The sequence below is a fragment of the Prionailurus viverrinus genome, chromosome B4 (assembly GCF_022837055.1).
Source record: "Prionailurus viverrinus isolate Anna chromosome B4, UM_Priviv_1.0, whole genome shotgun sequence".
Classification (NCBI taxonomy): domain Eukaryota; kingdom Metazoa; phylum Chordata; class Mammalia; order Carnivora; family Felidae; genus Prionailurus; species Prionailurus viverrinus.
In genome coordinates, this window is record NC_062567.1 from 46839738 (window position 1) to 46983916 (window position 144179).

The 144179-nt window shown below is 37.0% G+C and overlaps 1 protein-coding gene and 1 long non-coding RNA gene across 14 annotated transcripts; both read left to right on the forward strand.

The window, feature by feature from the left end:
• Nucleotides 1-9893: 9893 nt before the first annotated feature.
• MGST1 (microsomal glutathione S-transferase 1) lies at nt 9894-29870 on the forward strand. Of its 5 annotated transcripts, none has more exons than XM_047866896.1 (5): nt 9894-10110; nt 12266-12327; nt 16113-16260; nt 18480-18574; nt 29262-29870. In XM_047866896.1, the coding sequence occupies exons 3-5, from the start codon at nt 16135-16137 to the stop codon at nt 29506-29508; spliced, it is 468 nt and encodes a 155-aa protein (XP_047722852.1). In that variant the 5' UTR covers nt 9894-10110; nt 12266-12327; nt 16113-16134; the 3' UTR covers nt 29509-29870. The 5 variants fall into 5 exon arrangements, with proteins under 5 accessions (XP_047722852.1, XP_047722854.1, XP_047722851.1 ...); XM_047866898.1 differs by having other exon boundaries at nt 9894-10079; XM_047866895.1 differs by lacking the exon at nt 12266-12327 and having other exon boundaries at nt 9895-10079.
• Nucleotides 29871-46579: 16709 nt separating this feature from the next.
• Nucleotides 46580-117468, forward strand: LOC125170339 (uncharacterized). 9 transcript variants are annotated; one of them, XR_007153987.1, is made up of 11 exons: nt 46580-46750; nt 48552-48684; nt 65844-65993; nt 67048-67205; nt 76736-76810; nt 92624-92743; nt 93199-93356; nt 103084-103156; nt 108354-108409; nt 112640-114537; nt 115543-117468. It is a non-coding gene; the product is annotated as an uncharacterized LOC125170339 (long non-coding RNA). The 9 variants fall into 9 exon arrangements; XR_007153981.1 differs by lacking the exon at nt 46580-46750 and having other exon boundaries at nt 48001-48684; XR_007153985.1 differs by lacking the exon at nt 46580-46750 and having other exon boundaries at nt 48001-48684; nt 114477-114537.
• Nucleotides 117469-144179: the final 26711 nt, after the last annotated feature.

Here is a 144179-nt window from a genome sequence, read left to right on the forward strand (position 1 = left end):
AGTGTTATAATGTTATGAAAGCAATCAAATCATAAGATAATGTAAACATACCATAAAAAAGGTAAAACAAAAGTTCAGTAGAGAATGAAATCACTTTTAATTTGGCAAAAGCCTCAAAATTAAGGGAAAATAGAAGTTAGGTTAAGCTATGTGAATTTTAGATAGACTGAAGTGAAAAAAGAAGATATTCTCAGATAAGACAACAGAGGAGAGGTACAGCAATGGAAACTGGTAGAACATATGTCGATTAACCAACCCCAAAGTAAGCAATGCATTTAGACTCTTTTCCCCCAGTCTTCTGATTTCTCTGCCTGTCCTGGAATTTCATATACAGTTAAGATATCAATCATTTGTACACTGGCCCCATAAGCTATTAAAGTATTTTGGCATTCCTAAGCCATCGCTGACAGAGATTAGGAAGGGTAGAAGCTTCACAGTGTTGACAGAAAGGGTCTTGTCACTGTCAATGTAGAGCAATCTATTTTCAGATCTCATGTGAAGCAGGAAGCAACTGTATCCTACTAGAGGGTTTAAACCCCGTCTCTAACTTGCTTGTTCATTGTGAGTAAGAGCTTAGATGGTCACTGATATTACAAAGAGATGGCAGACGTAGAGAATACCATTGTTTGCAGCCAGTCAGCACTTAAAGATCATATTGAAAAGAAAAACTTTTCCATAGAAGCTATAAATAGATTTCTGTATATATGGACTGCACTAGGGGCAAGTGCCCAAGTAAAGATCAAGATATATCACAGTAAAATTTCTAAAGCAAGATGCAGCATGGGTTTTGCTGGACAAAAATAGAGTAGAATATATAGGGGGAAAAATCATTCTGGATCAACTTATTGCCAGTTATTGAGTGATTGAATCCAATGATTGCCATTTTCTTCCCAAGGAGGACTTGGAACTGTCATCAGAGTCGCTGTATATTCATTGTACGTTAGTGGTTTAACCAAGACATGGCTGTGTTCAAGGGCCGTCTACATTCTCAATCTGTTTGTTGGAGGCCAACTCAGCACCTGTTAGGAGTTCCACACAAAAAAAATCAACTCCTTAAGACTTTGGAGAGAGTTGGATACTTTACTAAGGACTATATGGGGAATGAAAGAGAAGGAAGGTTACATTACACATTGTGCCTGAAATCCTGATGAAAATCCTCATTGATCACATCTGTTCTTCTTCTGAAGCTCGTCTCTTCCCCAGCCACCTATCCCCTTCTCAATCCTTTCTCCAATAGCTCCTGCTGACCTACTGGCTCTGGTTTGTAAAGTTTCTGCTCTAGCAACTCTTTCTTCTTTTTATCTCTCTTCTATCTTCTATAGAGTTATTTAAAATCTCTCTTTTTTAGTTGCCACCTCCTTTTGAGGGTGTCAGGAAAGGCATGAGTTTTAGTAAACTAAACATTTTCCATAATACAAATTTTATAGTTTTGCATATGTATAACTAGGATTTATTGTCTATTTTCAAAATGTCTCGTTAGCAATTTCCAATGAGTCCTTTATGCTCTTTTCAAAGAGAAGCTCCTTTGGTTACTATTATCGCTGGGTGCAGGTCCAACTTATTTCTGTATTACATCAAGATTTAGATGTCCCAGAAGTTGACCAAATGGGGTAAGAAAGTCCAGTCCATTTCCCAACATTTTACTTTTACTGTAATATAATGCATCCTACAGATGAGATTGGAAAGGTAGGCTGGTTGAAATCATTGTTTCTTGAATCCTATCTTGAATTTCTTGTATAGGAGAGTGACTTCATCAGAGCTGTGTTCCAGAAAGTCCAAATAAGCAGAGCTGGGTAGGCTACACTGGTGGGGACATAAGATAAATTGGAGAATCCAGTTAAAAAATTGTGGTAATATTTCTGTGGTCACGTGGAAGGTATCCCCTGAAGGGCACCTGAGATCATTTTCCAAGTTCTACTACAACCTGGTGAAGTATTTCCTTTGTTGTGGACAATTTGTTATTTCTCCATTGGTTTTCCACTTAGAAAAGGAGTACATTGTAATGTAGGTAGGACTAGTCTGGCCAAAGGGAAGGCAGAACTTCCTCTTTTTATTTAATATAAGAATTCTGATTTATAAATCAACAAAAATAGATTAGTATGAATTTATTTCGGAGAGCCTGAACACTGGCCTGGGTCAATAAAAAGGAAATATTTAAAGACAGAGGCATCTGAGAGGCATCTTATCCATGTTCCCCATCCTTCCCTTTATTTTTTCAATGATCATAGCACATTTCAAGGTCATTTAACCTCTGTTCTTAAGTTTTTAAATCTATGCCAAGAAGGTAATACTTGTCCTAAAGTGCTGTTTTAAGAATCAAATTATCAGTGGAAGAAAAGACCTTTGGAAAAAAATTGAAGTGTTGTAAAAGTGTAAAGGGTAGAATGTCAACTTTTAAACAGAAATTGTTTGGCCTGTGTTCCTGATGGGTCATACCTGGCTGTGCTGAAAGAGTAAAATACATTTAATTTATACAAAATCTATGTCCCTGTCTATGAATATTTTCTGTAATGTGCTCCATTCTTGGGCTTTTTAAAACGTTGAGAAACATTTCTATTAGATTTATATTATTTCTAGGATAAAAATTTTAGTTCGTATAAACTGGTAACCCTATGAATGTTTTCTGAAATGGTTGGAAAGATGTCCAACTAAGATGAGCCAAATCAGATGTTCTCAGTTTGAGGTATGTTGTTCTGTGCTCATCATAAATACAGTACTTCTTAGCATTTAATAATCTCAGTGCCCGAGTCTCCTGTTTCCAGCACTCATGCCATACCTGAGACTTGCTTGAAAATTTGTATTGTTGCTACCACTGATATATCTGTTCTAGAAAGAAACCAGCTTTCGTTTCTAGGACTGTCAAATCAGGAGCGTTCACAAGAGCACAAAGATTCACTCTATTACTGCACATCATAGAACTCATGCCTGTAGCTTGAAAATAGAAGTCTTTGGTGTAGGCATTTGCTTGTTTGACAGTTCTGTTCTAAATTTTGAAACTACTGGTACCGTAAAGTGCCTGTCTGACAATGGTGTACCAGAGCTTAGTCATGCAAAATAATTATTGTTCACGGTTCCTTAGCTGAAGTCAATAGCTCCGTGCAAAACACAACATAATGCAGAGATCTAAAGTTACTAAATCAAAATGAGAAAAAGAAGACTTTTAAACAGGTTTGGCAGGAAAAAAATGTAGGCTCTACGAGATTTGCCAAGTGATTTCTCTCAGCACATGGAAGCCTCTAATATTTGTAACAGAGGCTCCATGGTAGAAATGATGGGATTAGTACATTCTGGTTATTGCTGTCAGTAAGCTTATATGATGTGAAAGAAGCAAGAGCAATTACGGAGATATTAGCAAGTGGTGCATAGTGCTTATTTTCTAAAGTTGAAATATTTTCAGGTTTGCCTCTGGGAATTCAGTGTTTTAAAGTCTCCAAAATATCACCTACACTGAAGGGCTTAGTTAAATTAACCTAAATTATGTAACTAAACTGGAGTGTCAGGATGCCTTCCCTGGACTTATAGTAGCATCCATGAATGAGTGTAGTGGTATGTGCCGGAGAAATTAACATTAATCCTACAAATGAAGAATTATGTCTCCATGTTGCCGGCCACATTTGCCAGAGAATCTTGGCGGGATTAGGTGTTGCTATTTGACTGCTTCAGTGAAAGGGATGATGTCCTGCTTAATCCTTGGCAGACAATTGCACTTAAGAATATCCCTTTTCTGGGAAAAACAAGCAATACCTACTGTTTCTATGGAGCAGGGAGAAGCACAGAAATAAACAAGGAGTTCACAGTTTCCTCTGTAACATATTTACCTACATTTTCCTTCAATACTTTCAAACCAATATTAAGAAGGAACTGATAGAGGTGAATATGCAATTATTTTACATTTAGCTCATTGCCGCCTTTTGTAGAATTCATAAATTTAAAAAGTGTTTATTATTTTTTTTGAGAAAGAGAGAGAGGGAGGGAGAATGCATGTGCGAGCAGGGGAGAGGGACAGAGAGACAGGGAGAGAGAGAATTCCAAGCTGGCTCCACACTGCCAGCACAGAGCCCAACGTAGGGCTCAATCCGACAAACCATGAAATCATGGCTTGAGCTGAAACCAAGAGTTGGATACTTAACTGACTGAGCCACGCAGGTGCCCCAAGATTCATAGTTTTTTAAAAATTAATTTGTTATTGAGGGGTGCCTGGGTGGCTCGGTAGGTTTAGCATCTGACTTCGGCTCAGGTCATGATCTCATGGTCTGTGAGTTTGAGTCCCACATCAGTCTCTGTGCTGACAGCTCAGAGTCTGGAGCCTGCTTCGAGTTCTGTGTGTCTCTCTCTCTCTGCCCCTCCCCTGCTTGTGCTCTGTCCCCGTCTCTCTCTCAAAAATATAAACACTAAAAACCTAAAAAATTAATTCGTTATTGAAGTATAATTTGTACACAGAGAATTATATATAATTTGTATATAGATTTTACATGTATAGTTCATTGAGTTTTGATAAACGAGTACTCTCATGTAGATATCCTGAACATTTCCATCACTCCAGAAAGTTTTCTTAGGTTCTTTTTCAGTCAATTGGTACCCCATCCGACTGCAAATAACCACTTTTCTCATTTCTATTGTCACAGATTAGCTTTCCTTTTCTTTGAATTTCACATAAATAAAATTTTACAGGATATAGTCTTTTGTATTTTGTTTTCTTTTTTTTAATGTTTATTTATTTTTGAGAGAGAGAGAGAGACAGAGTATGCCCAAGCAGGGGAGGGGCAGAGAGGGGGACAGAGGATCTGAGGTGGGCTGCGTGCAGACAGCATAGAGACTGACATGGGGCTAGAACCTGAACCTGTGAACCATGAGATCATGATCTGAGCTGAAGTGGGTTGCTTAATCGACTGAGCCACTCAGGCACCCCAATGTGTTTTTTTTCTGTGTGTCAGTTGTTTCTTTTTATTTTTTTTTATATTGACCTAGTTAGTATTTTTATGTGAATGTTACCACAATTTGTTTTCCATTCTTCTGCTGATGGACATTTAATTTTCCCCAAGTTTCAGCAGTTATAAATGAAGCTGCAAAAAAATTCTTAAACAATTCTTTTTGTGTCTATATGTCCTCATTTCTGTTGAATGATACCTCAGCATGGAATTATTGGATTATAGCCTGGATCTATGATTATAAGAAACTACAAGAGTTTTCCTAGTGCAGGTGTTACATTTTATACTCTCACAGTCAATTTATAAAAATCTCACTTGCTGGGGCACCTGGGTGGCTCAGTCGGTTAAGCATCCAACTTTGGCTCAGGTCATGATCTCATGGTTCATGAGTTCAAGCCCCGCGTTGAGCTCTGTGCTAACAGCACAGTGCCTGGAGCCTGCTTCAGATTCTGTGTCTCCCTCTCTCTACTGCTCCTCTCTGTCTGCCTCTCTCTCTCAAAAATAAATAAACATTAAAAAAAAATTAAAAATCTCACTTGCTTCACACCGTGATCAATATTTTATTTTCTCTGTCTTTTTAATTCTTCCTGTTCTAATGTTTGGGAAGAAGTATCTCATCGTGGTTTTGATTTGCATATCTCTGAATACTAATGACATCAGGTACCTTTGTATATGACCCTGGGCATTTATATAACTTCTTTTGTGAATTGTCTATTTAAATCTCTTGCACATTTTTCTAGTTTTAATTGTATACTTCTGTCTCTTAATTATTGTTATAGGGATTCTTTGTATATTTTGCGTACAAGTTCTTCATCAGATAAATGTTTTGAGAATATTTTTTTCCAGCCTATAGCTTGCCTATTCATTTTTCTTAATGATATTTTTTGATTAGAAGATTTTAATTTTGATGAAGTTCACCTTATCAATTTTTCTTCTCTTATAGATAGTGCTTTTTGTGCCTGGTCTAAGAAATTCTTGCTCACCCCCAAGGTATTTCCCTGTTTTCTTCTAGAAGTTTTATGGTGTTAGTCTTTAAGTCTATGATCCATCTTGAATTAATCTTTGTGTATGGTGTGAACTAGAGTTAAAGTACATTATTTTTTTAAATATGGCTGTCTAGGGGCGCCTGGGTGGCGCAGTCGGTTGAGCGTCCGACTTCGGCCAGGTCACGATCTCACGGTCCGTGAGTTCGAGCCCGCGTCGGGCTCTGGGCTGATGGCTCAGAGCCTGGAGCCTGTTTCCGATTCTGTGTCTCCCTCTCTCTCTGCCCCTCCCCCGTTCATGCTCTGTCTCTCTCTGTCCCAAAAATAAATAAACGTTGAAAAAAAAATTAAAAATAAATAAATAAATAAATAAATATGGCTGTCTAGTTGTTACAGCTCCACTTGTTGAAAACATCCCTTTTTCCATTGAATTGCTTTGGCATCTTGTTGGAAATCAATTGACTGATTCAGTGTGATTCTATTTCTGGACTGTATTCCGTTCTTTTGACCTACTTGCCTATCCTATACCTTTGCCATATTCTCTTGATTAGTTTCATGAGTTTTGTTATTCTTTAGTCCTGTTTCTCCCATTGTAGCTACTTTTACCTTATGTAGGTAGTAGATTCAGAGTTTATTTCAGAAGTTGGTAAAACCCAAAATGCTCTGGAATTATCTCACAGCATATATATATATATATATGTATATATATATATATATACATATATATATACATATATATATACATATATATATACATATATATATAGTAAGAAAAATAAAAAAATAAGAACTCTGTTACAGGATTGTTGGAAGAAATAAACAATCTAGTATACTTTTATTTATTTATTTTTTAATTGTTTATTTATTTATTTTTGAGAGAGAGAGAACACGAGCAGGGGAGAGGCAGAGAGAGAGGGAGACACAGAACATGATCCAGGCTCCAGGCTCCGAGCTGTCAGTGCAGAACCTAACACAGGGCTTGAACTCACAAACGGTGAGATAATGACATCAGCTGAAATCAAGAGTCGATCATGACCTGAGCTGAAGTGGGATGCTTAACTGACTGAGCCACCCCTCTAGTATACTTTAAAAAAAAATTTTTTTTAACGTTTATTTATTTTTGGGACAGAGAGAGACAGAGCATGAACGGGGGAGGGGCAGAGAGAGAGGGAGACACAGAATCGGAAACAGGCTCCAGGCTCTGAGCCATCAGCCCAGAGCCTGACGCAGGGCTCGAACTCACGGACCGCGAGATCGTGACCTGGCTGAAGTCGGACGCTCAACCGACTGCGCCACCCAGGCGCCCCTCTAGTATACTTTTAAAAAGCACATTATAATTCTAAAATAAAATTTGTATGCTTAGAATGTTGCTTATTTTTATTTCACTTTTCTTAAACGTTCTCAGGCATGTTTACTCAATCTTCAAGAAGGATATGCCACCTTAGTTTCAGATTATAGGGACACGTTTTCTGTGGATTTAGAAGAAAAAATCTAAGATAATTACAAGAAATGATGGGCATCTGATCCCTTCCACTTACAGTAAGCCATGTCTTGTAGTGATGTCAGTCCTCTCTGATATTTCTCCTCTGTGGATTTTTTAAAAGGCAAGAACTGCAAGATTGCAAATGCTTTATTCTTCTAGACTTTTCTGATTTGATTTCCTTTGTCTTTGCTGTGGCAGCTACTGTGCTGAATGACCACTGCTCTCCCCACCCCCAAATCACTGACCTTTTAAACTGTTTTAATATTTACTAGGGAATTACTTGTCCTGGAGCTTGGATAGGACTTCCCTGAAAGATTTTATTATAGACTTAAAACAATGATGAAGAGAAGGGTTCAAAGTCTGAACCCCTCCCTTTACCCAAGGTAAAACAAATTGGATAAAAACTTTATTTTCATTTTTTAAATGTTTATTTATTTTTGAGAGAGAGAGTGTGAGTAGGGGAGGGGCAGAGAGAGACACACACACAGAATAGGAAGCAGATTGCAGGCTCTGAGATATTAGTGCAGAGCACGAGGGGGACTCAAACCCATGAGCCATGAGATTAGGACCTGAGCCAGAGTTGGAAGCTTAACCGACTGAGCCACCCAGGCGCCCCAAAGGTGTCAATTCTTTATTGCCCTAGTTCATACCCCAATTATCATTCTCATTTCTTTCTTTTTTTTTTTTTTAACATTTATTTATTTTTGAGACAGAGAGAGAGAGGGAGCATGAACGGGGGAGGGTCAGAGAGAGGGAGACACAGAATGTGAAACAAGCTCCAGGCTCTGAGCGTTAGCACAGAGCCCGATGCGGGGCTCGAACTCTCGGACCGCGAGATCATGACCTGAGCTGAAGTCGGACGCTTAACCGACTGAGCCACCCAGGCGCCCCTAATTCTCATTTCTAAACTGAAATATTTTCTTCCTCAAGTTTGGTGGCCTTCTTACATTTTTGGCCATTGTCTTTGTTTTCTAGATTATAAACTCCTTGAGCAAAATTATCTGATGCTATTTATCTTAGTTTCAGATTTTAGCATCAAGCCAAGTGCTTTGAATTCACTTCATAAATGGCTTTTGAATTAAATTAATTACTGCTAAGGGTTGACATTGTACTAAAGACAGTGTCATATATATAACAGGCAATAATTGCTCATGATTTATTGATAGCAGGAGCTCACCGTTTCTTCATTGATTAGTTAAGTTTAGATACATTTTATAATTAGAGCATCACATGAGTCAGGTGCTCCTTTCGCTCCTTTCTTTTCAAAAACATGTTAGAACTTCTCAACTGGAATTCTAGAGATAAAGTTACTTAATAATAGCTCTCTGTACCTTTGTCTGTAATATTATGGTTTGGGCTGTATCACCTCATAATAGATGAAAAGAATACTAACCTCCTATGGCCATAATTCACCTCAAAGTCCGTCCTACTCCTGTTAGTGTTATAAACAGGTTCCAGAACACTTTACTGAGATAAGTAAACAAGTATAATTTTCAAAGATGCAGACCTGAAAATGAAGCACTGATGCTAGATTCCCAAATACGCCTACTGAGATGCTTGTACAGAAGTTGTTCTCAGACTTGTGATTAATTTCTGCTTCCTAGAGCAAACTGGTAAGTCTTACTTCCCTTTTTGGTAGAACAAGGACTTGTCCATCAAATCCTGGACAGCTAGTCCTGAGGGCACTCCTTAGAACCCGAAGTAGGTAAAATTAGGATGAAAAAAAAAGAAAAAAGAAAAAGAAAAGGCAGTATACTACACAGCAGGTGGTAAATGTGTGAGAAGTATTACCAGGAGAGAAGTAACATAGATTGCAAACATAAATCCTTAAATGGTTTTAGATAAAACCAGGGAAGCTAGATCCATAAATATTTTTGTGGGGACTAGGAAACTTGGAAATATCCCTAATCTAGATATTGACGTTAGAATAACCATGCCTCCCTAAAATACTCCCTAAATGTCCCTGAAAAACCGTACTAAGCTGATTGTGTAATCAACTGATCCAATATAATCTCCTCTAAATCCAGTTTGGACCCTGAACAAGAGGGGACAGAGTGAGGAAGCAAGTTGCTTGGGATCCCAGATTTGGAAGACTATAGGTGCTCTTTACTAAATTTTATATCGTGTCCCTGCCAGCTTTTGCCTTGCCACGTGCTCAGGCAAAGCGAAGTTCACTGGAAAGCAATTTTATCAATGATTTCTAATCAGGTTTTGTTTTCTCCCCCAGAGATTTAAATCTATAAAGCTTTAAAACTTTCAAAACGCTACAGTAAAACCTTTAAAAACTGTTTTCAGCTAACTAGGACTCACCTGCCTTTTCCTTGCTTTCCACTCCCACATTGGAAAAGTCCGAGGAGACCAAGGTCCTATACTAACCGCTCACACCCCCACCCCCCTGAATAGGGGACACAGCGCGGGGGGTGGGGGGGGGGGGCAGGGCTTCGACCCGTGCGCTGGAGCGCAGCGGAGGAGGTCCCAGCGGGGAACGCGTGGGCCACGGTTCCTCCCTCGCACAACAATCGGGTGATTTGGGGGAGGTGCTTCGCAGGGCTGGGAGTCCTGCTTCTGGAGCTGCAGCGCGAGTACCAGGAAATTAGCAGAGTGGGCAGGGGGCCTGCCTGCTGTCCCGTCTGCCCGCGCTGTGAACGCCCCGCGGTGGCAGCGCGACACGCCCGCTGGGGACAGGTTTGTGGCTGGATTCCTACTCGGATTCACTGTACGTGCCGGGCAGGGGATGCGGAAGGAGAGGGCACCGAGAGGGTGGTGGGCGGGCAGGAGCCTTGCAGGAGGCGGGTGTGGGCTGGAGTGGTCTTTGCCCGCGTGAAACTCTTTGGCTCCATTTAGCTGCTACGCGCTGGCTTTTCAATCTGTCACCTCCGAAAGGGAGCTGAGACCCTCCTCCCTTGTAGGTAAGTTTTCCCCTTTGTCAAACTCCGGGAAAGAAACTTGAGAGAGTCAGTCTTTCTTGAGTTTAAGTGGTGAGTTACTCATGTTTTATTCTCAAGCCAGAGGAACGTCCACTTTGAATGGGCCCCCTGGAACTTAGGGAGAATAAAAAGGAGGTGCAAGTTGTAGTCATATGTGAAGGTGCTACCGTTGAAGCAACGTCTGTTCACCCTGAGAGTGTGAATTCCTGCAGCCCTGGGCCAAGTTGACTTTCCCACCTCCGGAAATACAGGAAAAACTTGCTCTTCGTGGTTCACTTTCACAGGCAAGAAAAACACCAGCAAGTCTAATGATAATGAGATAACCACAACGGCCACAGCAGCGGCAAAGTGCAGGAGGACATAGGTTAAACTTTGTGATATTGTAGCCAGCTCCCCAGTCCAGAGGCAGAAGTGGGAAACTCTGATTTGGGAGTTGAGGCCTCAGACAGTATTGCTATCACTGGACTGGGGCAGTGGAGAGAAGGGTGCATGTAAATCTCCCATCTCCTTGTTTCCTTTGAAATAGTCCCAAGGCCTCTTGGTAGTCTGGGCACTCTTATTTTCTCCTTTGCCTTCTGCCTGTTTTCTCTCCAAGGGAATGCCAAGTGGGTTGTAATCAAGCATTGTTGTACGGCAGATGGAAAATTCCCCCAGGCCCTCAGGTTACAGCCTTTCAGCCATTAAGACTAGAGTTCTTAGGGCCTTAGAACCAAGCTACACACACCTTTTGCATCCCCTGGCGGCTTCCTGCCCTGGGAGTTAGCGTAGATTATAATAGGGTTTGTGGTCCTGTCCTGTTTCCAAAATAAGAGGACTATGTGTGTTCGTTGACCATCTTTGGTCATTTTTTAAAATGACAAATAGCCCAGATTTGAATATTGCTCTGTGGTGGACAAGTACAGTTTTTCTAAGGGTTTGTTTGAGAGCGGACTTTATTAGTCACTGAGGCTGGGAAGGGAGGTCAGCACTGGCCCCTGAGAACAGCCTTACCCCACATCCACCCAGATCCCTCAGCATTTTCCTCCTGGCACCTGGGTTCTGAAGTATAGGAGGCCAGGGCTGCAGTCGCCTCAACCCGTCCAGAAATTCTAGAATTGATAACCAGCAAAAAGGCCCTTGAATTATCTTTTTTCTTTATCTTGTGGTAGCGTTCTATTTGTTTTAGAAGGTGAAAAGTTGCAGAGTCATGGCTCCGGAGATGTGTGCCCAGATTTTTTGTGTGTTTCGCAATATTGATGTGACAAGGCCACCATAAATAAGAACTTTGTCCTTTTTGGCCAAGAGCCTGTAAAGACAAGAGGAATAGTCCATAGTTGAGAGATAGACTCAACTGTAACAGATACAGTGGGGGTAGGCATGGTGCTGGGTGGGGAGGGCAAGGTAGGAAGATGAGATTGGGCAGAAAAAGGCTCCCAGAAAACCAAAGTAGTCTAGAATTCTTAGCCTTGATGGTGGATAGCCCATGATGAGCTGCACACTTAAGAAAACTGGATTCTAGTCTTGGTCCCTCTACTGTGAATTTGGGTCAGATTACTCACTCTACCTCTCCAGGCCTCGGTTTCCTTATACCTTAAAAGCAGAGACAAATATTACTTGCTCCAACTACCTTAGAGTTTTCTAGATCAAGTGACATCATGTAACAGCTTTTTGAAAACTCCAAAATGATCTCCTCAGTGCCTAGGACAGTACCAAAGTAGGAACTTATTTACCAAATGCTTATATAGCACTTACCAGGTCCGAGTACTTTTCCAAGATCTTCAGACTTTACTCATTTGACACTCACAAGAATCCCGTGAGAAAGGAAGTATTAACCTCATTATCCAGGAGAGGTAAGTCCCCGAGAAGTTAAATCCCCACCAGTAAGTGGCAGAATCTAATTCACCTGGCCTCTAGTCTAGTTCCAGAGTCTCTGTGTGCTCAACACTCTTCTCCTTGTCCCTTCAGAGGAGAAGCAGTCACCTCTACCTTAGGGGACTGAGCCCTACTCTCTGGCAAAAATGATGGAGGTATGCTCTGCTGTGCTGACCCATGATGGACAATGAAAGGAACAGTACACTATACAAATATGACTTATCATTGTAATATTTTACTTTCTTTTTTTAATGTTTATTTATTTATTTTTTTGAGATAGAGAGTGGGGAAGGGACAGAGAGAAGGAGAGAGAGAATCCCAAGCAGGGCCTGCACTGACAATGCAGACCCCGATGTAGGGCCTAATCCCATAAGCTGTGAGATAATGACTTGATCCGAAATCAAGAGTCAGAGGCTTAACCAACTAAAGCACCCAGGCGCCCCGTAATATTTTATTTTCCATAATTCATAACCAACTTGCATGTTTTGTCTTTTCTTCGATGATTTGTACCTCACTCCTAGAATACTCAAAACACCTAACATTTTACTCTTTTAATTATTAGTACTACTATATTGCTCTCCTCCCTCCTGGCAACCTTTTCTAATAAAAAGCTTTCAGTAATTGCATTTTGACTACAGTGTCCAGCCATTACGTGGGCTCAAGGCAACTTACTGACAAATCAGCTTTGAAAAGAAGTCTAGTCCGGCATCATTTTATTCCATGCCATGAATCACTTCTCTATTTCTTAATGTCTTACCCTCATTATTCCTCACCTGGCCCTCAGGTCTCTGAGAGGTGGTTTGTGGTATGAAATCAGAAGCTTGGCATTGGCCCATTTCCCCAAGCCACAGACCTGAGGAGTTCAGCCACATTCTCCGTGTTGGAAAAACTTTGTGTGAGGTGCACTTTCAATGTGTTGTTCACATTTAAAGAAAAAAAAAAACCTTTCATTGCCCTTTTCCTCCAACTGCTGACATCTTTGTGTGCTTTTACCACCAGCTGTTCTGGAAAGCTTCCACTTTTTCTCTACTTTTTCTTAAAAAAAAAATTTTTTTTTCATGTTTATTTATTTTTGAGAGAGACAGAGTGCGAGCTGGGGAGGGGCAGAGAGAGAGGGAGACACAGAATCTGAAGCAGGGTCCAGGCTCTGAGCTGTCAGCACGGAGCTGGATGAGGGACTTGGACCCACGAGCTGTGGGATTATGACCTGAGCCGAAGTCGGACGCTTAACTGAGCCACCCAGGCACCTCTCTACTTTTTCAATACCAATTTTCACAAAGGGAAGACCATTCTCTGGGCATTCCACTGCTAAATAAATTTCATTCTGCAAACATTCGTAGAGACCTACAGAAACTGTTTTAGATGTAGAATTATTGTTAAATAACAACAATTCCTACTTGATAAACTTTTCTCAATTTTTTTAAATTAACATTCCTGCTATGTTTCTTCAGATCTCTGTCCAGAGACTTAGGGATCCCGTATTAAGCTAATTACATGAACTCTGAGGGATAGTGCAGTTTATTCATGACTTCCTCCCCACCCCTGCCCCCACTAGTGGAACAAGATCAGATACGTTAAATGGCACTAAAAGTATTGTCTTGCACTGAGAGCTTATATAACATTCTGTGCTTTCAAGACTACTGACCTGTGGAGGTGGATTAGTTTATTGTATGTATTTGGTTTTGTTTTTTAAATGGGGACATATAGTTTCTGTTTGCTTAAATCCAAAGTACCTTTTCAGCCTACCTTGTAAAACAGGGGTTACTTGGGAAGCTTTGGTTTCTTTACCTGAAAAATGGGAATAATAGTACCTACCCTGTGGCGTCATTGGAAGAGGAAACAAGATAACAGATGTAAGATGTGCCAACTGGCCACAGAGCAGGCATTCAATCAATGTTAGTTGAATGAGAATTAAACAGTTTGCAATCTCTCTCTCTCTCTCTTTTTTAATTTTTGAGAGAGATAGACAGAGTGTGAGCAGAGGAGGGGCAGAGAGAGAGAATCCCAAGCGGGCTTCGGGTTCTGAGCTGTCAGCACAGAGCCCCATGCGGGGCTCAAACTAGTGAACTGCAAGATCATGACCTGAGCTGAAATTGGGTGCTTAACTGACTGAGCCATCCAGGCACCCCAGCAGTTTGCAGTCTCTTGAAGAAGATAGTACAGTGTAGTTAGTGTACAAGATACGAAGTCATAGGCATGGGTTTGCGTCCTAACTTGGCTGCTTAACATCTTGGAGTCACATTTGCTTCATCTATGAAATGGATATAGATATAAGGACTGTAATGGTATGGTTACAAAGATTAAATAATGTATATTAAGTACATGACAGAATTGGACACCTAGTGAGCTCTTACAAAATTAAGCGTATATGTATGTTGTTTCGATCACACTAACAACAAGGCATAGACAACAGTATGACCAGTAACACAGTATAAGAAGAGATATAAATTTATAGATTATTGGTATATGGATAGAATGATCAGAATTTGATAGATGTCACTCTAATAAGGTGGCATTCAGGGGTTGAGTTTTAAAGGCGGGAGTGGACATTGCGTATAAGAGACAGTACTACACGCCAAGGGTGGATATGAGAAAACATGTGTGTTTATGTGGACAAGATAGAAGAAGCAGATAGCAGGGCTGATCATAGAATGAGAGGACATTAAAGAGAATGGCTACCGGACAGGGTAGGAAATATAAATTTGAAGTTTTACTTAATCCCTACCCACTTTGACTTCAGTATCACCGGTCTATCTTAGCTTTCCTTCTGAGTACATTCCCAACTATACTTCCAACTCCAGACAGATAGTAACATTCATCGCAATGTGAAGTAACCTGAAGACTTATATAAAGATAATCTTCCTGGGGCATCTGGTGGCTCAGTCAGTTGAACGTCTGGCTTTGGCTCAGGTCATGATCTCATGGTTCATGAGTTCAAGCCCCAAGTCATGCTCCCTGCTGTCGTTAAGGATCCTCTGTCCCCTTCTTTCTCTGCCCCTCCTCACTCGTGTGCTCGCTCTCTTTCTCAAAAATAAAATAAAATAGAATAAATTAAATTAAATTTAAAAAATTAAAGATAATCTTTCTTCCCTTATTCCTTCTATGAAAGTACCATCAATGCCAATTCCTTACTTTGCATTTGCCTAGCATTTTGTTTCTAATATCCTGCTTCCCCTTCTTCACTTGTGTTGGTATTGATGATGACCATAATTATGCTGATAATGATGATCATAACAATATAATAAACCTTACTGAGGGTGTTTCATGGGCCAGGTGCTGTGCTAAGTATAAGTTTATTCCACATGCTATCTCAATTAAATCCTGGCAACAAACCAGTAAGTTAGGAGCCGTTACTATTTCTATCTTATAAATGAAGAATTTCGTTTCAGAGAGGTCGAATCTCTGAACCAAAGTTAACCAAATGGTGGGACTGGAATTCAAATCTTGTAGCCTGGGATCCTAAACACTATTGAAATGGCAAAAAGCTATAAGCTGGGTTTCTAAAGCAGGACATGTATTAGAATTTAGGCATTCCCAATCAAACATTAGTGGTGCTACTATGTACATAATTTGATGTTTCTAATGAGACCAGTCCATGAACTCTGGTCTTTTGGGTCCAGCTTGCAGTTTGATGCAAAAATATGATTTTAGTCTCTCTTTATAGAATTTTGCCCATTTATCTTTGCTTCTCATACCCCTACATTTTCATTTTCGCTCCATGCCTGTTTGATATCTTCAGGCTTAATGTTATAGAACTAGAAAACAACCTGATACTATTTATTTTGAAATTGAAAAAAAGATGATTTCTTCTGTGAATAAACCCAAGATCCTTTTTTAAGAACAATATAGTTAATGCTGCAATGTAAGTACATTATGTGACTGTCAAGTTATTTGGGGTATTTATGTCTGCTTTTCCTATCTTGTCTAAAACATTTTTAAGATTCCAGACCAAAATTGAAAAAATGGTTGACCTCACTGAGCTAATGGAAAATGAAGTATTCATGGCCTTTGCTTCCTATACAACGATTATTCTTTCAAAAATGATGTTTATGAGTACTGCAACTGCATTCTTTAGATTGACAAGAAAGGTAAGACATTTAGGGGCGATATTTTCCTTTAAGACTTGAAATTTGGGAAAACAATTTTCTTAATTTACTTTTTTTTTTTTTTTTTTGGTAAAGCCCAATGGCACATTGTTTAATATTGCAAATGCATTATGCAGTCATTTGGTACAGATGCATCTGATATATTTATGGAACAGGCACTTTCTCCTGGAAACGACTAAGTGGTTGTTTTCATTGTGGCTTTTACCTTTTGTCATGCTGCTTAGTATATGAGATTCCTGCATTCTATAAGCAGATTCCATGCTTCTTAGTGTATGAGATTCCTGAGATTCCTGTATGTTCCTCATATTAGTATATGAGATTCCTGTAGTATCAAAGTTTTCAAGGAAACGTTCTATAATTTTGGAGTTAATTTTGCCTGCTAGAGTTTAGAAAATAGTCATTTTCCAGACAGTTAACTGGTGTCTTCAGTTCTATGACAGGTGAAGGATATACCTTTGGGGACAGAATTAAGTTCTTATGATTATCAATAGAGTCTTTTATGACTGGGACAAGACATTTGAATTTTGTGTAGTTCCAACTTCTTAAGTAGATGCTATTTCTGCCCAGCATTATAAGAATGTGGTTTTTTCCTAAAATGGAGGGTTGGGGAAGGTATTAGAAAGATTTTGGGACATATATCCCGTACTCAAGCAGGGTTTCTAGAACAGTAAGGGAGGTAGAGCAAAGCTACCTTGACAGAGAAACTATTTTCATTGGTGTCGTCCCTCGTCAGCAACTACTTCCTGGAAACACCTATTTCTCTAGGAGTGCCTGTCCTGAGTTTTTGTCCAGAGACTTGCTTTTGTCCAGAGCTCACAGTCATCCTTAAGATATTTCCCTGTTACTGTGTTGAGGTATAATTCCTTCCCAAGGACATTTACATTTTAACATGGGCGCACACAGACATGTTTAAGGCTCTAATAGGTCCAGGTGTTAGAGCAGCAAGCAGTAAGGTAGTTGCCTACCACCAGCTCCAGTGTCCTCTAGAAACATGGCACGCAGCATAGCAGAAATGTTCCCTGTCTTATAAGGAAAGGAGAAAGGAACTCAGATTTGTGGAATACCAATGATATGTAGCCGTGTGGTGCTCTTGGTATGTGTGAAATCACAGGATCATTTTACATCATCGTTCATATTATCACGGGAAATGAGGGTTAGCCCCCCCATTTTACAGTTGAGGAACTGAAGATCAGAGACGTTATGCACCAATAAAGGGTGATGCTGAGATTCTAATTCAGACTGCTTTAAACTCAAATCTCATGCACTTGCCATTGTAATACATTTGTTTACTTGTTTGAAACATGTTTACTGAACATCTAGTGTGTGCCAGACAGAGCTGACTTCAAGAGCTGATCCTGTATCATGTCCTTTCTCATCAGTTCTCTTCAACATCTTAATCTGAAATAAATGTTTATATCATATTAAGAAAAATATTATAATATTTATGGATTTCTAAGTGTAAATTAGGCTAATTTTGTAGTTCATGTTTTTCTTTGCTTTGAATTATTAAGCAGTGGAGCATACTTAAATATTTCTTAAATGCATTTTTCAAGTTTCAAGGGATGGGGAAATCATATCAAAGAGCATAATCATTGCAGGAAGAAATAAATGAATATATGCCGTAGAACATGTCCTTTATAGGAATGCAATTCAACTTCTTATATTTCACTATATTATTCAACCCAAAGTGTTAATTCAGCAAAAGAAAAGAGATACACATATCCTAACAAAGTACAAAATACATTTCCTGCCTCTCACTCTTTTATGTTTCTTGCCCGTTCTCTAACATCCTTGGCTGGTAAACTTACAACTTTCCCATGAACCAGTCAGTTGGAAATGTTAATACCCTTGAGAGAAGTTATATCAACATCACTGTGAAAAAAAATGCCAATTCACCATAATAATAGTCAATGATAACTTAAAATTATGCTCTCTTTTCCCTTTTTGGTTCCTTTGTGCTATTTTTATACATTGGTTTTTATTTAAGTCCCTATTTATGCTTTTCTTTAAAAAAATTTTGGACTGTTAATGAAGATTTAAAGTATAGACCCTTACCTGTGCTTGAGCTCTGAATTTTTTCCTAAGGGCCAATCTGGATGCCTGTATTTCTTCTGTTAAAATCCAAATAACTTATCAGGTAGAACACTCACCTGTTATTTGGTATTTGAACAGCGTTTTTTATTCCTTGGTATTTGGAATAGGTTTTTGCCAACCCAGAAGACTGTGCAGGGTTTGGCAAAGGAGAAAATGCCAAGAAATATCTTCGGACAGATGACAAAGTGGAACGTGTGCGAAGGTAAACACACTGCCTCCTGAAATTATCTATTTTATCAAAGAGTTTTGGTCAAGGAGCTCAGTGAGATGTTGAGGGTCCTAGGAAGAGGGAAAAGCAGTCATCTTATATAGTCCATATAATAATTATGGAAAATTGGGATGTAGAAGTCTCCAACTCTCACTGCAATTGTACATGTTGCCAATTTCCTACTTTGTTGGGGTTAATAACTTTGCTCTGTGTAGGGATTTTTCGAAAGTAGTTACAGGTAGGAGGTAAAATGAGGATAGTAGATTCTTGTGTTTTGTCATCTTTCTCTAGAGTTGAGTGTCCGCTTGTGTGAAAGGTTGAGGATACTTTTGCATAAGACTCGAAATGTGGGTGGGTGACTCAGTCAGTTAAGTGTCTGACTCCATTTTGGCTCAGATCATGATCTCACTGTTTGTGACATGGAGCCCCATGTCGGGCTCTGCACTGACAGCATGGAGCCTGCTTGGGATTCTCTCTCTCTCTCTCTCTCTCTCTCTCTCTCTGCCCCTCCTCGTCTCATACACACTCACTCACTCTCTAGCTCTCTCTCAAAATAAATAAAAATTGAAAAAACAAGACTCAGAATAGGAACATGGGAAATCTTGCCCTTCTTTCTCTCTGTCCTTTGTAGGTATTATGTTTAATGCACTGAGAATTCAATAAACAATGAAAAGCAATCAGCCAAGATACCATTCACACAGGTTCCTAATATAGTTAATATACTTAAAAAAAACACATTGAATTCTAGTTCCAAGTGTATATTTTTTAATCCTTTCCATAAAGTCATGTAAATTTCAAACTTTTTTCGCCTTTACTGAACTGTAATTGACAAAATTATAAGACATTTAAAGTGCACAGCATCATGATTTGATCAATATACATTGTGAAAGGTTTATCCCCAACGTGTTCATTAACACATCCATCACCTCCACATTTACCAACCTCTTTGTTTTTTTATGAAAACACTTAAGTTCTAATCTCTTAGCAAATTTCAATTATACAGTACAGTGTTATTAACTATAACCACCATGTTATGCTTTAGGTCCACAGACCTTCTTCATCTTATGACTAAAATTTTGTACCTTTTTACCAACCTGTTCTTAGTTCCCCCAAGCATCTGGCAATCACTTTTCGACTCTGTTTCTATGAGTTTGACTTCTTTTCCCTGTCTTTTAGATTCCTTATATCTACATTTATCTTTCTCTGTCTGCTTTATTTTATTTAGCATAGTGTCGTCCAGATTCATCCATGTTGTTGCACATAACAGGATTTACTTCTTTTTCAAGGGTGAATAATCTTCCATTGCATGTGTGCCACATTGTCTTTATCCATTCATCCGTTGAGGGACCCTTAGGGTGTTTCTGTATCATGGCTATTGGGAATGCTGTAATGAACATGGGAATGCAGATATCTCTTTGGAATAATGGTTTCTTTTTTTGGATATATGCCCAGAAGTGGAATTGCTGGATCATCTGGCTAGAACCTCCATACTGTTTTCCATAGTGGCTTCACTAGTTTGCATTCCCATCAACAGTGTTCCCTTTTTTCCACATCCTCCCCAGCATTTGTTATCTCTTGTCTTTTTTGATAATAGCCATCCTAACAGAGGTTAGGCTAATCAAAACCATTGCCAGCCAATAGTTTTGGATGTCTTTTTTGGACAAAAATGACTATTCAGGTCCTTTGTCATTTACCAATTGTATTATTATTATTGCTATGGAGTTGTATAAATTCTTTGTATATTTTGTATATTAACCACCTATCAGATACGTGATTTGCAAATATTTTATCCTATTCCATAGATTGTCTTTCCATTTTGATGATGGCTTCCTGTGCTGAACAGAAGCTTTTTGGTTTGATATAGACCCATGTGTTTCTTTTTGGTTTTGTTGTCTTTGCTTTTGGCATCAAATCCAAAAAAAAAAAAAATAATAATAATAATTGCCAAAACCAATGTCAAGGAGCTTACCTTCTGTGTTTTCTTCCAGGAGTTTTATGGTTTCAGGTATTACATTCAAGTCTTCAATCTATTTTGAGTTCATTTTTGTGTATAGTATAAAGTAGGGTCCTGTTTTCATTCTTTTGCATGTGGATATCCAGTTCTCCTAACACAGTTTATTGAAGAAACTGTACTTTCTTCTTGTATATTATTGTCTCTTTTGTCAAAAATCAATTGACTGCAAATCATGGGTTTATTTCTGGGTTTTCTAGAAAATTAGTTCGAGGAAATTAATTGACTATAAATACATTGATTTATTTCTGTTCCTTTGATTTTTTGTCTACTTTTATGCCAGTACCATACTGCCTTGATTATTATAGCTTTGTAATACAGTTTAAAATCAGGAACTTATGCCTCCAGCTGTGTTCTTCTTTCTCAATTGCTTTGGATTATTCAGGCCTTTATGGTTTCATACAAACTTTAGGATTGTTTTTTCTATTTCTCTAAAAAAATGCCATTGAGATTTTGAGAGGGAGTGCACTGAATCTGTAGATTGCTTTGAGTAGCATGAACATTTTAACAATATCAGTTCTTCCAATCTATGAGCACAGAAGATCTTTCCATTACTTTGTATCTTCTTCAGTTGTTTTCATCAGTGTCTTATAGTTTCCAATTATAGATCTTCCACTTCCTTGGTTAAATTTATCCTTAAGTATTTTATTCTTTTTGGCTCTATTGTAAATTAAATTGTTTTTTAAATTATTCTTTCTGATATTTCATTGTTAGTGTATAAAATTGCATCTGGTTTCTGTGTACTGATTTTGTATCCTACAGCTTTACTGAATTCATTTATTAGTTTTAATAGTTGTTTAGTGGAATTAGGGTTTCTGATATAGTATCATGTTATCTGCAAATAGAGACAATTTTACTTCTTTCTTTCCAATTTGGATTTTTATTTTCTGTTCTTGATTAATTAGTCTGGCTAGGACTTCCACACTGTGCTGAATTAAAGTGGTGAGAGTGGGCATCCTTATCTTATTCCTGATCTTAGAGGAAAAACTTTCAGCTTTTCATGATATATGACATTAGCCATGGGATTGACATATGTGGACTTCATTATGTTGAAGTATATTCCCTCTATGTCCAATTTGTTCAGAGTCTCTATCATGAGGAATTTTGAATTTTGTCAAATGCTTTTTCTGCATCTCTTGAGATGACAATATGATTTTTATCCTTCTTTTTGTTAATGTGGTGTTGATTTATAGATGTTGAACCATTCTTGCGTCTCTGTATTAAATTTCATTTGATAATGGTATATGATTTTTTAAATCTTTTTAAATTAAACTGTTGTATTTGGTTTGCTAGTATTTTCTTGAGGATTTTCCTATCTATGTTCATCAGGATATTGACCTGTTTTTCTTTTCTTATAGTGCCTTTATCTGGCTTTGGCATCAGGGTAATGCTGGCCTTGTCAAATGAGTTTAGAAGTATTCTGTTCTCTTCTACTGTTTTGGAAGACTTTGAGAAGAATTGGTATTAGTTCTTCTTTAATTGATCAGTAGAATTAACCAGTGAAGTCATCTGGCCCTAGGTTTCTTCCTTGGGAGGTTTTGATTATTGATTCAGTCTCATTACTAGTAATTGGTCTACTCAGATTTTCTAGTTCTTCATGATTCCATCTTGGTATGTTGTATGTTTCCAGGAATTTGTCCATTTCTTCAAGTTGGTTGTCCAGTTTGTTGGTGTCTAATTGTTCATACTAGTCTCCTTTGTATGTCTCTGGTATCAGTTGGAATGTCTCTACTTCCTTTTTTTTTTTTTTTTTTTAATTTTTTTTAACGTTTATTTATTTTTGAGACAGAGACAGAGCATGAATGGGGGAGGGTCAGAGAAAGAGGGAGACACAGAATCCGAAGCAGACTTCAGGCTCCGAGCTGTCAGCACAGAGCCCGACGTGGGGCTTGAACTCACGGACCGTGAGATCATGACCTGAGCCGAAGTTGGCCTGAGCCACCCAGGCGCTCCGGAATGTCTCTACTTTCAATTCTAATTTTATTTATTTGCATCCTTCCTCATTTTTTCTTGTTAAATATAAAGGTTTATCTATTTTATCTTTTAAAAAAACCAGTTCTTCATTTCATTGACCTTTTCTATTGTCTGTTTAGGCTATATTCCATTTATTTCCACTATGATTTTTGTTATTTCCTTCTGCTAACTTTGGGGTTAGATTATTTGCCATTTTCTTGTTTCTTGAGATGTAAAGTTAGGTTGTTTATTTGATATCTTTCCTTTTCTTCCTGTAGGACTTATCATCACAAACTTCCCTCTTCAAACTGCTTTTGCTTTTCCCATAAGTTTTGGTGTTTTCTGTTTTATCTTCATTTGTCTCAAGATATTTTTTTATTTCTCTTGATTTCTTCTTTAACCCTTTGGTTGTTTAGTAGTATGTTGTTCAATCTCCACATATTTGTGAATTTTCCAGTTTTTTTTTCTTGTAATTGATTTCTGGTTTAGTACAGTTATGATTGGAATTGATGATATGATTTCATACTTCTTAAATTTATTAAGTCTTGTTTTTTGGCCTAACATATGATCTGTCCTGGAGAAAGTTCTATGTGTATTTGACAAGAATGTGTATTCTGTTGTTGTTGGGTGGCATGTTTAAAAAATGTCTTTGGGTTCATCTGAGCTTATGTATAGAATTTAACTCCAATGTTTTCATATTGACTTTATGTCTGGATAATCTGTCCATTGTTATTTTTTAAATTTTATTTATTTTGGGGGGGCAGAGAGAGAGGGAGAGACAGAATCATAAGCTGATAGTGAGGAGCCTGATACAGAGCTCAAACCCACAAACTGTGAGATCATGACCTGAGCCAATAATCAAGAGTCAGATGCTCAATCAACTGAGCCACCTAGGTGTCCCTGGATGATCTATCCATTGTTGAAAGTGGGGTATTAAAATCCCCTCCTATTATTACTATATTGTCATTTCTCCCTTTTGGTCTGTTAATATTTGCTTTATATATTTAGATGCTTCTATGATAGGTGTATAAATATTTACTAATGTTATATCCTCTGGATGAATTGACCTCCTTCATCATTATATAATGGCTTTCTTTATCTCTTATAATCTTTAGCTTGAAGCCTGTTTTGTCTGATATAAGGGTAGCTATTCCTGCTTTCTTTTGTGTTCCATTTCCATGGAATATCTTTTTCCATTCCTTCACTTTCAGTCTTTGTGTCCTTAAAGCAGAAATGAGTCTCTTGTAGGCAGCATCTAGTTTTATCTTGTTTTTTTTTTTTTTTATCCATTCATTCTGTATCTTTTGTTATAGTTACTTATACTACTTTCGTCTTTTAGTCTTTTCTTTTTAAATTTTTTTTTAGTGTTTGATTTTGAAAGAGAGAGAGACAGAGACAGAGCACGAGCAGGGGAGGGGAAGAGGGAGAGGGAGACACAGAATCCGAAGCAGGGTCCAGGCTCTGAGCTGTCAGCACAGAGCCCAACATGGGGCTCAAACCTACAGACCATGAGATAATGACCTGAGCTGAAGTCTGTCGCTTAACCGACTGAGCCACCCAGGTGCCTGTCTTTTAGTCTTTATACTAGAGTTATGTGATTTACCCACCATCATTACATTAGTATATTTTGAATTTAATTATATTTGCTTTTACTGATGAGTTTTATACTTTCATACATTTTCTTCTTACTAATTGCTGTCCTTTTGTTTCAGCTTAAAGAACACCCTTTAATATTTCTAGCTGCTTTAGTGGTGATGAACACTTTCAGCTTTTATTTGGAAAACTCTTATCTCTTCTTCAATCTGAAGGACAACTTTGTCAGGTATAGGATTCCTGATGGCAGGTTTTTTATTGTTGTTTTTTTTTTTTTTTCTTTTAAAACGGTAGAATATATCATCTACTCCCTTCTGCCTTGTAGTTTCTGGTAAAAAATATTCTGATAGTCTTATAGGGTTCCTTTGTATAAAACAACCTGCTTTTCTCTTGCTGGTTTTAAGAGTCTCTCCTGTCTTTAACTTTTGGTAATTTACTTATAATGTGTTTCAGCGTGGGTCTCTTTGGATTCATATTTTTTTGTAGTTTCTGAGGTTCCTGTATCTGGATATCTGTTTATTTCTCCAGGTTAGGGAAGGTGTTAACCATTTTTTTTGGGCTAAGCTTTCTGCCCCCTTTTCACCCTCTTCTACTTCTGGGACCTCCATAATACATACATACATACATACATACATACATACATACATACATAAAATTAATCTTTTTAATTATATTCCATAAGTTCCATAAACTATATTTACTTTTTCATTATTTTTTTTCTTTTTGTGCCTATAATTGGATGAATTCCACTGCTATGTCTTCAAGTTTACTGATCCTTTATTCTACTTGATCTAGTCTGTTGATGAACCACTCTATTGAATTTTTAAATTCAGTTACTGTATTCTTCTGCTCTGTGTTTTCTTTTAGGCACTTTTTAATATTTTCTATTTCTGTTGTAAATCTCGCTTTGTTCATGCATTTCTCTCCTGGCCTTAGTGAGCATTATTTTGCTCACTAAGCATATAGTGATCATTTGCTTATGATCATTATTTTGAACTCTGTATTAAGTAAATCTAGTTATTTCTGTTTCATTAAGATCTGTTCCTGTAGATTTATCTTGTTCTTTGGTTTGAAACATATTCTTCTGTTTTTTCGTCTTCCTTGGCACTGTGTTGGTTTCTGTGCATTAGATAAAACAACCACTTCTCTCAGTCTTGACAGAGTGGTCTCATGTAGGAAATGAACCTTGTCAATTATCCTAGCCTGAGCCCTGTTGTCTCTCAGACCTTCGTGACAGTCCAAGCTGCCATCTTTGTGTTTACTGGCTCCCAATAGTTCAAGGTATGTCAAGATTTGTCAAGTGTTCCAAAGGGAGGATCACAGTCAACATTTAAATATAGGCTAATTGGAAGCTGGACATTTAAGTAACAGCTGGGAAAGTATGTAGTTATGCCCCTTCTAAGGAGATACTGGGGTTTGGGCATTTTAGTCAACTCCATCTGTGCTGGGCCTGCGTATAGCCATGTGGACAGATAGCCGAAGTGACTGCTTGAGCTTGTGGAGAACTGATTCTTTGCTATGTTTTGTGGGAATAAAATCTAACTAACTAACTTGTGACTGTTAGTGCTGATCAGGGCCAGGTGACCCAGGGACCCCTCCCTAGGACTGCAGCCATAAAGGTTGGAGTGCATACATGTGTATAAACTCCTTCCAGGGAGATAGTGGTGACTGGGATCAAGCTAGAGAGAGAAGGCCAGGGAGGTATCCACAGGCTTCCCTGGTTTCTACAAAGGATCAAAGACTGAACCTAGATACAAGCATGCTGATGCTTAGGCAGTAGATTTCAAAGTATGTAGTTGCAGACCTTTAAGAGAAAGACTGGGAGATGGACAATTTTTCCTGCTCCCTCTGTGCTGACACACAAGTCTTGTACATCCCTTAACTTCTCTATTTTATTTGTTGTAAGTCTCGTGGGTCTTTGAGATGCAATCCTCAGTAATTTTCAGAGCAAGATATTTTGGGGATTCTGTCCTGGGGTGAGAGTCTTAAATGTTTGGGCACTAAATGTGAAGTCCAAACCCACTCCTCCTCAGGAAGAAGCTGGGAGTTGGAAATTCCCTCTCAGTTGTGTGACAGTAAGCTGGGGGTAGGGTTTATGGGAAGATTGTGTCTCAGCCTTAAAGATGGGTATTGTTCAATGTCTAGGAGTCACACGGTTGTTTTCTGGATTTCTTTCAGATGTAATTACTTTGTGTGGAGCTCTACATTTGATGTGGCTGTGGAAGGGAGGGAGTTCAGGAGCCTCCTGTGTCACCATCTTGGCTGTCCCTTTTTCACCCACAGAATTTTTGTTGTTGTTGGGATTCTATTACTGATCTATTAATTACCATGTCCTAACACTGAAACATCAAAGTTATATATCAATTTCTCATTTAGTGCATTCTTTTCTCTTTTTTTTAATGTTTATTCATTTTTGAGAGAGAGAGAGAGCATGAGCAGGGAAGGGACAGAGAGAGGGATACACTGAATCTGAAGCAGGCTTCAGGCTCTGAGCTGTCAGCACAGAGCCTAACACAGGGCTGAGGCTCACAAACCACAAGGTCATGACCTGAGCTGAAGTCGGATGCTTAATCGACTGAGCTACCCAGGCGCCCCACATCTAGTATTTTCTAATGCTCATCCACACATGGTGCAATTCCAGGCACATTTCAAGGAATAAGTAAACTTATATAAAATTAAAGAAACAATGAAGTGTTTTCACAACCATACCCAAACATACAGATAGTTTTGTGGCGAATAGTTAAGATAGGAAACATCATGAGTATAGCTGATGGCACCACTTCTGTTTGGTGAATATGAAGAGTGAAATGGATACTGAAATAAGAAAAATTTACTTCTGTAATTCAGGTATCAGTTAGAGTCTCTAGTCCCTTTAGGATCTAGATCATATTTACATTATCACATTTTTGATTCCCAGTGAGAGTCTGAAACCTCTCCCAAGATTTCTGCAGATTCCCTGTCAGTCTGGTCCCTACATTTGTGCGTGTTTCCATTGTCTACATTTTGTGAGACTAGCATAAACTTGGCTCTTTCCTCAACTCTCGACAAACCAACTTAAGAAATGTGGCTAAAATAGACTTGACTAAATTGAGTCACGTTACGGCAACACAAACATTTCAAGTTGTAGGTTAGACAGAGCTCTGATGGGGTCCTTCAGCGGCCTCTTCCTGGGAAGTTGCACTGTACCTCCTTTGCTTCGGATGATGCCCAGCAGGACATCATTTTGCAGGCTCTGCTTTTGCCCCATGCATTCTCTTGTTCTACCAGTACCAAAATGAAATTCACATTTTTTTCTTATGCAAAAATTCAATCCCAAGTTATTTATTAAACAAGAATGTTTTTCTTCTAAGAAGTCTGTGCTAGATAGCGTGAATAAAATTTTAGCCTCTGCTTCACTTAGTTATATATTTGTTAAGTTAGCAGTCCTGCAGAGTAAATCAGCCAGTCTTAAAAATGGACTGTGTCAAGCGTGTGGATCTAAAATAGTTTCAGGACAGAGAATCAATGTGAAAATTTCAAACTGTATCAGAAAATTATAAGTGTTATGGTGAAAAAGAATAAACTTTAGAAAAGGTGAGTAATGCTTTGTGGAGTTACTAAAACCACCAAAAAGACAGTAAACAGTTTAAAACGTTGTCTTTACCTTTTTGTACCTCCCTTCTAGAGAAGGTAATCACATCCATGATGTTAATCATGACCTTATACTCATAACATTGCCCGGGACTTGAAAGTGATAACAATTAGACTCTCAATAGCATTAGTAAGTTTGAAGGGAAGATCCAAGTGTCATGTGTGAAAGCTTAATAAAAGATATTTTATTATGAGATTTTAGATTCTTCCCCACTTTCCCTTCCCATTCCCACCTCCCATGCCCATTGTACTTCTAGAGGAGAAAGCCATTATTGAAGCTGATCTTCTAGTCAGGTTGTGAATAACCATTGACCTTAGTTCTGAAAGGAGTCAGTATCCTTAGAGATGCAGCGACTGTGTGCACAGCGCCCCCTGGTGATCAGACACTGGGTTTTCAGTGTGGAGACAGGAGAGTCTCCAAGAAAGACTGTCGGGTTTCCTGTTGTAATTTTTGAGACTTTATCGACCCCACCAAAAAGTTTCTAGTAACAATTCGCCATTGGAGATACTTTGCAGATAAAGATTTTCCAGAATCTCCCCATTTCATTTTTAACCTTGACTTTTTTTTTCTTTTCATTACTTCCACATGTAAAGCTATTTCTATTAGTATAGAAATATGTAAATTTCCACTTGTAAATCCAATGTCAGGGACTGAGTGGGGCTACAAATGAAGTGAAATGAAGTATGCTTTCAGTATGCAATACTGAAAAAATTGATATCGATGACATGTGGGACAAATAATTAAAAACATAAAGTAATATGTCTTGGAAATGTTAAGATAAATGAATGGCTTAAAGTAAGTTACTTGCATTTGGGCAGACAGAAATCAGTGATGATTAGAAAACATTTTACATATGTATTTATTTAATCCTATCTCACCATGTTCTGGAAAGAATTTGAGACCATATATACATTCAATACAAGATAAAAGGAAAGTTGCAAGGTAATCAGAGCAGCTGGAGAAATAAAGGGTACCATTCAAAAGGAAAAGAAGGAAGGCTTGGCTTTGGTATATAGGGAAAGGAGAGATGTTTAGAATATACTACTTTCAAAGGCAGAGAATCCCCTTTCTCTCAGAGTGCGTAATCAAGTCTAGGTGATACTCACTGGGGATTCTGCTAAGGGACTGATGCATGGGCTAGGAGTTGAACTAGATGGCTTCCCTTCTGGCTCCAGTGCATGAACGAAGCATTCACTGAGACATTATTGTGTGTGTATCACTGTCACTGCTTCTATTGGGATAATATAAAAGAGCTTTAAGACTGATATTCCTGAAAGTGCAAAGTGTTTTCGTTATTATATGTTGAGATACACTAATAGTAGAAACAAATATAATGATATGTTAAATAAAAGCCAGATGGTTAAAGGGCAAGGCAATTTAAACAAAAATGAAATAAATACTCATTTTAAAAAATCCGTTTAGTTTTAAAAGAAATGGAAAAATGAATATATGTCTACTGATTTTGAAAGTAGTGTTTTGCTAATTTCCCACAGAGCTCACCTGAATGACCTTGAAAACATTGTGCCATTTCTTGGTATTGGCCTTCTGTATTCCTTGAGTGGTCCAGATCTCTCTACAGCCATCCTGCACTTCAGACTCTTTGTTGGAGCACGGATCTACCACACAGTCGCGTATTTGACACCCCTTCCCCAGCCAAATCGTGCTTTGGCTTTCTTTCTTGGCTATGGAGTTACTTTTTCAATGGCTTACAGGTTGCTAAAGAGTAGATTGTACCTGTAAGGAGAATCCTACAACTCATCATCCAGTTATTTTCTAAGAATTCTGTACTTCCAATTTATGATGATTTTTTTTTTTTTTTTAGATTTTAAGTGGGAGGGGAGCAGAGAAATTTAGATGGGGCAGACAGCCTGAATATTAACATGACCAATATCCTTTATTCTTATGCTTGTACTGAAATTTTAACACAATCCTTAAGTCTTTTGATTTCCTATTTAAGTGCCTTGTGATAATTCAGATTATAATTTGTAACATTCATTCAACATTTAATATTTTAAATCTATAAAAAGGGTGAGTGTATGTATGATACCCCTGTATTACAATATTGCTGAAACAGACATACGAAGTAAAGAATTTGAAGAATAGTTTAATTTGGTTTAATTTTTCCCATCTTATATTTTCCAAAGTTTTAAACCTACAGGAAAGTGGAAAAGTAGTACAATGCTCCTTTATATATGTTTCACCCAAGTTTACCAACTGTTAACATTTTTCTTACTTGCTTTCACTCTCTCACTCAATGTTTTTTTCTGAATCATTTCAAAGTAGGTTGCAGAAATCATGATACTTCACTTCTAAATACTTCAACATGGATCTCCTATGAATAAGACAATCTCCAAATAAGTGTAATATCATGATCACACACAAGAAATTTAACATTAATATAATAATGTTATATATAATTCATATCTAAATTTCCCTGATTTTCCTAATAACGTCCTTTATAACTGCTATAGTTTTGATCCAGGAATCAAACAAGGACCACACAAGCATTTTGTTATTGTTTCTATTTAGTTTTCAATGAAATTGAAGAGTTCTTTCATTTTCTTTTCTTTTCTTTCTTTTTTTTTTTGTCTTTAATAACATTGACATTTTTTTGAGGAGTAAATGCTCGTTTTACGGGATGAACCTTAATCTGACTTTATTTTTCTATTGTTTTCTTGTTCTTATATTCAGATTAAACATTTTTGGTGACACTGTGTCTTCCACATTACAACATATCAATAAGCATATGATGTCAGTTTGCCCTGTTAATTGGTGTTGTTCAATTTGATCAACTTAGTAAGGTTGTATCAACCATATTTGTCCATTGTAAAGATATCTTTTTATTTTTGTAATCATACATGGGGACAAATTGACACTACCCAAATCCTGTTTTCCTATAAGCTTTCACCCAATGGGTTGAGCATTCTAATAATGCTGTTTGGTTTCCACATAAAAATATTAATATATGCATATAAAAATTCATGAAATATATATAAGTATACAAACATATAAACACATATAAATCCACACAGATTTAGATTTTTAAATGGAATTATGTGTACTTAATATAATAAAGGATGAACTTCTAAAATATCAATATTACACTTGCCACTAAATTTATATTATTAGTTTTGCTATCTCTTGATTAGTCTCAATTATAAATACATATTTCTTAAAAAAAGTGCTTTTAGTGGCTCTCATAATTGTTCATTCAGGTTTACCGCACAAGAGAATATCATTGTGTAATATTTTAGGTCTCATAATTTGAGCAACTCTTAAGTACATAAGCAGAAACTGTTGGCCTATGGAGAATTCTGTACAAGTTTCTTTTTACTTTTTTTTTTCTATTTAAAAGCAGCTTGGGCATAGCATGGGTCTTGGCTTCAGAAAAGCTTGTGGTGTAATTAATGGAAAAGTCCATGAGCTTAGAAGTGAAAGGCCCAAAGTTCAAGGATTGGATCTACCTGCATAAACACACACACACACACACACACTCTCTCTCTCTCTCTCTCCCTGCTCTTTGGATTTGGATAACCTATTTACCCTGTCTGAGCTTCATTTTCCTCAAACTTTTTGTGAGATTTTTTAAAGGTCTAATGATCTCTGTGTGTGGAGCCTATAAAAAAATACTTTCTAAACAATTAAGTGTTCTCCATGTGAAAAATTATCTGAGTAATCTATCAGGCTTAACGATTCAGTTAGCTGAAGTTTTCTTAGCTTCATGTGAGATCTTTAACCATGGTCATTCTTCTCTTTGTTTTTTTTTTTTAAATTTCTACTTCCCTAGTAATGCTTCTCAGAGTATTAGCTGAGTAGACTGTGGTTATCAAAATGGTTATCCATTCAGTTACTAATATTTGATACCCATCACTAAACTGTCAGGACAAAAAAAAAGACGTTTAAGTTTTATATTCTCAGAAGCATAAGAACTATGTGTATGTGCAGAAAACACTTAAGAAAAAATGAAAATGTCCAGAAGTAACCTACTTCATTTAATTCCCAAGTTTGAATAATAGTTGTAAAGACAATTTTATTTTTTTAATTTAAAACAATTTTTTTAATGTTTATTTTTGAGAGACAGAGAGAGAGAGAGAGTGCAAGTAGGGGAGGGGCAGAGAGAGAAAGAGACACAGAAACTGAAGCAGGCTCCGGGCTCAGAGCTGTCAACACAGCCCGACGCGGGGCTCAAAGTCATGAACTGCGGGGTCATGACGTGAGCTAAAGTCAGATGCTTAACCGACTGAGCCACCCAGACGCCCTGTAAAGACAATTTTAAATGGTTTCCAACTCTATTTTCCCTTACAAGAGAAGCTGTAGATGTTGGGAGATTCACTAGTGGAACCTTTTTTTTTTTTAATGTTTATGTTTGAGAGAGATGGGGAGGGGCATTGAGAGGGAGACAGAAGATCCAAAGTGGACTCTTGTGCTGACAGCAGACAGCCTGATGCAGGGCTCGAATTCACAAACCATGAGATCATGACGTGAGCTGAAGTAGGAGGCTCAATCGACTGAACTACCTACGTGTCCCAGTGGAATTGTTTTAATGGAAGCAGATGGATGAAGGGGACAAATACTGGTCTAGTCTCTCCTGCACCAAGGATTCCCCACTTGACCGCATGATACCCTGGGCTTTAGAGCAAAGTGCACAGTGAGCAACTCACCTGTGATCGGACAGACATGGAAAAGAGAGTGCACAGTTTACACACACTGTTATCTGCGAGGCATATGGTGGATATGTTCATGTTTCTGCCACTTAATTGGAACTCTGAAAGTGAGGATTGTGTCTTATTTATTTTTGTATACGTGTTCTCATTCATGTACACAGACATGCATATAAATACTCGCACCCACACACGTCGTATTCTCAAACCCTACATCACACACACACAGCCGATACCAGCACCATCACCAGTACTAACCGTTATGGATACTTAGTGATTGGGTAACATGTTACTTCTTCAAACTTCGCCATCTCCCTTCACTCATGCCTTGCTATCCCCTCACCTACCCTAAAACAGCTCTATCGTAAGTCAAGATTTTTCTGCAGAAATCAGAAGATATTTATCTGTAATTCTTATAGATGCCGTATGTAGGGAAGCGATGGGAGTTTTTTGTTGGAGAGGATGCAGTGGCTCTCAAATGAGGGTGAAAGGTGGGACATGTTTCATTAAACTCTCTACAGCTAGCATCTGTACACACAATTTTATATATAAAATTGAATCTATATTATTTAGGATATAAGCCCTATTGTTTTATCTTATGATATTGCATAGAATCTTCTGAGCAGGTGGGGACATCTATTTATAAGATGTACTTATTTGGATGGAGCATGTTGTGAAAGATGGTGAGTTTCATGAATATCAAAGGGCTCAGTGCTTTAAAAAAGGTTAAGAAAGCTTTATCAATCGATGCCAAATGAAGGAGTCCATCTGTTTTGAAGGCTCAGAGATTTACTCTTTCATTGCATAGGTGCCCTTAGGACCTGAGATGCAAAGTCGTAAGAACCAAAGTATAAATGAGACTGCAGTGTAAACCAGAATGGCAGGGAATTCATTGAAAGTCAGTCTTATAAGTCCCATGTTCTGGTCTAAATCCCAGGGACCAGTCCATTGTGTCCCCATCGTCATCGTAACTTAGAAGCTAAAATCATGATCAGAAAGCCTCTGTTGATTTTATCTGAAGGAGTGCTGCCAAAAGTACTAAAGTTACTCCACCCCTTAACACTCTACACATTGGAGGTAGGCTTATGTGGCAAAAAAAAAAAAAAATCATACTTGGTGAGCATGGGTTTAGACCCAAGAGAGTTAGATGAATCAAATGTTAAATGGCGTAAGACTGAAATAATCTGATACATCCATTTCAAAATAGAGATGATCTCTTGAACAGGATTAAAAATACTCATAGTCCCCTGGCTACAGCACTTCACATTTGTCTCCACACTTAGAACAGCCTTGCAAGTGGGGACTAGCAAGACCAACACTGACAATGCGAGTCCCTCTCCAACCTGGGTGCTTAGATGGGCACAGTCAATGTGTATCTTTGTGTTCTTCTTTTCCCGTTTCCCTAGCTATCTGATCCTTCTTCCGATTGAGAGTCTACCTCTTGAGTCTTAATGAGTTGGAAGCTAATGACTTATACCTACACTATGTTCAGCTAGGAGACTAACTGTCAAAAATTAATTGTTCAACCTTTGATTCCTAGTAATAGGGGAACCTCCAGAAACACCTAAGCACTGCTAACAGCAGTTAGCGCTCTGACATTCAATGATTCTAAGGCCAGATGTCTCCCCAGGCGGTGTGAAGAGCATGGAGTTTCTGGTGCCTAAAGCATTAAACTTTAAGGCAAAGAGACTCAAATCCACGGAATCCTGCATGGGCTGTATAAGCCATTCACCTGAAGGGTCTACTTTATAAATACAAAAAAATAATAATAAATTTTTGAGATGCACAGTTGCATCACACTGACTCTTCTTGAAGGCAGTTGGTGAGACGTGAGGCAATTTGCCTCGGGAGTCGCCACAATCCATTTAGAAACGGCGACACAAAAGTCCCATGATCATCTCCCCCCTGCCAGCCTGAAATGTCAGCCCTGTGGGAAGCTGATAGGTGTTCCTGCTATCAGCGGAAGCAGCACCTCTACATGCGTATCTTCCAGAGTATTTTATTCACTCTATATCCTATGTAAACTGTTGGATTTGACAAGGAGGAGTTGTCAAAGGCAGACTACTGGGAAGGGGCTATGTTGGGTTGAATTTGGCACCAATCTCTCACACTTGACAGCTCAAGTACAGGGTTGCGGATGAGCTATAGAACCTATGAGCCCCCTCAGTCAGCGTGCGCAGACCCTAAGTCACATTTAATTCAGGGAGCCCTGACAGCCCTGCATAAAATGGGAGCAGTAAAATGGAGAAATAGGAGCTGTGTGCACGAGTGGGCCATTTAAGTTATTTCCTTTTACTGGAGTTTTGGAAAATACGAACCAGGACAACATAGACTATGAGACACCACGAGGAGATCGGCGTTAGCAATGTAAGGAAAATAATCCAAATGTTAAGCCTGAGTGACGTGATAGGATTTTTAACAGCTAAAAGCTAAAAGCGGAAGCAGGGAAGAGTTTGAAACTGCCTAAAATTCTTATTTTTTAGCCTACATTGTACATATCTGTATCTGTATCTCCATGTAAACAAAACGAAAGAGAGAGAGAAAAGAGAAGGATCAAAGTAGTTTTGTATAGTGAATAGAACATTGGATTTGAAAACATCTATATCTAAGTCTTGACTCTGACACTTTCTGGCTGCCTGAGATAATGACCAAGGTATTTAACCTCCGTAAGCCCCATCCTTAATTCTCAAATGGCAAAATTAATACTTTACCTACTATATGAATGATTATTCATGCCACGATAATTCTGTATAACAAATCACCCATGACTCAGTGGCTTTGCAAATGATTCTGCAGGGTTGAGCTGATGTTGGCTGGGTTTGCTCACGTGTCTGCTGTAAGCTACGTGTTGGCCGGGCAGTGCTGCTGGACGTGTGTCTAGTCTGATGTTTCTGGGAACTGGCTGGTTCCAAATGATCTCAACTAGGATTACTGGGGCAACTCACCTCTATTCCATGTGTCTCCTCCTCTAAGGCAGAAGTCAGCAAACCATGGATGGCTCTTCAGCCAAATCTAGCCCACGGGCTATTTTTATAAATAACGTTTAATTGGGACACAGTTGTGCTCATTGATTTTCATTTTTTCTACGGCTACTTTCCTGTCACAATGGCAGAGATGAGTAATTGAAGAGTTGCAAAAGAGACCACATGGCCCACAAAACCAAAAAAAAAAAAAAAAACCCAAAAAATTACGATCTCATCTTTTACAGGAAAAGTTTTGCTGACTCTTGCTCTAGTAGGCTAGCTTGATGTGTCACCATGGCCATGGCAAAGAGCAATAGAGGAAATGGAAAAATGTAAGCATGTTTTCAACATTCTGCATGCATCACATAGGCTAACACGCTATTGGCAAAAAAAAAAAAGTCACATGTGTAACTGCAGAATGAAAATGCTAGGAAATAGACTCAACCTCATTAGTGAGAACTTCAAAGTCACATGGCAAAAAGGCATGGATGCACAGAGAGAGAAAGAGTTTAGGCTATTTATGCAAGCAGTCTACCACATCTGCCCATGTTATGATGTTGTTGTGTAAGGTTCAGTTCGAACACATGTAAAGCATCTTATAAACTCTACCACATTAAAACAGCATTCATTCTAATGTGTAATAATTCTTTTCAGATTCGTGGTAATCTGTTATAGACTCAGTATGATAGCAATAGTTGTAACTAAATAAAAAATATGATACTGGGTGTGTGAACTTGGCCTTCTCCCTCTCATTTGCAATGTGCTGCCTAGGGAGACAGATGGGACAAGAAACAAATATTTGGATAGCCTTATTGCCTCCATAATCAAGTTGGTTCCCAAACTGTGCCCAGTCTGTTCTCTTGAATTATGATCTGCACCCTGCTCCCAACCAAGTGTTTCCTCAAATCTAATCAATTTCTGACTATTGGTGTGTAGAATATAGAATAGACAATATTACTGGCCCAAATGTAAAATTCTTGTTTTAGTATTTGCTGGAATAATTGTATATTATCTTTCTATGCATTGTATTAATCATGAAAGTAAGAACTGTGCTAAATTCTTCTCTGAGCTACTAAATCTATAAACTTGATAACTAATGGCATATAATTTACTTTTCCTTAATAACTCATATTTCATGACAATACAATTAGACTTGAGAACCAAGAATTGGTTCCAACAACAGTTTTGCCACTAATTTGCATGAGACACTCTTGCACATCACCTACCCTTGCTCTCTCCATTTTTCACACTTAAAAGAGGTTGAATTAGAAAAACATTTGACATATTCTCTGACTCTAGAAGTTCTATTTGTCTTGAAGGCAGGTATTGGACTCTTCTTTTTCCAGTGGTAAAACGTGAATGGCAAGATGTGGGAATCGTTATAGCAGAAAGCTTGTAGCATCTATTAATGAAGTCAAAGATAAGTTTGTAAGTTAAATATCAACTTGTGGTTTAATGTCTTAGAATATTAATCTTTAATTTTCTCTGAGTATCCAATGTGATGTCACCAAAACCAAATGATCATTTGTTAATTTTCTGGAAAAAAATGCATTATTGCTCCCACTTTTAAGCTTTCCTTCTATTAAACTTTTTCAGACATTAAACATACTATCACTGCAGTAGTCCAGTCACTAGTAGCGGTGATCATTTGTGGGACAGAGCGAAATAAGATTCCTTGTTTTTTTGTTTTTAATTCTTGGCTTCCAGAATGTTGACTCTAAGAGTTAGCGAGGTTCCATCTAGTCCAAATATCTACATGTAAAACAGCAGAAAAGGTTTTAGTCATTGTTTTATGAAAGAAATAAATATTCACTGAGGGCCTCTTCTGTGCCAGGCACTGCTCTAGGTGCTTGGTATACATTAATGATAGACAAATGAAGATCTTTGCCTCATAGAGTTTGCATTCTAGTGGGGATCCTTTAATTTAGGACTTGTAAAGAAGGCCAAAGGAAAGCAAAAGGATTTGTTCAACTGATTGAACCTAAGCTATAATGGGAATTGTCTATGCCAGAGTTCAGGTCACTGTGGCCTGTGGGCCACATCTGACCTGCTACCTGTTATTGTTAGATCCATAAGCTACAATTTTTTTCTTTTCTTTTTTGTTTTTAACTAATGAGCATTTGCACTAACGTTGATAATTGAGCACACTCACCCTGAACCCCAAATAAGCTAAATGGTATCCTTTGAATAAAATTCCATTCTTCTCTCTAGTGGATCTGAATTACAAAAACAGAATTGGGCTCCATTATAATTGTCTTTTGAATTTCCTCAATTAAAAATGTGGAAATTTGCTTTCTCTCTTGTCATAAAAGTAGCTGTGTAACACACTCAATTTTGCTTTTGGTTCACAAAGTCTAAATATTCACTATGCAGGCTCTTACAGAAAAAAATGTTGTCGGTTCCTGATCTACACAACTGAATCAAAAGGACACAAATGGATGCAGCAATGTCTCTAGTTCTCTTTCACTAAATAACTTATGCCAGAATTTAATCAAAGCAACTAAGAAAAGTTTATTTCAGGGCACCTGGGTAGCTCAGTCAGTTGGGTGTCGGACTTTGGCTCGGGTCATGATATATCACGGTCTGTGAGTTTGAGCCCCACGTGGGGCTCTGTGCTGACAGCTCGGAGCCTGGAGCCTGCTCCAGATTCGATGTCTCCCTCTCTCTGTCCTCCCTCTCTCACATTCTCCCTCTTTCTCTTTCTCTCAAAAATGGATAAGCACTAAAAAAATTTTAAAAAACCCTTCATTTCAACATTGATCCTCTTATGTTTGACTTAAATTATCTATTTTTGTTACAAATTATTATGTCCTACATGATATGGCGTATGCTGGAATATCTGGTAATCTTTTAAGCATTCGCTCAATTGTTAAAGGGATTGAGATCTTGTGAATTGACCTCTGTGAAAACACAGCTTCTTACCAGCATGTTTTGAATCTGGATGAGTGCTCCCTGGTAGCTGAATTTTCTCCTTGAGATCAGTACTCTTGATGTTACCATGAGGGATGTTGAAGTTTTGAAGGCCTTTTGGCTGTAAAAGTTTCGTGTTGCTTGGATTAGACGTACAGAAATCATGACACTTCCAGTGTAACACTATTATTCACTCACATGTCAGACACGGTAGTTAAAACCATTAATGTTTAATCACTTCAGGTAGTTTACACTAACAGAGAGCAGAATAAACTGTGGGCAAATGAAAGTGAATGGGAGACTCAGAAACCATTGACGAGGTTTAATTCAACATCTTTGTTTTTTCCTGGGACATTTATGCTCATGGTGGTGATTTTATATTGCATACATATAATATAGTCATGGTTATTGATTTTAAAATTGTTCCTAGTTTCTTTGATGTATTTAAGTTTATTACTATTTTATGGAGAAATAGGATATTGTTCGACTAGAAAAATCACTTCTCATTGCTCTGCCACACAAACGAATTTTAAATTCACGAATTCAAAAATCACCCCAAACCCTTTACCAAAAACAAAAACACTAACCATTACATTTAGAATTCTGAGTTCGAGTTTTAAAATTATTTCAAAATATGAACTAGCAAAATTGCACACATACCCATTTTTAGGAATCCATCCCAAAGATATACCAGTCCAAAATATGAAAGTACTTGTGAACAAAGCTGAAGCACCTGAATTCACTGAAGCACCAGTGAATAGCAAAATAATGAAAATAATCCAAATACCCACCAATAAGGAATAGCTGAATTATCTATGATACACATGGATTATTATGCAGCTATAAAGAATGAGAAAAATTTCTATGTTAACTATGGAATAATCTCCAGGTTGTAAGAATGTGTGTGTGTGCATGCGTGTGTGTGTGTGTGTGTGTGTGTGTGTGTGTGTATGTGCATGCCAGTGTGTGCTTATATTTTAAAAATCAGTAAAAAGACAAACCATAAGGTTCAAAAAAATAACTATTTTTTTTGCAGGGGAAAAAGAAGGTAGAGTGGAAGGGGGAAGGATAGAAACTGTTCTTTTCTTCCTTTCAATACCTTGTTTTGAAGATGTGACTTTGGAAATGTAAATATTTTACATAATAATAAAATTAAATTAAACACAAAGAGCAATTCCTAAACACTGAAAGTCAAAAGAAAAAGAATCCTCAGAGTGTGTGTTGATGGCATAACCTCCCACAGAGGAACTATCCCAAGTGACTTTAAAGCGTAACAGATTGATTGCACATCCTTAGTGGGACCAAAGAACATAAAAAGACAAACAAACAAAATCTTCTTTTCCGTGATGCTATAACTGGTGGTAGTGTCAATATTATTCTAAGACGTTTGTGTATTTAGTGTGAAATAAAGCAAATGAGTAGTTATCTGGCATCGTTGAAAATCAGGATTTAGGGGCATGGCAGAAAGGAGATACAAATATGAAATCAGTTGGTAGAGTGAAAAGCCTGTACTCCTGATTTTGAATTGGAAGTATTAGTTTGAACTTATGATGTGTTTCATCTAAAATGAAACAGAGATAACCTTATTTTCTATCTACGTTCACTGAAAAGAACTAACAGCCAGATGCAGGAAATGTAAGATGAACCTGGTATATAGCTTGTCACATCAGAAAATAAGGATGCTATTCAACACCACTAGTGTCATCTTGAAAAGGACTCAGGGGCCCAAATGAATAGACTCCTGTGTCAAATACAGGATGACTTGAGTATCAGGAGGAATAATTGCAGTAAATTGTAAAACATCAAAGATGTTTAAATCCATGAGTTGATAAAATATTTTCAAATACATACACATACATATGTGTACATGCATGCATATTATACATCTAATATACATAAAAGATCACATATATTATCTTCTTTGAAGGATGTTAGGGGTCCCATTGTTTTTGAAAACTGTTAAAAAAAAACAAGCATTTATGTTGCCTCTTTTACAAACTGTACCTCAGCGTTACCAATTGCTGTTGAGAGGGAAATGTCTCTTTGTAGAAGAATGCCAGCTAATAATTGAAGAAAAAAATTTGTCTTTTCAATACCTTATGAATTAATGGATCCAAACAATGATTATTAATGACCACTAACATCACAAAAAGAAGACAGTCAGCGATAATTTATTCCTGAGGGTAGTATACAGCACCACCTATGAAGTTGTCTGGGCAAAAAAAGCCAACATGAGTCTCCACAAGTCTCTAATTTTTAATACAAACTTATAGGAAATACAAAGGATTAAAAGTCACCATGAGGATGAGATTAAAAATTCAGACCGAAGCAAACTTTAAAAGACAAGCAATCCATTTTTTCACCAAAAGCTTGAAGAAAGAGAATAAAAGCAACAGAGAAAAAGAAAGACACAGACAGAGAAGGAACTGATAGATAAAAGAAATTTGAGAGATTTATCATCTGCCCATGTATGGATGTCATTTGGATTCTAAATCAAGAAACAAAGTGAAAACCAGTAAATAATTGGGGAAATGTGAACATGATTGAATATTTGATATAAAGGAATATTTTTTAGAAAAGAATTCCTTTAACATTTTTCGGGTGTGATAATGAGATTGAATATGCAAAAAAGTCTCCATCTTTTAGAAACATCTCTGAAACATTTACAGATGATGTGGTGTCTGAGATAATTTCAAACTGCAGGGATGGGATAGAGGACAAGAAAGGGTCGGTGTAAAGAAAGCGACATTGGTCTTGAGTTTTGAACTGTTGAAGCTGAGTGATAAGTTCATGGAAAATCACTATACTGTTCTCTCTGCTCTTATTTGTGTTTGAAATGTTTTAAAATAAAACATTAAAACATAAAGGGGGAGGTGAACAAAGTCTTCTAAGACCTAGAACTATAGCTTTATCAAAGTCTAAATAAATTAGATGCTGTCGGTTGAACTAATACTTTAAAAATATTTTGTACTCTGATGAGCACGGAGTGATATATGGAATTGTCGAACCACTATGTTGTACACCTGAAACTAATATAACTCTGCATATTAACTATACTGGAATAAAAATTGATAAAAATAAATGATCAACTGAAGGAAAAAATGTTCTGTACTCTATAGAAGAAAATTATAGACAAGCTGAGGTACATTAATTGGTGCTTATGATTAGCATTTTATCCACAGTAAAATTTTATATTATTTTCCAACTTTGGATTTCTCCTTTAAAATCTCTGTTAAGATATTGCCATGCGGGGCCAATATCTTAATATAACAGACTCGATGTGCATCTGTACATATATAATGGAGATAATATTTTCTCAAACAATTTAATCTCTTTTAAAGCACACAATTTTTTTCCATTAGTACATGCCCTGAGACTTTATCACCCCAGGCAAGAAGAGAGTAGGTACCTTCTAGAATTGAGAGGCCCATTGGTAGGAAAGAGGGAAGATATGACACAGGAGAATTCTTCATTGAAGAGGGAAAGGAAACCACCAAAAAGAGAGAATGGGTCTAGGAATGAACTGCTACTGAGATCCTATGAGGGGACCTACACCCCCTTGGCCTTTGTGAGAAGATAGAGGCCCCAGTAAGAACTGTGTCCCATCTAATTGGTTTAATAGTGTCCCCTCCCAAAGATGTGTACAAATCCTAACCCACTAGAACCTATAAATGTGAAGGATCTTTGCAGATGTAATTAAATTAAAGATCTTGACTGGAGCTTTTTCTGGATTAGGATGGGCCCTAAATCCAATACCAAATCCTTAGAAGAAAAGGGAAGGGGAAACAGAGGCTGAGGTACAGAGGAAAGAAGGTGATGGGAAGATAGAGGCAGACTGGCATTATACAACCCCTGCCAAGGAACACCAAGTGTTGGTGGCAGCCATGGGAAGTGAGAAGAGAGCCATAGAACAGATTCTCCCTCAGAGCTTCCAGAGAAAACCAGCCCTGCTGACAACTTGATTTCAGACTTCTGGCCTCCACGACTGGAAGAGAATCAATTTCTGTTGTTTCAAGCCACTGAATTTGTGATAATTTGCCACAGGAACCCCAAGAAACTCATATGCCCAGCTTCTGATGGTGGGCTCTGGGAAAAGTGCATCTCACAGGGGCTCCAGGGCAATATGAGAAGAGCAATGTCAGTGTCACGTAGTTTGGAAGGGAAAGGCCCAGAAATAAGACCCCCAAGTCTCTCCTGGCTCACTTTCAGAGACTGTTTTCTGAGTTTCTGACCTGTTCCAGGTGAGATAGCTGAGAACAGGTGGCCTTATCACAGAGGTCCCACGGTGAGGCCAGACTCTAGTGAGGGTCACAGCAGAGATGACAGGGACAGATGGATGGTAGAGATAGACATTGGGACAGAGGTTGGGTGGGAATGGAGGGTATTACCAGACACACTAAATGTGCTGAGAGAACTGCCCAGGGATTCCACGAGTGTGGACCTGTTAGAGTGCATTTAGACAGAACAGTCTGAGGTGGGAGAGTAGAAGAAACCCCATATAGTTCAGAGAAGCAGAAGACAGGAGAGAAATACAAGAGACTGGAGATCACCTCCCCCATATGAACTTCTTCATGTGCCCAAATTTCACTTGGAGAAAGAGCAGAACCTTGCAAAGAGAAATTGCTCAAATAACTAGTTTGAACTGTAGTAGGAGTTTGCCTGTAATGGATGATTGTACTCGAGAAGAGGGTTGGTGAGCATGCATGGGCACATTTAAGACTTTTCTTGTCATTAGATGATGGGGGTGTAGGTGGGTGGAACTGAGGACTTTGAAATTACATCAAGTAGATACTTTTTGAAAAGCTGTACTAGGGTGCACGTAGTATGTAAAAATTGACCTTGCTACACATAGAAGAGGCAAAAAAAGATCAGTGCTTACAGACTTCGAATAGTTTTGTCATAATACAATCCACTGTGATTTTTATCATCTAATTTAGATCTAATTTAATTTATTTGCACATCTGTCTGCCTGTGAAAGAGTCAGCTTTTGACAATGAATTTCTGATGCAACTGTATCTATTTCAGCTTCAGTCCTACCATCAAAGGCCAGGAGAAGCCTGCCTCTTCTGAGGGCTTTGTTTTATCAGTCTGGGTGGCTGGCTTTGATTTGGCTTTGTCATCTTGCCATGAAGCTCACAAGTGACTCTCATTAAGAGTTCTGCTGATGCTAATTTATAGATCAGCAAGTTTGGAGGACTGTTTTTAATGTATTCACTTTATTTTGAAGCTTTGCGTCTTTTCAACCTCTCAAGGGTCAGGTCTGTTTTGCAGACAACTAGAACGAGAGTATGGAAGTAATCATCTGTAAAATGAGGGTCTCCCATCCGGATTCTCTCCCCAGCACACTGGCCTGAAGAATCTGTCTTCACTCTTTGCTTTGTTTGGCTATCCAGTGACTCTTTAGGTGTGGTCTATCAAGTGGTGAAGGTTTCAGGCGCTGCAAATCTTTCTGACCTCTGCTTGCCTTCAAATGCAATGACTGATTTGTTAGGGTAGGAGGTGAAGTTCAATAAATGAATGTATAGCCCCCAAGCAGCTAGTGGTTTGGAAATTCTTGGGCTCCTCGGGTGCATTTCCGGGATCTCCCATTGCCACTAGATGTCCCTGTGTGGCTTTTCTTTTGGACATCGGTGCTGTGTGCCTGCAAGTTATTTCTGCCCTGCTGCATGGCAGGAGAGCGTTCTACAATGTCCGAAGAGCCAGTTAACAGTTGAGTGTTATCCAGGCTGGCACCCGACACCTTACTCTCATACCCTGATTTCAAACATAAGGGCATGGCAAAGGGGAAAACTACTCCGAGATTGTGAAGAAATCAGGAATCTCTCTACAGAGGTCCCCGGGTCCTTTCCAACTCTCAGTCATTAAACTTCCCTGCCTGTCAGCCCACTCTCAGTACCCTGAACCAAAGCTTTTCAAACTATCATGAAGAACTAGCTCTTAAAAATATGTTTTTATGCTTCTGATCTCTCTCTCATAGACCAATGCATAGTCTCACTGATGCCCGGCCAGCTTGCCCCTCACATCACATGTAACTCAACAGGCGAGTTTGGTAACATCCAAACTGGGTATTCCCTGTTTAAGGAAATGAGTTCACTGATTATGTGCTTGGATGTGCCATTGTACTGCAGCGTAAGCTGACTGTAAGTGTTTTCTCGTGCAAACTCTCAGTTTCTGTATTTCTGCTGTCATTGACTGGCAACAGTTTGCAGAGCAGCATTGGTCTGAGGACCACATTTGAAGCAGCACTGGTCTACTGTTATCCTAAGGCTTAGTTCTACATCCTTGAATTAAAACCAATGGGCCATGAGGAAATGGGGAACTAAAGGCAGCTTTGGAAAACTTGAATGGAGACTCATGCCATGTGTGGAGGGTGTGGTCTCTGTCTTTTCAGGGCACCTGCTCTAGGTCAGATGTGGATCTTCCACTGAGCTCCTGCACTGCATCTCAACTTATGGATACTTTTTTTAAGTTTATTTTTTTTAATTTATTATGAGAGAGAGAGAGAGAGAGAGAGAGAGAGATCAGGGGAAGGGCAGAGAGAGAGGGAGAGAGAAAGTCCCAAGCAGGCTCCACACTGGCAGGGCTTGGACTCATGAACTGACAGATCATGACCTGAGTTGAAATCGAGTCATATGCTGAACCAATTGAGAGACCCAGGCGCCCCTCAAATTATGGCTCCTTTAAACAGAAACAATGGGTGACCCTTGGAAGCAACAACAGTGGAGAGGGAATGAGAGTTCTTACAGCTTCTGAAACTTCTTGCAGAAATTAAGTGAGCCTTGTAAGGGCTCACTTGCACTTTAGAAAAGAAATAAAGGTGGGGTAGGGATGGTAAATACCATGTACTTGGATTCATTTTAATAATTAGCCATAGTGAAGCCTAGGTGATAGATAGTGTGATGGCTTACCCAGCAACCGGCTCCAATTACAGAAGTAGGGGAAGAGAGTTTTAGCTTCACAAACGGGAAAGAAATAGTTTGTTTACTCAATGCACCAACAGTTTGTGTCCCAACAATCATTTATTAAGCCAGTTATGCGTAATGCAAAAGCACAATTTGCCTTAAAGACAAAGTCATGGATGGTGGTTAAGTTTCCTGTTAGTTCACAGAATATCATTTAAACCAGGCAGTAATTGAATTAAAATAATAAAGCAATGTTTTTTTTTTCTTTTATAATTCCATAGGTTAGGTCAAGTCCACTGGTAGAGAACATTGATTTCTCTATTACACCCCATTTTGATCGAAGGTTTCCCTGCCCTTTCTCAGGAGAGCTGCTGGAGGCACGGGGTTTCTCTGAATTTCCTTGCTCTGATCAGGACAGCAATATGACCCGAGACCCTCATGGCAGTGGCCAGACGAGAGGTAGGATTCCAGACAAAGGGAATTGTGGCAGAAGGGTTTCATAAGATGTTTCTTTGAAGTTTGAAGCATGTTCAATGAGGAGGGTCAGGGTTTGTGCAGTACAATCTTCTAGTGGTGGCCTGGAGCTAGGCATGGGATGTCTCACAGACATGCAGAGTGGTGAGTACCAGAAACTCTGGATCAGGTACTACCAAGAGGAAGTGCGTAGAAGAGTGAGAGGAAGCTGCACAAGTGGAAAAAGAAGAGGAAAGAAATGTGCACGTGAGAAAAGAAATTGAGGGGCAATATACACAGGTCCATCAACCAGGGACTGAAATTCCACGGGGTAAGGCTCACGTTTATATGTTTGCCTTTATGTGGCAAGGGCTCCAAAAGAGGGGCCCTAAAAATGTCCTTCCAGAATGATGCCTCTTGTGAGGGCCGACCTCTGCAGCATCTTCCTTGGAAAATATAACACAGGCAGGGACACAAACAGGTTTCGTTGAGCCTGAAGCATATGTACTTTGTGGGTACCTCAGAGAAAAAGCAAATTTAAAAATATATAAAATTAGGTATAAAAGTAAGTATTTATTGAGATGAGAAAATAAAAACAAAACAAAATATCCATCTTAAAGAGCTAACGAGTACCACAAAATACAGAAAACATAACCATTTTTAATCGCCAGCCATCTTTGTGTCATTTTTTTCTACATATTTTCATTGCATCTTCTTTGAGTGCCTCTTCCTTTCATGTGATTGGGTTGAGGATCAGTTACCTCAAAATATGGCACCTTGGCATATGGAGTATTTTTTTTTTAATTTTTTAATGTTTGTTTATTTTTGAGAGAGAGAGAGAGAGAGAGACAGAAAGAGACGGAGACACAGAATCTGAAGCAAGCTCCAGGCTCTGAGCTGTCAGCACAGATCCGGATGCAGGGCTGGAACTCATGAACTGCGAGATCCAGACCTGAGCTGAAGTCACATGCCTAACAGACTGAGCCAACCCAGGCACCCCAGCATATGCAGTATTTTAAGGTGAAAAACTTTAAAAAAATAGCAGAAGCAAGAATGTCAATCTGACCTTCCCAGCCCTTCTCTCCTGAAACAGGTGAGAAACCCTCGTGAAAGAGGTGCCCTCCCAACACCTGGAGGAAAGACGTGTCCTTATCTCTGAAGACAAAAGGATGCCAAGGAGAACCTCACAAACCACTTTGTTAAGTTTTGCCAGCACACTGCACTTATCCTATACTCCTTAACCTATCATATTTCTATACAACTGCTCACCCCTTATCAAACCTAGCATAAAATATTCTGATCTAACCATCTCTTGAGGTTTCCATTCCCTAACGAAGGCCCCTGTGTCAGGCAAAACTCATATTAAATACATTTGTGTGCTCTTCTGCTGTTTATCTGTCATTGTCAATTTAATTTTCAAACCCCGTCGGGGCCCGCAAGAGGGTGGAAGAATACTTTTTCCTCCCCTACACACGTTTAGTCAAAAAATTTAAACACGTACTGATACTATGACAGAAATTTTAGTTTTATAATATGTTATCAGTAATATCATGCAAACTTTTGGGATTGTTGACAAATTTAGGAACATTTCCATCAGATTTCTTCATACATGAACAGTCGGAAAGATTTCTACAGACCAGGCTCTGGTTGCATGTGTTTCAGCCTGATTTCTCTCCCTGTATTTATGTGATTTGGGTGGTTAACACAATAATATATGTTCGAATCATAATATAAACTCTTGGCGGTCACTTGTGTTCTTACCAGGTGAGTCAGCACAGTGGCCAAGATGAATATTCCTACAAGCCATTACTACACATGGATGCTTAGCAATAACTTAACCTTGCCCAGAAATGACTACAAGCAATATCTGTCTCTTCCCCATCTCTATCTTTATCTTTATTTAGCTGTATCTATTATATAATTATTTATATCTATTATGTAATTATATCTAGTCAGGTGGATGGATGGAGAGATAGATAGAGAGAAATTGATATTTACCCATATCCAACTAAAATCTTTTTTTTTTAATGTTTATTTGTTTTTGAGAGGAAGAACAAGTGGGAAAGGGACAGAGATAGAGAGACAGAGAGAGACAGAGAAGATCTGAAGCGGGCTCCGCGCTGACAGCAGAGAGCCTGATGTGGGGCTTGAATTCACCCACCACGAGATCATGACCTGAACAGAAATGGGTCTTCGTTGTAACCGACTGGGCCACCCAAGCGTCTCCAACCTAAAATCTTTTTTTTGTTTTTAATTTTTTTTAATGCTTATTTATTTTGACAGAGACAGAGAGAGAGCGTGAGAGGCAGAGGGGCAGAGAGAGAAGGAGACACAGAATCTAAAGCAGGCTCCAGGCTCTGAGCTGTCAGCACAGAGCCCGACATGGGGCTCGAACTCACAGAGTGCAAGATCATGACCTGAGCCGAAGTCAGCGGCTTAACTGACTGAGCCACCCAGGCACCCCTCCCACCTAAAATCTTTTTAGTGTATTCCCAGTTCAACTTCCCCTCAACCAAGTATCAAAAATGCTCTGAGCTGTTGTAATGTCACTCAACATGAGCTGAAGTTTTCTGAAGGGTGTGTCAGGGAGGAAATAGACAGTGAGTGGTCTCAACTCATTCCTGTTTACATACATTAGTTTTGCAAATTTTATAAAGACATATAATCATGTGAACACACTGCTAGGGCTCTTTCCAGACCTTTTGAAGACACCTGTGCAAATGAAGGGGTCTTGATGCTTAAAGTCCATTAGCTTCAGAGTAAGTTGGTGAGAAGAGACAGGAGCAGGAGAGTGTGTCCCCAAAAATGTGGGAAATAAAGAGGAATGTCCCCTGTCATGTGCACTGTCAACACTAGTTTCTTGGAGTTTCCTTCCTGTTTTCTTTTCCTGTCAGGGCAAGAAAAACCTGCAGTGAGAGGCTGTCCACACAAGAGCAGTGACTCTCAGATATTACCACAGCAGCAAAGGTGAAAACCAACAGATTTGGAGTACACTTTCATCAAACCTGAGGCCTGGAGGAACAGCAGGTAACAGGGTTGATGCTCGTAATCAAAAAGCTTGTAAACCTTTGGCAATCACCTGGATTTGAGAGACATGGTTTGAGGAAAGAAAGGAGGCTGATATTTCAGAGACTATGCTAATTGGGGCTCAGCCTGTTATACTTCCATTACCCACATCTTTATGTTTTTCTTCCCTTGGTCAGTGGCCCCAAAATATCTGCTACACTTAAACATTTGTAATGCATTTAAGCCACTAGGATATTGGTGTCAGTTGACACGCAACTCAAACCCAATCCAACCTGACGGTATAGTTCTTTTATTGTCGGTTTTGTTTGACAATCTACTACATTAATAGACCACATTTATCCGGCTTATAAACATTTAGGTTGCTTCCTAACTTGTGCTGTGAACATCCAGATACACGTGTCCCTGGGCTAACATACAAGATATTCTCTGGGAGACATACCTAGAAGACAAATTATTGGGCTGTAGAATATGTACTTCTCCAATTTTACTTGGTAATTACAAACTGTTTTTCCAACCTCATGGCCTCATGAAACACTTCCACCAACAGTATATGAGACCTCCTTTTGCCCTACATCTTTATCAACACTTGGTACTGTCAGACTTTTTAATATTTCTCAAATTTATGAATGGTTAATGGTATCTCTCTGTGGCTTTAGTTTGCCTTTTTGTCTATCGTGGCAAGCAACTTTTCATACATCTTTGACTCTTGGAGTTTTGTCTTTTTGCAAGTGCTTATTCGGCTCTTTTGACGATTTTTCTATTGACTTATCTGCCCTGTCTTTATTGATTCATAAAATTTCTTTATATTTTCTGAAAACTAGCTCATACCAGTTTTATATGCAGTAAATATTTTCTGATAAGCTTATCTTTTTCTTCTCTTTGAGGTGTCTTTTGATAAACACAAATCTTTAACGTTAGTGTAATTGAATTAAAATATCTTTTCTTTTTCTGTTTTGGTGCTTTCTGGCTAAAATGAATGACAATACTCTGAGTTTATAAAAATATTTCTCTGTATTTCTAAAATATTTATAGTTTTATCTCTTTATAGGCCATAATTCACACGGGGAAGTGACATTTGAAAATATAGTATGAGACAATCTTGAAAAAGAACAAACTGGAGGTATCACAATCCCAGGTATCAAGATATACTACAAAGCTGTAGTAACCAAAACAGTATGGTATGGGCACAAAAATAGACACATAGATCGGTGGAACAGATTAGAGATTCAAGAAGTAAATCCATGATTAATAGTCAATTAATCTTCAATAAAGGAGGCAAGAATATGCAATGGGAAAAAAAAATCTCTTCAGCAAGCAGTGTTAGGAAACCTGGACAGCTACATGCAAAGAAATGAAACTGAACCACTTTCTTACATCATACACAAAAGTAAACTCAAAATGGATTCAAGACCTAGATGTGATACTTGAAGCCATAAAAATTCTAGAAGACAGCACAGGCAGTAATTTCTCTGACATCAGCCATATCAACATTTTTTTCTAGATATGTCTCCTGAGGCAAAGGAAACAAAAGCAAAACAAACAAAACTACTGAGACTACATCAAATTAAAAAGGTTCTGCACAGCAAAGGAAACAATCAACAACATTAAAAGACAACTTACTGAATGGGAGAAGATATTTACAAATGATTTAACTGATAAAAGGCTAATATCAATATATATATATATATATATACATACATACACACACACACACACACACACACACACACATATATATATATAAAACTAATACAACTCAACACTCAAAAAATGAATAACCCAATTAAAAATGGGCAAAAAACATGAATAGACATACCTCCAAAACAGGCATCCAGATGGCCAACAGACACATGAACAGATGCTCAACATTGCTCATCATCGGGAAAATGCAAATTAAAACCACAAGGAGATATCTCTTCACATCTGTCAGAGTGGCTAAAATCAAAAACACAAGGAACAAGTGTTGGTGAGAATGTGGAGAAAGCAGAAACCTCGTGCACTGTTAGTGGGAATGAAAACTGGTGGAGCCATTGTGGAAAACAGTATGGAAGTTCCTCAAAAAATTAAAAATAAAAATATCCTACTACCCAGTAATCACACTACTGGGTATTTACCCCACAAATACAAAAATGCATCTAATTCAAAGGGATATATTCACCCCTATGTTTATAATAGCATTTTTTACAATAGCCAAATTATGGACACAGCCCAAGTGTCCACCAATAGATGAAGGGATAAAGAAGAGGTGATTTATACTTATATATAAATATATATTAAATGGAATAGGACTCAACCATAAAAATGAAATCTTGCCATTCACAGCAACATAGATGGATCTAGTGGGTAAAATGTTTAGTGAAATAGTCAGAGGAAGACAAATACTATATGATCTCACTCATATGTGGAATTTAAGAAACAAAACAAATGAACAAAAGAAAAATAGACCAAAAAAATTGACTCAACTATAGAGAACAAAGAGATGGTAACCACAGGGGACGTAGGTGGAGGGATGGGTGAAATAGGTGAAGGGGATTAAGAGTACACTTATGATGAGCACTGAGTAATGTATAGAATTATTGACTCACTATATTGTGCACTTGAAACTAACATGGCACTGTATATTTACTATACTGGAATTAAAATTTTTAAAAATATTAAACATAGTAATTAAGCAGAAGGTAAAACTGAAAAGAGAATCAGATTGATAAAATACATAAAGTCATCTATAGAATAAATTTAATAAACATACACCTAAAAAGGGGCTACATCTAAGACCAAAACTATAAAACTAAAGGAGAAAACATAGAGGTAAATCTTTTTGACCTTGGTTTTGGCAATAGATTCTTAGGTATGACACCAAAAGTGCAAGCAACAAAAGAAAACATAAAGTGATCTTCCTCAAAATTAAAAACATTTGTGCATCAAGGAATATTGATGAAGTGAAAAGACAACCCACAGATTGGGAGAAAATATTTGTGAATTATATAACTGACAAGGGTCTAGTATCCAGAACACATAAAAACAATCCAATTTAAAAATGGGTGGGGGCGCCTGGGTGGCGCAGTCAGTTAGGCGTCCGACTTCAGCCAGGTCACGATCTCGCGGTCCGGGAGTTCGAGCCCCGCGTCGGGCTCTGGGCTGATGGCTCGGAGCCTGGAGCCTGTTTCCGATTCTGTGTCTCCCTCTCTCTCTGCCCCTCCCCCGTTCATGCTCTGTCTCTCTCTGTCCCAAAAATAAATAAACGTTGAAAAAAAAAATTAAAAAAAAAAAAAATAAAAATGGGTGAAGAACCTAAACAGACATTTCCTCAAAGATGTATATAAAATGGCCAAGCATGTGAAAAGATACTCAACATCATTAGTCATTAGGGAAGTGCAAATCAAAATCACAGTGAGATATCATTTCACATCCACCAGGAAGACCATAATTAAAACAATAAGTTGTGGAAACGTTGGAACCCTCATACAAGTTGTTAAAAATGTACAATGGTGCAGCCAGTTTGGAAAATGCTTTGGTAGTTCCTCAGAGAGGCAAACATAAAATTACCTTATGACCCAACATTTCTACTCTTAGCTATATACTCAAAAGAACTGAAAACACTCAGCAAGTACTTGTACACATATGTTCATAGTAGCACAATTTGCAATAACCAGAAGGAGAAAACATGCTAAAAGTCTGTAAAGGGATGAGTAGATAGACAAAATGCAAATTAAAACCACAAGGAGATATCTCTTCACATCTGTCAGAGTGGCTAAAATCAAAAACACAAGGAACAAGTGTTGGTGAGAATGTGGAGAAAGCAGAAACCTCGTGCACTGTTAGTGGGAATGAAAACTGGTGGAGCCATTGTGGAAAACAGTATGGAAGAACTGAAAAAGAAACTGAAAACACTCAGCAAGTACTTGTACACATATGTTCATAGTAGCACAATTTGCAATAACCAGAAGGAGAAAACATGCTAAAAGTCTGTAAAGGGATGAGTAGATAGACAAAATATGATACATACATACAAAGGAATTGTTCAGCCATAAAGAGGAATGTGGTGCTGACATATGCTACAACATGGATGAACCTTGAAAACATGTTAAGTGAAACTAGCCAGACGCAAAAAGCCACATATTGCATATGAAATAAGCAGAATAAGTAAATCCATAGAGTCAGAAAGTAGAGAGGTGGTTTCCATGGGATGGGCTGGGGGGCAGAAATAGAGGGTGATTGCTTATTGAGTATGAGATTTTCTTTGGGGGTGATGAAAATGTTTTAGAACTTACTAAAGGTGGTGATTGTACAACGTTGTAAAAAAAAAAAAAAAGAAAATATCGTACAAGGTAGGAAATCCCACTTTCTCATTACCATTCATTGAAATTCCATCATTTCCCATTTCAATGAAATAAACCTGCTCTTCTCTCTCCCTAGTCCCTTCTCTCCTCTTATTCCTGTGCTTTTATGTTTATAACTGAGGGCCTAGTTGATATTACTGCTACAGTTCTCTTTTCAAACCTATAATAGTCGGGTCAAGGATAGAATTTCAAAGCATGTACAATTAAATCTGAAGTCCTATAGTATGCATTGTGAAAGAACCTGGGTCATATATGGTTTTATAAATTTAAAACTTACAATTAAAAATTAACATTAAAAATTAAAAGATAAAATGATATATTTTTTAATTTTGGACATTTGAAGTAAAATACATTAGAAAATTAAGGCAGGTTCATAATATTTGTATTACCATTTAATCCAATTAAAAAATATTTTGACTAGAAAAACATTGAGAATGCAATTCACATTTTCCTCTCTGTTTCATAATCTCCCTCTTATCACAAGTATATCACATCTCTTTCTATGAGTGTCTTTCCACTTTCTGAATACCCTTCACTACCTCACCCTCTAGAGGTCTCTTTGAAAAAGACTTGCCATTTTTTTTTCCTGCAGTTGATGCTTTGACATATACAAAAGTTTACTATATACATATATATAGTATAGTATATATAGTATAGTTAACTATACTATAATGCTATATACTATAGTATATACAATACTATAATATATACTATAATACTATGTACTATAGTATACAATACTACAATTGTAGTATACAATACTACAATATATACTATATACTATACATATATATACTATATATATGCAATAATATATATGTTATACTATATATACATATATAAATTTTTTTGGCTATTTTTATATCAACAACATATGTGAAGTTTCCATATATGTGTATGTCCTTCTCTGACCTCTCTATATTCATTTCCATTAGTCTATGTGTCTACTCCAGCATCAACAGCACAGTATTTTAATTAAAATAGCTGTGTAATGTCCCTCCCTCTCATCCTGCCCACAGCACTACATTAAAATTTGGGATAGGGTTACATTAAATCTATAGGTCACTAGAAGACCTGTTGGAAGATTGACATTTATACATATTGAATCTTCTAATTCACGGTCACAAATATCTCTCCATATACTTATACACACTATGACATCTCTCACAAATAGTTCAATTTTTCTATAGAATTTTGTGCATCCTTGGTTAGATTTATAAGTAGTTCTTATTATTTTTGATGTTATTTAAATAGGACATTTTTCTAATTTTTTTCCTGTTTGTTGCAGTGGTATAGAAATGTAATGGAGTTTTGTATATCATTCTATATCCAGTAAACTTACTCAAATCTCTTAATATGATAGATTCTTTTGGATTCTCCATTTATTTGTGACTTCTAAGATTTTCTTGATTAGTCTAACAGATATTTGTATGTGTTTTTTTGTTGTTGTTTATTTGTCTTTTAAGGAACCAACTTTCTCTGTTGTTGATCTCTTCTATTCTATGTGTGTTTTCTATTTTATTGATTTCTGCTGTTTGCTAATCTATTTCCTTTCTTCTACTTTCTTTGGATTTATTGTGGATTTTATTTTTGCCTTTTTTATACATTTAAAAATTATTCTACTTTTTAGATGGATGCTAGACTCAATAATTTTTATTCTTTCAGTTTTTTAATATAAATATTTAAGACTGTAAGTTTCCTAAAAGGACAGATTTAGCTGCATCCTACAAATTTGGCATGTAGGATTTTTATCATCCATTCAAAATGTTCTCAATTTTTTTCCAACTCTTCTTTGACCCATAGATTATATTTAATACTAAATGTGTGAGTTTATTCCCTCTTTTTTGCTTGTTTGCTTCATTGTTACTTCTAGTTTCTGACTTAAATTCACGAGGCAAGAAGATATGCCATGTATGATTTCAGTCCTTTGAAATTTGTTTAAACGTTTTTTATGGTCCATCATATAGTCAATTTTGCAAATATTCCGTGTGTTTGAAAAAAAATTATTTTGCAATTGATGGATATGATGTTCTCTATGTGTCAGAGTTTAATTATGCTGTAAAATTTTTGTCTGATTTTTTAATGTCAATTATGAGCAAACTTGAAATCTTCCACTATGATCGCAGAGCTATTCATTTCTCCTTTTAGTTCAGTTTTGTGTCAGGTAGTTTGAGGTCATGATTTAAGCAGATACAAAATTATATATGCAAATATATGCATATATATTTGAGTTGTAACTTTTGTCCCTCTTTCTCCCAAGAAATTCTTCCAGCCTTAAAATCTGTTTTGCATGATAATTAATATAGCTACACTAGCATCCTTTTAGTTAATGTTTGCACAGTGTTTTTCCTATCTTTTTACTTTCAACTTGTCTGAATTATTACAATAATTAACAGCATATATTAGATTATTTTTTAAAATTCAATCTGACAATCCTCATCTTTTTACAGGAGCATTTGGTTTCTTTTCAGTCTACTCACTGCTGATATATTTGTGTTTATACCTAATCTTCTATTTTTATTTTTTATAATTAATCATTTATTCTTTTCCCAGAACTAGTTTAGAAGCTATATATTCTGTTTATATGTTTTTTAATGTTTTTTTTTTTTTTTGAGAGAGAGAGAGAGAGAGGCAGAGAGAGGGAGACATAGAATCTGAAGCAGGCTCCAGGCTCTGAGCTGTCAGCACAGAGCCCAACGCAGGGCTAAAACACATTTACCCCAAGATTATGACCTGAGCCCAAGTTGGACACTTAACTGACTGAGCCACCCAGGCACCCCATTCTGTTTATATTTTTAAATGTTATTCTTAAATTACTACAGGCATCCTTAACTGATCAAGTCCAAATTTAGCCAATACTTTTAACCTTCTCTGAGATGTTTTAGAGATCATTAAAATTTTGCTTGATTTATTTCTTTCCATACATTTATGCTATTGTCCTTGTTTATTTTAATTTTTAAACTGTAGCGATATTACTACTATTGTATTCAGTCAGTGATCTAGCTTTACATCTTCATATGCCACTTTATTTGCTCCTTATGTCTGTGTATATAGAACTGTCAACTAGGATTACTTTCCTTTGGTTTGAGGTACATCTTATAGACTTGTTTTTAGCATGGATATGTTGGTGGCAGTTTTAGTTTTTGAAAAATGTCTTTATTCCACCTTTATTCTTGAAAGACATTTTGATGAGTATAGAACTATAGTGTGATAAATGTTTTTCAATAAGCACATTCCAACTATCATTCTATTTCTTTTTCACTTCCTTTAGCACTGTTGAGATGAAAGCTACCAGCCTAAATGCTCCTCCTTTAAAGTTAATCTTTGCCTCTGACTACTTTTACAATCTTTTCTTTTATTTTGGCATTTGGCAATTTTACTATGAATATTTTCCTCTACTTTGAATTTATGGAGATTCTTGTATTTGTGGTTTGGTGTATTTCATTAGTTTTAGAAAATTCTTAGCTAATATATTATCTTTTTTGTTGTTGTTCTCCTTTCCCTACTTCTGAAATTCTGATTTAATATGTCAGATCATCTCACTCTTTCACATTTTTCATGTTTTCTAATTCTTTGTAAATTTGTGCTACATTCTGGATAATTGCTTTTGATCTCTATCTAATTCACAAATTCTCTTTTTAGCTGAGTCTAATCTACTCAAAACTCCATATAATCCACTCTAAATTCTATATGTATTCACTTTAAAATTTTGAGTGTAGTATTTCTCATTTTCGGAAGTTCTTTTTTGTGTGTGCAAATTTACTTGGTCATTCTTTAAAGTTTTATATTCTCTGAACACAATGCTAAATTTATCTCTTATTTTTAAACCAACTAGACATTAGTATTTTATATTCTGTGTTTGTAATGTAAACGCTTAAAGTCTTTGTGGATATGATTTCTCTTTCTGAGTTCATGTTTATGATGTCTAGTTTTCATGAATAGTTTACAAAGAAAATGTGAACTGTTTTTTTAAAAGAAATGTATTGGGGTGGAGTTGCGGCAAGATGGCGGCTTAGGAGGACGCTGGGCTCACCGCACGTCCTGCTGATCACTTAGATTCCATCTACATCTGCCTAAATAACCCAGAAAACCTCCAGAGGATTAGCGGAACGGAGTCGCCGGAGCCAAACGCAGATGAGAGGCCCACGGAAGAGGGTAGGAAGGGCGGCGAGGCGGTGCGCGCTCCACGGACTGGCGGGAGGGAGCCGGGGCGGAGGGGCGGCTCGCCGGCCAAGCAGAGCCCCCGAGTCGGGCTTGCAAAAGCGGAGGGGCCTGACAGACTGTGCTCCCACAACAAGCGCGACTTAGCGTCTGGGAGGTCATAAGTTAACAGCTCTGCTCGGAAAGCGGGAAGGCTGGAGGACAAAGGGAGGGAGAGCTGCTGAGCCCCCTGACAACAGAGCTCAGTTTGGTGGGGAACAAAGGCGCTCGCCAGCGCCATCTCCCCCGCCCATCCCCCAGCCGAAATCCCAAAGGGAACCGGTTCCTGCCAGGGAACTTGCTCGCTTCGCGCAAACACCCAACACTGCGCTTCTGCGGGGCCAAACCTCGGGCAGCGGATCTGACTCCCTCCCGCTGCCACAGGGCCCCTCCTGAAGTGGATCACCTAAGGAGAAGCGATCTAAGCCTGCCCCTCCTGCCCCCGAGCACCTTGCCTACCCACCCCAGCTAATACGCCAGATCCCCAGCATCACAAGCCTGGCAGGGTGCAAGTAGCCCAGACGAGCCACACCACCCCACAGTGAATCCCGCCCCTAGGAGAGGGGAAGAGAAGGCACACACCAGTCTGACTGTGGCCCCAGCGGTGGGCTGGGGGCAGACATCAGGTCTGACTGCGGCCCCGCCCACCAACTCCAGTTATACACCACAGCACAGGGGAAGTGCCCTGCAGGTCCTCACCATGCCAGGGACTATCCAAAATGACCAAGCGGAAGAATTCCCCTCAGAAGAATCTCCAGAAAATAACATCAGCTAATGAGCTGATCAAAAAGGATTTAAATAACATAACAGAAAGTGAATTTAGAATAATAGTCATAAAATTAATCGCTGGGCTTGAAAACAGTATACAGGACAGCAGAGAATCTCTTGCTACAGAGATCAAGGGACTAAGGAACAGTCACGAGGAGCTGAAAAACGCTTTAAACGAAATGCATAACAAAATGGAAACCACCACAGCTCGGCTTGAAGAGGCAGAGGAGAGAATAGGTGAACTAGAAGATAAAGTTATGGAAAAAGAGGAAGCTGAGAAAAAGAGAGATAAAAAAATCCAGGAGTATGAGGGGAAAATTAGAGAATTAAGTGATACACTAAAAAGAAATAATATACGCATAATTGGTATCCCAGAGGAGGAAGAGAGAGGGAAAGGTGCTGAAGGGGTACTTGAAGAAATAATAGCTGAGAATTTCCCTGAACTGGGGAAGGAAAAAGGCATTGAAATCCAAGAGGCACAGAGAACTCCCTTCAGACGTAACTTGAATCGATCTTCTGCACGACATATCATAGTGAAACTGGCAAAATACAAGGATAAAGAGAAAATTCTGAAAGCAGCAAGGGGTAAACGTGCCCTCACATATAAAGGGAGACCTATAAGACTCGTGACTGATCTCTCTTTTGAAACTTGGCAGGCCAGAAAGAATTGGCACGAGATTTTCAGGGTGCTAGACAGAAAAAATATGCAGCCAAGAATCCTTTATCCAGCAAGTCTGTCATTTAGAATAGAAGGAGAGATAAAGGTCTTCCCAAACAAACAAAAACTGAAGGAATTTGTCACCACTAAACCAGCCCTACAAGAGATCCTAAGGGGGACCCTGTGAGACAAAGTCCCAGAGACATCACTATAAGCATAAAACATACAGACATCACAATGACTCTAAACCCGTATCTTTCTATAATAACACTGAATGTAAATGGATTAAATGCGCCAACCAAAAGACATAGGGTATCAGAATGGATAAAAAAAACAAGACCCATCTATTTGCTGTCTACAAGAGACTCATTTTAGACCTGAGGACACCTTTAGATTGAGAGTGAGGGGATGGAGAACTATTTATCATGCGACTGGAAGCCAAAAGAAAGCTGGAGTAGCCATACTTATATCAGACAAACTAGACTTTAAATTAAAGGCTGTAACAAGAGATGAAGAAGGACATTATATAATAGTTACAGGGTCTATCCATCAGGAAGAGCTAACAATTATAAATGTCTATGCACCGAATACCGGAGCCCCCAAATGTATAAAACAATTACTCATAAACATAAGCAACCTTATTGATAAGAATGTGGTAATTGCAGGGGACTTTAATACACCACTTACAGAAATGGATAGATCATCTAGACACACGGTCAATAAAGAAACAAGGGCCCTGAATGAGACATTGGATCAGATGGACTTGACAGATATATTTAGAACTCTGCATCCCAAAGCAACAGAATATACTTTCTTCTCAAGTGCACATGGAACATTCTCCAAGATAGATCATATACTGGGTCACAAAACAGCCCTTCATAAGTTTACAAGAATTGAAATTATACCATGCTTACTTTCAGACCACAATGCTATGAAGCTTGAAATCAACCACAGAAAAAAGTCTGGAAAACCTCCAAAAGCATGGAGGTTAAAGAACACCCTACTAACGAATGAGTGGGTCAACCAGGCAATTAGAGAAGAAATTAAAAAATATATGGAAACAAATGAAAATGAAAATACAACAATCCAAACGCTTTGGGACGCAGCAAAGGCAGTCCTGAGAGGAAAATACATTGCAATCCAGGCCTATCTCAAGAAACAAGAAAAATCCCAAATACAAAATCTAACAGCACACCTAAAGGAACTAGAAGCAGAACAGCAAAGGCAGCCTAAGCCCAGCAGAAGAAGAGAAATAATAAAGATCAGGGCAGAAATAAACAATATAGAAACTAAAAAAACTGTAGAGCAGATCAACGAAACCAAGAGTTGGTTTTTTGAAAAAATAAACAGAATTGACAAACCTCTAGCCAGGCTTCTCAAAAAGAAAAGGGAGATGACCCAAATAGATAAAATCATGAATGAAAATGGAATTATTACAACCAATCCCTCAGAGATACAAACAATTATCAGGGAATACTATGAAAAATTATATGCCAACAAACTGGACAACCTGGAAGAAATGGACAAATTCCTGAACACCCACACTCTTCCAAAACTCAATCAGGAGGAAATAGAAAGCTTGAACAGACCCATAACCAGTGAAGAAATTGAATCAGTTATCAAAAATCTCCCAACAAATAAGAGTCCAGGACCAGATGGCTTCCCAGGGGAGTTCTACCAGACGTTTAAAGCAGAGATAATACCTATCCTTCTCAAGCTATTCCAAGAAATAGAAAGGGAAGGAAAACTTCCAGACTCATTCTATGAAGCCAGTATTACTTTGATTCCTAAACCAGACAGAGACCCAGTAAAAAAAGAGAACTACAGGCCAATATCCCTGATGAATATGGATGCAAAAATTCTCAATAAGGTACTAGCAAATCGAATTCAACGGCATATAAAAAGAATTATTCACCATGATCAAGTGGGATTCATTCCTGGGATGCAGGGCTGGTTCAACATTCGCAAATCAATCAACATGATACATCACATTAACAAAAAAAAAAGAGAAGAACCATATGATCCTGTCAATCGAGGCAGAAAAGGCCTTCGACAAAATCCAGCACCCTTTCTTAATAAAAACCCTTGAGAAAGTCGGGATAGAAGGAACATACTTAAAGATCATAAAAGCCATTTATGAAAAGCCCACAGCTAACATCATCCTCAACGGGGAAAAACTGAGAGCTTTTTCCCTGAGATCAGGAACACGACAAGGATGCCCACTCTCACCGCTGCTGTTTAACATAGTGCTGGAAGTTCTAGCATCAGCAATCAGGCAACAAAAGGAAATCAAAGGCATCAAAATTGGCAAAGATGAAGTCAAGCTTTCGCTTTTTGCAGATGACATGATATTATACATGGAAAATCCGATAGACTCTAGCAAAAGTCTGCTAGAACTGATACATGAATTCAGCAAAGTTGCAGGATACAAAATCAATGTACAGAAATCAGTTGCATTCTTATACACTAACAATGAAGCAACAGAAAGACAAATAAAGAAACTGATCCCATTCACAATTGCACCAAGAAGCATAAAATACCTAGGAATAAATCTAACCAAAGATGTAAAAGATCTGTATGCTGACAACTATAGAAAGCTTATGAAGGAAATTGAAGAAGATTTAAAGAAATGGAAAGACATTCCCTGCTCATGGATTGGAAAAATAAATATTGTCAAAATGTCAATACTACCCAAAGCTATCTACACATTCAATGCAATCCCAATCAAAATTGCACCAGCATTCTTCTCGAAACTAGAACAAGCAATCCTAAAATTCATATGGAACCATAAAAGGCCCCGAATAGCCAAAGGAATTTTGAAGAAGAAGACCAAAGCAGGAGGCATCACAATCCCAGACTTTAGTCTCTACTACAAAGCTGTCATCATCAAGACAGCATGGTATTGGCACCAAAACAGACACATAGACCAATGGAATAGAATAGAAACCCCAGAACTAGACCCACAAATGTATGGCCAACTCATCTTTGACAAAGCAGGAAAGAACATCCAATGGAAAAAAGACAGCCTCTTTAACAAATGGTGCTGGGAGAACTGGACAGCAACATGCAGAAGGTTGAAACTAGACCACTTTCTCACACCATTCACAAAAATAAACTCAAAATGGATAAAGGACCTAAATGTGAGACAGGAAACCATCAAAACCTTAGAGGAGAAAGCAGGAAAAGACCTCTCTGACCTCAGCCGTAGCAATCTCTTACTCGACACATCCCCAAAGGCAAGGGAATTAAAAGCAAAAGTGAATTACTGGGACCTTATGAAGATAAAAAGCTTCTGCACAGCAAAGGAAACAACCAACAAAACTAAAAGGCAACCAACGGAATGGGAAAAGATCTTCGCAAATGACATATCGGACAAAGGGCTAGTATCCAAAATCTATAAAGAGCTCACCAAACTCCACACCCAAAAAACAAATAACCCAGTGAAGAAATGGGCAGAAAACATGAATAGACACTTCTCTAAAGAAGACATCCGGATGGCCAACAGGCACATGAAAAGATGTTCAGCGTCGCTCCTTATCAGGGAAATACAAATCAAAACCACACTCAGGTATCACCTCACGCCAGTCAGAGTGGCCAAAATGAACAAATCAGGAGACTATAGATGCTGGAGAGGATGTGGAGAAACGGGAACCCTCTTGCACTGTTGGTGGGAATGCAAATTGGTGCAGCCGCTCTGGAAAGCAGTGTGGAGGTTCCTCAGAAAATTAAAAATAGACCTACCCTATGACCCAGCAATAGCACTGCTAGGAATTTATCCAAGGGATACAGGAGCACTGATGCATAGGGCCACTTGTACCCCAATGTTCATAGCAGCACTCTCAACAATAGCCAAATTATGGAAAGAGCCTAAATGCCCATCAACTGATGAATGGATAAAGAAATTGTGGTTTATATACACAATGGAATATTACGCGGCAATGAGAAAAAATGAAATATGGCCTTTTGTAGCAACGTGGATGGAACTGGAGAGTGTGATGCTAAGTGAAATAAGCCATACAGAGAAAGATAGATACCATATGGTTTCACTCTTATGTGGATCCTGAGAAACTGAACAGGAACCCATGGGGGAGGGGAAGGAAAAAAAAAAAAAGAGGTTAGAATGGGAGAGAGCCAAAGCATAAGAGACTTAAAAACTGAGAACAAACTGAGGGTTGATGGGGGGTGGGAGGGAGGAGAGGGTGGGTGATGGGTATTGAGGAGGGCACCTTTTGGGATGAGCACTGGGTGTTGTATGGAAACCAATTTGTCAATAAATTTCATAAAAAAAAAATGTATTGGGGTACCTGGGTGGCTCAGTTGGTTAAGCATCTGACATCAGCTCAGGTCATGATCTCTAGGTTTGTGAGTTCAAGCCCTGCTTCAGTCACTGTGCTGACAGCTCAGAGCCTAGAGCCTGCTTCAGATTCTGTGTCTCCCCCTCTCTCTGCCCCTCCCATGCTCATGCTCTATCTCTTCCTATCTCTCAATAATAAATAAATGTTAAAAAAATATAAAAGACATTTATTTGTAGAATTATTTGAGGCCTGGAGTTAAGGCAGTGTCTGTCTGTGTATATGTATGTACATATATTCCCAAATATACTTTGACAGAAATGTCTGTTCAGAAAACAGACCATTTATTACTCATAGAACATTTTAGCATCTGTTAACCATAAACCAATATCTAATAAGGTGAAGTCATGTTGGCTACATGTTCACCAATGCATGCTGTGGGGTTGTACCACAGGAAAGAATCTCTGAAAATAAGGACGATTGGAGCTAACACATCTACCCTTCTTCATCTCCACAAAAAAAAGAGAGAGGAAAAAGAGGAAGAGAAATCTTTACTCTGAAAAACAAACAAACAAATTCTCTTTAAGAAGACAGGAAAGGAATATTCAGATTTTTATCTCCCTGGAATGAAACAAATGGCTCCTGGGGAACTAAGTCTCTAAACCTTTCTAGAACAATACCATATCCATTGCTTCCAAGGCAAGTTTGGTATTCAATCATCCATTAGCCATATTACCAGTGTTCCTAACCCATCCATTTCTCCTTATTCACAGAATAGACTGCACTTAATTGGTTTGGTCTTGTTTTCTCTCAAACTTCTTCAGAACCATTCTATCACTCTCTTGCTTTTGTACCCAGTTAGGCTGTCCTGCATAGAACCTTTGCTGTGACTTTCCCTCTGGCTGGAATGTACTTCCTCCTGGCTCCATGCCCGCTTATTTAGCTCTGACTGTTCAGCCATTATGTACTTAGGAATGCTTTCCCAGACCTCTATCTCTTATAAAATCTTTCTGTTAAGAGACCTTCAAGGCAACACCTACTTGTCAAAATTGTAATTGTATATTTGTCTGTTTTTATTTATTGGCTGTCTTCATTCTAGGCCTAAGTTTTATTAGGGTAGAACCATGTCTGTTGGACTCGCCATGACTTCTAGTCCTCAAGGTCTTGTGCAACACTACTGCCTGGATCATTGTAGGTTTTCAAAAATATTCATCGAATAAATAAAAAAATTACATACAATGTTGAGTATATCTCATACATTATAATGATTAAATCCTGTGAAGTGAGTTATTATATGAGCCACAATTGTGAGATAGCCAAAGAAAGATTTTAAGTATATAGAGAATATTACCTAAGATACTTTTGTGTTAAATTTAACAGACTACTGGGATAGTGAGAGGTTACAGTTCAAAAAGCCCACAAAGATTTTTTTTGAAAAGTCAGTCTTCTTTAATAATATATGATGTTTTTGGATGACTTAGCTTATGCAGTTAATTCTAATAAAAGCTAATGTGACATGATAAAGGGATATACAAATGGTGGTGTTTCAGGTGATGTAATTCCTCAAAAGAGTAGCATCATAACAAAGTTGCTCTCTAATACTCTAAGCAGAGGATAGAACTAGGGAAGGACCACGACTTCCTTGATGATGTATGTTCCCTAAAGAGGTATATTAGCCATAAGAGTAGTAGAGAGTAATCATTAAGAGCATGGACTTTAGGATCAGGCCTGACTTCATATTTAGGCTCACTCACCTTTAGCTTTGTGGTCTTTGGAAAGTTACATAAGTTCTATAAACCCTACTTGACATAAGAGTCAAATGGAATTAATGGTAATACCAATCTCATAAAGTTTTGGTAAAAATACAATTAACTCATATAACGTACATAGCATAGCGCCTCCTAAATAGTAAACTACTTATAAATGTTAGCTATTCTTGTTATTTGGCCAGTGATATGTCTGAATTTTTGCATTTAGAAGTCATGCATATGCAGTGTGGAAATTGGAGCTACACTATTCCTAGTTATTTCTTTTTATAGATCAAACTTAAAGTGCATTAGACTTGAAGTCAGAACACTTGTATTTGAATCCAACTCACTAACTGTGACCATGGGCACAGCCTAAATCTTAACAACTACATCAATCATGTGAGGTATGGTAACATCTACCTCAGAGGATTGTTTTACACTTATGAAATATAATCTTTAAAGTAACTGCCCCACCCCGATCTGCCAGGTTTCCTTTTCATCATTTTGTTCACAGACAAATGTAGTGAGATATTACTTAGAAATATTAATTTTGTCGTAATCTCTTCCTGGTTGGAATTGGTCAGAGGCATTCATTACTTTGAAGAGAATTAGAATTGTAAATATTAAGAAGCATTTAGAGAAAAAACAAAAAAACAAAAACAACTGACATTTCTTCCAGAATAGGCTTTTGGATCCATCATCAAAAGCAGTAATTTTGAAAACAATATTTTTTTTCATTTAGAAGACTCAGCTTTCTATGGAAAGAAGAAAAGGTTCTTAAGATCAAGAAGAGGGCTCTGAAAGAAGCAGAACATAGAGTATATGCCATAATAAGTTAGAAATAAAGTAACGAACTCCTTGGTCTTCCTACCCTTGATGGTGGTGGTAGTGGTCATTAATTTCGGGGTGAGTTGTGTGGTTACTCAATGAGGACCACCGAGAAAGAAAGGAGGGAAGGGAATGGATGAGGCTAGGAAATCAGCATCAAGAGAACCACTATCACTCTGGTTTTTCAACCTATTTGATGTGAAAGAGCAAGTTGATTCTTGTGATGCTCTGTTGCCATTTTGGTGGCCACCACACGTCACTTGTGTTGAGGAGCCCTGTTAGCTGCTGCTCATGTAGTTGTTAAGGGAGAGTCTTGCATTCACAGGTGCCTGCATGTTGTCTGTGGATTCTTCAGCAGAAAAGACATCTGTTCATTGCCCAAGATTTTGCTGACTGTCATCCAAAGCAATCCCATTATGAACAGGTCATCCAATTTTTAATGGCTGGGACATTTTGTGAACACTGAAAACAGCAAGTAAGTGGTTGTGCAGCATTTGATGAGAGAGAAATCTCCCAGCCTGAGTATCTGGATGAGGAAAAATGATGATGAAATATTCATTACACTAGAATTCCCTTTTATCCTCTCCCCAGATAATGTAAGCAAAGTCTACTTATCTTTATAGATACATCTTAAATGTCTCACCTACTCTTAATTCTTTCCAAACATTCTCAAAGAAGTGTTGATTATCCCCTCCTTTTGGGTAAACCACTACATCTTGTTATTCTAGCACCTGTCATAGTATGTTGCCAATATTTGTTTACATTTATTTCCACTTCTAGGCTATGCAATTAATAGTGTCATTTAATCTTGGCATCTCTAGCATATAATTCCTGGCACATAGAAAACTCTTAGCAAATACCAAATGAATGAATGAATGTATATACATATTATTCTCTTCTTGTAAACATAATAGTAAGCCTTACTCTGTGCAACATTTTTTTTTTCTAAAACAGAGTGAACTTTAAGTTTTATGTAGGATCAGTAGTTAAGTGTCATGATACATGCCTAGTAAGAGTTGTGACTCTATGGTCTTATGTAACCATATAAGTATTTCCTACTTATTTCCTACTTGGTATAATTTTTTGTGTCTGTAGAAGGCTCTTTGTAACCAAATATTCTTCACTCCAACTTCCAGAATACCTGAAATTCTATTATACAAACATTTCAGATATTAAAGAATGCCAAGATGAAAAGTTATGAACATCATGATTGGAAGCCTTGGTGTAAGGGAGATGGGAGAGAGAGAGAGAGAGAGAGAGAGAGAGAGAGAGAGGGAGAGAGAGAGAGAGTCACACATTTCAACATAAATTTTGAATGAGTTGCAAGTTTAACCTCGTTGTAAACTAGTACTTTGTATAGAGTAAAAGTATTTAAAAGTGCTTGTATTATTCCTTTAGAATCATTCTATTTTGTAATTCTTCTGTTAACAAAAAATATTGCTTTTTTTTAAAAAAAAAGAGAATTATAATACTGAAGTAGAGTCAGTGAGTATTCATTCCTAGTCATATATTTATGTCCTTCTTCCTAGAACCACATACCACTTTCCCAATGGCCCTCTCTAACATAGTACCAAACACTTTGATCTCCATCTTCTTATCAAGGAAGAGCTGGAATTTGCCTTCATCTTGGACACTCCTGAAGGCTGATAAAGAGTGCATGGAGCTTTGTAAAGAAAAGAGAACCAGGGTGAGTTTAATTGTGAGGGTGCTGCTACCTTGTTCAGCAATTCCTATTAGAATTACTGTTCAGTATTTCATTGCTCATTGTCAGTTCTAAGAAAAACGTCTTGACAAAATAATATACTTTAAACTCAAATCTAGTAATTCTCAAATCTTACCAACTGCCAGAATTATCTGGGGCTTGTAGAAAAAATAAAAATTCATCCCTTTGTAGATTTTGTTTCAGTAGGTCTAAAGAGTGCCTGTAATTTTTAAAGTTCCTAAAGTGATTCTGTTATTCTATCCATATCCAAGTGGTACTCAGGGTAACATTTGTCTATCATGTCTCTCATTTCACAGATGTTTTGTACAACCAAATAGAGCAGTAGGTGGTTGACTCGAAAGTCCTTCCAATTGCAGACACTGGGACTTGGTGCCTAAATAAATGTTTTACGAGATATGTCTGCCAGTGTTAAGCTATTTCGGAGGCTGTGAACATTCTAGGTCAACACTATCCTCTCATGTTTTTTAAGTCCAACTTAAAAATCTATTCTGAACTGACGGCTTCCTAAACTAGTACTACTCATACTAATCTTTTTCTTCTCCACACCCCTGCATCAATAAAGCCTATAGCATGCAACTTAACATTTAAGGATATACCTTTATTAAATGAAATGATGAGAACTCTTTGTAATTGCTAACTATGAATCAAATTTTATATTTATTATTTTTTCTTATATTTTTTGCTGTTATATTTCTTCTCTCCTTCCTATTGAGATTTCAAAGTCTCTGAAAATTACTAGGAATTGCACTTTTCTTATGCGAATAATGAAAAATCAAAACAACATGCTGGTTCACTTGTGCTGCAAGAAGGGAAAAGTGGGTTGTTAGTTCTACCAAGAGAAATAATATTGGTGTCCAAAAAGACAATTAGGCTTCCTAAACTTCTGTACTCTCTTTATCCCTTTGGGATGTCAATTATTCTAGCTACTACCTTTTAGTTTTATGCACACAGATTTGTGATATTTTTTAGACTAACAATGTGGACTCTACAGGTCAGAGACTCACAACCAATTGGTAAGCTATTTATTACATTCAAACTATTGACAAAAAGTGGAAGATTCATGACTTCCTCCATACTACCTGATTTCTTTAGGTCTCAAGATGGTTATTTAAAAAATATATATTTTCTGATAATTACTGTATGTTTTAGTATTTATGGTAGGTTAAAACATTTATAAGGAACTGAACATTAAAAGCCAAATTTGCATTTCATAGTTGATATGTAATTTTCTGGAGTCACATATAAAGGAGGAATATACACTTCTGAGTTCTTGGATGAGACCTTTGTAATAAAGGACAGACTAACAAAAGAAAAACTGAACTTTATTGATACATATGTACACGTTGGAGATACCCAAGGGAAAATGAATAACTCCCTAAGCTTGCTTAAAATTCAGGCTTAAATACTGTTTTAACAGAGAAAGGAGAGGCAGGATGTAGACTTAGTCTTAGAAGAGCCTAAATGATATTTAAGAAAGGTGAATGGGTCCTTGGAAGCATATATGGGAGGTATGATCATTTGTGACAAAGTTCACACATCGTGTCTACTTCTTGTCTTCTCCTCTGTGACAAAAATCAGTCTTCCTTCATTGATGAAAGTCAGGGAGGGAACTCATGGCCATTGAGTTCTTTTTGGAGGGTCTGTCTTTAGGCAGAAGAGAAAACTTATCCCTGCATTTACTCTTTTCCAAAGGCCTACAGCTCAGATTAATCACTATATCAAACCAGCATATTTTGGGGTAGCATATTCTGCTACTCTTCCCATACATTAAGATTTTAGACAGTCTACTCTTCACGTATGTCTTTCCATTTTCCAGTTTGAATACAAAAGCAAGAATTTTTCTCGCTAACATTTGGAGTTTATATTGTTTATTTCATGATGCCAGTTAATTAATTTCCATAGTGAAGAGGGGTGCATAGTGAAGTATACAGATTTGAAGACATCATCTTATTTACTCACCATATTTGCTTGGCCATAAGTGAAATATACCTAATCACACAAGTGAGGGGAAGCCCAAATTCTCACTGTCAGGGGTGACCTGCTTATCTTCAAGTACCAGTAATAGAAAACTCACAAACAAATGTCTTTGAAGCTTCTTTTATAAATGTTTGTAGCAATATTCTAGAAATAATTGAAAGGTTTGCACTCTCTATATACATTCTATATGTTTTAGCAAAAAGAATAATATGTAGTCCCTTCATGTGTGTTTGTATATACATAAATGAATGGTTGCCTTTAACATAGGGTCAGATGGGCCTATTAATTTTATCTACCTGTCTATCTATCTATTATTTATTTATTTATTTATACGTTTATTTTAAAGTTTATTTATTTTGAGACAGAGAGCATGAAAGAGTGTGGGGGAGGGGCAGAGAGAGAGAGAGAGAGAGAATCCTAAGCAAGCTCCCCACTGTCAGCACAGAGCCCAACACAGGGTTGGAGCTCACAAACCATGAAATCATGACCTGAGCCAAAATCAAGAGCCAGACACTTACCTGACTGAGCTACCCAGGTTTAGTTTTCTATTTGGGAACAAGATATGAAATGAAACCATGTGGAAAAGAAATAACTTTGTAGTTATAGATTTCATTGATTATGAAGTCAATTTACACCTCTATTTTAAAAACTGTTTTGTATTTTTGCTTAAAACTATTGTTTATAAATGTGATAAGCTTGTCATTTTAATGACGTAAATGAAGATAGTTTTCAAAAGTTGCAAATAAGTAAGGGTCAAACTCAGCCTAGAAAAGAAATACAAAAATGTATAACTATTAAACTAGATTGAAGTGCTATTGTTTAAGATTGGAAACTTGGAGGAATTTCAGAGGAAAATAAACAAAATGGATGAGAGGGTAGATGTAGAAAGAATTGTTACAGACTGGAGAGATTTGGTTGAAAATTTGGAAGTTCACTGTTAAAAACTGAAGTTAGAAATTTGTAGAATTATTACCATTCCTCATCTCATTTGTTACAAGTCCAGATCCAAAGGGTGACCACAAGGTAGCCAGCTGAAAATGCGCCAAGCTTTTTAGCTTTCAATTCCTATACTAATTGTCTAATTGATTAAAATATTTCTCGATTCCACAAACTTTGATTTTGTAGTTTTTACCTTGTTCTAGGTACTCTGATAGACTCTGTACAAAGAACAAATAAATGAGAAATGGTACCCGGCTAGAGGAACTCAGAGAGCTATCTGTCCAAGATGCTGCCGACAGATAGGAGCAGAGCCAATGTGCTAACTCAGGTTGTCACAACTCCTGGTTTAGTGCTCTTTCTATAAGACTTCTGAAGTTTAAGAGTCTGACCAATACTGAAGACAGAGAATGCTCGGCAGTTATGTAAATGAATCAGTACCTCTAACTCATGGCAGGTTAATAAAGACCTTTCTATTTTGGAACTATTAAAAGCAAACCTACAGTATTTGAAGTAATGGGCCTTAACATCCGTACAACAGGGATCAAATTCAGAACCTAGAAAACATCCCCAGATGCAAGTACTAAAACATCAAAGGTATTGGTTTTAAAATACAAAAGCACTAAAGCAAGTATTTAAAGTATCAAGACAAGTATTTAAATGTAATTGAGGTCCTTCCTTAATTACTCAATTAAAGCAATTCGACATATGGAAGATAGGAAATCTTCAATTGCCAGATTGAGTAGCTCTTCCTTGCTCCTTGCTATAGGGAAAGACTGTTAAGACTTGGTGGCTGATTGCACATGTATCCCTTCATCAGAAAATAAAGTAGTCAAAGCAGGGCAGAGAGAATTCATGATTATTGAGTATCATCCATAGGCTCTGAATGTTATGTTTGTCATGTCATTTAATCATCCAAACAACTTTATGTGGCAGGGTTTATTGTCTTCATTTTATTGAAAACTGAATTTAAATATTTTAAAAACTATGCACAAGGATGCAGTTAGTAAATGGTAAGCAAAAATGGAATGAGGCTAGTTTAATTCCAAGGTTCATGTTCTTTGCAGCATACCAGTCCACCTCCAAGGATGAAAGCAAGGTTCAAACGAGAGGAAAAAAAAAACACCTGAAGGTGAAGTAGGGAAGATGGAAATCAGGAAGTGCTATCATTTATACTTTTGTTGAATTAACAAATATATCATCAGAAGGGCTGCGCTCATTATCCTTGTTATTCTCTGATCAAAATGACTTTCAACATGGAGTGCCAGGAACAGGAGTTCAGTTCCCTCACTTGTTCTGTACCCAGGACCACACTCTAATACTCAGAGAATATTCTGAGAGTTCTACTACCATCAAGAAGCAAGAAGATGAAATTCTGGGCTTTGAAGACAGAGAGTCTGTATTTAAATACCACTTTTCCCACCAACTAGATATATGTAGGCAAATATTTAACCTTTTTGTGCTTTGGTTGTCTCAACAGGGATAATAATAATAATAATGTCACTCCTAAGGTTGTAGGGAGTAAATAAGATGATACATATAAAGAACCTAACATTGGGTCTAGTCCAAAGTGAGTGCTCTGCTGAAAGAGCATCAGAGACATTCAAAGTAACAAGGAACTTTCCCAGTAAATTATCTTGTTACATAAATTTGTATAAAGCCATTCTACCTATAAGATACTGTAGGAAATATTGAGAAGAATATGATCTATTCCTTCAAGGAGCTTACCCTCTAGTGAGGGAAATGAGACCTAGCCGAGATAAAACAACTGAGCCACTTCTAAGCTTCCTGGAATTTCTATGAAATATCTGAATATCTTTGATTTTGAAGTGATTTTAAAACATGACAATTTTAACTAAGCACTGGTTTGGAAAGCTATATCTCTGCCTGAAGATATACTTTGATGGCCATAATCTTTGCCTTTCTGCTTCAATGACATGGAGACGGATTGGATGCCAGGGTGTCAGAGAATCTTCCTAGCTGATTAGACTGCTGTAGACATAACAAAGGCCATACTTTAAATTAGCTCCAACAGTTTAATCAGAGTGAACAGACTACTTGGGTCTGTGATGGAGACATATTGGCAGCTGATAAAGGCTGTCCAGAGGGATTTTGGTGAAAAACCAAAGTATATTAATGCTGAAAGCAGTTTGAATCCAGTGTAAGGATTAAGGGTGATTTAGAAGGAAATGTTTATGCTAACAATTTATTTCTACTCTGATTTTATTTTCCTTAAAGTTTGTCTTTATGTATTGGCTTTAAGAATCAATCATGCAAAATAATAATTTTTCCTATTTCTTTCACGGGTGACTAAAAATGTTAATCTTTTAAAATAATTACACTCAGGCACATTTTGATATCCCAGACCACCTCATCTAGGTGCCCACTTCCATAAGGGGCAAAATACCCTAACTGCAGATTCAGGTCTTTTCATTGAGGATTCTAATTGCATTTTGATTCTGCAACATTGAGCATATTCATAATCTAAGGAAAACTCACCTCCCTTGTCATTAGAAAGGCTCTTGTAATGAACTTTCCCAGACTCTATGTAATTTTTTACATGTTTTTAAATCTAAATAGAAAACTGTCTTAACTTAGGTTTCCTGGGAAATAAATTTTGAGTCTGAGGTTACCATGTTGGATGTTTCTAGAGGTGTGCTCTTAGGATCAACACTGGTGATGGAGTGAAAGAAGAATAGCAGAAGGAAGTTGAATTGTGATGCAATCACGACAATACCTCCTTGGATCCTATAGAAAATTCTGGAACTGGAATGATTCTTCAGAGTTGGACCTTTATCCAAACAGCAATTGGATTTGGGCTGTCAGTGGGAAGGGGAGGTGAACTTGGGAAACACTGCTGTCTCCTGTCAATTGCCAGAGGACTCATCTAAGAATCTTTAAGCATTAGCTGAGGTTCCCAGCAGTTGAGGCAATGAGTGCCTCAGCATCTATTACAGTCTACCCATTGAGCTTATCAGATCCATTTGCTTTGCATGATAAGTTCTAGGATCACTTTCTCCAGGATTCTGATAGGTCCCTTTTTGGGGTGAAACTTGCCTGAGAAAGGTTACTGGGATGCCTTACTAGCCCATTTCCACAATTGTTCTCAAGACTGCAGTCGATGCTCCTTGTCTCCTTCCTCTACTAAATTCTGCTACCAATTTCTCTGCCTCATGACTACCACCTCTTTTTGTCTACATTACTTGACCTGATGAAATGATCCAGACTTCAGTCCTGAGGAGTTGCTATACCCATGGCTGCTGCACATGTCCATTTAACAATAAAATTGGGTGAGAGAATAACAGTGGATCATCTGAGTACCATACACCCCCATTGTTTAAAAGTAACCTTATCACTTATTGATCAAGGTCTGTTGCTTCTAACAGTAGGGCTACTCCTTTCCTTTCCTGCAGGTTTCTTGGAAGGACGACTCTCTGTCTGATGAGGTAATAAATAGCCTTAGCTTAAAGTTTAATGAGACTCTTATTTTCTTCCCTGATGAAAGCATTTCCCTTTTGGGAACTAGACCACTAAACTTATGAAGCCCAGAGTTCCAAGAATGAGAATCACAAATTTCCCAAGTGGGTCTTCTTCTACTTCTAGTTCATAGCTTCTAGATCCATGTATCCTATTTATTGAATACATAGCATATTCAATAGCATAGCATATTATAAGTGTTTTATACTTAAAATGTATTTTTCATGTGAATGGTATTTTCTATGTATGGAATCATCTCCTAATTGTTACCTCACTTCTGCCTTCAAATGGTTCTTTTGTCACTCTATCAAACCAACAGTTTCTGGATGGTACGGTATATGATCCATTGTTATGTCCATGGTGATAAACTCACTGCCATGCTTCCTTTTCTGTAAAGTGGTTTCTTTTTTTTAATTTTTTTAATGTTTTTATTTATTTTTGCGACAGAGAGAGACAGAGCATGAGCAGGGGAGGGGCAGAGAGAGAGGGAGACACAGAATCGGAAACAGGCTCCAGGCTCTGAGCTGTCAGCACAGAGCCCGATGCGGGGCTTGAACCCACAGACTGTGATATCATGACCTGAGGCGAAGTCGGACGCTTAACTGACTGAGCCACCCAGGCACCCCTGTAAAAGTGGTTTCTTAGTTGGAGCACTCTTAGATGGAATTTTGTGCTGATGAGTCAAATACTCTATAAGCCCCATCATAGTAAGTAAGAGCAACCCGTACTTGGAATGTGTGTCCGTTTTGGTCAAGATGAATAACACCACCTTCTAGAGTAGAAGGGTTCAATCTAATCAACCTGATTCTCAGTGGCTGTTTTAATCTCCCTGAGGGATGGTAACAAATCTGGACCCAGCATTCATTCCTGTCATCACTTTAGATCTCTGTGGCTGGCTCCTTTGATATTCATCATTAGGAGCAGTGGCTAGTTCAACCTTAGTGAGTAAGTGCATGCTACACCCATGTATAAATAGTCTTCATTCTACCATCTTAGACTTTTACACCAATTGTGCCAACAATGCAATGGCTATTGGCCAAGCCTGGCTAACATCAACTGACTGGGTCATTCCGTCTCAATGGCCATTGAATCCTTCTACTGTGGGACAGGTGCTTTCTTCTAGGCCTTCCCTTGGCATTTTGTTTGTGCATTCATTATGATTCTAATTATCTGAGGACTTGTTATTTTGCTGCCCAACATTCATTGACCCTTCCTAATTGCCTATTCTATTCTTGGAATTATGAATTCTATTATTGAAATGACAGCTTTTCCATTTCACTCTTCTGTCTAAAGGCACTTGCTCCATGATAGGCCAATCCTACACTCCTTCCCTGGAAAGAAAATGGTCATTTTACCTAAGCACATAAGTAAACTTACCTAAGCCTCACCAGACTCTGCTATCACTCCTCTGTGGTGGTTCTTGCGTTTTAGCTTTCTTTCTGGATGTGGTGGCTTTCAGTGCTCTAGCCTGGTTCTTAAGCTTCCCATTAATTCCGAAAACCTCCTCAATTCATCCAGCATATTTTCCTGTTTCAATAAAATGACCTACCCAGATTTGTATTATTATTAAGCGTATTTCTTGATGCAACTAGACTACGAGTCAGTGGAGAGCAAAAACCATGATTTATTCATCTTCTGGTAGGACCAAGAAGAAACATAGATGTTAAATAAATGCTGTATTAAATTTAATCAATCATTAAATGTTTTTAGCACCTACCTTGTGAAGGATATATTGTTTACTTACATGAACACGTCACAGTCTTTCAGTCCAACAGAGCAATCAGAATCAACTTCACTTCGACTTAAGTCTTCCTGAGAGAATGCTTGGAAGAAATAGACAACATTTTCTATCTAAAAGTATACAGGAATGAAGTAAAGCCCTTCATGTACCACTTTGCAAAAACCTCCAAACTTCTCTGCAAAATCTAGTGATCTAAAACTTCTGAAATCTGTACATTGCCATTGATAATATAGAACTCTCCTCTCTCATGGACACCTTTTCATTCCTGGGCATTGAGTTACCATTTTTACCTTTTCTTCTAGTTAATCCTTCTGAGATCCAGGATTGAAATCTGTGCTCTGTTGCTTCTTCACTTACTTGCTCTCACCACATGTATGGAGTATGAAGATGGTTTCCAAATCTTTATCCAAGGCATAATTTCTCAGCTGTGCTCCAGTTTTATGTCTGCTGCTGCCTGAGTGACATGGGCATGTGCATATACTGCCACCCATAAAAGCTAAATCTGGCACAAATTGAACTTCTCACCTTTTAAACTGTCACCTTGTCATTTTCCCCACCATCATTAAAACTACCATCAGCCCTCATACTTGGAAAGGGAAATATAGCCTCTATTTTATTACCCTATTCATACAGATCAAGTCTACATGAGTCATATTTCCCCAAAGTAAAGCTTCTTCTTTACCTCTCTTCATATATATATATATATATATATATATATATATATATATAATACACACACACACACACACACGCACACACCATATCATAAATATATGTATATATACCAAAGAAAAAAGCAAAACCGATATGTTTGGGTCAGGGGGAGGGAATTCTTGGATGACGTGCCTTTTTCTTTATCAAGCTGAGTGCTGAGAGTCTCTCATTTGTTTTCCCTAAAGTAGCGCCTGGAAAATGTTCAAATTTGTGTGCCTCCTACCAATCCTGCAGAGTTGGGCTGGCTTTCTGCATAAGTTCACAAGCCACCTGCAAAGGAATACAGTCATCTTCTGTGGGGGCACATGGGGAAACTGCCATGTTGGGAGGGGAATGAGGTGTGCAGAGCATTGGGGTTTTCCATAGGCCACTCAGGTGTCCACAGGTGAGGCATCCCACACAGCTCATGGGTGGATTTCCTGATGGAATTCACAAAGTGGTTGGTGGGATCCTTGGCCCTTTGATGAATTCTGAGCCCTGATTGCTTAGAACCAGAGTCCCTACTCCCAGAACATATATCTTCCCTGCTCCTAGGCCCTCAATCACTCGGCCATGCCAATCACCTCAGCATTCTAGGTAGGCTTTGGGCAATATCCTGCCTAGCTAGGAAAACTAGTCTCTCCCTCACTGTGCTCTCTTTTCTGTGTAGAAGAAATCGTTGGCTGAAGGGAATCTCTCTTGGAATTGAACTGTGCTGCCTTGGGACATGAGTGATACAGATAAAGTAAGGCTGTTCTTGCATCTATTTTTGGGTGTTTTGTTCCACTAGTGTTCTGGAATTGCTCTCCTTGACTCCGAGACTCCCACAAAAGTATTCTTGTCTGTGAGTGATTGTATAGCTAGTTTCAAGCCTTATTTTAATTTAAAACTTTAAAAACTTATTGTTTTTAATAGTTGTTCTTTTTCAGGAAGTCATATGTATGCTGGGTCATTTCAGCTATTTTCTATGGCTCTTACAGTCACTCTTGTGTTGTGGCTGATAGTTTGAAACTCTTATTTAAATTTTTTAGTTGCTATCTTGTTCCTATAATTTCCTCTTTCTTTTTTTAATTGAAATATAATTGATATATAACATTATATTAGCTTCAAGTGCACAACATAATGATTTTTATATTTGTATTTATTGTAAAATGATCACCCAATAAATCTAGTTAATGTCCATTACCATATGTAGATATATGTTTTCCTTCTCTTCAGATTATTAAATAGTACTCTTCACTCTTCCATGTTTCTTAACTTAGTTAGGGCTTGGAGCAGTGGGAGAAAATAAGTAAATACTTATGAGCAGACTGCATATTACCTAGTCAAACCTGGATGGTTGTTTTCTGCTTCATGGTTGAAGCAATGATTCTCTTAAGAGCAGGTGGGACGAGCCAAAAATGAAGCTTAAATTATTCAACATCTTAAACTTCTACTTTTGTTTTTGTTGCCCCCCCCAACTTTATGGTCTTATTCCTGATAATACATCTTCACCCCTAAGTCACACACACATATACACACACACACATGCATATACACACATATACTGTGTCAGTCAGAATTCTCCAGAGAAATAGAACCAACAGGATATGTGTGTGTATACACATACATACATACACACACATATATACATATATATACATACATATATACATATATATAAATAGAACCAATAGAATGTGTGTATATGTATCACATATAGAGGTAATATATATGCATATATATTGCATATTACATATGTATATATGAGATATATATATATGGGGAAGAGAGATTTATTATAAGGAATTAGCTGTCATGATTATGGAGACTGACCTGTCCTAAGATCTGCTGGTGAATTGACAAGGTGGAGACCCAGAAGAGTTGATGGTGTAGCTCCAGTCTTAGTCTGATGCCCTGAGAACCAAGATACAGATGGTCAAGGTCTAATAAAGACCAGCAGGCTGGAAACCCAAGAAGAGCTGACATTTCAGTTTGAGCCCAAGGGAAGGAAAAGCTAGTGTGTGAGTAAAAGAGAATTACGATTAATTCTCTTTTACTCAGGGGAAGGCCAATATTTCTATTCTATTCGGGCCTTCAAACAGTTGGATAAAACAACACTCTTTTAGGGAGGGCAATCTGCTTACTCAGTGTATGGATATAAATATCAATATTATTTAAAAACACTTTTACAGAAACACCCAGAACAATGTTTGACCAATGTGCATCTTGTGACCTACTCAAGTTAACCATCAAACACACACCTCCAATCCAAGATGGTCTTCAGTGTCCCCAAGGCTTTCTGTTAGTTTTAATGTTGGTTTCTCATATCTATGTTTCTACCTCTCTTTTCTGATGTCCATAGGGTTGATTTTGATAAAAGCCATTATCTCAGACTAATTTTCTATTTTCTGCGAATTTGCAACTCCTAGATTGTTTATATCATCATCAATACTTTTTCCTGTGTGAGAGTAAATTGTTTCTTTTTTCCAAAACTAACTTCTACTATTTCCATCTCTTTCTCCAGTCCCCATTATATTTTCCATTGCAATGCAACAACAAGCACCTTATATGTATATCTGTAAGCATATATTTATCTCTATTCTATCTGGACTAATAAGAATATTCCTCATATAGGCATACCATCAATGTTTATTGAGTGAACAGATAAATGAATGGCTAATAAATGGATGAATGAAATAATCACTGAAAACAAATATTTAATGCAGAAATCATGAAACACTGCAAATAAGAAAGAAATGCATTTTATGAATGGTGGTAGCAAGTCATCCAGTTGAGCTGTACAGCATTATAAAACACTTTCTAGTTTTAAAACACAAGATTAAACAACAGAAATTGTTGGTTCTTGCGATCACTTTTTATGTCTCATTATAGTTCCAAGTAATTTTCATTTATTTTATTTCAACTTGTGTGTGTGTGCGTGTGTGCGTGTGTGTGTTTCTGTTCCATTTTTAACATGCTGCAACTAGATTTGGCTTGTGTCTATATGCTGGATACTAGGAAAAACTCGTAGAGAATTATTCCATGACCAGTTAAGTCCCTAGATGATTCAAAGATTCATTGTCACCTTAATTAAACAGCCGTTCTTCATTTTTACTTTTTCTTTCTTATCCCGCCTCCTATATACTCATTATGCTCTTTTTTTCTTTTAGCAGAGATGAGTGGAAGTTCTGAATTGTTTTTGGAGCATTCAAATCTCTATGGGGAATTAACCAGCATGCTTGACTTCCAAGAACCCTTAAAGTAAAACGATTTGACAGAATGTAAATTTAACCCTACTTTGATAGCTCCCGCTATGTGGTTTTCTCATAAATAGAGATCACATTTGATATTAGTTTGGCTTAGAAAATAATTTTCTTATGAAATTGAAAGAACATAAGCAATGAAAGAGGAGAAATGACATTTTTAGTTAACTTAATCTGGTAGGTTTGTATAACTCTTTCATTGTTTATTTTTAATTTTATCTGGGATCCTCTTTTAAGTATATCTAACAAAAGGATGTCCATCTTTTACCAAAAAGTCCATTTAAAAACATTCAGCTCCAATTTATTGAGCACCTACTATATACCAATATTCCAGGCACTATTCTAGGACCTGGGAATACAGATAACATAAAAACTTTTCACAGTATACTCTTGTTATTTATCTTTTTTGTTTGTTTGTTTATAAGCTCTTTCTATATCACTATTTATTTTTTTTCCCAATATATGAAGTTTATTGTCGAATTGGTTTCCATACAACACCTAGTGACTTGTTATTTATCTTAATTGGCTTTATGCTGATTTCATTTCCCTGTCCTAATTAAATGTACAAATAAAGAGTCATGAGAGACAAGAACGTAGAAATTTCCAAATACAAATGAATGAATATTGAAATAGCACAGGTAAATTTGTAAGTTATTGTTCATAATTCCCTTGCTTTATAATTACAACTTATAGGCAATACTTTGGCAATATTATTAAATGCTTTGGTTTTCATAATTCTAAGGAAAGGTGCCTAAAGTAAACTTACACCTTGAATTTTACATTCTAAATTTTATCTTCTCCAATTCATAGCTAAAATATATATGATTTCAATCAAATTCTGACTATGAATTTTGATTTCTTTATGTTAGAAACACTTTTGTCAAATCATCTTTTTTCTCCTTCAACATTCTGAGTATTAATAAAAGGGAATTTTTTTCCCTTTCAACATTCCACAAATATTTAATAATTCTTTTTTACATGCTGAATGGTAGATATAGAATAATAAAAAGACAAGGCATATAACCAAATCAGAGCTACAATTCTAAAAGTTATAAAAACAGTTGTAACCCTAGATCTCATAGAAGAAACAAACCACTCAGACTAAAGTGTGGAAAATTAAAAATTCGACATGATTGTGTTGTTTATTATCTTTTCATAGGATAAAGAATGAAATGTGTTGTACTTAGGGGCATTGTTATTTCAGACACTATTCTAAGATAGCCTTGAGTTTTCAATAGCCCTTAAGTCATAAGATCTATGCAGAAAAATTCAAACATAGAACCTATGTGATATCCTTGAAAGAAACTAGCTATTTTGATGCTGATACAATAATATATATGTATATATCTCACACATACAAATTCTTTTGAAAATTGACTTCATAATTCCTTGGCTTTACTGACATAATTTAGAGCCTCTAATTAGTACTACCACAAAGGTCAACACTATGGAATTTCAACCTCTTCCAACAACAAGGTATTTCTAATAGGCTAGTATTTGCTTTTCCTGAGAGTTGCACTAAAGAAACAATGACAAAATAAAGCTAAATCAATTACTAAATATTTACCCAGTTCTTACAATGTGAAAAACATTCTGTTGGATACTACGAGTGATAAAATCACCTTAAGGTAGGCTCTGTCCTCAGGTGTTTAATAATTTAGTTAGGCAAGCTATGCCATGTGATGTGCCACATTCAGAGAAAGCTTCCAGGAAGACCTGAACAAGGAGATGGAATAAGTTTTCCTTAAATGATAGGTATTCTTCACATGTTAAATTTATTGAGAGAAGGAAATATGTTGCATATGTCTTTTTCTCTCTCGATGTTGCCTAGAACAATGCTTTGCATTCAGTAGAAACTCAAGAAATGTTTTCTAATTGAATCCACATAAGTAAATGCAATAAAAGAAGGTATTCCAGGGAAAATGTGAATGATTATAATAATAAGTATAATGATAATTATGATGATGGCAAATATTTGTTAAGTGCTGCTGTTTAAATGTATTGAGTTTTTTAATTTTCAAAACTGTATTGAAATAATTGCTATTGTTATGTCTATGTTGTCCTGAAGAAGTATCTGAAGCACAAAAATTAAACAACTTGTCTAAGATCACACAGCTAGTTAGTGGTTAAGTCAGGACTTAATCCCAGAAGTCTGGTTTCAGCATCTGTGCTCTTAACCACTGCACAATGCTTCTCAAAGCTCTGTGGGTAATATAGAGAATGATATTGACATGGTCACTTCCTTCAAAGAACTTAATATATAATCGGGAAAATTGTGCATGTTTGCATCATTTAAGTAGCTAAATAGTAATAAATACATTAAAATTATAGCTATTGCAACTAATCTCAAAAATGAGGAGCAAGGGCATACATGATTACGTTAGAGAAAGGGAAGATTACTGAAATCTGGAGTACTCTGTGAAGACTTCCTGGAGGAAGAGGAATTCAGATTAAAGTCCTGGGAAGGTGAGATCAGACAGGAAGAAAGATGTGGGACATATTCCAGAGAGAAACCATGTCACGAAGCAAAGTCGTGTGACTCTAAGCAGCAAACAGTTATGCTCTGGGAAACATGTATAGACCAGGCTGTCTGTAATGATGATTCTGTTTGAGAGTCAAGGGTAATGGTTAGGAAAATCTGTTTGAAGCAAATGACAGGCTGACACTGGCTCTTTTTGAATCTTCAAATCTGGTGACACCTGAATCTTTGGCAATACAAATCCACCCTGTGCCCAGGATTTGGTGGCTTCCAGAAATTCTTCCCAGAATAAACCCCAAGGCTTTGCAGTCTTATCTCCATGAATGGCTGGCACAAGTTGACTTTCAAGTTCTCATTACTCTGGAGACCTCAGATTTCTTCTCAGGCTGACTGACCGAACCAGCTTTCACTTCCTTCTTGGTCAACCTTAAAGGCAAGCCACTCTTTTCTCTCCCTTCCAAAAGGAAGGCACTTTGCGTGATCACTTCTAAAAGTTTAGGCATTTTCAAAAGAGAAGGAACACACCTTTTCATCCTTTTGCAAATGTGCTCTGAGGGTAAGAGATCATAAACTCTGTTTGGAAAAGAGCACTGAGGGCAGAAACAAGTGACGGTAAAACATAGAATAAACAGAAATAAACCTCTCACAGATTTATTTATCCCCAAGTTTTACTAGAAGGTGACTTGGTAACGTGTCTCATAGGAAGTGAAAGACCTAGATCAAATGTTTTAAAGTATCCTGAATGTCTTTCCTCTAGGACCCGGGTTGTCCTCACAGGGTTCATAACATTTTTAAACTGTTTGGCATGCCTGGGCTTACCTCTGTGGTATAGTAGAATTAAAAAAAAAAAAAAAAACACCTTTTGCCTGCTCTTGGAAGACAATATTGGGCTAAATATAGTGCCATGTCCCACAGCTTGTAAAATCAACGACATGGCGCAAATCTGAAGGCATCCTCAAAAGAAATATGGCAAGAAAAGTACATTGCCTGCGTTAGTCATACCTGCCATCTCCCTGAATATCCCTGAAGTGGCTGGACATCTGCATTCCACGTCCTGGCTGGCGTTAATGTGACTTTTCTATAAAAGGAGAGAAGGACAAAAGAAAAAGCAAAATGTGCTCCACAATGGAAAATGTGATCCTCAGCCACTGGGATAAAATTACATTGACAGTGGGGGAGTTACTTTCTTCCTTCGAAGAACAATGTTTGATGTTTGAACTAGACTCTCTGGTGACGAAGCTCATAACTTGGGAGATAAATCAGGTTCAGATTTAGAAAAGACTTTTTCAGAAGTTGCTTAGCAGGGTAGTTTTAGAGGTTAACATGTGAATAGAGGTTGCATCATGCCTTGTCTGTCTGTCCTGCGTTTATCGGACAGAGATAATATGGCCTCTTCCCCACATAGCACACGTAAAGAAATTTAGATTCTGTCATAATTGTTCATTTTAAATACTGTGACATTTTAATATCTGGAAAATGTTTAAATCTGTCTCTTTTCCTTCTTTATGTTGATTTCTACATCTCTTCCTATTTATCTCTTTTGTGCATCACACATATTTTACTATGAACTCGATTTTGCGGGTGAAAGGCCACAACTAACTGTATGCATGCCTTATCTCTGCCCTAGAGAGGGGTAACTCACAAATGAGCCAGCTGCACCTACTGTACATAAAACAGCAACATCACTTTGATCTCTCCCTTAATGTGCTAGGTTTAGATTACTTTGTGAGCAAAAAGGGGTGAAAGGTGGCCGGATACTATTTTAACTAACTACTGGGGGCAGTATTTATTCATGGTGCAATTTTTAATAGGAAAGATGGAACATGAAAGCCTGTCAAATGTACTGCTCAAACAGTCTGACAACACAGAATATTTTTACAGATGAAAGGTGAGGAATCTCCAACTTCTCAGGATAGCATAAATTGTATGGAAAAAGTAAGACATGTGAAAAAAAAAAGCCAGATAGAAGACTATTTATATCCCCTTGTGATTGTATGAAACCCTGCCACAAAACCAGAGGACTATTTCAGAGTTGCATTTGTCGGGTACAAAGAGGAACATAGTGAACATTAAAAATACACACTTTGAGAAAGATTCTCATTACATTTATAATTCATGTAATATTGTTTTTACTAAGAACTGAGTGTTTCAGGGAGTGTCTGTTCCAATTTGGTAACAAGGTGGAAACCAGAAATATACAAGGATGATATTCTCCAGGATTGGAAGAGTGACTATCTCCAACCACCAATCAGATTCTTACTCCTATTGTGTTTATTCAGAAATAGCTTGAAAATTCTGTTTTTGCCTTTGATGAGAGCCTCATCTTTCCTTTCTTGGCTTACCACAGCCTTGTCCTAAAACATTTATTTTCAATCTTTTTTTCTTTCTGTCCCCAAAACACTGGTGGTACTTGATGTACTCCTGTTGGAGTTACAGTGGCTCCCTATGAGAGTGTTCGATAAGGTGGAGGCATGGAAAGTACAAGAGGGGCATGACGATCTCTGGAGTAACTTGCATGTTATAAAGAAGACTCAGTCAGAGAAGGACAGATATCATATGTTTTCACTCCTATGTGGATCTTGAGAAAATTAACAGAAGACCATGGGGGAAGGAAAGGGGGAAAAATAGTTACAGAGAGGGAGGGAGGTAAACCATAAGAGACTCTGAAATACAGAGAACAAACTGAGGATGGATGGGGATGGGGGAGAGGGGAAAATGGGTGATGGGCATTGAGGAGAGCACTTGCTGGGATGAGCACTGGGTGTTGTATGTAAGCGATGAACCACGGGAATCTACCCCCAAAACCAAGAGCACATTTTACACACTGTATGTCAGCCAATTTGACAATAAATTACATTAAGAAAAGAAGAAGAAGGAGAAGGAGAAGGAAGACTCCATAGGTGCCTGGGTGGCTCAGTCAGTTGGACTTCTGACTTCGGTTCAGGTCACAATCTAGAGGCTCATGAGTTCAAGACCAGCATCGGGTTCTGTGCTAATAGCTACAAGCCTGAAGCCTGCTTCAGATTCTATGTCTCCCTCTCTTTCTGCCCCTCCTCCGCTCATGCTCTGTGTCTCTCTCAAAAATAAATATAACATTAATAAAATTTAAAAAATAAAATAAAGAAGACTCCAAAGTTATTTAAACACACCTAACTCATGCCTAGGAATCATTAGTGTTAAATTATTTAGCCTTTTGTAATCTGGATATAATCCAGGTCACTAATTTCATTAGCATTATGAACCCCACTTATTTTTCCTGAATCTCACCTTTTTATATATCCATCTGCAAAAGCGAACTCCACCTACTCTATTTTCTTTCTCCCCAGAACATTTCTATTTCATTTAAAATTCCAAGCTGAAAAATAATAAAATAAAATAAAATATAAAATTCCAAGCTCAAAATTTGTTCTCGAGTGAAGCCTTCACCATCAGCCCCCACAAAGACTTGGTTTTTGTCATCCTAGTTATTACCTCAGCAACATAATGATGACTCTGAAAAAGAATTTATGATATGATATTCTGATTTGTCTGTTTAAATACCTGTCTTCACAACCCCACCACCAGAATGTGTGGTAGGATGTTCATTCATGTTTTTTGTTATTATTATTATTTTTTAGAGAGAGAGAAAGCAGGGGAGGGGCAGAGAGAAAGGGTAGGGAGAGATCGAGCAGAGAGCATCCCAATGCAGAGACCTGAGCCAAAATTAAGAGTTGGGCATGTAACCAACTGAGCCACCCAGGCACCACTGTTCATTCATCTCTGTGAGTCCTAACTTCAAATTCAGTGGCAACCACAATTTAAGTGATGAATAATGATTAAATAACATTTGTATATATTTGTATATGTGTGTTTTCATTTTATTATAAATAAATTGAGAAATATAAATAGATAAATATAAATAAAGTGAGAAACTACACACACACACACACACACACACGCACACAGTGTAGGGCTCAATAACTGTTACATTTGTATACTTCCATGTAACTGGGACTCAGATGAAGGTATAGAACAATTCCAACTTCCCAGAGGGTTTCTTCATGCCCTTTCCTAATCAACACCTCCTCCCTACCAGGTCACTGCCATTCTAACTTTAATGCAATAAATTAATTTTGCTGGTTTTGAACTACATAGGGAGTCTATAATTGGAGCCAAACAGTATTTACTTTTTTGTGTCTGACTTCTTATATTTGGCACGATGTTTTTGAGATTCACCCATGCTGTTCTATGTTCATTCTTTTGTATTATGGTATAGAATCCCATTGCATAAGTATGACATGACTTATTTATCCATTCTCTTCTTCATGAACATGTGGACTATTTATAGTTTTTAATTTATATGAATGAAGTTACTATTAAAATTTTTGTACTCATTTTTTGTGGATATTTATGCCATTTTCTTGAGTATATATGTAGGCATTGGATTGGTATGTCATAGGATAGGTATAAGATTAGTTTTTCAACTTTCATTACTTCCTAAATTGGCTGGGGCAATTGATACACTCAAAAGCTAAATTTAGGAGTCCCACTTGTTCCGTATCCTTGCCAGTAATTCATATTGTCAGTGATTGATTTTAGCCACTCTGGTGGCTTTATAGTGGCCTCCTTGTAGATGAAATTTACATTTCCTTATTGACCAATAATGTTGAGCACATTTTTATGTACCTATTGGCCATTTGGATATCATATTTTATTAATTGCCTTTTCAATTCTTTTGCACTTTTTACTGGGTTGTCTTTTCCCACTGATTTGTTGGAGTTCTCTACATATCTGAATACAACTCCTTTGTCAGATGTATTGCAAATAAAGTTTCTCAGATGTGGTTTGCCTTTCTTTTGATGAACAGATGTTCTTATAATTTTTTTTTAACATTTATTTATTTATTTATTTATTTTGAGACAGAGAGAGACAGAGCATGAACGGGGGAGGGGCAGAGAGAGAGGGAGACACAGAATCGGAAGCAGGCTCCAGGCTCTGAGCCATCAGCCCAGAGCCCCGCGGGCTCCAACTCACAGACCGTGAGATCGTGACCTGAGCTGAAGTCGGGCGCTTAACCGACTGAGCCACCCAGGTGCCCCGATGAACAGATGTTCTTAACTGAGTCCCATTCTTTTTTTTTCTTTCATCTCTTTATGTACTTTTAAGAAATCTTTACCCAAGTTTATAAAGATATTGTTCTGTAATTCTTCTAGAAATTTGATTTGTAAACTTTCAAATTCAGGTCTGTTACCCACTTCAAACTTATTTTTCTTTATGGTGTGCAGAAAGTTTTGAGATTTGTTTATATCCCATAGACAAATGCAACTGCTCCAGAACTATTTATTGAAAAGATCATCTTTACTGTCACTAGCTTGCAGTAGGACCATATATGTGTAGGCTTACTTTTGGTTTGTTAATTTGATACAGTTGGTATATTTGCCTTAATTACTATATCTTGAAATCTGGTAGAGTAAACCCTCTAATTTTGAATTTTATTAAGATTGTCTTGAATATTCTAGGTTGCTAGCTTTTCATACAAATGTTAGAATTAGCTTGTCACTTCCCACTTACTACCCCCCCCCCCCAAACTGTTCTAAATTGATTAGAATGGTATTTAATCAATAGATTTTAACTTGGAGAAAAACACTTTAAGAGACATAGAACAGTTCAGGGACACCAGGGGGCTCAGTCAGTTGAGCATCCAACTCCAGCTCAGGTCATGATCTCATGGTTCATGAGTTTGAGCCCCGCGTTGGGCTCTGTGCTGACAGCTCAGAGCCTGGAGTCTGCTTCAGATTCTATGTCTCCCTCTCTCCCTCTGCCCCTCCCCTGCTCATACTCGGTCTCTCTCTCTCAAAAATAAACATTAAAAAAAATTTTTTTAAAAGACATACAACACTTTAGATTTTCCATCTTGTGCTGGTTTTGGTAACTTGTGTTTTCAAAGGATTTTTTTTCCCATTTCATGATTTTTAAAAATTTAGTGAATGTAAATTCTTTAAAAAATCACTTATTACCTTTAAAATATCTTTACAATATAGTTTTCCTTTTTTTACTTTGAATAGTGATAATTTATGCTTCTTATTCTCTCCTAACCCCTTATTTTGTCCATCTTACTAGTTGTTTATGAATTTCATTAATCTTTTCAAAGTACCAACTTTTGGCTTTGTTGACTGCCTCTATAGTATGCCTGTTTCTACTCTTACCTAATTATTTTTTTTCCTTCCACCCTCTTTGAGTTTAGTTTGCTGTTCTTTTTCTCACTCTTGAGGAAGACGCTTAAATTATTGATTTTAGATCCTTCTTTTGTAATGCATGCATATAAAACTACAAAATTATTACTCAGCATGCTCTAGCTGCATTGCATAAATTTTGACATGTTGTATTTTTTTATCATTTAGACCAAAATATTTTCTAATTTCCCTAGTGATTTATTCTCTGAATTAAGTCTTTTGCAGGGGTATGTTGCTTAATGTCTAAATATTTATAGATTCTCTAGTCGTCTATCTTTTATTCAGTTCTAATGTAAATACTTCGATGATCAGAATGTGACTTAAATCCTTAGGAATTTGTCAAGGCTTATTTTAAGGACAGAATATGGTCTATTTTGGTAAATGTGTTATGTGCACCACAGAAGAATATGCTTTTTGTGGTTGTTGCGTATGATGTTCTATATATGTCAACTAGATAAATTTGGTTTGTCAGTTCTTCAAATCTTATTCTTATTGATTTTGGTGGGGGGGAGGTTAGGCAATTAACTTGTTTATTCTTTTAAATATCCTTTATTTTTTAGGGAAGTTTTAGGTTTAGAGAAAAACTGAGTAGAAATTACAGAGCTCCTTTATACCTTCTATCCATATACATGCACATCCTTCTCCACACTCAATATCCTACACCTGAGTGTAACACATTTGTTACAGTTGATGAGAATACGTTGACACATCTTTTACATCCAAACTCCACAGATTACAATAGGAATCACTCCATGTTGTACATTTCATAAGTTTGGACAAATGTATATTGACATATACCCACCATTATAATTACATACAGAATAGTTTCCCTACCTTAAAAAATCCTCTTTGTTCTGCCTCTTTATCCCTCCTTCCCCCAACCCCTGCCAACCACTGATCTGTTTTATTGTCTCCACGGTTTTTCCTTTTCCAAAATGTTATATAGAGTCATACAGTATGTGACCTTTTCAGAATGACTTCTTTCACTTTGTAATGTGTATTTAAAGTTTCTCCATGTCTTCTCATGGTTTTATAGCTTTTATTTTTAGTACTGAATAACATTCCTTTGTCTGGATGTACCACAGTTTATTTATCCATTCACCTACTGAAGGACATCTTGATTGCTTCCAAATTCTGGCAATAATGAATCAAGCTGTTATAAATATTCACGCACAGGTTTTTGTGTGGACATAAATTTTCAACTCTTCTGGGTAAATGCCAAGACATGCAATTGCCGGGTTGTGTGGTTAGAGTATGTTTAGTTTTGGAAGAAACTGCCAAATTGTTTTTCCAAAGAGGCTGAACCATTTTGCATTTCCACCAGCAATGAGTTTCTGTTGCTCCATATCCTTCCCAGGATTTGGTGTCTTGTGTTCTGGATTTTGGACATTCTCACGGGTCTGGAGTGATATTTTGCTATTGCTTTAATTTGCATTTCGCTGATGACACATCATGTGGAGCATCTTTTCATGATTATTTGCTATCTATATGACTTCTTTGGTGAGCAGTCTTTTAATGTCTTTGGCCCATGTTTTAAATGGATTATTTTCTTATTGTTGGGTCATAAGAGTTCTTTGTATATTATAAAATATATAATGCTGCTTTATCAGATGTGTCTTTTGCAAATATTTTCTCCCAGTCTGTGGTTTGTCTTTTCATTCTCTTGACATTGTCTTTCACAGAGCAGAAGTTTTTAATTTTAATGAATTCAAGCTTATCAGTTATTTTTTCATGAATTATGCCTTTGGTGGTTTATCTAAAAAAAACCATTGCCATACTCACGATTACCTAGATTCTCTCTTAATGTTAAATTCTAGGAGCTTATAATTCTGCATTTTACATTTAGATCTAGAATCCATTTTGAATTCATTTCTATGACAAACATAAGATCTGTGTCTAAATTCTTTATTTTCTTTTTCTTTCTTTCTTTCTTTGTTTTTGTTTTGTTTGTTTTGAAAAAAAATTTTTTTTTCAACGTTTATTTATTTTTGGGACAGAGAGAGACAGAGCATGAATGGGGGAGGGGCAGAGAGAGAGAGGGAGACACAGAATCGGAAACAGGCTCCAGGCTCTGAGCCATCAGCCCAGAGCCTGACGCGGGGCTCGAACTCCCGGACCGCGAGATCGTAACCTGGCTGAAGTCGGACGCTTAACCGACTGTGCCACCCAGGCGCCCCTTGTTTTGTTTGTTTTGTTTGCATGCAGATATCCAGTTGTTTCAGCACCATGTGTTGGGAAGACTACTTTTTCTATTTTGAGATGCCCTTTTTTCCTTTGTCAAAGATTAGTCGACTATACTTATGTGGACTACTTCTGGGCTCTCTATCTTGTCTGTTCCTTCACCAATACCACATTGTCTTGATTATTAGCTTTTTAGTAAATCTTGAAGTCAGAGATTGTCAGTCTTCCAACTTTGTAATCCTTCAATATTGTATTGGCTATTCTGAGTCTACCTTTGGGGGTTTTGTCTGCTGTTCTCTTAGTTATTGAGACAACTGGATTGAAATCTTGTAGTGTTTTATATTCATCAGTTAAAACTTGAGTGTGTTATATTTTTCAAATCTTATATCCTTACTAAATTTTTTACCTGTCTATACTCTCAGTTACTGAGAAAGGTGTGTTAAACTGCCACTTGAACTTGTGCATATACTTGTTTATTCTTTTAGTTCTGTTAACTCTTGCATTATATATTTTAAATCTTTACTATTAGGTCCATAGTAGTTTAGGCTTATATATCTTCTTATTAAATAGGACTTTTATCTCTAAAAAGTGTTTCTTTATGTCTTGTAACATTTCTTGCATTCAATGCAGTTTTGTCTAATATTAATATGGTAATAGCATCTTTCTTATGGTAAGTATTTACATGGAAAACCTTTTTGTCCATTGTTTTATTTTCAATATACCTTTACTTTTATACTTAAAGTACACTTCTTGTAAACAATATACAATTAGATCTTTTAAAATCCACTCTGATAATCCTTGTGTTTTAATAGGGAGTTTTAATCAATTCATATGTAGTGTATTTATGACATGGTTATGTTTAAGTCTAACATCTTACTTTTTGGTCTTGTTGTTCCATATATTATTTGTTACTGTTGTATTGATTAAATATTTTTGTTTTTCCTCTATTAGCTTTTTCCTGGGGGGGGAGGTTATAACTTTTAGTATCATTATTTTGTGGTTATCCAAGAAATTACTTCTTTAACTTATTACAGTATACCTTAAATTAGTACTTTTAGAACATCTTAAACAATGTAAGCTCTTTCTACCAGTTGACTCCACTTAATACACTCTCATCTCTTTTTCATTTTTTATATTTTGCTAATTTTGTCATGCCTTTCATCCTAATGTAAAAACCCTCCAAAAATATTATGATTGTTGCTCCAAATAGTAAATAGTTTCATGTTTATCCATTTATTTACCATTCCAGAGCCATTTATTTCTTTTCACCTCTCTGCTTTTATCTTGGCTTATTTTCCTTACAGCTGAAGGAAATCCTTTAGTATTTCTTGTAATGTTGGGCTGCTAGTGACACATCCTCTCAGCTTTTTCTCCTTTGTCTGAGAATGTCTTTATTTTAGCTTCTCATTTGAAGGATAATTTCACTGGAGATAGCATGCTAGATTTTAGCAGTTGTTTTCCTTAGCACTCTAAAGATATTTTCTGGCTTCCATAGTGTGTCAGACATTGATGCAAGATTAAGGAGCACAAAATGTTTATTGGAGGATGGGAGGAGTAGGTAACTCTTGTGAAAGATAAAAAGGCAGAAGGCAGGTATGTCAGATTGTGAGGCTGATCTGACATCTGTGAGTAGAAATTAAGAAAGAAAAAGACCTGGGCAGGAAGAGCCTCATCCCATGATACAAATCTGACACAACCTTGACTAACTCTTTGGAGAGCTCTGAAGCAAATTCTACCTGTTTGAGAAGTCCCATGTTAGTGAGAAATAGCCAGGTTATAATACCCCTGCTCTGTTTAATCATTAGTTTGGTGCTGCCTGGCAAAAACATAGCCTTGGCTGGAACATTGAAGTGCATCCTTAAAGCATTGCAGTTGGAGGCTGTTAGCTAAATATACTCAATACAACTGAATGACGAATTCTCCTCAAAGAGAGATCAGAGAGGAATAACTCTATGACTAACATGATCCATGTCTTGCATTACATGGATTCACTTTTTATGTATTTAGGTTGTAGCCCCTTCAGGGTTCCGATGGACCTCTCTTCCAGGGTGGAAAAAAAGCATGAGGTTAGTGGGACAACTATAACCACCACTGCTGTAGTTTTTCTTGGGACCACAACTGGTGTTCATAGTCTCTCTTCCACAATGATTTAAATAACCCTCATCCTCAGTGTTATTTCTGCTGGTTTCCATGACTAGTGGAGTGACCTAAGGGTGTTTGAGTTTCGTGTAACAAAACCCTTCTCAGAATAGAGTTACTGCATTTGTTCATTCACATGTACTGTCAGGCAATGGAGTACCAAGAGACATCCAAGTAGATTCCATGAATATTTTTCTCTGGTCCATTATCTAAGAATAATCCTAACTCATCTTACTGGTAAGGATCAATTGCCCCTGACAAGATGATAACTATTCTTCTTGTCTGTTGTTCCCTGATCTCAGCATTCCAAAGTGCCCAGATGGCAATCAAAGAATATAGGTCAATTGCTACACATGTCCACTGGCAAGAATATGACCCTATTGGGGACCAGGAGCTCAAACTGTACAGAATGCAGAGTTGTGGTAAGGGAAATCTCAAAGTCTTACAGCGGATCATTAGGAATGATGGTATATATGTAGACCCACTTCTACTTCTACCTTTTGGTTCATGTATGCATGCATGGTTTTCTTGGGGGACACAGTGCTATATAAGTCTCTAATTCAATATGGATGCTGCATCCTAAGAGATGGCAGCCCATCCTCACAGAATATTACTTCTGAGCTGATGCTTCTAGCATTACCTCTGGCAGGTCATTCCAATGTTCTAAGGCTAGCTAATTCTGGGTGGTACATTGTACGATATGACTAGTGGATCCCAATATTTGGATAATTTCATATCATGTGTGTGTGTGTGTGTGTGGAGACAGAGAGAGAGAGAGAGAGAGAGAGAGAGACAGAAACAGACAGAGAGACAGAGACAGATATTTTAAAGAACAGGCTCACATAATTGTGGGGGCTGACAAGTCTCAAATTTTCAGGGAAGACCAGCAGGCTGGAGACTCAGAGAAAAGTTGATGGTGCAGTGTTGAGTCCAAAGACTGTCTATAGGAAGAATTCTATAAACACTGAAGAAGACATCAGCGTTTTCTCTTGATGCCTTCTGCTGAATGGATGAGGCCCATCAACATTAAGGAAGGTAAACTGCTTTACTCAAAATCTACTAATTTAAACTAATTGTACCTAAAAAATACCTTCACAGCAGCATCTAGACTGGTGTTTGACCAAAAACTGGGTACCATGGTGTAGCAAACTTAACTCACAATATTGGCCATCACAGCTGTAAATTAGACATCTGTAGGCTTCCAGATAATAGTTTTGGCTGAAGTCCTACAAAGCAGAATTCAAACTCACATCCAATAAAAATGTCACTTGTCATCCTCAGATAAGAGGAGCCAAAAGTAGTCACCTTGTCACCGAGTGATGGTATCTCCTTCAGAAATAGTGCCATATTTTGTGTCAGTCTTATTTCTGGAAAATTGATGAGAGGATACAGTAGCTATATTAGCCTTGGTAAGTGGTATTCCATGCTATTAGTCCCATACATAATCTAAGTCTTTGACACTGTGGTCAATCCTTCCGGGTGCCTTTGTAGCTAGTTCTAAGTGGCTAATGACAAAGGCTGACTTAAGACAACTTTCTGAATTATCTTGTCTGCTCGGTTTTTCAGTGCCTGTTCCATAGTTGGTGTTTTCTGTGGGCATTAGCTTTTATTAAAAAAATATTCACCTTATACCTATTTTTATATATCCTTCAGAAACGTTTTCTCCAGACTGTCTTATTATTGATCTTTCAATTTATTTCGATAAGTTCCTTGGCAAGCTAGCTAAGCCATTTTCCACTCAGAACACTTTTCTTTTACCAAAGCATGCATAGACATAAACAGCATTAAAAGTTCCACCTATTGGGAAATTTTTGCCTCACCAATATCTTTCAAGGCCACCTCTAAGAATAACTATAGAGCAGGCATATCATTTTCAGCTTATACCACATACTGAGCCAATCCTTCCATTAACCTAGTCAACCCATCCACTGGGCTTTGTTTCCCTCCTTCAGCTGATTAGGTAGAATCTTTCACATGGCCATAGGTATGAATAAACTGAAGGAACTGTGGTGAAACAACCATGGTGAGTGACATGTGGTTCTGAGCAACCTGTTCACATAGCTTACATATGCCTTTTGGTTTTGCTTAGTACATACAGTTTCAATTTGTGATGGATTGCTGCTGGGACCACTTGATTACATGACTTGGTGGGTCCAATAAAAGTGAGCTCATAGGAAATTTTAAACAAACGGATAAATTAAGAATCTTGTAGCATACCAGAAGCTGCTTTTTTAAAGGAACATAGTTTTGTTTTGTTTTGTATTTTTGCTGCAGATGGCATGACTTCTCTAGCGGCTTGAATTGTGATTTTCCCACTGGAATTTGTCATAAAATCCATACTGCATATTTTACACTGCTGAAACCTCCAAAATCATAAAGGCTGCTGGATTTTAGGTCCCAAACTGCTGGTTTTATTTACTGCAGCCTGGACTTGCTGTAGAATCCTTTTCCATTCCAGACCCCATTCAAGTCTATCAGTTCACTACATGGGCCAGAGTATTCTTAGATGTGGAATGTGTGCTGCTTCCAGAACCCAAAGAGGCCAATTGGGTATTGTGGTTCTTTGTGGTGGGTGATGAAAGATACAGTAAATAGCCTTTACGTTGGTGCGATTGTCCTGGGATAGCCCTTATGATTGAGCACTAGAAATTTGCTGAAGTGGCAGGTCCCAGAATCTTTGCAGAATCTGTCTTCCACTCCCAGAAGCTCATGTGTTTTATAAAACCTTATCATTTACAAACTAAGTTCTGTGACAGCATTTCCTAGAATCTACCTTGGCCTGAGGAACAGAGCCACCACTGAACTTATTATTGATTCTGGTATCCCTCACACCAGTGGATTCCTGATGGCCTTGCTGAATGACATTTTCTCTGGAACATAATCTGGAACATAATTATGTTTCTGTGGAACATAATCCTCTGGTGGGTCTTCTGGTCTCACATAATATAGCCATTCTAGCCTGCCCACCTCCCTGAGGCTTTTTATCCCTTTCCCCATTGTCTCACATGGCAGTTCAAGCATTGCAACTTCAATTATCATGGGCCATCACTTTCTCTAAACTTCTGAAAGCCACTATAAAGCAACAAATTTGCATCATTCTCTGGAGTCCTTGCCAAGTGTTAAAGTCATACCCTGGGAGAATTAATAAACTCTCCTTTTTTTAGTGTTATGTCCTGTCCTCTTGATCAAGAACCTTCAAAATTCAGTTGTGAGTACTCTGCACAGGCTTTTTGACATCAATGCTTGCTAATTATTGAATATCTTTTTCCTTTCTTTTCTTTCGTTCTTTCTTTTTTTAAGTATAGTCCCTTTCCTCACTAATCAAGCCCAGTAGATCTTTGACTTGCTTTTGCTATGACTTAAATCAAAGTTTGGCCTGACATGCAGAAAAGAAGATAATGGGGAAAATCCGGAAGCTGACCCTGTTTCCTTGTGGGAGAGAGGACTCTACAGTGTTTCCCCACATGCAGAAAAGGCCACCTGTATAGGATCTAAGTATTTAGAGGATTTGGGGAGCCCAAATATTTGGGCACATACATTCAGATGATCATCATATGTCAGGATTTCAGGCTTTCCCAGCAAAAGCCCTAATCTTGGCATAACAGAACTGACTCCGTCAAGCACTCTATAGTCTTTCCCAGCCCCTGCTCTCAGCCAGACATCCTGTAAGCAGTCTCAGAATAAGGTCAACTCAGGAGATGTCCAAGGTTCTGACAGGTGGTAATGGTGCTCACCCATGAGCCTGACTTTTTTCATGGGTTGTAGCCTTGTCTCAATTGCTATCAAATGCCTAAAAACAGTTCCCTCATATATATTTTTCTAAGTTTTTTACTAGTTTATGGTGGGAATTTAATTACAAAACTAGGTACTCTATCATGGCCTGAACCAGAAGTCTCTTTTTTTCTTTTTTTTTTTTTTTTTAATTTTTTTTTCAACGTTTATTTTATTTTTGGGACAGAGAGAGACAGAGCATGAACAGGGGAGGGGCAGAGAGAGAAGGAGACACAGAATCGGAAACAGGCTCCAGGCTCTGAGCCATCAGCCCAGAGCCTGACGCGGGGCTCGAACTCCTGGACCGCGAGATCGTGACCTGGCTGAAGTCGGACGCTTAACCGACTGCGCCACCCAGGCGCCCCCAGAAGTCTCTTAATAAATGCTGACTAAATAGATTTATTGAGTTGAAGGGAATTCTGGTATATCCTGATGAAAATATTGAGGAGGCATTGGGAATTATCTGTATATCAGCAATAGTTAAAAGAGGCTATGAGAGTGGTTGATGTTTTCAAGGAAGATTATACAAGACCAAAGAAGGGAAAAATTTTAAAACAACACATTAGGGAACAACAGTATTTATAGAGTACGAGATTATGAGAATTCAGAAAAGACTGAAAAAGTGACAGGAACATAAATATTTTATCTAGGCATTCTGTTGTGCTTCAGTTAATTAACAAATGTTTGCTGTAATATTCTAGAATTTGTATAATTAACAAGGAAGAGATCGTATGAATTTGTGGGTAAATCAAGGATTAGGGTTCGATGAGGAAGAATTTCTAAGAAGAGTAAGTTTTGAGTTAAAGACTAATTGGATCAAAGCATGATGAAATGGGATAGATGAAGGGAATAGGGTTAATTCTGCCCTCAGCTAAGCATGAGCAGGATTAAGACTTTGCTGCTGTAATGCACATGAGGAAATAAAGAGACATGTCAGGGTAGAAAAAAACAAAAACAATGGCTCCAGAATTTTCATGTTGATGGAGATTCGGAGCAACAATGTAGTTGAGAGCAGATTCAGGGCACTTGTCTGGAGGCCGCATTTCCCTAGTAAATACACTTAAAATTTAAAATCTGGTAGATCAATGCAAATAATATTGAGTTGATGTTTTCAAACACACATTTGCTAATTCTCCTGTCATTTAAATAATTAAGTGATTATTTAACTTGGGGTTGTTTGGGGAAGCTACTAAGGATTTTAGAAGACCTTTAGTTCTCTCCAATCCTATCCCAAACTATCTTCATTCTGCTAATGAAATGCATTAATGTGTTGATAGAAGAACAAGGTGGAAGATTCTAAATGAAAGAGGAAAGCAGGAAACATTACCCTAATTGGTCTGAAAGGCAGAAATTCACTTTAAATTAGATCTCATTTGTAAGTGAGGTAGGGGAAGGTTAGGTCTTTAAAAGTCAAGCTAACAATGTTAAAAATAACTCATAATTTTAAACCTAGTAAGATGGAGAAAATCATGATGCTATGGGGTCTGTGCTGAACTTTTTGTAAGTCTAGTTGTTGGGGTGAGTATCCCGTAGTGCATATGCAGGTGGACACTTTGTAGTTAGCAAAAGGCATGCGATTGGATGGAGAAAGATTGATTCATGGTCATCTGTCTGTCTGTGACATAACAAATACTCCATGATGAAACTGTTCATCAAAACAGAACGGCAGTAACCAAGATAAACTATATTGTATTACCAATAGGGGGCTCTGTGGCTTTGCAATACAATTGTGCTCATTCATTTAAATGCCCCCCCAACCCCCCTCCAATGAACCACTTTGCTTTGTTAATAAACTGTTGGGGCCTTCTATCCATCCATCTATCCCTCCATCCATCTATCCCTCCATCCTTCCATTCTTTCAGTTAGTGTCATTTACCTGCAATTCTTCATTAGTTAATGGTGAAAATACTCAGAAGGCAAATAGCTCCACTGCTTTCTCTCCACCTCATTGGGATTGTGGGAACTCTTATTGAGTGGTGAGGGTTAGGGTAATGAAACTTGGAAAAATGCCATCCCAGGATTCCTCTGTGCTACCAATATGCAAATAATTTAATAGTAATGCAGTCAAGAGTTCCCTGAGTAAAGACTCTCCATTTTCATCACTGTTGGTGAGTGCCAAAAGGGACAGATGAGAATAAGTTATAGCCACATTGTGACATGTAATAAATCTTCCAAAAGAGGTTTACACATACTCAGCTCTTTGGCTTTTATCCTGTGTACGACACTTCTGTTTGCTTTGCATCTAAGCAACAGAAAGTAATCAGCCTCTAAGAACTTAATTATTGGTTGCACGGATAACCCTTAGGGTGTGTGTGTCCAGTCACTTGGGCCTCCTCCTACATCTCTCATCACATAAAGCAATATGCTTCTCTGAGTGCCAGCCTCTCTGGAAAGCATGGGGGTTCATTTCTTCTTCCAGGGGAAGACAAAGGGCTGCTGAAACAACAGAATACATCGAAATGGCCCTTCTTTGGGAAAATGAGCTGCTAACAGTTCTTGATGACTGAAACAAAGGAAGAGTCCTAGGGCTAGAAATCACTCAAGAACAGAGCCTTGATAACAGTCAGCCGCGGAGAAGTAGAAATTGTAAGGAATTCTAGGGAGAGCAATGGGGCAATACTGTAACAGGCTTGCAAAATCCAACTCAGAATCACACTAGTATATTAATGAGACAAGTTTAAACCAGTCACACTCCCACCTCTAAACCAAACTGTTAACACAGTTTAACACACTTTCAAAGGGGCACCCCTATGATGTGCTAATGAAGTCACTTTCTTCCCAGCAGGAGTCAATGGGCTTTCCCTTCTTTGTTGAGCTCTCTTTGATCAGGCAAACAAAATACTCAAATACCTTGTCAATCCTGGCAGGCAGTGTGTTTTTCAAATGTATCTTAGGGGAAACTGAGGCGTAAAGGATCAAATTTAAAATTTAAAGGTAGTACAATTATCTGAGTTTGGATGGATTTTCTGCTCCAGCTTTTCCCTACTGCTATTTAAACGTTGTGAAATGAATAAGAGCTCTTCAGGTATTATATCTTTTAAGTTAACAACTTGGAGAGTAACAATAGCTGTGAAATGCTCTCTAATTGTTAAACACTGAACAAATGTATGAAGTATTACATTTCAATTTTTTAAATTACATTGCAAATCGTTTGTGTGAAACTGGACATTTAAACAATTGGGTTAAAAAAAAAGCCTATAAGTACTAATGGATACATTCTAGAAACCAATGGATACATTTAAAGCAACCAAACAATTTAATTCAATTATTTTCAGAATAGCTTCAATGAAAGCAATCTCTTCAAAGGCATTGTTCCAGGTAGCTCCAAGGACAGAAACTATATTTTTTTAGATTAGGACAGTGGTGTGTACATTGGATGTTTCTTTTTTTTTTTTTAATTCTTTAAACTGTACACACAAAAATATACAATATATACTTTTCATGTGTATTCCACATTTCAAAATAAAAAAAGAATTTTCAAAAAGACTTTGTTGCATAGCTGAAATCTTAAAATGAATTGAGCAGAGACAATGCATTTAGCATTCTTAAAAGTTTCTTGCAAGATTTTATAGAAAAACTGCCCATTATTCTATTTGACAACAAGCCTATGAATTTTGAAGAAAACCAAAAAGAGAACCTGTAAAAAACAAAAGGATCTTTTTAACTGAACTACATAATATACAGATCACTATCTGTAATTTTTTTTATGAGCCTCTAGATTTCGGCAGAAAAGATTTTAAAATTTCTTATTGCTCTTATAAACCTTTGTGATTATCTGACAATGATTCATGTAATATTATTGTATATCTGACTTTGGCAGTTACCCATTACACCATGTTAACATATTTCAATAAGTAATCAATTTGGTTTCCACTACGCTGATTTAATTCAGGTTTCATTACTTGCCTAGTATTTATTTTTTAGGCATGTTGTCCATCTTAGTCTAGGACTGCCCTTTTTGCATTAGCCATTTTAGGATAAAATACTTAATAAGATTTGCATTTAAAAAATGAACTAGAGGAACTGGACCCCCTCCAGCCAGAACAAGTAATTATGTCATTTGTATTGCAAAGCAGGAGTGGCTATAAAGCAATGGTATACTTTTTTAAAGATTGATAACCTTAAGCAGTATTATATTACACATAAAATGGCAGGTCTGACAGAGGAACTAAACGTGGGCAGTGTATAAAATCCCGAGACTTGTAGAGAGTTTCAAAGTTTTTACTTTGCCTTCCGATGACATACTCAATTAAAAGCAATCATTTGCAGTCTATGTCCTTATTTTCTATTATATCTCCGTGCCCTACATCAGTCTTTCTCACAGAGAACCCTGTGTTTATGTAGATAACCCATGTCACATAGGACTGAACGCTTTCAGATTTACGTCCTAATATTCAGAGGCCAAAGTTAGATTGTATCTATAAGAAGTGGCCAATACAAATGAACCTATTTAGTTGCCTGTAATCACCTAGGAGGCACTCAGTCTGCCCCACTGAAATTTTCCATTGTTCATAATGACTGAAACCTGGCAATGCTGTTGATGTTACTGTCACTGCTAAGAAGAACCCAACAGAGAACCTTTATTGAGCCTTTGGTAGTCAGTACTATGCTCTAAGTGCTGTGTTAAGTACTATCTCATTAATCCTCACAATAACTTTTCAAGGTTGGTATTAGTCGTAGGAATGAGATGTGTTTATGAAGGTTACATCATGATCCCAGGGCCACAAGCTATTAAAGTGGTAAAATTGGGATTTGAACCCAGTCTAGGTCTAACTCCAGAGCTGATGTTCCTCTTCTTCTTTTTTTTTTTTTAATGTTTTTATTTATTTTTGAGACAGAGAGAGACAGAGCATGAGCAGGGGAGGGGCAGAGAGAGAGGGAGACACAGAATCCGAAGCAGGCTCCAGGCTCTGAGCTGTCAGCACACAGCCTGACGCACGGCTCGAACTCACAAATTGTGAGATCATGACCTGAGCCAAAGTCGGACACTTAACCGACTGAGCCACACAGGCACCCCCAGAGCCGGTCTTCTTAATCATTATGATAAACTTATAAAAACTAAAAAAATCTTTTAAAAATATTCCTAAGATATTTCCCTAACAAAAGCAACTATGACTATGTTTCAGTGAATGACAGGGCATTATAATTTCCTGGCCTATATTGAAATCTTTTGAATTAGAAGTGGTCCCTTCGTTACTTTGTGGAAGAAGGTTTTGTGATAGAATATGCCCAAATTATCAATTATGGTCTTTCTTTAGGATGAAAGGATACATAGCAGGTTATTATTTAGGCAATGGTCAAATTGATAGTTCTCAGATTGGATGAAAGTGCTCCGAACCTTAAGTTCACAGGGCTCACATTCTCATAAAGGGCAACAGAAAGACATGCAGGGCAAATGGGAAAAGCAGTCTCATAAGAAAATCAAAATACCTCAGAAGCACTAACCAGTGTGATATGAACCAAGAATACTGACTGCTGACCGGGAAAGCTTCTACTCTTCTTACTTGCTCAGGAAACCCATTTAGGGAGTTGTTAAAAACTGAGAGGCAATTTAGAGATAGCAACATCCTCTTAGACTTCAAAGAGGAGGAAATGTATTTAGGGACCTTTCTGATATAAAAAGCCATTATAATTTTGAAGCTTTTCCTTAAAATATATCTTTCTCAATTTGAAACCCTAATGTTCAGTAATTGAATTCAATGTTTAATTGCTCAATATTTCAGTCAACAGTCTACTTGATACAATAAATCAAACAAAGCCTCCGATAGTGTATTTTATATTATTTATACAGACATACAGATACACATATATGCATATATATTTATATCATAATTGACACTCAGCATTTTTTAGTTAATTACGGAATAAGATTTATTAGTTTCCCAAGGCTGTCATAACAAAGTACCACAAAATGATTGCTTAAACAATAGAAATGTGCTGTCTCACAGTTTTGGAGGCTCTAAGTCCAAGTTCAAGGCATCCATAGGATTGGTCTCTTCTGAGGCCTGTGAGGAAGAATCTGTTTTGTGCCCCTCCCCTCGCTTCTGGTAGTTTGATGACAATCTTTGATGTTTCTTGACTTGTAGAAATATTGGCCTGATCTCTGCCTTCGTCTTCACATGACAGTTTCCCTGTGTGCATTTCTGTCTCCAGTTTTCCCCTTTTATGAGGACACCAATCATATTGGATCAGGGGCCTACTCCACTGTGATATGACATCATTTTACCATTACATCTGCAATAACCCTGTCTCCAAATAAGGTTACATTCTGAGGTACCGGAAATCAAGACTTCAAATATGGGTTCTGAGGGGACCCAATTCACCTCATAACATAAGCTTTAACTTTTGAAAGGAGGGAAATATTTAGGATCAGAATAGAGTTGTAAGAAACTTTAGAAATCCATCTGTCTTCCATATGAGAATACCTCAGCCCAGAGAAATTAAGTGGCTTACCTACTGAACACAGTCAGTGGCAGAACTGGGACTGAAATTCAGGTTCCAATATATAAACACAATGTGGTTTCCCACTGCCTAGGCTGCAACTTACGAAGAGTGTACTGGGATAAATTATTTCATTTAGAAACTGATTTTTTCTTTTCTTTTCTTTTTTAATATTCGTTTATTTATTTTGAGAGAGGGAGAGAGAGTGCGTGTGCACAAGAGACTGGGGGAGAGGCAGAGAGAGACAGAGAGAGAATCCCAAGTAGGCTCCATGTTGCAGTGTGAACCTGATGTTGGGCTCAAACACACAAACTGTGAGATTATGACCTGAGCCGAAATCAATAATCTGTTGTCCAACCATCTGCACTCCCCAGGTACTACTCCTAAAAACTGATTTTTTTTTTCTGATAGGAAAATTAAATTGTTAAATAAGATTTTAAAGGTGAGAGTGTATATGTTTCACACATTTTATGTAGAAAATTATGGAAGCTTCACAAGAACAATATACTAAATAGTTAAATAATAATTTAATCTCGAATTCTCTTTTCAGGGACACTTAGGTATCAAAGGCATTGCAGAAAGCACTGTACTTCACTATCTCAATGTATCTTAAGACTTCAAAGGTGAGTGCAATTATTCTCATTAGAAAGATGAGCAAAACAGAAAGATGTCAAATAAGTTGACTAAAGTCACGTGGATAATAAGTTGTATAAGTAGAAATCAAAAAGGTCAACTATCACTGTGCTGTCCCATACATTTGATTTTTGGTAGCACAAAACAGCCTGTAAATGTATACAGGAAGAAGAGATCAAAGATGAATCATTGTAGACATAATTTTCCTGCTGGAAGACATGGCCACCATATAAGTAAAAGCACTCCTTAGCTAAGAGTGTGAAAAGGAGAAGTTCAAGGTGTCAAAATTGAATCATTGATGAAATTTGTAGTTAATGTGAAAAATGTTCAATAAATTTGAATAGACAAAGACCTGGGAGATTTGAAGAGAACCAGGAAAGACTGCAGCCAGATATCTTACATTAGGAAAGATGTGAATGAAAACAGTTTATTGAACCTAATCCCATACTGGAAACAAATCTTACTTTGGTATTTGCATCACCACTGTCTGGTGTGCAAGAAATGATTAGTAAGTATATATAAATATATTGGAATTAAAATTTTGAAAATGTCTATAGGAAGACATTTTCCATAGAATTTTGAGGATTATAATTAGATATAAGTGTAGTAAATGTACATAATTCCATAATAATCTATTCTACTGGTTTGAAAATTGATCCATGCAAAGGAGAGTAATAGCCAACATTAACTGAGCACATACTATGTTTCAGGGACGGTTGCAAATAGTTTATCAATATTGCTTTTTTCCCCGCAACAAATTTATGATGCGGGTACTATTACAATCTCCATTTAAAATGAGGAAAATGAGGTTTAGAAGTCACAGAGTAAAGGACCCACTGGATTATTCAGAGCAATCACTCTTAACCACTGATATCACCAAGGAAGAAGAAATGATACATGAAGGAATTTAATTCAGCTTTTTTTTCACCTATCATAGCACTTGGCAGGTATTTAATAAATGTTGGATAAAGTGCACTGAAGTTTTAAGTTATGTTTTATTAAGGATTGGGTGCATGGAAATGCTGAATAGTACAGGGGTGTCTTCAGGGGATAAAGCAGACGATGCTACAGAATGAGAGGAAACATCTGAACCAAGAAGCCTCATCAAGTAAAAGTAATCTATGCATAAGCATGGATAGACAGGGTAACCTTGTGTAGAAAGGGAAATACTCTGCCATATATTGCTGTGTTTCATCAGATCTTGAATTTCAGAAATCAATATAAGAAAGTTAAGTTTAAGTTAATGGTCATGAAACCCATGGAAAGAATTTCCCTGGGAAATTTATATATTTTGCAATTATCTATTTCAAAAAATTGAAATATGAACCATATTATTAATATTGTATAACCATAAAAATTTCATCAGTAAGTTATTTTATTTTTTTTATAAATTTTGTTTACTGTTTATTTATTTTTAAGAGAGAGGCACAACACGAGTGGGGGAGGGGCAGAGAGGGACACCCAGAATCCAAGGCAGACTCCAGGCTCTGAGCTGTCAGCACAGAGCCCCAAGCAGGGCTCAAACTCACGGGCCATGAGATCATGACCTGAGCCGAAGACGGATGCTTAACCAACTGAGCCACTCAGGAGCCCCTCAGCAGTAAGTTATTAAAACAAAATAGATGATAGGTGAATTATTTGGGAGTGTGTTTATGAGTGTATGGAAAGTTATATTGAACTATTAAATGGCAAAATGCCTTAAATTATTAAAATAAATAATATTTAATTAATACATATTTAAATAGTTAATTAATAATTATTTAATAAATTAAAAATGCCAAAATTATTCAATGTGAAAATAACTAAATAATTGAGTTATTTCGCATCAAAATACTTTGATGCTAAAATATATGAACAACTGCCTCAAGATATGGACAACTTAAAATATATAAGCCACTATTTACATTTCAAATATAAACAGATTTATTTCACATTTATTGAGTTTCTGTTATATGCCAAATATTGTGCCAGGCTCCAGAGTGTCTTCATATTTTTAAAATTAAAAAAAAAACTACTGGGGTGCCTCAGTCAATTGATCATCCAACTCTTGATTTAGGCTCAGGTCATGATCCCAGGGTTGTAGGATCCAGCCCCACATTGGTCTCTGTGCTGAGAGAGTGGAGACTGCTTGGGATTTTCTTTCTCCCTCTCTCTCTGCCCTTTCCCCATCTGCATGCGTGCACTTTTCTCTCTCCTTCTCTCAAAATAAATAAATTTTAAAAACTTTAAAAATTAAAAAAAAATTAAAATAAAACAAAATAAAATAAAAAATAACTACCATTTGTTAAATTTTTTTTTTGTTTACGAACTGTGGAAACACTTGGCATTACTAATTTTTCCCCAATTAGAGAATTTTGATTTCTACATCTTTTAAGTGAATATACGGGTGCCTGGGTGGCTCAGTTGGTTGAGCCTCCGACTCTTGATTTTGGCTCAGTTTTTTACCCCAGCATTGTGGGATCAAGCCCTGCTTCAGGCTCCATGCTGACCATGGAGTCTGCTTGAGATTCTCTCTCTCCCTTTCTCTCTCTCTCTCTCTACCCCTCTCCCCTACCTGCACTCACTCTCTCTAAAGAAAATGAAATAAAAAATAATAATTAAAAATAAATGAATATAAATTTTTGACAAATATTTTCTGAATGTTAGATAAAATTTGTTGCAGCCTCAAACCACTATTCACTATGTTTATCAGATTCAGAGGCTGAATTTAAAAATATACTTATATTTTCCATCTTTTTTGAGAAAATTATTAGTATGCCTTTAAACCTTGGTACTAACCCAAAGATAGCTATTTCAGTCAGCTGCAAAAAAAAAAAAAAAATTCTATTCAGGTGCAGAAGCCATACCCTCTCAGACAATGGGCCTAACCTACATACTAAATAAAAAATAAATGGGAATATGCAAAGATAAACTTACCTAAGGAACATCGGTAGCTATTTCTGCAATAAATGCCATTTTCAATCACCACTGACTCACTAGAGGCAAAGGGCCCAGAAAGAACATTAATCTAACTCAGTATTTTGGAAATACTCTTAATTAACACATGAACTTTATCACCTCCCCTACATACTTCTTCATCTACGTTCTCTAACTCATAAATAGCATTATTAGTCTTCCACGTTTTCCAAAATGGAAACCTCAAGCTATTCTCAAGTCCTCTCCCTCTCCACAGCCAATCAAATGTGAAATTCTGTCAGTTCAGCTTCCGAAAACTGATGGCATTCATTTCCTTCTCCACTTGTTCCTTAATTCAAATGCCCACCTTCTAACCTGGACTAATGCAGGAGTCACTAAAGCCCTACCTCCCTCTGGTCCGCTCTGCCCTCCAGTCAGTCTTCACTTCACCCAAGTTAAAGACCTGACTTGTCATTCCCTGCATAAAAATCTTGTAAGTTCTAGCCAAAGAATCCAAAGAATTCTAAAGAATCTAAACCATTCTTTTTATGGAATTCATGTTGAGAGACTTATGGCTTCTGTGCCGGTCTTTTCAGAGCTGAGCATGAATAAAAGAAATGACATTGGTATTACTAAATAGTTTTACTACAAAATTCTTAACTAATGTATACTTATTAAATATTTACAATGATTCCAGCTGTAGTTTTAAATTCCTTCAAATATATATGTACATATCATATGTTGTATGTATTATGTATATGCATTACATAGATGTATATGTTTACATTTTACTTTGTTTTGAAAAACTTGGTAAGATGCTTTGAACCTTAGTAGTAGTAATCTAAAGATGGCCATCTTATTAGGTTGCAAAAAATGTGCCCTAAATACCCTAGTTTATAATTCAGCAAAGTGCTTGGAGGAGGCACAGTAGATGATGAATAGTAAAGATGGGGTTATTACTCAAGTCTCATTTGTGACAGTTGACTTCCGTGATATTTATCTTACATTTTTCTTTTTGGCTGTGTGTGTGAGTGTAATATAGTTTATATATTAGCATTTGTCCATCTGTTATTATATTGGCAGCAGGAGATTTTCATTGATTAGTTTCTCTCTATTTGCTTTTTCTTTCTCTAAACCTTCGTGCTGTAATGCAGAAGATTTATTTTCAATGATTTATTAAAATGTAATTCTAAGGTGACTCCTTATCAAGGAAGTAATCTGAAGGCTATCTTTGTTTAAACTTGCAACCTGCTTTGTCAAGGAAAACTGCCTATGAAATTTTCATTATAATAGACAGCTTTTCATAATGAATGAAAAACAGCTATTATGATTGAAAACAAATTGCTCTGAAACATATTCTTTGAAACAATGTGCTGCTTAATTGTATTTTGGAGGGGGGGGGAGCAAGGCAATTCTATTTAATTGGTTACATTTTTCAGTTCTATAAATTAATTTGCACTACCCAATATCACTTAATTTTTCCCTAGGAAAGCTTTTGCTTGCCCTAGCAATATTATAACTGCTAATTCAATTACACTGAAATTGTTTAATAGAAAATATAATTGCTTATTCATACAGAATACCCATTAAAGCAGTGCAAAAGCGTGAACCCGAGGGTTACTGCATATTAATACTTTGGGAATAAAGATGGGAATGTTGTGCAGAGAAGGTGCTGGCTGATCTTTAATTGTTCATCACCTGCCTCCAAAATAATATGAATGGACCCAAACTAAATGACCACTCATTACAAGTTTCAATTTAGGAGCTTGGCTGGGGTCAGCAGATTGCTTATGCTGATCGCAATGATTTGAAGTTGTGATTACCATAAGCAATTTAAATTTTATTGATCTCCTCTTCTGAAAGTTGTAATTGAGCATAGATGTTGGACCCAGAGCTCTCCAAACTAAATTGTACTCTGAAGCCCTTGCTGGATTCCTGCAAGAATCAATAAGCAGTCAGTCACATTAACAATGAAATAGGTCCATTAACATACGGTGCTATTGGTGAAACTTTATTTAGGAAGGGTGTTAGTTCACTTCATTGTTTTATCAATGAATCTTGGCTGTACAAGGAAAAGTATTGCTTTAATATGTATAATAAGCTTGTATGAAAATGAAATTATATATTATAAATATATGGAATATGACTAGGTAGGCAGTTGAGTCCTTATATGAGAGTCATTGTGATTCATATCATCATTTTACTGTAAACAGAGGTTTCATATGACTGGAATTGCAGCTTGCCCGCTGCAGTGCTTTGCAGTAATTCGGGATTTTTATTCCTCTTTATTAGATACAAGGTTTCCCTCCATCAAGGTTAAGTACATCTCGAAGTCTCCATGTTCAGTGGTAAGTAGTGGCTTGTTAGGGAAGCTATATGACCTATCCTGCTGAGCTAGAGTGAGAAAGCTGGGAATTCTAACAGAAATCCAAACCGGTCCAGGCAATTTGGGACAGTATTTTATACCCGGAGCACTACTGAGCTTTAGGGACAACTCTGGCTTACCTATTGTTATCAAATTATAAAAAGCTTAAAACTGCAAAAGTCTATTAAAGCTTTATGACAATAGGGCATTATTTGTTTTTCCAAAATTAATCAGTTAACTTCTCTTTCATTTGCTTCCCTCTCAAATTATGAATAGTAAACTCCAGAAGATTCCCCACCTCTTGGAAATTTTAAGCCCAAAGAAGCATGGGGATGAGAACACCAACATCTAAGAAACTTCCTACTCATCCCATGAGTTTTGGGGTGTCTGAATTACCTGTTGCATGGGGCTCTCTAATGTGGCATAGTATGGTAAAGGAAAAAGAAAATGAGATCAAAAACGTTTCTGTCTAATTTTTATTACTTGAGGTTAATTCAACAATAGTACATATGGCCAACTTTTATTTTTTGATTCAACCAAGGTCAGGAATGAAGAGGTGGGAAGGAAATGTCAGATCAAGGGTCAGATCAAGGTAGAGAATCTTATCTGATTCAGGATGTGCTTCAGGTCTTTGCTAGAATATCTCAAAGAATTCTGGAACTCAGCTTCTCAACTACATCTTTTGCCCTCATGACCTTGATGGTACATGTAAAGCCCAGTGGAAATTTACTTCAAATATGGCCTTGGATCATGTCTGTCTTTATGGGGAAGTCTCTATAGTGGCTTTGCTTCAACAATCTCAAACAGCAATGAGGATTGACATGGGCTATGGAAGAGGCATACTTTATGGATCTGAATATCACATTTTTTACCCACTTGTATTATGGAAATAAAAGCTAAATGGATTGGAAATGTTATGCAATCCTTCTATGTTTCAGTTTCCTCAGTAGTTTCAGGATGATGATAGAGGACACTTCATATCTAGGGTTGATGTGGAGATTAATTGAGACAGTCCATGTAAGGAATCTAGTACAGTGCTTGCTACAGTATATTCTCAATAAAGGTTATTTGTTAATAGGAAGACACATGTCTGGGTTGCCTAGGATAGCTGTGGTTTCTTGTAGTGTCCCCTTACAACGGTTTGGATGAAAAACTAAATGTCCACTTGAGCTATCATTATCATTCAATGAAACTGTGAGTGAAAAAGCATGGCATGGACATTTTCTCCTGACAGAATGAGAAATTGAGAGAACTTGAGGAGCCATATGGTCAGTTAGAGAGTTAGAGTTCACGCAGGACAAGGTGATATGGGCTGCAAGAACTTAAGTAGGCCTAGACAAAATGAAAAACTACTAAACATTTTCTCTTACCTACTCCCACCTTCCTTGTGAGAGCTCTGCTCCCAACCTTAAGTGGTCTCTGTTCCGCCCAGGCATCTCTTCTTTAGTGTGACTTCCCTCACTGTTTGAGGCTGCCTAATACTTCCTAGGGTGGCATTGGATTCAGGGTAACGTTCTTTGGAGAAATAGCTCATGCTCTGGGTGTTGTTTTGTTGTTAATCGCCTCCACCCTATTCACGTTTAACCCATTCTTTATACTCCATCTTTGGTAAATGATTTCACATTTAAATTCCGATTAAATTGCAATGGCTTGGGTTTTTTTGTTTGTTTTTCAAATAAGTTGTTTATGGAGTGGGTGATGAAGTGAGTGAATGAACACTCAGAGGGGTTTTTGTGTTTTAACAGATGTCTGGTGATGCCGTACCTGAACTTTAACAAACTATTTTTTTTTTCAACGTTTCTATTTATTTTTGGGACAGAGAGAAACAGAGCATGAACAGGGGAGGGGCGGAGAGAGAGGGAGACACAGAATCGGAAGCAGGCTCCAGGCTCTGAGCCATCAGCCCAGAGCCCGACGTGGGGCTTGAACTCACGGACCGTGAGATCGTGTCCTGAGCCGAAGTCGGACGCTTAACCGACTGAGCCACCCAGGCGCCCCATTAACAAACTATTCTTAACAGGTAACTGTTCTTAAAAGGTAAATTTCTAGGTTCCATAGCAGGCCATTAAAGGAGATAGTATAAAGCAAGAAGCTTTCCAAGCAACTCTTAAATCATATATTTAACCTACTTGCATGGTGGAGAAAATTTAAGAGAAGATGTAGAGGAAGATGCACAATAAATGGATGAAGTGAATGTTACACAAATTAACTAACAGTAAAGCAAAATAGAAGTGATAAAGTAATAGAAAAAAAAAACAAGGAAAATAAAGTGGGGTTGCTTTGGAGACAACCGAAGCTAAGGGGATGATAAGTTATTTCAATGAATCGTCCTGGGTTCAAATGCGAGTTTCATGGCTTACTGACTATGTGACTGTGACTTACAAGTTTCATCTGTAAACTGGGTATAAAAAAACTATTTACTTTATAGGTCATGAGAATTATGTAAAAGAATCTGTGTAAAAATACTTCTCATGCAGCCTGGCACCTAGTGAATGCTCGATAGTGGTTATCACGAAACACTTAATGCGGTAGAAATGCAAAGTAACATTTCTCGCATCACACTATTCTTCGTACTTTAATCTATCGAATGCCATAAACAAGAAAAGCTTTCATGATTAATATCTTCTTGTTTTGTTTTGTTTTTTTTTTTTTCCTGACTGGTAGCCTCTAGAGAAAAGGTTTTTTTCCCACTTTGGTAAAATGGGTAGTTTCTCTGGTAAATGATTTCTTTTGCCCCAGAGTGATTTGGCTTCAGATCGTAGTATGATTAAAAATTTAAATCCAAGAGTCTATGATAATAATTAAGCAAGGGCTATGTGTATTTTGCTTCAGGGCAAGTGTCATGCCAACCAACAAGCTACCAGTTGTTGGAATTACAGTGTAGAGTAAGGTTCCTTCCTGAACCATGGAGTTTGTATGCCCTGGCTTCCTACTCACAGGCACTCACGGGCATTACCCTGACACATAACTTCAACAGTTTAGAACCTGAACCTAATAGTTACGCATTTCTGCTCAAATGACAGTCAGTCCCGTGTTCCTGAGTCAGTACAAGGCTTTATGTAGTGACTGTGACACCGAGCAGCCTTCCATCTTGGGGCCCCTCTATATCCTACAGCTTTGTAGTCCTCTCGGGTGTAATGTGTTGCAATTCAATAAATTGTTGGATAACCTCTACAAATAAAGAGAAGGGAATTCTCAAAGAGAAAGTCCTTTTGCTTTCCAATCTGCCTGCTTTCTAAGAACCCATGCCTCATTTCCCCCTGTGCACATGTTTACCTGACACCAGCAGGGCTGTGTGTTCTACAGACTTGGAACAGCAAACTAGAAATACCATACTCTGTACCAAGACTGCCTCTCGGCAGAGAATGGTGTGTATGAGCAGCCCGTTTTCCAGATGCATCCTAGATGTGAGACTGTAAGTTTCCCTTATTGACTTCAATGTGGATAGTGGCCAGGTGAAGGGGGGTGGTATGGTGCTTGCTGGGACAGGGAAGAATCGATCCACAGACCAGTAGGGGCTTGTTCTTAAATAGAATCCCTTTGAACTCAAAACGTTTACGAAACACAAGGTGAAGAATATGAAACCATTTCTCTAATTCACTTTATTCTGAAGGGCATACATCTTATGGGAAAGTGTGACCAACCAGATTCAACTCTGCTCACATCCTGTATTTTAAGGTCTAAATTTAACTAGTTAACATTTAAGTGGATTGGGGCTATTAGTACAGAAAGAGTGATGGGCTATGTTCCCCCAAATTTTACATCTCCCACCCCTTCAGCCTTTTCGCTTTAGGCCTGTCGTTCATATTCTCTGACTTGCGTGTTGTTTCTCAGTTAAGACATAACTTATAGGTCTTACTTTCCTTATTCTTTTTTAAGTATTGAAGTTTCTCTGGAGGTAAAAATGAACATTTATTTTATGGAAATATCTGTATTTATTTAAAGACTCAATTGCTTGATTATTCAAGAATTATTAATTTGTATAATAAGCTGATTAGTACAGTAATTATATTTAAACACACACACACGCACACACACACACACCATTTGCATTTTCTGCGCATAGTTATTGGCAAATAGTCACATGGCCATACTGAACCCAGCAGTAGGTAGTGTATTTTTGTGCCCTGGGAAAAGAAGGAATGGATTTGTGAATGGTTTGAGGTTTTTGTACTACTATTCCTCTCACAGAACCCTGAATTTTTTTCAACAGCTGTCTAGGTCAAGCATAATGATTCTGATGAAAAGTGAAGGATTCTACTGTATGTAATTGGACTTTGACAGAACAGGTTTGCATAAAGAGAAGGTTATTATTGAAACTTGGCCATGACAAAGAAACTGGTACAGCTTACTTTTGTCATCTAGTCTTAAATTCATCAACCTTGGTTTAAGAACGGTTTTGATACCACAGTGAAGAAGAAAAGATTTCTAGTTTGAGGTCATTAGACATGAGCCGCTTGAACGAAAGAAAAATGAGTCGTCTAAAATGGCTACAGCGGAGGATATTGTTTGTATCAGCATGGAACAGAATGAGCCGCCTCAGAAAACTACAAGAATCCCAATTAGACAAATTTTTCCTCTGGATGGAAACTGGTAACAAAGATAAAGGAGTCCAATAACGAACTCTTTATTTTTCTTTCTCTTGACACACCCCCTCTTTTGTATCAGGCACTAAAAAACATGCCTGCCCTAAAATCTTGAATATTGAGCATTTTGATGCTTCCTCCCTTTTTTCTAAGAATTTAACATTTCCCACAATTTTGTAGCACTGATAACTATCACTCCTGTCCCCTGATAATCTCAGTTCCATGCAACTTGTAAAAGGCAGTCTGACCCTGAGACTTCATAGTGGGTGGCAGATGGCTTTCATGAATGCCTATTTCTGCTATTAAAATAAAATGACAGGAAACACCACAGAGAAGTTTCTTTTATTTGAAAAAAAAATGAGGGTTGTCATATGATGTGAAATACAAATCTAAGGGCTTTGGCAGTCACTAACCTCACGTAGCATGGTTATCACTGGAAGGTAAATGTAACATCTACCTTCAGGTCTCCGTGAAAGATGCATTGTGCGAAAGGCAAGACAGTGCTTTCTGGCCCAATACTTACACGTGTAGCAATTTATTATATGAAAATGCAGAGTGCAACTCAGACAACTTGTGAGCACTTATTGAAGTTGCCAGGCAAAAATATTTTCCTCCATGCTACATTAGCATTTTCTGGTTTAGACCAGCTGATCTTTTTGAATTGGGCTGCATGAATCATCACATCCAGTATGTAAATTTCATACGTATATTTAAATATTTTTCCTTTCAAATTGGAACCAGAATTCATATTATAGCCAATATAGTCTGGAAAAAAAAATAAAAAGTCAGGTTGCTGTCCTTTGTTCCCTCCACACATCTAAAAATTCTAAGAGCCTACAAGCTTAATGTGGAGAGCATCAGGGATGTTTTCAATAGTCAAGAGTGTCACTCATTCTACTTTTTCAAAGTTCTTAGTTCCCATTAATAATTTTATATACCATAATCATTCACCTTGAACATTTGCTAATACGTTTAAAATGCCATCCTCTACTTAATTGTTTCCAACAAGCGCTTTTATTGAACATCCACCAGGCAAAAATGTACCATTTCGAGTGTTCTGGAACCTCCTGCTTTCGTTTATTAATAACTCCCAAACAGAATGTCTGCTTTAGACATTAGTTTCCGAAATAGAATCGAATCTTAATTAGTTCAAGAGAAACTCTACTTAAGTAGTCTTAGAGAAAATGCGCTAATTTCCCCTCTAATATATCCTCCTGTTGTTTGACTGTGATGAGAATGGTCTTTTAAAAGAGGCCTCAGGTGTGAAACCAACTGTTCAGGCTCATTGTCAGCTGCTGGTTTCTAGAGTATTAATTCAAAATTAGTGAAAATATAAGACTATGTCTACATTGGCCAACTCTATTGCAAAATTGAGCAATTTTCAGTCAAGGGTGCAGCATCCTCTACAATGCCCTTGAGGAAGATTCAGAAGCTCATTCTATTTCCATCTGCTTCCATCATTAGAGAATGCAGTTGATTGATTCAACCTCACTAACAATAAGAACGGATGCTGTTTAACTAAAAGGTGAGTATAGGCATAACATCTACGTCAGAATTTAGAAAAATAGCAGGCTCTTTGTTAATTTATATACAGATATGGATACACATAAATTTATACATAGATACATATAATTTTTAAAGATAGAAATTATGGGTCTCATGGTATGAAATGCCCTTATTTGTATTGGGCCCTTGTTATTGGGTGAAAAGTGCAAAACAAGAGTGGGCACCCATGAGCCAGCTAATGCCTCTCATTCCGTCTTCCAGCAGGAAATGAACACTGAATACGAATAGCACACATCTTCCACGCCACTCATTTAGCATCCTTCGTATGTTCCATTATCAGCAGCATTATAATTCATATTATTATTGATGGAATTTGGTGTATATTGCTGATTTCCCTAAAAATATCAGACCTTCCTTTTGAGTAAAAATTGGTATATATTTAAAATCCCTTGTGGGCCCTAGTGAAGTGCTGTATACAAAGTAGGCACTCAGGAAAAATATGTTGGAAGATAAATTAATCAAAAGCATTATATTATAAGCTATCTATTAAATGCTTAAGTACAGATTGTTAATTGCCCCCTAATATCTACTCACTTCTTCTTTCCTGTAGGAACACAATGCCTATCCCCATCCTCCAGTTTTAGCAGGGCACACGGCTGTCTTGTTAGGGACTACATTTCTCCATCTGACTAGCAGATAGATAATATGTTCAATGTCTAGCTCATTTCTTTAACAATGAAACTGGTACCTTCTATCTCTTTCATCTTTTCAGGGGTGGTGGTGAGCCATCTTCACTCATGTGAGATGAGCAACACTTAGGGAATGCTAGAAAATGAAGCAGAAGGAATCTAGATAAAGTAAAGCTTTTTATGTGTTAGAAACTTGTCGCCTATCGCTGCACTGTTACATGTGAAAGAAATAAAGTTCTATTTTCTTTTTGAGTGATTGTATTTTGGAGTATCTTTGTCACTGCACCTTCACTAGCAGCCTCTTTTACATAAATGCATAATGTTCTTTTCCATAGGTGCCATTCTAGAATTTCATGGATTCACCTGTTGTCCCCTAGTAGGTCTATGATAATCTGAGAAAGCAGCTAGACCAGACCCTTGCAAGAGGGTTTGTGTCCTACATGTTGAAGACTGAAGAGGACTCTGTTAAGAATGCCAGCTCCCAAGTAAAATATGGGCAAAATTGGTTGGAGTTGAAGTCTTCCGTGTAAAGAGGTGCTGCACCACACAGATCCTCAGACCAAGCTACCTTCATCAATTATGCAACCTGTAACTCTGCCTCAAATAAAATCAACAGGAATTTCTTTTAGGCTTTATAATAACTGAAAACAAAGCTTAAACTTAGCCTTGGATGATGAAACTATTTTTTTTCTAAAAGCTTCTTTGTGGCCACACACACACACAATTATAAAAAATGGAAGAAAAAGTTGTTTTATATTTCTGCTTACACAGAAATCATATTATTGTACAGAGTAAAACAGTAAACTTAACTTTGGGGCTCAATTGAGACTTGTTTAATTGTTCAGAATACAGATATTCAAGAATATTACAGAAAGTTTCATTATAATTTACTAATCAAAATACTATTTTTTGGTCATTTTTGTTTGTTTGTTTGTTTGTTTTGGCCAAATGCAAAATGGCCATTATTCTAGTACAAAAGGAAATGTTTGGGGGAGTTTACTGAACACAAAAAAATCAAGTGATTACTAGAGTTATTTGAGCTTATAGCTGTCCTTCAGTTGAGATTTCCAGAAATATCTGCCATAAATTTTATTCTGCATTTTAGATTAAGAAGGCAGTGTTTATTTCTGATAGGGTCAATGTATTCGCAGAAAAGGAAAGAAAATCTCTATATAACACTTAGGTCAAGTTTGCTATTTTGAGCAATAAATGTCGATGTTATAATAACATAATTTTTCTCCATAATACTAACCTTTTGAGAAAAGAAAAGCCTTCTTGTTGTTAAGCTGATCAGTTCTGTCTGGGTAAACAGGACTTAATCATGTAGCAATTACTTGTTTCAGGAAGACTCTCTGTTATTTGTGTTGTGTTAATCCACATCAAAATAAAATAGCCTTGGATAGGTAACTTTGTGACTTAGACTGACATAGATGATGATTAAGAGTGTCTAAAAACCTCATTTATGGCTCGATTTTAAAGAGCTAATTGAATCACTATACATTTAAATATAGTCCTTTGAAGATTTTTGGCAATCACTTCTAGAAAAAAATAACTGGTTGCATTTTTTAAAATTACCTGAAAAATAATAGCAAAATTCAATAATGGACTGAAAAAATAATCAATTACTTGAAAGCTACCTGTTTTTTTCCAAATTACAATTATATACTAAGATCCTGAGTTTGGGGGATCATTTTAAGTAAAATTTCTACCAACCTCCCTTTATTTGAGAACATTTCTAAACTAAAAACAATTAAGTTTTGAGATCCATTTAATTTTTACTTCTTTTAAGTACCAGCATAAACATCTGCCATCTGGCATAGAAATTAACTCATATGGTGGGAGGAGAGATGAGATTTATTTAAAAGTTCTTTGTCTTTGATACTTTTCCCTACTGCATTTTCCACTAGTATAATTTGAACCTGACTGTATTTAAATAACCATTTATCGCCATAATGGAAGAGCAGACTTAAAAATACATAACTGCTGTCATTCCAGGAGACCGTATTAAGGAAACATAGAATTTGCCATTCTAGATCAGACCATTTGTCTGTCTTGTCTAACACTTGCCTCTGGCGGTGGCCAATATTGAAGACAATGGAGAACAGCAGTATTATGCAACGTGAGCACAAGCCATTTTTTAGGGGAATAATTATTTTCTCAGTTGGTAATCTTAGACTATGGAATATTAGAATTGAAACACCCCCATCTGTTTACATTATTAATATTTTTATCAATCAATAAACTAACCAGTTCTGTTAAAATTATTGTACTGAATTATACTTAATAATCTGTATGGTATTTCTGTATTTCTGTATATGAAATAATCTTATTGCACTAACACTGGGTATTTTAATGCTATGATTTTTGAGCATGAGGAAAATATGAGGACTTTCAGCTACAAAGCAAAAAAAAAAGTGCCATTTAATTTCAGTGAATAGTGCAGAGTCTACATAAAGATGTATTTACTACAAAAGTTCAGCTTTCAGGTCCAGAAATTTAACATTATCTAATTTTATAGAAAAGTTACTATAGATAGTAGCAGAAAAATCTTATTCTGAGTGATTAATGAATTGACCAGAATATAGACCTACATATTTTAATCTTCCTTGACAACTCACTAATGTTGTTGAAGAAAGTGCTATGGAGGCATCTCGATCCATCTCTGAAGTTATAGGCAGATGCAGCAAACAGAATACTTACCAACTGTAGACCTCAAACACACTCATACACGATCTCTCCAACGCGCCAATCATATCAAACGTCCTGGTGTTCCCCAAACCCATTACTTGCCTTCGCCTTACCCTCTGCTAATCCCTTCCTTACCTCTCCCCAAGTGAATATACATGACTTTCCTCTGAGATTATATACATTATGCACATTCTTGCATAAACTGCTATAATCCCTCAAGGAATTATAAATGCATAAAATGTGTGTACTCTGTCAGTCAACTCTTCACTTGGCCAGTAAAATATATTTATAAAACAGCTTTTTTTCTGATCTTCACAATCAGAAAAAAAAATTGAGGGTCAAAAGTGAATATTTGTTAATTAGCAGTACTGACCAAACGACAAGTCCCACTAATGATGAGACCACCTGTTTTGAACAAGACCTCCTTAATGTTCAGAAATCAAGAGTTTTAAATAATTTGGGTAAACACCTGCACACCTGGTTACTCGGCTGAGCTGAAAAATGGTGAGTGTTAGTGGCTGAAGATAGTATCAGACATTATTTCCACCCTCCAAAGTGCTGATATATCAGCTACTAATTTAATAAACTCTTTTTCCTGAAATGACAAATTCCTTTGGAGATATTTTTCAATGTTTGTTGTTATCCATATTGAGGGATAATAAAATCATATATGACCATGGATGACTAAAGATATCCAAATGAATATGCTTAGGTAGTGAATGAGCTTTTAAAGTGCTCCTTTAATAGGTAAGTAGTTGAAACAGTTTATTTCCATTGGCTTTGTACTTTACTGACAGTAAAAGAAGAGGCTCAAAAAAAAAAAAAAAAAAACAACCCAAAAACTCCAAAACAAACCAAAACCAAAACAGAAAACCTTTTGCCTTCTTCCAATAAGAGGTGGAATGCTGATATTGAGCCCAGCTCTAAAGACATCTGGAAATCCTTGAATCAGTTCCTTAGCTCCTTGCATTTTGTAGGTTAGTCTTTCCATGGAGGCAAAAAGAACTCCTTCAGAGCAAATAATTCTTCCAGCAAAATCAGTCCCTGCCTTTTACATGGAGCATATCCAGTCAGAAATAAACCTGGCCAAGACTCCATCCATAATTCTACTAGACAATTTTTAAATCTGTTAGCCAGAACCTTGACTTTAGTATAAGGTTTATATATCTCTCCAAGTCAGTGATTCTCAAAGGGAGCAATTTTGTCTCCACATCACTCCTGCCCCAGAACATTTGTCAATGTCTGGAGACATTATTATTGTCCCCACCGTGGGGCTGGTACTGGCATAAAATGGGTAGCAGTCTGGAATGCTGCTAGACATCCTACATCGTAGAGGGCATTCCACCCACAATAAAGAATTGTCTGGTCCAAAATGTCAATAGTGCTGAGGTTAAGAAGCCCTGTTCCAAATAAAGGGCGTTAGGAACACAACCAGAGAAAGTTAGAATGTTGGCCCACGCATTCGGGAATGAGAATTGCAGGCATAGACTGGGACTTAAGTTAAACATAAACATATACAATTCTCAAAGTAATACACTAGGCTTCTGATACCCATTTTTAGTGCTCCTCTCTAAGGAACCAGGAAGAGCCCTTCTATATATTTCTGGTCAGTTCCTCAGTTTTCTGGTGATGCTGACGTGCCTGTCTCCCACGCAATTCACTAGGTCATCTGTGTTTTGTTTGGTCATGTCCTTGTTTCATGCTCTGCATTGCTATTTGCAAACAAGTCTAATCACTGAGAATGCAATGGCCTCAGATTAATTTTAAGCAGCAGCCTTTGTCCTATTATTCCTATGGGAGTTTTGCTTGCTCAGCAGCTCTGTGTCTAAACTGACCATTCTGTGCCATATTGAGACAGAGTGAGAGATTTGTTCTGCAACCTTCCACGGAAAAGATCACTTCCTGAGGAAGTTCCATTTGGAAAGGCACCCTTCATTGACTGTAAATATAAACACTATGACATTCCTGTACAACATCAGTAAAAATCCACTTCTCGACCCCACTTGCTGCAACTACTCAATTTTTTCCCTCTTTAACCATTTCATGCCCAATAGCAAAAAAGACAAAATGTCATAAAGTGACAGAACATGCAAAGGTATCTTTGCAGCTCCAGGAGTAGGGATATTTCTAATTTTAAGTTTTTCTAGAGGATAGGGTGCATTAATCAGCTGTCATTTATCCTGTTAATTCTGAACTGATAGAAGTACCTATAAAAAAAAGTTTACAGTTGTTGGAATTCATTCAAACTTGCTGCAGCTCTTGGATATCAGCACCAACACAGACTTTCAAAATTGCTCCAAAGCTGAATACATATCTTCAATAAACTCTCAAATGATTAAGTTTAAAAATGAGTATTGTCTCAGACAACTGGTCTGATTTTCCGTTCTCATTGCTTTTCTCCTTACTGAACATGCACATCATATAACCTCTCTATCCCCTTTCTCTTGCTTTCTATACTCCTCTGCCACTTTTATTGCTCGACCATTCCTGAAGAAATGACAAATGGTTATCTTCAGATCATGTTTGAATGAGAGTAATAATAATAATAATAATGATACAAAAATACAAATTCAGAGAAGATGTGTTTGATTCAGAAGCCTGCGTATTTGTGCATGGTGTGAAAGGTGTCCTAAGAAGGTATTAATCTTATTTTCTCCTTTCATTTTACATGAAAGCTGTCATTATTGGGATAAGAATAAAATGAACATAAGTATGATAAATGATAAGCGCACATGGAAGTCAATATACCACTCTGAGAGAGCATTGCTAATCAACCAGTGCAGTAGGCTAATGCACCATGTGAACAAGCACCTCAGAGAGATTCTAAATTTGTAACTCAGGGAAGCTTGGCATTTAACTTGAGCTGCTTTTGGCTTAAGGTGAAACAAAGGGTACAATCATGTTCCATTTGTGGATTACAGTAGCAAATCATGTTTCAGAAGGTGCCTTTGCAAGACAATGTAAAACAGAAGACCAATTCTATATCCCTAACAGGGCTTAGTATATACGTGAGTTGTTCAACGAATGTTAAATAATGTTAATAAAAATGGGTGAGAGGAAGAAAATAAGTGAGAGAGTACCACACCTATTTTTTTTTAATGAACAGTGAAAAGGAAGAGTAAGAGAATTAATTAATTCTCAGTTTGAAAGCTTTGCCTTATAAATTAAAGCTGATGAACATGATTTTTAAAATGCAAGTGCTTGAGTCTCTATGCTATTGGGGATCTGCCATGTTTTAATACATATATTTTTTTGCCATTGAAAATTTTTTTTAATTTTATTTTTTTAAACTAATACATCCAAATTAGTTAGCATATAGTGAAACAATGATTTCAGAAGTAGATTCCGTAAAGCCGCTTACCCATTTAGCCCATCCCCCCTCCCACAACCCTTCCAGCAACCCTCAGTTTGTTCTCCATATTTAGAGTCTCTTCTGTTTTGTCCCCCTCCTTGTTTTTATATTATTTTTGCTTCCCTTCCCTTATGTTCATCTGTTTTGTCTCTTAAAGTCCTCATAGAAGTGAAGTCTTATGATTTTTGTCTTTCTCTGACTGACTAATTTCACTTAGCATAACACCTTCCAGTTCCATCCACATAGTTGCAAATGGCAAGATTTCATTCTTTTTGATTGCCCGGTAATACTCCATTGTGTATATATACCACATCTTCTTTATCCATTCATCCATCGATGGACATTTGGGTTCTTTCCATACTTTGGCTATTGTTGACAGTGCTGCTATACACGTGGGATGCATGTGTCCCTTTGAAACAGCACACCTGTATCCCATGGATAAATGCCTAGTAGTGCAATTGCTGGGTCATAGGGTAGTTCTATTTTTAGTTTTTTGAGGAACCTCCATACTGTTTTTCAGAGCGACTGTACCAGCTTGCATTCCCACCAACAATGCAAAAGAGATCCTCTTTCTCTGCATCCTTGCCAACAGCTGTTGTTGCCTGAGGTGTTAGTGTTAGCTATTCTGACAGGTATAAGGTGGTATCTCATTGTGGTTTTGATTTGTATTTCCCTGATGATGAGGGATGTTGAGCATTTTTTCATGTGTTGGTTGGCCATCTGGGTATCTTCCTTGGAGAAGTGTCTATTCATGTCTTTTGCCCATTTCTTCACTGGATTATTTGTTTTTCGGGTGTTGAGTTTGAGAAGTTCTTTCTAGACTTTGGATACTAACCCTTTATCTGATGTGTCATTTGCAAATATCTTCTCCCATTCCTTTGGTTGCCTTTTAGTTTTGCTGATTGTTTCCTTCGCTGTGCAAAAGCTTTTTATTTTGATGAGGTCCCAGTAATTCATTTTTGTTTTTGTTTCCCTTTCCTCTGGAGACATGTTGAGTAAGACGTTGCTGCAGGCAAGATCAAAGAGGTTTTTGCCTGCTTTCTTCTAGACGATTTTGATGGCTTCTTGTCTTACATTGAGGTTTTTCATCCAGTTTGAGTTTATTTTTGTGTATGGTGTAAGAAAGTGGTCCAGGTTGATTCTTCTGCATGTCGCTGTCCAGTTTTCCCAGCACCACTTGCTGAAAACACTCTCTTTATTCCATTGGATATTCTTTCCTGTTTTGTCAAAGATTAGTCGGCCATAAGTTTGTGTGTCCATTTGTGTGTTCTCTATTCTGTTCCATTGGTCAGTGTCTGTTCTTGTGTCAGTACCATACTGTCTTAATGATTACAGCTTTGTAGTATAGCTTAAAGTCAAGGATTGTGATGCCTCCTGCTTTTGTATTCTTTTTCAAGATTGCTTTGGCTATTCGGGTCTTTTCTGGTTTCATACAAATTTTAGGATTATTTATTCTAGCTCTGTGAAGAATGCTAGTGTTAGTTTGATAGGGATTGCATTGAAAATGTAGATTGCTTTGGGTAGTATCAACATTTTAACAATATTTGTTCTTTCTATCCAGGAGCATGGAATCTTTGTGTGTGTGTGTGTGTGTGTGTGTGTGTGTATCTTCTTCAATTTCTTTCATAAGATTTCTATAGTTTTCAGTGTATAGATTTTTCACCTCTTTGGTTCAATTTATTCCTAGGTCTTTTATGGTTTTTTGTGCAACTGTAAATGGGATCAATTCCTTGATTTCACTTTCGGTTGCTTCATTATTGGTGTATAGGAATGCAACTGATTTCTGTGCGTTGATTTATATTCTGCAACTTTGCTGAATTCATGAATCAATTCTAGCAGTTTTTTGGTGGAATCTTTTGGGTTTTCCATATAGACTATCATGTCATCTGCGCAGAGTGAAAGTTTGACCTCCTCCTGGCTGATTTGGATGCCTTTTATTTCTTTGTGTTGTCTGATTACAGAGGCTAAGACTTCCAATACTATGTTGAATAGCAGTGGTGAGAATGGGCATCCCTGTCTTGTTCCTGACCTTAGGGGGAAAGCTGTCAGTTTTTCCCCTTTGAGGATGATATTAGCATTGGATTGTTCATATATGGCTTTTATGATCTCGAGGTATGCTCCTTCTATCCCTACTTTCTTGAGGGTTTTTATCAAGAAAGGATGCTGTATTTTGTCAAATGCTTTCTCTGCATCTATTGAGAGGATCATATGGTTCTTGTCCTTTCTTTTATTGATGTGATGAATCACATTAATTGTTTTGCAGATATTGAACAAGCACTGCATCCCAGGTATAAATCCCACTTGGTGTGGTGAATAATTTTTTTAGTGTATTGTTGGATCCAGTTGGCTAATATCTTGTTGAGGATTTTTGCATCCATGTTCATCAGGGAAATTACTCTATAGTTTTCCTTTTTAGTTGGGTCTCTGTCTGGTTTTGGAATCAGGGTAATGCTGGCTTCATAGAAAGAGTTTGGAAGTTTTCCTTCCGTTTCTATTTTTTGGAACAGTTTCAAGAGAATAGGTGTTAGCTCTTCCTTAAATGTTTGGTAGAATGCCCTGGAAAGCCATCTGGTCCTGGACTCTTGTTTTTTGGCAGATTTTTTATTACTAATTCGATTTCCTTACTGGTTATGGGTCTGTTCAAATTTTCTATTTCTTCCTGTTTCAGTTTTGGTAGTGTGTATGTTTCTAGGAATTTGTCCATTTCTTCCAGATTACCATTTTATTGGCATATAATTGCTCATAATATTCTCTTATTATTGTTTTTATTTCTGCTGTGTTGGTTGTGATCTCTCCTCTTTCACTCTTGATTGTATTTATTTGGGTCCTTTCCTTTTTCTTCTTGATCAAACTGGCTAGTGGTTTATCAATTTTGTTAATTCGTTCAAGGAACCAGCTTCTGGTTCCATTGATCTGTTCTACTGGTTTTTTTTTTTTTTCGTTTCAATAGCATTAATTTATGCTCTAATCTTTATTATTTCCTGTCTTCTGCTGGTTTTGGGTTGTATTTGCTGTTCTTTTTCCAGCTCCTTAAGGCGTAATGCTAGGTTGTGTATCAGATCTTTCTTCCTTCTTTAGGAAGGCCTGGATTGCTATATACTTTCCTCTTATAACTGCCTTTGCTGCGTCCCAGAGGTTTTGGGTTGTGGTGTTATCATTTTCATTGACTTCCATATACTTTTTAATTCCCTCTTTAAGCCCATTCATTCCTTAGTAGAATGTTCTTCAGTCTCCAAGTATTTGTTACCTTTCCAAATTTTTTCTTGTTGATTTCAAGTTTCATAGCATTGTGGCCTGAAAATATGCATGGTATGATCTCGATCTTTTTGTACTTACTTAGGGCTGATTTGTGTCCCAGTATATGTTCTATTCTGGAGAACATTCCATGTGAACTGGAGAAGAATGTATATTCTGCTGCTTTAGGATGACATGTTCCGAATATATCTATTAAGTCCATCTGGTCCAGTGTGTCATTCAAAGCCATTGTTTCCTTGTTGATTTTTTGATTAGATGATCTGTCCATTGCTGTGAGTGGGGTGTTGAAGTCTCCTACTATTATGGTATTACTATCAATGAGTTTCTTTATGTTTGTGATTGAGTTATATATTTGGGTGTTTCCACATTTGCTGCATAAATGTTTACAGTTGTTAGGGCTTCTTTGTGGATAGACCCCTTGATTATGATATAATGCCCTTCTGCATCTCTTCATATGTTTTTTATTTTAAAGTCTAGATTGCCTGATATAAGTATGGCTACTCTGGCTTTCTTTTGTTGACCATTAGCATAATAGATGGTTCTCCATCCCCTCATTTTCAGTCTGAAGGTGTCTTTAGGTCTAAAGTTGGTCTCTTGTAAACAGCATATAGATTGATCTTGTTTTCTTACCCATTCTGTTACCCTATGTCTTTTGATGGGAGCATTGAGTCCATTGACATTTAGACTGAGTACTGAAAGATATGAATTTGTTGCCATTATGATGCTTGTAGAGTTGGAGTTTCTTTTGATGTTCTCTGGTCCTTTCTAATCTTTGTTGCTTTTGGTATATGCCACTTTGAATGACAGTCTTGCTGGATAAAGAATTCTTGGCTGCATATTTTTCTGATTCAGCACACTGAATATTTCCTGCCACTCCTTTCTGGCCTGCCAAGTTTCTGTGGTTAGGTCTGCTGCAAACCTGATCTGTCTTCCCTTGTAGGTTAGGGACTTTTTTTCCCTTGCTGCTTTCATGATTCTCTCCTTACCTGAGTGTTTTGTGAATTTGACTATGATATGCCTTGTTGATGGTCGGTTTTTGTTGAATCTAATGGGGGTCCTCTGTGCTTCCTGGATTTTGAGGTCTGTGTCTTTCCCCAGGTTAGGAAAGTTTTCTGCTATGATTTGCTCACATAACCCTTCTAAGCCTATTTCTCTCTCTTCCTCTTCTGGGACCCCTATGATTCTGATGTTGTTCCTTTTTTTTTTTTTAATTTTTTTTTTAACATTTATTCATTTTTGAAAGGCAGAGAGAGACAGAGAGCAAATGCGGGAGGGGCAGAGAAAGAGGGAGACACAGAAACACAAGCAGGCTCCAGGCTCCAAGCTATCAGCACAGAGCCCGACCCAGGGCTCGAACTCACGGACTGTGAGATCATGACCTGAGCAGAAGTCAGCCACTTCACTGACTGAGCCACCCAGGCGCTCTGTGATGTTGTTCCTTTTTAATGAGTCACTGATTTATCAAATTCTTAAATCGTGCTCTTTTGCCTCTTTTTTCTGCTTTGTTATTCTCTATAAGTTTGTCCTCTGTATCGCTGATTCTCTGTTCTACCTCATCCATCCTTGCCGCTGCTGCATCCATCCATGATTGCAGCTCAGTTATAGCATTTTTAATTTCATTCTGGCTATTTTTTACTTCTTTTATCTCTGCAGAAAGGGATTCTAATCTATTTTTGACTCCAGCTAATATTCTTATTATCATGAGTCTAAATTCTGGTTCAGACATCTTGCTTGTATCTGTGTTGGTTAAATCCCTGGCTGTCGTTTCTTCTTTCTTTTGGAGTGTATTTTTCGTTTTGTCATTTTGAAGGGAGAAAAGGAATTGATGAGGTAGAAAAATTGAAATAAAAAAATTAAAATTAAAAAAATATTAAAATTAGAAAATAAAAACACACACACACAAAATCGAATAAATGATGCTAGATCCTAGGTGTGTTTTGGTCTGGATGTTGAAAGTGGTTTGACAGATTAGAGGGGAAAAAAGGGGAGGGAGGGAGAAAAAAAAAAGGAAATCGTTTGAGAATTTGAAAAATGAATACCCTGAAGTAGACTAAAATGAGATGATGAAGGTAAAATAGGATTGGAAAAAATATACACAAAAGTAAAGAATATAGTAGAAAAAAATTAAAGAAAAATATTTTTAATAGAAATTAGAAATCAATATGAATTTTTTCATTTTCTGTATTTAAGAAAAATGAAAAGAAATGAAAAAGAAAAAAGATAAAAAAGAAAAGAAAAAAAAGAAAGTGTTTGAAAATTTGAAAAAGTGAATACACTGTAGTAGACTAAAATAAAATGATGGAAGTAAAATAGAATTTGAAAAAATTTACATAACAGCCAAAAAATATAGTAATAAAAATTAAAAATATTTTTAATAGAAATTGAAAGTAAAAATGAAGTTTTTCTCTTTCTGCATTCAAGAGAAAGAAAAGAAATGAAAAAGAGGAAAAAGAAAAAGAAAGAAAAAAAGGAAATTGTTTGAAAATTTGAAAAGGTGAGTACACTGAAGTATACTAAAATAAAATGATGGAAGTAAAATAGAATTTGGAAAAATTTACACAAAAGTAAAAAAATATAGTAATAAAAATTAAAGAAAGATATTTTTAATAAACATTAAAAATAAAAATGAATTTCTTCTTTCTGTATTCAAGAAAAAGAAAAGAATTGCAAAAGAGAAAAAGGAAAAAAAAAAGAAAAAAAATTGAATAAATGAACCTAACAGATTAAAGTAGGACTGAAATTGCTTCGTTTTCCCCTAGAAATCAGTCTATGTAGCTCTTTATAGTCCATAAATTAAGCTGGTGGTGAGACTTGTGTTCTTGAAGAGCGAAATTGGCCCAGTTGGGCGGGGCTCTGTGTAACAGCTCCATTCTCCACTAGATGGCGCTGCTAGTCTACTGGGGTGGAGTCTTGCGGTGCTCCTCAGTGCGCATGCGCGGGAGCGGTGAAAAATGGCGCCATCCAGCCACCCAGTCTGTTCTCCTGGATCAGCAATCGCGTACCCGTCCTCTGTCTTCAGCTCTCATCTACTCCCCGCTTTTCCACTCTCCGTGATCAGGCCTCAGGCAGTACCTGTCTCCCAAGTTTTATCTCAGATGCGGCTGTTTTCCCTGGCCCCTTACTTCTGAAGGACTGCAGCTTCGACCTGTTCCGCCCCTCTGCAGGAGGGTCTCAACGAGCAATGGCAGAATGAGCAATGGCCAAATGTCAGCTGCAGCCAGGAACGCTTGCTGCTGCCAGTGCCCCGAGACGGCAACCAGGTGCCAGCCCGCCTCAGAAAAAGTTTGCGAGATAGTGTAGCAGCAGTATTTCAGGGATTACGGAAAATCACAACAGACATCTGGCACCAGGCTTCATGCTTAACGACCTTGTTCCAGTACCAGCGAATGTGGCCTCCCTCTGGAGTCTGCTGGGACCAGGTGGCTTCAACAGTCTCTACCAAATGTCCTTCCAGCAGTGGAACCGCTTTTCCCCATGTGGCCCAAGAACCTCCCGGACTCCACTTTGTTCCTGGGGATTCACCCTTCCCACCAGAGCACCACCAGGTATCGAGCTGTGGAGTTGCAGCCTTTGCTCTCCCCTTGTTTAGAGTCTTAATGGAATTTAAGCCCTCTCCTTTCTCCTTTCTCCTTTCTCCCTTCTCCCTTTTTAGTGTAGTGCCTGCAGCTGTTTCCAATTTTCCACTTTCTCTCCAACTGCTTTTGGGGAAGGGTGCTTTTCCTGTATTTTCCCCCCTCCCCAGTCTCCGTCCTCTCTCTGCCCTCAAAAGTGGTTCCCTACCTTTCACGGCTTCTTGCTCCCCAAGTTCACTTCTCCGCTCTGTATACCTGCTGAATTCTGTGGTTCAGGTTGCGGAGATTGTTGTGTTAATCCTCCAATCAGGTTTCTAGGTGTGTAGGATGGTTTAGTGTTGGTCTGGCTGTATTTCATGGATGCGAGACACACAAAAAACTTCCATGCTGTTACGCTATCTTGGCTCCTCCTCCTAATACATATTTTTAATACATATTCTTAATTATTCGTAGATAAATGAATCCTAGTTCTTTGATGATCTCACAATCTCTTACATATCTCTGTTGTCAATAGCATTACATTTCTGTTTTGCTTATTCCAGTGAACCAAGAAGATGGAAAAGTAGGAAGTCTATGGTCCTGTTATTTTAACTAAAAGGCATTTCTTATCCCCCTTTGACAACAGGGGAATAGATGGCAACTGGACTAAATACCAATATGGCTTGCTGGATTGGGCTTGTGTTAGTTAAGAGCATTATTGGCAATAGCAGTTCTTTTGCTGATTCTTGGGATAAATAGTAATTCTTATTGAGATCAGTCACGTTGGCTCTTCTGGTATTTCAGAAGTGCCTCTGCTGCACTCCCTTTCCAGGTGGCTGATGAATTAGTATTTACTGAGCATCTACTATGTGCCTGATTCATTGTTAAGTACCTAGAGAGCCACAGGTAAAATGATTTAGTAAAGCAGAAAGCCCATAGCCATCTAGAAAACATGTCTGTCTGGAAGTTCAGGAAAGAGTTGGAGACATGTTAAAAGGGAATGTGGCCATGGCTATGAGTAAATGGTGAAGAATAAGCCAAGAGTGCAAAGGGGAATAACCATAGTGATTGCAGCTAGAGACTAAGAATGGTGTGATGTAAAGAGCACCAATAAAAAGACTCCTCATATTTTTAAACATCATAATCTAGTTGACAGACATCAAAGACATTGCAGCTTGGATAGGGAGCCAATAGTGGTTGTGAGGTCATTGCCAGCTTTATTTGCCATCAACTAAATCAGTACTGTGCTCTGTTATTTAAACATATTAATATGTTTCAGAAGTTATTAATAGAATAGTTAGTATAAGGTATGCAGGTTAATTAATCTAAGTTATTAATATGTCATTAGTATAAGTTGATACATATACATATATATATATATATATATATATATATAAAATATATCAACATGGCTACATATAGCAATCTTCTCAGTAAGATTTACTCTCAGTGTCTACTGTATCTGGCCTTATATAGGTACTAAATGAACAAAGATGACTAAGATATGGTTTCTGCCCTCAAAGAGGACAAACTAACTGGGTATTTTCTTCTGAAAGGTGCTGATATCTACAGCAGAATCATGGTCATGATTGGTTAAACCTATTGGTTAAATATATTCGTTTTGTGGGTTAAACCAACTGAAATTGAGTCTCCTTAGTCCAAGGATAATTTTTAGATGAGATGGGACATGAAGGATGTATTTGAATACATAAAGGGGTAAGGAACATTCCAGATAGATGGCAATATGGAAGCGAAAAAGAAACTAGTTTTGGGAAGACAACATGGTACCTGCCTGACCTGACAAGGTCATTCACTGAAATCCAGCAGGAGATAAGGGGATTTCTGCATTGCTCAGAGAGTAAGTAGTCTTTGGAGAGAGATTAAGTCAGGAAGTCAGGAAGTCAGGAGATCTGAGTTTAGCTTTGTAATCTTGAGCCAAAACTTAATCTCAAGTGTTTAATCTCAAAATCAAGTTTTAATCTCAAAACTTAATCTCAACTTAGTCTATCAAGCTTTAATTTTCCTATTTATAAAATGAGAGTGAAAATACATATTTATCTCTCACGTAATGCACATCGTCTTCACAGAAGTGTTTCTTGACTGAATAAGAACCGAAAGCAAATTGCTTTGAGCTCTTGGAAGAAAGATATTACTCATATCTAAGGAATTATTTTAAAATCTTATATTCATTCACTTTTATATGTGGTTTTGCTAAAACAGAAAGATTAATTGGAAGTTAATCCTGCTGGTTTGGTAAAATCAGTAAAAATGTCCTCCTGATTTTTTCTGATCATGAGATAAAATTTATTGTCCTTAGCAAAGTAGATTATCAGCCATTCTCTTTGAACACGTAGAGTTCAAAAATAGCATCTGTTTTTTTATAACCTAAAAAGTGACAAGTAAACTTATGAAATTTCATTCCAAAATGAGTTAAATGCATGAAATAATTTTTGGTTTTGAGTTTGTTTTTCCTATCTGCATAATACAAATTGGATCTTCCCTAACTTAAATTTTAGCGATTTCAAAAAGGCTAATACAAACAAGTTTCTTTCAAGCATGTACTTTAGGGTGTTTTTTTTTTCCCTGACAAACTTACTAAATTACTTTTCTATTAAAGTGCATTTGAACAATCATAATTGTAGAATAGATTAGAAATGTCTTCATTCTTGTCTATACCTAATGCTCAGCTATTAGCTAAAGTCATACTGCCTCTTAAAAATCTAAGAAAGATGAACTTGAACCCTTATTTTATGTCCAGTAGAAAGTCCAGTGCGAGAAAATACATCCTACCTGAGATTTCTGCTTCTTAAGAGGTATTTCAGCCCCCAGGTCATTTTGCTACCTTGTTCCACTACATTGTCCTGGAGATGAAACTCACCTTGCTCATCTGCTTTCAAGAGCTTTTGGTGTTAGCCAAGGTTAAGGATTCTTTGGGGAAATAAATGGGATTGACAATGCAGCATTATAAACATAAAAATTGAATATCAAACATTTCATTTCCTAAACTGTCCATTTGTAGGTGTCTTCTGAAAATCAGGTTTTAGCCTTCCTTTATGTTTCACTCATTTCAAAGCCCAACATAAAACAAAATGAAAACAAATTCTTCTCATTTTTATGATACAGGACAATTGGATACTCTCTGGTTTCTCATTAACTCATAGCCTTGCGGTTATATTTTCCATTCCAAAACACTTTTTCCAAACCCACATGATTCTTTCCCTGTGAAGGCCTGCTGTTACTATATTTATATTTTATTACATATTTTATATCAAAATATGTTTCAGACTGGTTAAACCATAAAGCTAGTAGAAGAAAATTCTGGTGATTGGGTTTTGTTTTGTTTTGTTTTGTTTTTGCAAATTTCAGAGGTTGGAAAGATATTTTAAATATAAAATAGATGTTAAATGATAATACCTAAAAATTTATAAATTTATAGATTGGGTCACATTAAAAAGAATTAAGCTTATAAGGAATTCACCTTGATTCTTAAATTTTTAAAAATTTATTGCAGTGTTAGTGATGCCTGGGTGGCTCAGTTAGTGAAGTATCTGACTCTTGATTTCCACTTAGGTCATGATCAACTCAGGTTCATGAGTTTGAGCCCTGCATTAGGATTCTGTGTCTCTCCCTCTCTCACTGCTCCCCTCCCACTCGTTCCCTCTCTCTCTTTCTCTCTGTCTCTCTCTCTCTCAAAAATAAATAAATAAACATTCAAAGAATTTATTGTGGTGAAATACACATAACATAAAATTTCTCATTTTAAAGTGAACAACTCAGTAACATTTAGTACATTCACAGTGTTGTGCATTGTGAATGTACCACTTCTATCTAGTTCCAAAACATTTCCATTGTTCTGAAAGAAAACACTGTATCATTAAACAGTTTTCCCCATTCACCCCTGCACCCAACCCCTCACAAACATTGATAAACATTGATCAGCATTCTTTCTTTACGGACTTCACCTGTTCTGGATGTTTTCATGGAATATAAGTAGATATAAGGGGAATCATACAATATGTGACCTTTTGTGTCTGGCTTTTTTACTTAACAATTTTTTGGTGTTTATTCATGTTGTTGCATATATTAGTATTTCATTTCTTTTTCTGGCCAAATAGTATTCCATTATATGTATATATCACATTTTTTTCCTTCCAAGTTTCCTCCCCACCTCACTCCCAAATTCTTATTTAAATTCCAGTTAGTAGGGGTGCCTGGGTGGCTCAGTTGGTTGAGAGACCGACTTCGGCTCGGGTCATGATCTCACAGTTCGTGGGTTCGAGCCCCGTGTCGGGCTCTGTGCTGACAGCTCAGAGCCTGGAGCCTGCTTCTGATTCTGTGTCTCCCTCTCTCTCTGCCCCTCCCTCACTCATACTCTGACTCTCTCTGTCTCAGAAATAAACATTAAAAAAAATTAAAAAAAAAATTCCAGTTAGTTAACATATAGTGTAATATTGGTTTCAGGAGTAGAATTTAGTGATTCATCACCCTTATAAAACACTCAGGGCTCATCATAAGTGCCCTTGGTAAACCCATCACCTATTTAACCCATCTCTCTGCCAGCCTCCCCCCTGATAACCATCTGTATGTTGTCTATAGAGTTTATTTTATGATTTGCCTCTCTCTCTTCCTCCCTACCATGTTCATCTGTTTTCTTTCTTAAATTCCACTCGTGAGTGAAATCGTATGTTATTTGTCTTTTTATGACTTATTTCACTTAGCGTAATATTCTCTAGCTCCATCCATGTCATTGCAAATGGCAAGATTTTATTCTTTTTATGGCTGAGTAATATTCCATTGCATATATAGCACATCATCTTTATCCATTCATCAGTCAGTGGACATTTGGACTCTTCCCAAATTTGGCTATTGTTGATAATGCTGCTATAAACATTGGGTTACATATTTCCCTTTGAATTATTATTTTTGTATCCTTTGGGTAAATACCTAGTAGTGCAATTGCTGAGATGTAGGGAAGCTCTATTTTTAACTTTTTGGGGGAATTTCAGTTTTCCAGAGAGGCTGTAGTCTGGAAATTCCAGAGCAGCATTCCCATCAACAGTGTAAGAGGGTTCCCCTTTCTCTGCATCCTTGCAACATATGTTGTTTCCTGTGTTATTAGTTTTAGCCATTCTGACTGGTGTGAGGAGATATCTCATTGTAGTTTTGACTTGTATTTCCCTGATGGTGAGTGATGTGGAACATCTTTTCATGTGTCTGTCGACCATCTGTACACTTTCTTTGGAAAAATGTCTACTCATGTCTTCTGCCCATTTTTTAACTGGATTATTTGTTTTTTCAGGTGTTGAGTTTTATAAGTTCTTTGTATATTTTGAATACTATTACATATGTCATTTGTAAATATCTCCTCCCATTCTGAAGGTTACTTTTCAGTTTTGTTGATTGTTTCCTTTGCTGTGCAGAAACGTTTTATTTCAATGAAGTCTTAATAGTTTATTTTGCTTTTGTTTTCCTTGCCTCAGGAGATATATCTAGTAGGAAGTTGTTATGGCTGATGTCAAAGAAGTTACTGCCTGTGTTTTCTTGCAGGATTTTGATGGATGGTTTCCTGTCTCACATTTAGGTCTTCTCCCAGTTTGAATTTATTTTTGTGTATGGTGTAAGAAACTGGTCCAGTTTCATTCTTTTGCATGTTACTTTCCAGTTTTCACAACACCATTTGCTGAAGATACTGTCTTTTTTCCATTGGATATTCTTTGCTGCTTTGTTGAAGATTAGTTGGCCATATACTTGTGGGTTCCTTTCTGGATTTTCTATTCTGTACTACTGATCTATGTGTGTGTTTTTGTGCCAGTACCATACTGTCCTGAACACTACAGCTTTGTAATATAACTTGAAGTCTGGAATAGTGATTCCTCCAGCTTTGCTTTTCTTTTTCAAGATTGCTTTGACTACTTGGGGTCTTTTGTGGGTCTATACAAATTTTAGGATTGTTTGTTCTAGTTCTGTGAAAAGTGCTAGTGGTATTTTTATAGGAATTGCATTGAATGTGTAGATTGCTTTGGGTAATATAGACATTTTCACAATATTTGTTCTTCCAATCCATGAGCATAGAATGTTTTTCCATTTCTTTGTGTCCACTTCAATTTTTTTTTTTTTAATTTTTTTTTTTCAACATTTATTTATTTTTTGGGACAGAGAGAGACAAAGCATGAACGGGGGAGGGGCAGAGAGAGAGGGAGACACAGAATCGGAAGCAGGTTCCAGGCTCTGAGCCATCAGCCCAGAGCCCGACGCGGGGCTCGAACTCACGGAACGCGAGATCGTGACCTGGCTGAAGTCGGACGCTTAACCGACTGCGCCACCCAGGCGCCCCTGGGTTTTCTATATAGAGTATCATGTCATCTGCCAATAGTGAAAGTTTGACTTCTTCCTTTGGATGCCTTTTATTTCTTTGTGTTGTCTGATTGCTATGGCTAGGATTTCCAGTATTATGTTAAATAACAGTGGTGAAAGTGGACATCCCTGTCTTGTTCCTGACTATAGAAGGAAAGTTCTGAGTTTTTCCCCATTGAGGATGATATTAGCTGTGGGCTTTTCATAAATGGGCTTTATGAAGTTGAGGTATGTTCCCTCTAACCCTACTTTGCTGAGAGTTTTTATCATAATTGGATGTTGTACTTTGCCAAATGCTTTATATGCATCTATTGAAAGGATCATATGGTTCTTATTCTTTCTTTTATTAATGTGGTGTTTCACATTGATTGATTTGTGAATATTGAACCACCCTTGCAGCCCAGGAATAAATCCCACTTAATTGTGGTGAATGATTGTTTTAATGTATTGTTGGATTCAGTTTGCCAGTATTTTATTGAGATTTTTTGCATCCATGTTCGTCAGGGAATTGGCCTGTAGTTTTCTTAGCGGTGTCACTGTCTGGTTTTAGTATCAGGGTAATGCAGCCCTCATGGAATAAATTTGGAATTTTTCCTTCCATTTCTATTTTTGGGAATAGTTTGAGGAGGATAGATATTAACTCTTCTTTAAATGTTTGGTAGAATTACCCTGTGAAGCAATCTGGTCCTGGACTTTTTGTTTGTTGGGATATTTTTGATTACTGATTCAATTTCTTTACTGGTTAACAGTCTATTCAAGTTTCCTATTTCTTCATGTTTGTTTTGGTAGTTTATATATTTTTAAGAATTTATCCATTTCTTCCAGTTTGTCCAATTTGTTGGCATATAGTGTTTCATAATATACCACAAATTTTTTAACAGACATTACTGAACATTGTTTCTAGCTTTATTGAGGTATGATTGACAAATTAAAATTTCATATATTTAGGCCATACAATGTGATTTTTAAGGTGGATAACATGATGATTATATATATTATATACATATTATGATTATGTAATATAATCATAATTATCTTGTAATCATATATATATAAATATATATATATAAGGCAAAATGATTACCATGATCAAGTTAATTAACATATCTATTACCTCACAGTTACCTTTTTAAAATCTTTGTGTGTGTGTGTGTGTGTGTGTGTGTGTGTGTGTGGTGAGAACACTTAAGATTTCTCTCTTGATAAATTTTAAGAATACAATATAGTATTATTAACTATAGTCGTTATGCTGTACATTAGATCCCCACAACTTATTTTATAACTAAAAGTTTGTACCCTTGACCAACATTAGCCCTATTCCCCAATCCTTCGTAAGCACCATTCTATTCTCTGGTTCTGTAAGTTTCACATTTTTAGATTCTACATATAAGTGAGATCATAAAGTATTTGTCTTTCTATGTGTGGCTTATTTCACTTAAGATAATGTCTTCCAGGTTTATTCATATTGTTGCAAATGGCAGGATTTCCTTTAGACTTTTTTTTTAGAGCAACTTTAGGTTCACATCAAAATTGAACAGGAAGCACGGATTTCTCAAATAATCCTGCTACATAATAGTTTAAATATTTTAAAATACCTAAAAACCCCCATGATTTTATGAACAAAAATCAAGACACAAAATGGATCACAAAGTAAATGTAAGAGTTAAAACTTTGAAACTACTAGAAGAAAATATATGAATAAATCTCTGTAGCATTAGATTAGGCAAAATTCCTTTGATAGGACACAGAAAATTTAAAAGAAGAAATGATAATTAAATTTCATTAAAATAAAAACCTGCTTTTTGAAAGAAACTATTAAGAAAATCAAAAGACAGGCCAGAGACTGGGAGATAATACTTGCAAAACACATATTGGATGATGAACTTGTATACAGAACACGTAAAGAAAACTTACAAGTCAATAAAAAAAGAACAAACAAGTTAACATAAGAAATGGGCAAAAGATTTGGATAGATACTTAAACAAAAGGTCCTTCCTTGATCTCTAATCTGAGAGATTACCCATTTTATTTAGTAAAAGAATAGATAATAAATATTTTTGGCTTTGCGGGCTATACATGTAATCTTTGTCACATATTCTTTATTTATGTAATTACTTTCATCACCTTTTAAAAATGTTAAAACACAAAACCCTTTTTTTGTGACACATACACTGTACAAAAGCAGACTGCAGGTAAGATTTGGTTGTCAATCAGAGTTTGCTGACCTAGAGCCTAAGCTTCCAAGTAGAATAGAAAAAAAAAAAAAAAACTTAGTGGAAATTTATAACAACATCTCTATCTTCACATGTGTTTATGGTTCAAATTATCATTATGGTCCAGGAACCTGAAGCCAAAATGTTTAATTAAAGTAGACTTGAGTTGCAATGTGGATGGAACTGTTATGCTAAGTGAAAAAGTCATACAGAGAAAGATACCATGTTTTCACTCTTATGTGGATCCTGAGAAACTTAACAGAGGACCATGGGGGAGGGAAGGGGAATAAAAAAGTTAGAGAGGGAGAGAGCCAAACCGTAAGAGACTCTTAAAAACTGAGAATAAACTGAGGGTTGATGGGGGGTGGGAGGGAGGGGAAAGTGGGTGATGGGCATTGAGGAGGGCACCTGTTGGGATGAGCACTGGGTGTTGTATGGAAACTAATATGACACTAAATTTCATATTAAAAAAATAAGTATTGAATTACTTACATAGAAAAAAAAAGTAGACTTGAGTAAGACATGCCCAGAGATACTTGGAGGAAACAAAAACCCATCATTTCTGTGGAATGAGCTCTCAAATCAGATTTAGGGCAGCAAAGTATAAACTCACAAAAACTCACATGACTAAAGAAATAATTAATTATCTAGAAGGTTGATTAAAGACCACACAGAGAGAAGCATGAAGAGAAAGGATTGGGAAAACTAAAATGTGATTATAAGTTTTTTGAGGAACTTCATGCTGTTTTCCAGAGTGGCTGCACTAGTTTGCATTTCCACCAGCAATGCAAAAGTGTTCCCATTTCTCAGCATTCTTGCTAATATCTGTTGTTTCCTGAGTTGTTAATTTTAGTCATTCCGAAAGATGTGAGGTTTGATACATATTTTTCTGATAGTGAATGATTTTGAGCATCTTTTCATGTGTCTGTTAGCCATTTGGATGTCTTCTTTGGAAAAGTGTCTATTCATGTCTTCTACCCATTTCTTCACTGGATTGTTTGTCTCTTGGGTGTTGAATTTGGTAAGTTTTTTTTAATAGATTTTGGATACTAACTCTTTAACTGATATGTCATTTGCAAATACCTTCTCCCATTCCATTGATTGCCTTTTAGTTTTGTTGATTGTTTCCTTTGCTGTGCAGAAGCTTTTTACCTTGATAAGGTCCCAATAGTTCATGTTTGTTTTTATTTCCTTTGACTCCAGAGACATGTCTAGTAAAAAGTTGCTGACGCCAAGGTCAAAGAGTTGCTGCCTGTTTTCTCCTGTAGGTTTTGATGGTTTCCTGTCTCACATTTAGATCTTTTATCCATTTTGAATTTGCTTTTGTGTATGTTGTAAGAAAGTGGTCCAGTTTCATTTTTCTGCATGTCTCTGTCCAGTTTTCCCAGCACCATTTTCTGAAGAGACTATCTTTTTTCTGTTGGATATTCTTTTCTGTTTTGTCAATGATTTGTTGGCCCTATATTTCTGGTTCCATTCTACATTCTCTATTCTGTTCCACTGATCTGTGTGTCTGTTTTTGTGCCAGTACCATACTGTCTTGATAATTACAGCTTTGTAATATAGCTTGAAGCCTGAAATAGTGATGCCTCCAGCTTTGATTTTTTTTCAACATTACTTTGGCTATTCAAGTTCTTTTCTGGATTGTTTGCTCTAGCTCTGCGAAGAATGTTGGTGTTATTTTGATTGGGATTGCATTGAACTTGTAGATTACTTTGGGTAGTATTAACATTTTAACAATATTTGTTTTTCCAATCCATGGGCATGGAATGTTTATATACACATATACATACATATATACACATTCATATATATTCAATTCAATTCAATTTATATATATATATGTACAATTCCATTGTGTATATACATATACATACATACATTTATAGATTCTATTTCATATACATATACATACATGTACCTATACACAATTCAGTTTATTTATATATATATATATATATATATATATATATACAATTCCATTATAAAGGTATACAATTCCATTATATATAATACATATAATATATTATAATGTAATATAACATACATAATATAATATATGTGTAATATATGTAATATGATATTACATATATTATATGTGTATGTTTATATTACATATAATTGCATTATATATATGTATTCCATTATATATATATATATATATATATATACACACACACACACACACACACACAATGGAATACTACTTGGCAATTGTATATATATACAATTCCATCATATACGTATATATGTGTGTGTGTGTGTGTGTGTGTGTGCATACAATTCCATTATATATATGCGTGTGTATATATATATATATATATATATATATATATATACATACACATAATGGAATACTACTTGGCAATCAAAAAGAATGAAAAATCTTGCTATTTGCAACAATGTGGATGGAACTAGAGTGTATTATGCTAAGCAACACAAGTCGGTCAGAGAAAGACAAATATTCTATGATTTTACTCATGTGGAATTTAAGAAGCAAAACATGAACATAAGGGAAGGAAAAATAAGATAAAAGAGAAAGGGTGGCAAATCATAAGAGAATCTTAAATACAGAGAACAATGTGAGGGTTGCTGGAGGGGAGGTAGGTGGGAAGATGGGCTAAATGGGTGATGTACATTAAGGAGGGCACTTGTTGGGATGAGCACTGGGTGTTATATGTAAGTGATGAATCACTAAATTCTACTCCTGAACCCTTACTACTACTACTACCCTTTATTCTACACTTAAATAAAATTTTAAAATAGTGGTTATAAGATATGGCTGGAGTGGGATGGCCTAAAATAATGCAATCACAGTTTCAGAAAAAAAGGAGAGAGTGAAGTATGGGCAGGTAATATTCAAGGTAATAAATGCTGAGAATTTTTCAGAATTAAAGAAAGTCATCAATCTTCATACTCAGAATACATAATTAATCTCTAGCAGGAAAATTCTAAAAAAATTATTTAAAGTCATATGGTAGGAAAATTGAAGAACCCAAAGCAAATAAGGGTTTAAAAAGAGCTAGAGAGAAAAGACATTTTACCTAGAAAGGAGTGATGTGGATTGACAATGTAAGCTAAGGCATATAACATAATACCTTTAAGGTGCTGAAAATACAATTATGTTTGATGTAAGTTGCATCTTAGTGAAATCTGATTTAAAATAGAGAAGCAAAATAAAAATATTTTCGTGAAAACTAAACTAGATTACCACCAAAAGAACCTATCCAAGTATTTATGGCAGGAAGAAAATAACCTCAAGTGAGAGGTCAAGAGAGGTTAATGATTAAAGAGACTATTATTAACATTTATACACCAACAAATTGGACAAACTAGAAGAAATGGGTAAGTTTCTAGAAACACACCTAGCAAGACTGAATCATAATGCAACAGACAATCTAAATAGATCAATTACTAGTAAGGAGATGGAATCAGTAATCAAAAACCTAAAAAATAAAAGGTTAGGACCACAAAAGTTCACTGGTGAATTCTATTAAACATTCAAAGACGAATTAATACCAATCCTTCTCAAACTCTTCCAAAAAGAATAGAAGAAGAGAGAATTTTTCCAACTCATTTTATGAAGCAAGCATTACTCAGACAAGATACCACAAGTAAAGAAAATTGTAGGCCAACATCCCTGATAAATATAGATATAAAAATCCTCAATAAAATATTAGCAAACCAAATTCAACAATACATTAAAAGGATCATACACCATGATTTATTCCAGGGATACAAGGGTGGTTCAACATCTGCAAATCTAACAATGTGATACACCACACTAACAAAATGAAGGATAAAAATCATATGACCATCTTAATAGATGCAGAAGAAGCAGTTGACAAAATTCATCTCCATTTATGATAAATAAATTCTCAACAAAATGGGTACAGAGGGAACATACCTCAATGTATTAAAGGCCACTTATACCAAGCCCAAGGCTAACATCATATTTTAACCTTTCATATGAGAAAGCCTTGTCTCTAAGGTATGGAATAAGGCAAGAGTGCCTACTCTCACCACTTTTATTCAACATGGTATTGGAAATCCTAGCTAGAGCAATGAATCAAGAACAAGAAATAAAAGACATCCAAATTGGAAAGTAAAAAGTAAAACTGCCACTATTTGCAGATGACATATTATACATAGAAAACCCTAAAGACTCCATCAACAACTGCTAGAACTAATAAATTCAGTAAAGTTTCAGGGTAAAAGAATCAATACATGAAAATCCATTGCATATCTATACACTAATAACAAACTATCAGGAAGAAGAATTATAAAAATAATCTCATTTACAATTTCATCAGAATGAATAAAACACCTAGGAATAAATTAACCAAAGAGGTGAAAGACTGTATATTGAAAACTACAAGACACTAATGAAAAAAACTGATGAAGAGACAAATAAATGGAAGCATATTCCTTGCTCATGGGTTTGAAGGATCAATATTATTAAAATGTTCATACTACCCAAAGCAACCTACCAATTCAATGTAATCCCGACCAAAATTTCAATGACAGTTTCTAAGAAATATAACAAATAGGCCTAGAATTTGTATGGGACCACAGAACAAAACAAAACAAAAAAATAGCCAAGGCAATTTTGAGAAAGAAGAGCAAAGCTGAAGACATCATGCTCCCCAATTTCAAACTATATTACAAAGTTATAGTAATCAAGGCAGTATGGTATTGGCACAAAAGCGACATAAATCTCAATGAAACAGAGTAGAGAGCCAAGAAATAAATCCACTCATGTATGGTCAATTAATTTATGACAAAGGAGCCAAGAATATACAATAGGGAAAGGACAACATTTTCAATAAATTTTGTTGGGAAAACTGGACAGCTACATGGAAAAGAATGAAACATGACCACTATCTTACAACATACACAATAACTAATTCAGAATGAGTTGAAGACTTGAACATAAGACTTGAAACCATAAAACTCATAGAAGAAAACATGTGGTAAGTTCCTTGACCTAGATCTTGATGGTAACTTTTTAGATTTGACACCAAAAGCAAAAGCAACAAAACAAAAATAAACAAGTGTGATTACATCAAACTAAAAAGCTTTTGCACAGCAAAGGAAACCATCAACAAAATGAAAAGGCAACCTACTAAATGGGAGAAAAATGTTTGCAAATCAAATAAGGGGCTAATCTTTAAAATATATCTGATATGGAGCTAATATTTAAAATATATGCAAAATTCATACAACTCAATAGCAAGAAAATCCAAATAAAAATAAGCAGAATATCTGAATAGAAATGTTTCTGAAGCAGGCATACAGATGGCTAATAGGTACTTGGAAAGATGCTCAACATCATTAATCACTGGGGAAATGAGAATTAAAACCACAATGAGATATCACCTCACACCAATCAGAATGGCTATTATCAAAAAGACAAGAAATAACAAGTTTTGGCAAGGAAGTGGAGAAAAGGGAACCATCGCACACTGTGAGTAGGAGTATAAATTGGTGCAGCCAGTATGACAAACAAAGGGAGGTTCTTCCAAAAATTAAAAATGGAACTACCACATAGCAATTATAGTATATTATAGTATAGCAATTATAGTATAGCAATTCCACCTCTAGCTTATCTATCTATAGGAAACAAAAATGCTGGGGCACCTGGGTGGCTCAGTCGTTTTAGCATCCAACTCTTGAATTTGGTTCAGGTGGTGATCTCACAGTTCATGAGTTTGAGCCCCACATGGGGCTCTGGGCTGATAGCATGGAGCCTGCTTGGAATTCTCTCTTCCTCTCTCTCTGCCCCACCCCACTCGTGCTCTCTCTTTCTCTCTCTCTAAATAAATAAATAAGCTTAAATTTAATTAAAAAAAAACAAAATTGCTAACTAATTAGCAAGCTATATGCACCTCCATATTCATAGCAGCATTCTTTACAATAGCCAAGATATGGAAGCAACCTAAGTGTCCATCAATGGATGATGGATAAAGAAATTGTGAGATACACACACACACACACACACACACACACACACACGAATATTATTTAGTCCTTTAAAAACCTGAAATCTTGCTATTTGTGACAACATGGATTGACTTTGAGGGCATTAAGCTAAGTGAGATAAGTCAGAGGAAGACAAATACTGTATGGTCTCTTTCATATGTAGAATCTCAAACAAACAAAAGAACAAACAAAAACATGACAAAAACAAAAACTCAAGCTTATAGATACAGAGAATAGGTTGGTGTTTGCCCAAGGTGGTAGGTGGGGGAGGTGGGAGAAATGAGTATAGAGGGCCAAAAAGAAAGAGTAGAAAAAAAGAAAGAAAAGAAAGGAAGGAAGGAGGGGAGGAATGAAGAAAGGGAGGCAGGAAGAATGTGAGAAAGAAAGAAAGTGAGCAGAAGAAAGAGGACACAGAAATGTTGATGGTAAAACAAAGGAAAAGTTTATACTAGGAAAACACTAACAAAAAGAAAACTGATATAGATATATTAATATTGGACAAAATAGAAATTAAGGCAAAACATATTGTTAGAGGTGAAGACCACTCCAATTGATGAAAGGTATGTACTCACCAGTTTTAATTGCACCAGGAACATAGAAATTTTTAAAACTAATGTGCACTAGTAACATAATCTCAGTGCATATGATGCAAAATGGATGAATAAAAAGTCAAAATTGATGAATTTCATTATCATAGTGGGAGATTTTGACATAAAACTCTTATAATAATTCATAAGAATGAATATGGAAGATTGAAGCAATACAGTTTTCCTGCTGGACCCAATGGATCTTTTTAGAAATTTACACCACAAAATTAGAGTACACACAAGATACATCCTACATTCTGGGGAAGACCCAAAACATATGCAAAAGCTGACCTCATTCTAGGCATAAAGCAAATACCAACATATTTCAAAAAATGAATATCACATAGGACACATTGTCTTGCTAAAGTGGTACTAAGTTAAAGACCAATAACATAAAGATAACACAACTAAATACATCCCTCCACCTACAATTTAAAACATCCTCAAGCTAAAAACATCATTTGTCAGACTCCCTTGCAGCTAGTCTCCTGGAGGTAACTTAGTCTGCAAAAACCACACGAGCTCCCCTGAGCCTTACATTTGGAACTGAGTTGGGAGAGAGGTAGATCAAAAGGCATCTCTTTTGTTGGTGTGAATTGTAGCAGAAATAGCATGGCTCAAGAGCTGGCCTCTGTGGCAGTGATTTTATAAAATGACTTGCAAACCCTGATTGCCTTAGGGTTAGAAGATTCTTCGGAGTATAGTTTTGTTTTGAGGTGTTTCCAGAAAGCACAAGAAAGAATTTATTCCTTGTAAAGTATTTTGTATGCTGCTACAAGTTCCTAAATTTCTTTATGCTTAAATAACCAAAAGTGAGGATTACTGGATTCTCTCAGCAGCACATTACACTGTTGACTGCTTGAAACACTTTCTTTTTTTGGATTCTGTGCAAGTACATTCTATAGGTATTGTTGTCACCTCTTTGACAGTTTCCTGGTTCTTTTTACAGAGTTATCATCTTCTGTGTGGCCATCAAATGCCACAATTTCT

Bases quoted from the DNA above. Each gene is read 5' to 3' on its own strand.
- MGST1 (XM_047866896.1), top strand. From the start codon at position 16,135: ATGGTTGACCTCACTGAGCTAATGGAAAATGAAGTATTCATGGCCTTT. The intron at 16,261-18,479 runs GTAAGACATTTA...TATTTGGAATAG, and splicing joins TCTTTAGATTGACAAGAAAG to GTTTTTGCCAACCCAGAAGA. The intron at 18,575-29,261 runs GTAAACACACTG...AATTTCCCACAG, and splicing joins AAAGTGGAACGTGTGCGAAG to AGCTCACCTGAATGACCTTG.